At 49.1% G+C, this 111,699-nt stretch overlaps 1 protein-coding gene across 3 annotated transcripts; it reads right to left on the bottom strand.

The window, feature by feature from the left end:
• Positions 1–10,448: 10,448 nt before the first annotated feature.
• Positions 10,449–72,603, bottom strand: P3H2 (prolyl 3-hydroxylase 2). Of its 3 annotated transcripts, none has more exons than XM_033068989.1 (15): positions 72,148–72,603; positions 25,961–26,107; positions 24,864–25,053; positions 22,046–22,177; positions 20,804–20,946; positions 19,373–19,462; positions 18,861–18,901; positions 18,292–18,386; positions 15,497–15,624; positions 14,879–14,974; positions 14,637–14,787; positions 13,996–14,113; positions 13,760–13,835; positions 12,838–12,978; positions 10,449–11,807 (listed from the first exon to the last, which is right to left on the bottom strand). In XM_033068989.1, the coding sequence occupies exons 1-15, from the start codon at positions 72,601–72,603 to the stop codon at positions 11,715–11,717; spliced, it is 2,097 nt and encodes a 698-aa protein (XP_032924880.1). In that variant the 3' UTR covers positions 10,449–11,714. The 3 variants fall into 3 exon arrangements, with proteins under 3 accessions (XP_032924880.1, XP_032924882.1, XP_032924881.1); XM_033068991.2 differs by lacking the exon at positions 72,148–72,603 and adding an exon at positions 67,138–67,382; XM_033068990.2 differs by lacking the exon at positions 72,148–72,603 and adding an exon at positions 62,874–62,951.
• Between the last annotated feature and the right edge of the window lie 39,096 nt (positions 72,604–111,699).

Genomic DNA, 111,699 nt, shown 5'->3' with positions numbered 1-111,699 from the left:
ATTCAGAGCATATTAGATTCCCACTCTGAATCATGCCCTGGAAGATGCAGTCTCATTATTGCTTACATCAAGGCCAAGGGAAGACTAAGCTTGTTTGATAATGCTTAGCAGGGTGGTTCTGTCCATACAGTCAGCTTTGCTGAGTTCCAAAAGCTGCACTGCGAGAGACACTGCCATGGCACAGCCGTGTGCAGCTGAGAAACTGGTGCAGGGCTGAAGGGAAAATAGGGGAACGATGAAACAAATCAGCAGGCCTGGGGAAGAGATGCTGGGAGAGGAGAAGAGAGGTCCAAACTTGTATTAAAAAAAAAAAAAAATAAAAAAATAAAAAAAGAGGCAAGGTGAGATCTAGCTGCACAGAAGCCAGGACTCTCCCGCGCCCATCGTCTCCCGCCGCCCGTGGGTTCCCCTGTCGAGGGGACTTGCAGAACAAAAAATCCCAAAAATCCCAAAGGAGGGGCGAGCCCGGGCGCGGGCGGGCAGCCGCTGCCCCCTGGCGGTGCGGAGCGGCAGCGCAGGCTCAGCCGCAGCCGCGGCTCCCCCGGCGCTCCGTGCCACAGCCCGGGCTCGGGTTATAAACCCGCCGCCTCCCAGCCCCTGCGCACACGTGCGAGCAGCACAGCAACTCCTCTTTGTTTGTTTTGCATGGGCGGAATAAGCAAGTGACTCGTTGATGTTCCAAAACAGATCTTCCTGCAGCCGCCTCAAGGCACAGCAGCTGCTCTCCTGCGCTTTGCCGTGCGCACAGGGGATCCCCCAGACTCCGAAGACCAAAACCCATCACCTGCCAAACCAGGAGAGATGACTCTCACCACAGGCAGCCCGTGGCTACAAGAAGCCTGAAGCTGTGCCCTTCGTTGGTGAACCTCTGCCCAGAGCTGCCTCCAGAGCCTACCCACCCAAAAGGCGCACTGGAGGAGCAGCCGCGCTTGGTGCCCCGTGCAGCATCCCCAGCCCAAGGCAGGTGCAGCAGTGCCGTGCGTGCCCTGCCCGGGGGCAGCAGGGCTGCTCCTTCACACACACACAGCCTTGGCTGCAGAAAGCTTCCGTGCCGCAGCGATACACATCGCTCCTTCCAGCTGAGAAAACACCACCGGGTGTTTATTTGGCAGCGAGCACACGCCGCAGCCAGAACTCCCACAGCAGCACCTGGCAGGCAGCTCAGCCGGTCTGGGTGGGGAGCCCGGCACCCCCCGGCTCCAGGCTGGGCTGCCGGGGCTCCCCCGGGGCTGCTGGCCCCGAGGCTGTGAGCTGGCTGCGCTCAGAGGGATGGTGCATCTTTCAAAGTTCACCCTGTGGGTCCTGCTCCGGGGAGGACAAATGTGAGAAGAGCCCCCAGAGCTGGGCAGGCACCTGCTGCAGCTCGGGGCTGGGCTGTGGAGATGGTGTGCAGCTCCCAAGGAGGAGCTAGAGAGGATGGCACCCCCCTTGGCTGGCAGGTGGAGCACACTGCTGTGCTGGCAGTGATGGGCAGTGCTTGTGTGGGGCCACCTCTCTGCTCGGCAGCAAGTCACCCCCACTGCTCAGCCCTGCCTCGGGCTCCAGGTCCTAGCTCACTTTTCCTGGCTGGGGTCACCACAATCTTCAGGGAGCCTGGAAAGGAGTACCCACGTTGCACTCACAGGTGTGGGAAGGCTGCTCAGCTCTCAGGTGTGGACAGGCGTTTTTCAGGCACTTCTACTCAAGGTTCAGCATTCAGTCCAGCCATCTCCAGGCTTCACCTGCACTTCCCTTCTCCCCATCAGCAGCAGCACCGTGAAGCTGGGCAGGAGAAGGTTTGAATGGGAGGATGTTGTGGTGGCCCCTTGGAAGGGGTTTTCAGCTCTGTCCTAGAACAGTGAACTCTAGCAATGTGTTTCCCAGTTTTTTAGGAGAATCTCTGATGTCCTCCAATTTTTCCTGAGCTTCCTAAGTGAAACCCCAGGAAATATGCTGATTTCTTCCTGTTTTCTTCCTGAGGTTGTTTTCATTTGTTGGCCGGTTCGTTTTTATTTTTGTTTTGTTTTCCCAAATCTCTTTGTGAGCCTCTGATTAATTCAGCTTCTGATTCCTTGGCAGTCGCCTCTGGAGACAACGCTGAAGATTTCCACATATGTGATCCATCTTCTTCTTGGCTGCATAGCCCTCAGTGCTGGAATTGGGTAAGAAATGTTACGACAGACCCTAGTACACTGTAGCAGGGATGTTAGGAAATAAAATATTGCACAGTGCTGCGTGAAAAACTCTTTGATTAATTAAAGGCGTGGGTGGCTACACAATTGCATCAAATTATCCACGTGCCGTGGCAAAATGCGAGATCAAGGCATTGATTCTTTATTTCAAGGACATGGTCAAGCAGCCTGCAGGGAGTTGCTGGCCTGAAGGTGTACAGGAGTATTTCCACTGAGATTTTTCCACAGAAACAGGAGGTGTTGGGGGGCCTGCAGCACACCGTGCCCCAGAGGTGCTGTAATGCCCTGTGTGAGAAGCCTGGCCCCGAGCAGTGCCCAGTGCCCTCCCCTCAGGGCCGTGTTTGGCCTCTCAAGGCTGATGCTGAGCAAATTCCCAGCCCTGAGTGCTGGCTCATGGGGGCCAGTCCTCTCCCTCTGGCCTGAGCCTCAAACCCACAACATCCTTTGTAAATCCTGAGCAGGGCTTCCCTCCGCCGGAGGAGGTGGTGGTTCCTGCCTGCCACTGGGAGTGATTTGCTCTCCTCAGAGAAAACTTTATTCCAGCTTCAAGTGCCTGGGTAGCCTGCTTAGTTAGTGATTGAACAGGAGGAAGTCAGTTGTTGAGGAGCTATCAGCGGGCAGGATTGTGCTGTGCATTGGAGGTGTAGGGCTCACAATAAAAATGCATGCACCAAAACCACACACAAACTTGATTTTGCACAACTCTAACAGCAGAGACTCAGCTTGCCCCAAAGAAGAGATGGCTGAACGTGTTCCACCTGGCCCAGAACCTTATCATTTCACCCAAGGGTAAAATATTAGTGAGTAACCATTGAGCCAAGTACATTACAGTCAGGCCATGGGCAGCAGCTGTCTCAGGTGGTTTCAGCCTTGCCTGGGAGGTGAGGAAATTGGACGTGACTGAAAGCCCTGCCAGGGCTGCCAGCACAAAGGTGGGCAGGTGAGGAGGTGAAGGCGCTGGATCCTGCACAGGCAGTGACCAGCTGCTGTCTGAAGAGGCCCCAGGAACCAGAGAGATGAATGAAACGGGACTTTGTTTGTTTGTTTGTTTGTTTGTTCACTGTTGTTTTTGTCATACTGCCCCTATGGCCAGGAAACAGAACAGAGATGCCAAGGTGTTTCACAGGTGGTGAAGCCCAGGGAGAGAATCTAGCTGGAAAGAAACTGTAGCTCTAGAGTCTCAGATCTCCATTCGAAGCGAGGTGATGCTGGGCTCGAGGAGCACACAGATTAACCCTTGCAGGCCTGGTTAGTAGGCCAGGGCATCTGACACGGTTCTCAGCTAGTTGAGACAGGCAAATAAAACCCAGAGAGGCTGCAGAAAAGGATGCCCAACACAGATATACAGGCAGATTTCCTAGCCTGATTTTCTTCCCATTCATGCTGCTGTAGCTGGCTGTGAGCATTCCCACTGCAAGTGAGAGAAGAGCAATTCTGACTGGGGTGGGCAGGCATGACAGGGAGAGAAAAGGCCAAGGTGGTGCTCCTAGAGCTGACCTGCGTTCTCAGGCAGCACTCTGCCCTTTTTTGCCTCCTAGGTTAGAACAGGATGGTCCCATTGGTACATTTATCCCTGTTTATTCCAAGCAGGTCTGCAAGGCAGAGCTGCCTTCAGACTGCCATGGCCTGGCACACGGTGACTGTTGGCTTGCAGAGCTACTGAAGGAGGGGAAAACAAAAAGTCCTGTTGGGTTTCCCCAGAATCTGCATGTATTTAGAAAGTATTAGCAGCAGCCATGTCATTTCTTGGGAAGGGTGGAAGTGCTGAAGTGAGATGAAGTTTGAAGGCAGCAGGGGAGAACCCAAGGCATGCCTGGGGTGTGCAGCACATGAGTCTCCCCAGTACTATGCACTGGGACCAAATTGGAATTTCAGCTCTTCCCCATAGCCTGCAGCATGGGCTACCCAGCAGGAGCTTCTGACCTGGAAATTTCCTTTTGCTGCTAGGCCCATCAGGAGAGCAGGAGAGATGTTTGTTATCTTTTGTCTGGTGGCGCCAGCAGTTGAGCAAGAGGAGTGGGAGGCTGGCTGCTGGCTCCTGCATCCCTGCCAGCAGGAGCTCCCACCTTCTCCCACGGGGTGGGGGACTCACAGGCCTGGTAGCATTCCTGGTGTGGTGCATCTCCCCTTCTTTCAGTGTAATTAGTGTGAAAAGGGAGAAGGGACGTGGCACCTTCCAGCCCAAGGGAACCAAAACCAACGTGCAGGGTGCGGGTTGTGGCTGCAGGGGCAGCGGGGAGGGACGTGCACGGTGCCAGCTGAGCAGGGCAGGGTGTGTGCTCCTCAGCCAGGATTTCTCACTCCCTGCAGCACCTGGCTTTGGTGCAGGCACGTTTGCTTTCCCCACGGCCTCTCAGGAGGCTCCAGAAGGGTGGGCGAGCCCAAGCTGCCAGGGAAGCCTGGTGGCAGCACCGTGGGTTTGTGGCTGGCAGGGTGAACCTGGCAGGGCACAGAAGAGCACAGCACATCACTTGCTCATGACTTAACTTTTGGAAGATGCACATGGACATCCATCTCCTCATAGCCGTGAGCAAGATGGAAAAACCCTCCTGGGCTGCTCTGCTTGCAGAGATGCTGTGAAGGCTCTGTGAGTCACCTGGGGGAGCACAGGGTGCAGCCAGGCTCCAGAGAAAGTCTGGATGCACTTCATCCCATTCCTGAGAGTCCCTGTCTGGGACACATTTTGGTGTGGGGATGGGTATTGTGAGAGTGTTTGCTCAGGGCACCTCAGGGTGTGAACCACACACGCTCAGGGCTTTCCCCGGGCTCTCCAGTGACAAACCCTTCCCTGCAGCTGTGCAAAATGAGTGCAGAGATCACCCCCCTGCTGCTGAGGAGTTCACAGCCTGCCCCATCCTCTCCCAGTGCCATGGGAGACTTCATTTTTCCTTTGATCTGTTGGCCAGAGTAAGGAAGGAGGGGCTCACACGAGGGCTTTTTCCAGTGTGCTTGCTGGGGGGAAAAATGCTGTGGGAAGTGGCTGAGGGCTTTCCCCACCTAGACAGGGAGGCCATCCACCCACACCCAGTTCTGCTTGGAGAACCAGGCTGTGCCCTGATGCTGTAGGCAGGTAACTGTCACAGAGGAGATAGATGTGAAACTTCTCAGCTTATTCTGCCTCACCCAGGGCCAGAAGGGTTTTTTGAAAACAAAAATAAAGGGGAAAATACAGTCTCCACCCTTCCACCCATTTTGGTTGGCAGATCAAATAAAACAATCTCAGAGCTGGCACCACAGGAGCAGTGAATGCCAGCTCCCAGCCTCTCACATGAGGTGTCGAAATGAAAGGAGATGAACAAACAACCCCCAGGTGCCTGGGGGCTGCAAACTGGTTTTAAGATGCTGGTGGGTTATTTTTTCCTGTGTGGTAGTGGGAGCAGCCCCCCACAATCAGCAGATGACTGGGAAACTGCCCCCTGTAGCAACTTGGTCACCCCTGGGCTATGGGCACACGTTGATTTGGCTCAATGGAAAGGGCTGAGTGAGAAATGCATGTCTCCACAGATGGTTTTCATGGACATCCCAGCTTGGGGCAATGCAGCCAGTGACCACATGGTGAAGGGGACGTCAGGCTCAGCCATCACCTCAGATATGACCTTTGCAGGGAGTCCTGCAAAGCCAACCTAAGTGCCAAAGTGCCCCACAGCAGCTGGAGCTTCTGCTCTGGATGGATGCACTTGGCCCATGTGTTTATAACAAACCTGTGTTTGGCTGCTGTAACCAATACGAGTCTTTAAAATACAGGTGGGGGAGGTTTCAGTGGTTTTACAGACAAAATTCCCCTGCTTGGGGCTATGTGCACTCAGAGGTGGCTCTGGGTTTGCCATGAACAGACCTTGTCATGGGTGCTATGAAGATTTTTTCAAAGTTTGTCAGGGGATCCACATTCTCCTCTCTGGGGAAGGGGTGTGGATCTTAAGAGAGCTTTTTTCCACCTTTGCTACAGCCCAGTAACAGCAGCATGAGCAGCTGGGAGATGCTCTGCAGGGCAGTCACACTTGTGCACAGCTGCTGCAACAATGCAGTCAAACCATCCACTGTCATTTCATGCACTGGGGCTGCCCAAGGCACTTTGGTGGCCGAGTGGTGGACTCATATCTCACCAGTAAGGGGGACAAGTGTTTAACCTGATGCTTTCAGCTGGCAGGGTGCAGAAGCACTGCCAGGGGATGTGACTGGGCTGCCCTGGGGTATCAGCACCTCTCCTGGCACTGCCAGCCAGTCTGATGTAACATTTTACCCCTGAGCTTAGGACCATTGCAAAAAGGCCCTGTGAGATGGAAGGGTGATTTTTCCAGGTGGCTTTTCCCCCGTGGCTCAGCTGTTGGGCTGGCACACAAGGCTGGGCAGGAGGTTCTTATCAGCTCACCCCATCACAGGTGAGGGTGCCCTGCCATCCCTGCTGCTAATCTCATTACAAATAAAGGAGGAGTAGAAGCTAAATCGAGCTCATATTAATTCCCCCTGCCCTGCCCTGCTCAGCTTCAGGAAATACCTACTAAAATTGCCATTCTTGTTATCCAAACCATCCCTGGAAACAATCATTAGCTGTCTTGCCCCTTTGCCAAGTGTGTCCTCTCCCCAGCCTGCTCTGTTTGCCCACAGGGCCCCCACAGTGCCAGTCCCCACCAGGGCACACCCTGAGCCTCCTGCACTCGTGCTCTGCCCCCAGAGCCCCCCACGCTGCTGCCCAGCAGCTGGACCCCCTCCCCTGAAGTTCAGGTGTTCTTTCAACCAGAAACAAGGTGAGGATGGCCAGGCAGCTCTCTGAGTCACCTGTTTTGCTTTCTCAAGTTCCTCTTGTGTGCTGCACTTATTTTTGATGGGGTTGGATGCTGGCCAGGAGGTTGGGACGTGCTGACATTTATGATTCTTTTTTTCTGCATAACAAAAGTTTTGCTAAATGAGAAGGAAACTAATTCAGTGCCAGCTTTCACCATGTGTTTAAAACAAGATAAAAGCAATTCTGGGCTGGCCATGGTATCCTCTAGAACTGTGGAGACAGCAGTTTGCACTGGGGAGATGGTCAGGCGGCCCACACATGCTGCACTGTGCTCCTGGAGGATACTGAGGAGCTCTGTTGCTCTCAGTGACATCTGTTGGACCTGTCCCTGTGGAGCCCTGGGCCCAAAGTGAAGGCAGGGCTGTTCTTGGGGTGAAAAATGCAGGATCTGGCTGTGCATGGCTGCTCTCCATTGGTTCTGGTGCTGTTGCTGACACCAAGGCATCTCACCCAGTGCTGGTGTGGAAATGGAGTGGTGGGAGGAGAAGCACACATGGATGTGTGCCCATCCACACATGGGGAAGAGCACAGTGCCTTGGAACCTGACCAGGGTCATACCCCAGTGCACAGACAAGAAGGAACACCTCCCCCAGGAGAAGGTGTCTCTTTCAGTGGGGTGTGGACATAAGAAGCAGTTATGGAAACAAAAGCCATACATACTTCTTTCCTCTTTTAATATAGTTCTTCCCCAAAGCAGGACTAGCCCATTTTTATCTCAGTGCCAGCTGTTTTGTTCTTTTTTCCCCCAGGCTGGGCAAGGGTGTGGACAGGAGGAAACAACCTTTTTTTCTTTTTTTATATATGACAATTTTTCATGGGAAGATGTTCAGCTGCCTGTGAGTGCTCAGGTTGGCTCTGCCCAGGTGTGAGCAGGAAGGATGAGCAGGGCTCAATGCAAACTCCATCTCCTTGCTTTGCCCACTCTTTTCCCTGGCCGAGCTGCTGCAGCTGCAGGCAAAGCTGACAAACCAGGGCAGGCTCTGCTCCCACCCATGGCCACAGCACCTCTGGGGTGGGGACACCCAAACTGTCCATCCCCAGGCCAGAGAGCCAGCAGCAGGGTGGGGATACAGCAGGAGGGATGCAGGGTGGGGGTACAGCAGGAGGGATGCAGGGTGGGGATACAGCAGGAGGGATGCAGGATGGTGGGATGGAGTGGCAGCAGCAGAGGGTTTTCAGCCAGGCTGGCTGCTGGCAGAGCTTGTCAGTGGGGCTCTGGCTGAACAGGGCTGCTGTATTTTGGGGTGTCAGACTAGAGCCTGGGAAATAAAGAGGACATACAAAAAGTCCAAACACACCATATTTTATACATTTACCATGGCTTAGCTTGGAATGATGGGGATTAATCATCATCCAGTGGAGTTGTTGGAGACTGACAGTCCACACGGCCCTAAGTCTCCACAAGAACATTGGCAAGGTTCATTTGCTTAAAATTAATGCCTCAGAAAGTCTGTCAGGCTAATGCCTATGGAATGTCCAGGTTCTTTTAGACTGTAGCCGCTGGACATAAAGAGTTTTAGGTATTTCAGTCTTGATTACAGATTCAGGAATTTGTAAGCAGCCACAAATCTTATTTTCAGGTGAGGTTTCAGGGGTGAGCTTTTGGCTGCAGACAAGCTTTCAGCAGCACTTGGAGTAAGGCATTTACAGCCCAAGGGGGCTCAGCCTCAGGCTTTCTGCTGGCTTCTCTTGGAGGTTCTTTACCTACACAAGATGCTTTCCATGCTCCTACCCTCTGCATGAGGCGTCAGGAGCCTTGCTGGGCTGTCATGACTCCTGTTAGCCACTGCTGCCAAGCCTTGGTGCCTTTGCTGCCACTGGCTCTTTACACTCTGTCGCTGCATCCCTGACTGCAAAGTGCAATCTTGTCCTTAATGAAGGCATCATTTCATCTGTATAGTCCTGAAATATGATGGACTTCCCTTTGCTGAGACATGCCTGTGGCACAGAGCAGGCTCCCCTGTGCCCCCACAGCCTGCAGCAGCTTTGTGCAAGGGGTGAGTGAGCTTGGCTTGGGCCACTTGGAATGAAAGCAAAACAAATCTCCTTGGTAGTAAAGGTGCCCTGGCATGGAGTAACACATGCAGGCTTCACTTTCCAAACCACATCCACACACACAGACACACACACAGAGAACCACCTCAGCTGTTGTTTTAAATTCTTTTAAATTCCATTAAGTTTCCTTTATGGGTAGGTTGTTTTTTTCCTTGTTGACTGTCATAAATCAACCCTGCTAATCCCACTGTACATGTATTATTATTATTAGGGAGGGCACAGCAGAGTGAACAGGGAACTAAGGCATGGTTCAACCACCTCCATCTCCAAAGGGCTCCTGTTGCTGCTGATAGACCTGGGGAATGTACAACACATGGCCAACACCTAAGTGGGTTGTGCTTCCCTTTGGTGGGCAAGCCTTGGCTGGAGGAGCTCAGAGCTGGCCTGGGAGCCATGAAGTGTGCTCTGAAATGCACATCAGTTTTGTACTCAGTGCTGTGACTGCAGGCACTACCTCCCCAGGAAGCTGCTTCATGATGGGGCTTTGGGAAGCAGCAATTACCAGCCTGGCAGGTCAGGAGAGGAGTGACAGCATGAACCAAAGCAGGAGGAAACAAAAATGTGAGAGCACCAGGTTGTCCCTGGGGCATATTTGACCAAGGAGGAGTGAATACATTCAGTATTTTTACAGGGATGCAGGTGCCCTGCAGGCACTCTGGATGTGACCCTGACAGCTCTGGCAGATGCCAGGCCCATATATCAAATCCAAGAGTTAAAATTAATTTCTCTGTCCAAGCCACCTTGGTGGCAACCCATCCTATTTGGATGCAACAGATGCAAAAACCTACCTTTTTTTGGTGCATACCCCAAAGAGTTCTGTGACTTGCTCCTGTGAGGCTACAGAGTGCCAGTACACTTGGCACCTGCCTCTGCTGCTGCAGCAGGAATACAAATCCACTTCTGAGCTAGACTTTGCCAGAGCAGAGAGCTGGAAAAACAAACCAACAGGAAAAGTGCCTTTGACTCGCTGCATTCCCATTCCTGGCTTCAGCCTGGCCCAGGCTGCCAGCAGGTCTCACTGGCAGAGCAGCAGGGTGAAAGGCACGGCCCAGGCAGCCCAGAGTCTTCTCCCTTCTTGGGGGATGTTTGCAATGAGTCCTGAATTGATGCACGCTCCGAGGCTGCTCCATGGCTCTGCACCAGGGCTGTTTGACCCGAGGTGGCCGTGGCCATGAACACCCCGTGCACAGCGGCTGTGACTCCCTCCTGCTCCCCAGACCATGGCCATGGTGTGGTACTGCACAGCTGGGTACAGAGCAAGGCAGATGGACAGCCAGCCAAATGCACACACACAGAGTCCACACCCCTCCAGCATGGAGAGGGGGCTGTGCTCCAAGGGCTAAGGCAGGAAACCCAAAGGCACACACACCATCATGAAGCAGACCCCAAATTCCCCAGACTCTCCTTCTAATGTTTGACTGAAGAAAGACAAAGACAGGCCCAGATGTGTTTAGTTTATTTTCCCTGGATTTAGACACAGCTCTGGCTAACCACCACAGCAACAAACAAACCATGGCCTGTGCCAGCCCTGCACCTCCTTGCAGGGGAAGGAGCTGGTGGGATCCCTGGGAGGGCTGGGGCACCGAGGGGCAGCTCTGCAGGATGCACTTGGGCAGGGGCTGTTGGGGATGGCAGCACACACCCACAAGGAAGGTGCAGCATTCAGAGTCAAGCCTTGGATGCAGCAGCATGGTGCACGTGGAGGGGCAATGAAATGGGGGTCAGCTCTCCAAACTGAACAGCTGCCCTCCCCTTCTCCCCAGCTTTTCCTCTGGCTTTGAAAAGGGAGATGGAGTTCAGCATTTACAGAAGAAGTATTTAAGCAGGAAAGGCTCTTTAAAGGCAGAGACCTGTGGGCAGCTCTTTGGGGAGCCAACTTGATGAATCTTTTCAACAATCTATGAAGAAGGGAGATAACAACAAAGGAATAAGTAATACTGGTGGTTTAAAAATGCTCAGAGCCTTTTCCTCTGCAGATGCAGCATTGGAGGAGGTGCAGCAAATGACTCTTCCAGCATTTTCTGGGTGGTAATAGTTCCCTCTTGACAGTCTGAGTATTTCTCTTTCCACAGAGTTCCCCTTATCTTGCCCAGGAGTCAGCTGCAAATCACATCCCTCCATGCCTGTGCACAGCTTGTGCCCCTGCTCAGCAGCTGATTTCCGGAAGCTCTGCTCGGAATTAATGCCCAAACACCAGCTTTGCATGGCTACAGAGGTATCTCCATTTTGCTAGGACTTGGATTTTCCTTTGTTTTTTCCCATAAAAGGCATATTTCAAGTGGTGAGAGACAGTCATAACTCCAGTTTTTGTGCTCCAGTTTCCCCTAGCAGGAAGTAGGAGCAGGGGGACTGGTGCATTAGGACACCTGAGACTTTTCTCCAGCAGATGCTAAAGAGAAGCAGCTATTTTTGGTTGAGAAAGAAAGAAAATAGGTTTTCCAAGGGGGTAGAGTGGGCCTGAATGAGTCCTGAGAAGTGCTAGAGAAAAACAGGGTATTCTGGAAGCAGTCAGCCCCACCAGGAGATGCTGGCACAGGGATGAGGGTTCCAGCAAAAGCTGTGCTAAACACAGAAGAGACATTCCTGAAACTCCATAATCATATTAACCTGTTAATTTATACAGCATCTCTGTACAAAAATAGAAGGGTTCTAATAAGATTAACAATATTAAATAAATATTTAATAGAAAAAGTCTTTGGCCTAGTTCATAGCTCATCCTTTGGGTTGATGTTCATTTCACTGGGTCCTAGATGCTCCTGGTCCAACATTGCAATCACTTCATCAGCCTGGATTCGTTCCTGCAAGAGGGGAAGGGAAGAAATGGTAACAGCAGAGCTTCAGTGCCTGCTCCAGCTAATTCAGTGAGGCTCAGGCTGCTGGGAGGACACTCAGCAAGGATTTTACCCCAGAACCAGCAGTGTAGGTGAGAAGATGGGGGAGAACCTGGGACTTGAGCTGGGGATTTGTTGGGCAGAATTAATCAAATCCCTTTCCACCAAAATAACTGATTCCTGCCTCCCAGCAGGGCTGCAGTGGTTGGGGCAAACTGATGTTCTGTAGCTCCCTTAAAACACTCCACTATCAGCCATAGGATGCTCTCTCCTGTCCCCTCTGCTTGTTGTGGATTTCCAGCTCATGGCTGATCTCCTATCACACAGGCACTGAGCCTGGAGGAATTCCTGCTAGTGCAAAAGAACTGAGAGACATTCAAGTACATGTCTGAAGATAAGCTTTTCCCCAGACCTCACAGCCCACCTCCAAAGGAATGAGGGCTTTGCATTCTCCCTGCAGTTAATTTTGCTCGGTCTTGTATCTTTTATTTTCACAGACCAGAATTGCTACCAAAGGGAGGCAGGAGCTGGTACAGCAGCTTTTCAAAACAGAATGTGGAGGGTGCCTGGTGAAAGGCATCACAGCCCAGATCTTCCAAGGCATCCTGGGTGCCCAGAGCCATAGACTTCAAGCTGCTGAAATGCCTTTGAGAGGAGTTAGCAGCAGGACTCAGCACAGCACTTTGAGCTGCATGGCTCTGGAGGAGTTCCCCATCCATCAGGCTGCTGCCACTAGGTGTCAGAAATGGCCAGCCCAGCCCTGCACAGAGCCCTTCCACGCCCCACTCAGCACCCCAGCCTGGCACTGCCCCCAAGGGCCATGGACTGGCAGGGAAAACCTGTCCTGGGGCCAGCAGCTCGTATCATGGGAGGGCTGCTCTGGGGGGTGCAATGGGAGGAAAACAGAGGTACTGGGACTGGGGAAAATAAGGGTCCTGGTTCCTGTGGGATGCTGGGTATGCCCCAACTCCCCTCCCACGAGGATGGAGGGACTCACCAGCTCTCTGTAGAGAGGGTCCAAGGTGAACCAGAGAGCCACAGCGCAGCGCTGGCCCTTGGTGACCGCCTTCACCCCGTGGGGGTTCTCACCGCCCGACGAGAAGCTGATCATCCTCCCACACTTGGGCTTGATGGAGGCCTGCAGGGAAACAGCACAGCTGGGCTGGCAAGGCTGCACACACTGCCTGTGCCTGGGCTTGGGAACTCACTGGGCATCCCTCTGCATCGCCCCAGGACCTGCTGAGCTGCTCTGGGGGACATGTGCAGCTCTGGGCGTGGCTGGCAAAATGTGTGGGGGAAACACGAAGGTGTGAAGCTTGCTCCTGCTGTGTAGACATCATGCAGAAAGGACATAATGGCATGGAGTCTCTGCAAAGCCTAGAGGTGGCCACCTAGAGCAAAATGGGCCCATGGCATAACTCCAGGGAGGTCCAGGGTAAGCCTGGCATGGCTGTGAAATACCTCCTTCTTTCTTTCTTTCTTTCTTTCTTTCTTTCTTTCTTTCTTTCTTTCTTTCTTTCTTTCTTTCTTTCTTTCTTTCTTTCTTTCTTTCTTTCTTTCTTTCTTTCTTTCTTTCTTTCTTTCTTTCTTTCTTTCTTTCTTTCTACTCTTGGCAGAGTGCACAAGAGTCCTGCAGGACTGCAGGAGCAAAGGTGCCAACCAAATCAACCCTCAAGCACTTCAGTGGACACAGTCTACCCTCCAGCTTCTCCAGAGACCCCAGCACGGTGCCAGACCTCTATCCAACCACAGAGTGGGTGCCCAGCTTCCTTAATGGCCCCAAACACAGGTGAGGGCTCATGCCTGATCACATCCCTCTCAGGGTCTGATGTCCACCACTGTGACCCACACTGGAACAAGAGACCTGGATCAGACACTGCATCTGTGTGGAGACACCAGTTCATGTTTGACCAACTCACTGTCACAGTTTTGGCGTCCATCTCGGTGAAAATGAACTCGCCACCTTCAAAATCTGCGTTCATGTACAGGAGGGCACTGGGGAAGGAAGTGGGAACCCCAGTTAGGGGAGCACTGGGGAGGTCTCAAGGCTCACCCCCACCTCCTGGACAGATCCCACATTGCTCCCCTCAGACATGGGTGGGGGACAGCCAGAGGGAGAGAAGTCCGTGGGGAGATTCCTTCCCTCCCTTCCTACCTGTAATCCCGAAAGGTGTAGGCAGGAGGTTCCTTCCAGCACTCGTTGGCCTCGGGGTCCAAGAGGCAGTTGTCAGCATGGATGGGATGGCTCAGATCATTCCTCCGCTCCTGCTGGCCTAGGCAGGACCATGTGGAGGGAGGGGGAAGGAGAAGGGATGGATGAGATGGAAATGCCATGCTCTGTGGGGTCTCATTATGAGGTGGAGACTACCCTGACCCCACTCCATGTGGTGCTCACAGGTGAGAGGAGGAAAGGAATGGCTGAGGAGAAAAGGCAACATCTGAGGACTCAGACCTGCACAGCTCTGCCTGTTCCTGACTGCAGGAAAGTGAGATGGAGAGCTGGGCTGGAGTGGAAAGGAGAAGGGACAGACAAGAGGAGGCAAGAGAAAAAGAAGGAGAAAATAGGAAGAGTTGCACATATGAAAACCAAGAGACATCCCAGAAATTTTTTTGGGGAGAGAACAGCATTACCCCTTTTTTGCTGCAGTGGGACGCTGACCTTCCCCAGCCCTTGGCCATCAGTTTAAGCATTAAGCAAAACAGAGCTACTCTGGGGTTGGGACCCCCACTTGGGACCCCCAATGGAGGGCTGAACCCCTCCCACGCTCCTGCTCCATTGGGAGCCCCGCTGCTCACCGGACAGGGCGGTGCGGCACACCAGGTGCGTGTAGGAGAAGTAGAGCGTGGAGTTGAGCAGGAAGTAGGACTGCACGATCCTGCGAGCCTTCTCACTGATGTCATAGAACAGCCGGGCACTCTTCAGGGGCACTCGGCCCTCGTAGCCATACTGGGCAAGGAGAAGGGCACAGAGAGGGCAGTGCATGTGCAGACTGGGAGGGAGGGCACGGGACAGCAGGAGGAGGAGGAGGGAGCTGTACCTTGAGGGCTTTGAGGACAGTGGCTCCTTCAAATCTCTCATTTGGGGTGTGGGGGGAGGTTTTGCCCCTGTAACCATCTCCAGCCAACATGATCCCCTGGAAGACATGAACACAGATGAGGAGTGAACTGGTTTGTCAGGAGAGAGAGATCTGCAGTGGAAGTGCATGGCACGCTCTTCCCCAGATCACCCAGGGCTGCATTCACTGGCCAGGTGAGTTGGGGTGGAAAGGTGCAGCAGCTCTCTGTGAGCACAGATGCTGGATATCAACCACCCACCTCTAACTGGGGATGTTCAGGCACCCTCAGCCCCTTCCCAAGCTCAGTTAATGGTGAATGAGAAGGCTCAGATGGATGAGCATCCTTTGGGGTTGTTATAAAATGGTGAAAGAGCTCTTTCTGCACAGGCTCTGTCCTGCAGCGTGTTCATAGAACAGCCCAGCATGGAGCAGTTATGTCCCATGCTGCAGTTACGGGTGTGCACTGGGGACAAACATCCACCTGCTGTCCACAGGCATCCTGCCAGCAGCTGTAACACTCAGCAAGGCATGAACCCAGAAGCTCTGCAGAGGCTGGTCACACATCCAGTGTCACACAGCCCAGGGCCATTGCCCACTCACACTGGCCACCCTGTGCAGCTCCCGGCACTGCTCCTCCGAGATGACGTTGTCCAGCAGCACTCGCTGCGTGCCATTCAGCTGCTGAGAGTTGTAGACAAACTTCACATCGCTGTAGAGAAGAGGGCCCCCTGAGGAGAGACACAAAACCATCCTGCTGAACATGCCCTGGCCTTGTTGATGTCCTGTACAGTGGCTGGAGGCCAGCTGAAGTCCCCCAGATGTGCTGACAGGCAAAGAGCTCCACAGCAAAGTTTGGCCTCCCATCAGGAACAAAAGAAACAGAAGCAATGGGAACACAAGGAGATGAAATCAATTTGCTGCAGGAGCATCAGCACTTTCTACCTTCTCAACAGCTGCCTTGCAAATGGAGGGAGCACAGCCTGGAAACAGCAAACCCCAGTGGGACACAGGGACAGACAGGGACAGTGGCTCATTTGGCTCTCCAGCCCAGCTGTCAACACCAGTGTAGGTTCCCATTGCATTTGTGCTGTGTGGATGCTGCTGGCTTGGCAGGCAAAGCCCCTGTCTGCAGCTGTCACCAGTGTGTTTTGTTTTCTGTACACAGAGGAAACCTCACATGGTGCTGAGCTTGCAGCAAGCATTGCTCTCCTGCAAGAAGGAGGGCAGGGAGTGGGTGAGCCAGGGGACTCTGAGGATAATCCTTCTCCACTGAGGCAAAGGAGCTGCCATGGCTGTCCCTGCCAGCCCTCACATCCAGCCTCTGAGCTGCCTCCCTCTGCCTGCAAGCTTTTTAGAGAGGTTTCAAAACATCCCCATCAAATTTGACTGATCGAAAAGCCAGAGCAAGGCCCCTAAACCACCATCTTTTGAAGCCTCTTCCACACCTCTCCTTGAAGAAATAAAAGGAAAGTAATGGTAACAATAAAAGCTTAAACCAGATGTTTCTCCAGGAGAAAAATTAAATACATCTTAATTGTGAGGAATATTATTTGTTGGCACAGACAGGCAATGAAATAGAGCAAACAGAGCTGCAGGGTTCCTCTCACCATGTGGCACAAGGAAACTTCTCTGACAATGCTTTTGTAACTTTTACTTTTCCTGTCTATTGAATAAAAACTGTGTTCTTGGCAGGTCTCCTTGACCTATGGAGGACATGTGAGCCCCACAGAGCCCTGTCATTAGCCCACAGCTTCATTTCTGAAGAGTTAGCTTTGTTGGAAATGGAAAAGATGGGATGTTTCTGGTGTTCACTGTGCTGATTTTGCTGCTTGATAACCACACTTATTGCAAATACAGCTGGATCAGAATCAGAATTCTCAAATCCTGGCAGGCTCCAACACAGGGCTGAGTTTTCCAGCTCAGATGTTCTTCCCCAGCCACAGGCACATGAGGGGTGAATGTTGAAGGCATCACTCAACACTTCCAACACCTCTTCTTGTTCCTCCCACGGAACTATTGGGGCAGCTCTGTGCCATGGACAGAACCCTTGTCCCACACTGACAGTGGGCTCCCACCTGCTTTCCTTGCCTCTGCCTGCCCTAAGCACCAGCAGAGAGACAAACCTGTTTCCTGTGTCTGTGCTCTGTGAAAAACACCCCAGAGAAACTGAGGAATTCTTTGGACTTTTGGGAATGAAGGAATTGGCAGAAAGGCGGAAGGGGGGAAGGGTAGAAGTACAGAAGAGTACAAAATTCAAATAGACTTTTCTGTTTCGGCCTTTTCTTTTTCCAAGTAAAAAGAGAGGAAGGAAAAAAGACAATGGAGAAAGGCAGCAGCTGGATGGACAAAAATCCTACTTTCTTTTTGATGGTTTCAGATTTCTTTGCAAACAAAAACATTCTGCAAGTAAACCAGAATAAGAGCATAGAAAGAAATAAAAACAGAAGGAAGGACTCTGAAATTACTTGGTTATAAACAGCAAACAGGCCAACAAATATAATTCAACCAGCTCTTGGCTTAAGTAAGATCTTTGGTATCTTCCTGTGGTATTTGCCTATTTTATGTACAGCTACAGAAGGGATAACACACTCTGAACACAACACTGAGCAGCTGGACACAACTTGGGCTGGGGAAAGCTGTAAAATTGCCCCAAAAGCACTACCACCCTTTGCATTACAGGGAGCTTTAATTGCCTGCTGCTGTGGAGCTGGCTCACTAGAGACACAGGACAGCTGGCTTGAGACCCTGTTGTTTTGCAGCAAGGACTCTGCTTTGGTGCTTGGCTAAAATAATGTTTTTCAAAATTGCAAAGGGAAAATATCCTGTCTTTAGTAGAAGACTAAAGTGTTATGGTATTTTCTGCGGTTGCTGAAAATGTGCTGAAATAGTTGAAATGTCTGCTGACAGGCTGACAGGCTTATAAACAAGTGATTTCATGTGAGCTAAGACATGAAATCGTAAGCTTAGTCTGCAAAGAGTAGTGGTTGTTAGCATGGTGTGAGCCAGCACATTTAGCAAAGCATCAGGACAGGCTGCTCCCAGCACCCATCCTGCAGCCTGGACAACAGGGAACACACTGAGCCTGAAAGCACCTGCAGGAAAGACTGCTGTTTGCTGGTGTCACTTTCCCCACGGAGAGGAAGACCCAGCTCCATCTCTGGGCTCTGTACTGAGTAGCTCAGCAGGTGGGAAAAACAAGTCCAGGGGCAGAGCAGTGCCCTGGGATCCACAGACCCAGGAATGCTGTGGCAGCACTGAAGACTTCTCTGTCTCTTAAAAAAAACTTGAACTCCCTTAAATAGAGTGGCTTTCATTGCTCAGTGGCCAGCCTTTGCAGTCTGTAGCAAAAGGAAGAAAAAGAATCCCCTGATTTTGTTGATCTTTGTCAGCCTTACCCTCCTTGAGCTCTCGATCTGGCTTTGGCATGGGTTTCTTTGTCAGGGACAGCCGGGGCCCATCCTCTGGCTCACTGCTGATACTTGATGGGACACTGAGGAGCAAAAGAGAAGAGGAACATCATGACTTTGGCCACAAGTTCTTGGACTTGCACTTCTGGAAAACAATACACAGAAACCCCAAGCAAATCAGTACTTTGTACAAATGTCACAACCATACAAGTTGAAGCCTTCACCCTGCCCTGTGGAAAACATTGCTTTTCTGGTAATGGGAGCAACAGTTTCCACCAACAAAGCACAGACACCAACAAATCTAACCAGCACCACTTGCCTCATCCATCAAACTCTCTCTAGACCACTGCTGGTTTTGAGGCGCCCAGCTAAAATAAAGTTCTTGTGGGAATGATTGCCATGGTAAGGGGCAAAGGGCCCTAACTGAACCATGGTGGTGTGCTGGGTGGATGGGCAGTACCCCTGAGTGGCAGGCTGGTCCCCATCATGAGCACATCCCCCGGATCCCACCGTGGGGAATGGTGAGGCTGCAGCTCAGCTGGGGCACTGTGGCTCACCTGTGCTCGTCCTGGCGGGCGCCGTACCTGTTCCAGTAGTTCTGTGGGAAAAGAGAGGACAAACTTCTTCATTTAATGCTCCAGTCAAAGCCAGGGCATTACCTGCTCTGCCTGACTCCCAAGGACATCAGCCAGCCTCTCTGGCTCCATCCCACAAAACTTTGGGCAATGGTCTGACATCACCAGATCGAAAATGTGAACCCAAACTGGCACAGTGTGACGAGTACCAAGGAAGCCCAGCCTGCCCAGGCATCTCTGTCTCACCCCATCACCACGGCAGTGGCTGAGGCTCAGACCATGGTAAGAGAGCTGGATGAAGCTGTATGAGCCTCTCCTTCACCCCAGGAATGCCGCCTCTGCCTTGCCATCACTATTTTCCTACAGGGAACAAGCCAGGCCAAGACCCAGCTCCTGAGTCACCTACACAGGACTGGATTTACAGGAGAGGGGCAGGGGGAGCTGTTCCTGTGGCAGTGAACCCCAGGGTCTGGGCACAGCACACGGGGCGTTACCGGCTCCGTGTAGGCGTATCCCAGGCCGGCTGCCGCCACCTGCAACAGGTGAGACTCCAGCTTGTGGCGCCGCAGCAGCGTTCTGGCCTCCTGCAAAGAGAAGGAAAATTAGCAGAAAATGGCCAGCTTTTGCAGGACAGAGGTTTTCATGCAATGCTGCAGGCTGCTGTGGGGTGAGGGATGCTTGGAGCAACCCTAGGCACAAGGCTGAGCCACTCAGTACATGACAGAAGGTGTTCAGCAACTCATTTAGGAAGTGTCAATCCCCAAAACATGTCCACAGCTGGCAGAAACTCCTGAGCACCTTGGAGAGCCTCAAAATATCTGGGCAAAAGGCTGGCCAGAGAAACTGCAGAATGGGGCAAGTTCAGGCTGGTGGGGCAGGGACCCTGGCTGGGCTGTGCCTCAGCTCCCTGCATGGAGCCCATGGCCTGGCCCTGGGATGCACCCAGAGTGCTTGTGTGGGGGTCACAAAGCACAGCCAGCTGGAAATTGTCCATTAGAGGGCTTTATTTTGAATGAAAAATCTGCAAACAAAACACTGGTGCTTCTCCTAGAAAACTACTATACAAAGCAAAAGTAAATTCATTTTTTACAGAAAACTTTAAAACACTGTGAACAATTACATGTTTTTGTCAGCTTCAGGGTTTTTTTTCCTAGATTCATTTTGTGAGGGGAAACAACAATTTTTCTTGTTTTCCTTTTTATCATTTTGCTTTTATTTTTAGTACTTTACCAAATTCCCCTTGATTTGCTTGGAAGTCAAGGAATTCCCAAAGGAATGGAAACACCAGTTCCTGCCAACACTCTACATATGGTGCAAGGGGAACGAGCAAGGCAGGGACAGGATGGGAGGAACTTCTCTATGGTGAGGAAAGCAGCCCCAGGGCCACAGATAAAGGCTGCCCAGACTGGAGAGGAAGCCTGTCCTGCTGGGTGATGGAACACACACAGTTTGGTTATTTGACCCCAGCCTAACCCTGTGATAGCAGAGTTACTCCCTGCAGAACAGGCTGAGCTCTGAACTCTGAGCTAAGAGACTTGAGAGTAATGCTGAGATCCCAGCCTCCCTGGGAAAATATTTCTCAGCCCTCTCTGAAGAGATGCTGCCCTTTGCTTGGTGTTTCATGCATTCCTCCGTGTGTCCACCAGAGCACTGGCAGCAGGAGAGTTTACACTGTTGGTCACTGCCCTCCCTGCCCCTGCTCAGGCTTTACTAGGCTGAAGTCCCCATTTAAATCTTCTCCCCCACACAGTGACTCGGAACTTGCACCCTGAAAATCACCACCTCAGCATCACCAGCAAGCCCAGCGCTTCTGCTTCTCTTTTCAAAGTGCTCCCACTGGGGAAAGCTGCCAAGCTGCCTTCATTGCCAGCAGATTTTCTGTTAAAGCCTCCCAGCAAGAGCTCTCAGGTGTCACTCACTCTCACCTTTCTGGGTTTGATGGTGGCTGGATCCACTGTACCTTCCAAGAGACCCTCGTAATAACCTGCATTCTCCAGGACATCCTCATCATCCGGGTGGAACAGCAGGTAGGACTTGGCACACTCCAGGGCTTTTACGTAGTCACCAACTGGGGACCAAAACAAAGGGGTCAGGGGAGCACAGGGGGCTCACACAGAGCCCAGGAGGGGACTCTGCAGGAGGGAAGCACAGCGAGCTCCCCATCAGCTGGAGTGGCAGCCAGCACTTCACAGGGCTCTTTTGATGCCACTTGGTCTTGACCACTCCACAGCAAGGAAACTGAGGCACAGAGACAGGGCTTTCCTGCCATCATGCACAGACCAGATGGTATCCAAATGGATCCAGCAGGATGGGCAGGATGTGGATACTGTCCTGCATCAAACTGCTTCTCATCTGTGCAGCATTTCTCTGGGCCCAGGGGCTTTACCCACCACAGTAACCTCTGTCTGGGCAGAGGAATAGAGAAGCCTGTACACCACACATGAACTGACTCCTCCTGCTTGCTTCTCGTTGTGTGGATGAATGAAGAATCTTTATGTTTGAATAGAAATTTTGACCCTTGCACAGTCTACCCTTTTCAGTAAAGAGTTACTAGCAAAAGCCTGAGAGAGCAGATTTCTGAAGATTTCTACCTTCTTTTATGCACCAGAACATAATAAAATAGCACACAGAACCACACAACCGGCATTATTTTTAAGCCCTGCCAACCCCTGACATTTTGCCATGCTGCCAATCCCTGCAACTTTACTGTGAATCTGAAAATATTAGGTAATTGGAAAAAACTGGCATCTTGGGATAAGCTTGAGCTAACTCATATCTGTCATACATTAATTTAGAAAATGTATCAGTTCATTTCAGAAAACGTGAAACATATAAATCCCAAGGATTTTAATATCAAAAGGCAAATGAAAGGACCCTGAAATAGCATTATTTAATTAAAGAATAGTAATGTTAAGCTAAAGGTTGGGCTTTTAAAACCTGACTGATGATCTAAAACACCTCCATAAAACTACTTAATTGTATTTCAGTCCACCTGATTTTTGAAGAGACAATTTCCAACGTCCTTTGCTTCTCTTTCACACCATGCCTCTGCATCAGTGTAGTGTGGACGTTGGGGAAATAGCCTTACTCCCACATGGAACGATTTGGACTCGTACAAAACGACCAGCAGCCAGCAGGTGCTGTGAGGAGCAGCACGAGAGCCTCACCTCTGTAGTAGGCAAACTGCAGGTAGTCGTAATGGAGGGGCAGGAAGTTCTCGATGGGCGAGATGCGGCCCGAGCGCGTGGCCAGCTCCCGCACACAGTCGTGCTTGCAGGCCAGCACCTGCATGTAGTGATCTGCCAGGAAGAGAGGGAGAAGGGTCTGAGCTGGGAAGGGTGGTGGTGCTGGGACAGGGACAGACAGAGGTTAAAGCTCCTGAGCTGAGGGATGTGCGACTCACACTGCTTTCCCCAAGCAGGTGAGTGTGCACCGAGGGAAAGAGCTCAGGTTCCTCCACAAAGCCAATCTGACAGAGTTGCAGTTACATTTTTGCCCCCTTAAGAAATGCCTTCCTCCTCCTGTCATCTGTAGAGGGAGCTTGAGCATCTCTTTTGAGTGTCAGGAGCTTGCTTCAGCCCAGGGAAGCCGGGCATGCAGAGCCTGCAGGTAACACTTCAACCCAAAAACACCCACAGGGCAAACAGAGGGGTGAAGACAAGCTGGCCACGTGTGCTGCCACAGGAAATCCAGCTCCAGACTCCCTTCCTTCAGCTCATCGTGAATCCTCTCCTTTCCTGCAGCAAGAAAGGTCCTGAGAGCACAGGGAGGTTCATCTAAGAGGGGTTGGTGCAGATTCCCAGCACGGCCAAGCAAGGCCAGTCCAAAAGGTCCAGGGTGCAAATCTGGGCAGCAGAAATCCCAGTGCTGCTTCTCAGAGATGAGATATCTCCCAGGGAATCACAAGCACATGGTAAACATTTGCCATTAACAAAGTTTCTTAATTGGTGGGAGCCCACAGTATGGGCATCATACCAGCTGTACAATTTCAAACCCAACACTGACATCTGATTCCATTTTGGAGCCTTTGCTGCAATGTACTTACGAATCTACTTTGCTTGCTCTGTCTCTGCACACCATTAAAAACCTTAAGAAACAAACAGGCTTGAAAATAACCATGTGCTCAGCTTCCAAAGCATTTCTTAGAGCTGCCATAAAAACAGCCTAAGGAATTTGCAATGAAATCAAGTGGAAACTCAGAACAGTGCCTATGTGCTCTTGACAGGTAGGTTGAGCAGTTACCTGATTTACCATGCACATCCAGGGTTATTACATTAAGAAAAGCAAGAAGGGAAAGGACATAAATTGTATTTGTGTAATTTAAACCTGTTTAAGCATCCTAGACCTGAAATAATCAATCCATCACTGAGAAGCACTGCTTTTTCTTGGTACTGTCAAAGTGCCCTAGAAATAGGCCTTATAGACTGGAATCAGTTCACTGAATTATATCTATCTCTGGGGGGAAAAGGTGAGAGTGTTTCAACCCCAAGCAGCAGCACAGCAAATCAGTTTGGGATTGAAAAGAGAAATGAGTTTTGAAGAAACCTAAACTCTCTTTTCTTGGTATATTACGTGTTCCCACTCCCTACTGAAACATCTGGGCCTGAGTGCCTTGGACCAGGGGTGAACTTTGGATTAAGCTGTCCTGGAAGGAAGCACCTAGTGTCCTACAGAAAAGCAGTTGCATCACAGATTTTATTTCCCTCCCTCAACTCCCTGTTTCCTGGGTGCCTGAGTGCTCCTGGGGTTTGGGGTTGTTATGGCCAAGCCACAGCACTTGCAGGGACCATCTGGCTGCTGTCCCTGCCAGGTGACATCCTGCTGTGACATGACCTTGCCTGTGCTCAGGATGGGCCAGCACAGCTCAGCTCACTGGGCTGCACTCGACCTGCCCAGCACAGGAGCAGTTTGTGCTGCTGAAGAGCAGCAGCTTTCAGTGAGAAGGATGCTGGGTTTGCTTTGCCACCCAAGGCTGCTCTGTTGATGTGGCCCCTGGTGTCCTGGACAAGGCTCCAAAAGCAGGCCTGATCAGCTGACACCACACTGGTACCAAGTCAGCCCTTCCAACACTTCTATTTTTTTCACGGGTAAACAAACCCCACCAGGGCAGCTTCCCATCCAGTATTCTGGTGGTTTCTCCTCATGGTTCTTTCAATTAGATTTCCTGTCTCGACACAAACAGAATTATGCAAACCCAAAAAGCAGTCTGCATCTGAGTGAAGTATTTTCCATACAAGCAGCAATATTTCAGAGCTTGATGCAACTCCAAGACCATAAGCAGATAAATAAGATTTCTGTCACCAAACAAACTTTAATTTATTGCTCTTCCTTCCCTTACGACTAATTAAATGTAATCTCATTTCTACTGAGAATGAACTGTTTTAATCCTCTCTGGCTCAGAGCCACACATGCAAATCTGAAGATTACACAGCAACATTCAATTCTCTCCAGAGATTTCAGTCAAGATTGTAATTAGGTGGGCCTCCACTAATGACAAATCCATCCTTTTCGATGGGGAGAAAATCCATGTTACGAGCTTTTCTGGCAACCTTCCTGGCCACCTGGAGCATGGCCAAGAGAGCTCTGCTGCTCTCTTTGTATGCGCTCAGAAACAGAAAACATAAACAAAGGCCAGCCACGTCTAGATTCCAGGGAGGTGTGTGAGACTGTGTACAGGGGAAACGGAAGCACTTTATGATAAAGCACCTGAACTTCCAGCTCTAACGTAAAGCTGTAAATATTCCACACATCTGGAAATGAATTTCTTCTAGCCCAGCTTCTATTCAGGACACAAACAAGATGTTCTAGTTCACTGTCCTCTGAGTTTGCACTTTCTGGGCTTCCAGGTGCCTCCTGCAGTGTTACTCACCAGCAGCAGAGATGGAAAGGAAGACACTTAACAAATCCAGCCAAAGGGCCAAACTAAATAATTAAAAACATTTCAGGGTCAAGGGTGGGAACTCTAAAAATGCAAAAAGATCTCACCTGCAATAGCTTCGTAGAGGCCAGCCTTGTAATCCAGGTACTCGTGCTCCTCGAATCTCTGCGGTCCCTCGCACATGATCTGGCAATCCTCATCCTCAGAGTAGTATCCTCTCAAGGCACGCTCCAAGAACTCAATGGCCAGCTCGTACTCTTCCCTGTCATAGTGCCTCACCCCAGCACTGTAGTCCTCCTGCAAAGCAGGTAGGCAGGACACAGACCATGAGCAGGCTGCACTGCCTGGAGCACAGCATCCCGCCCTTGCCACCTGCAGATGCTTCTCAAAAGAAGGCACAAGGGGACAGGGAGAGGACGATCTTTCCAGATACCTATCAGATAAAACCACTTGCACCAAACCATGTTGAAGCCATTGATGGACTTTTGGACCAGTGGAACCTAATAAACCTGCCCAAATGCTCTTCTGAACTCCTCCATACTTAGGGAATCCTCAGTAACACTCCGAGATTATGCATTATATTTTTTAAAAATCATGTTTGTTTTTTTGGGTTTTTTTCACCCTCCCACCAAACAACAATACTGAATGCCAAGAGAACAGATTGGTCCTGACCTAGGATGATCTTTCTTAGAATGGCCCCCAAAAGCACCTCCATTAATTACACCCAACAGCCACTCCTGCTCCCTTGAGTCTTGTGAAATTGGGAAGCTGAGGGTGGCCCTTGGGCTTTTGCTTTGGGAGGTGGGGACTGCTGACACTCTCTTGTGCCACTTTGCACCCTCACCAGCACAACCAGCCATGTGGAGGTACCCAGGTGAGAGAACTCAGGTCAAAAGAAACAAACACACAGGAGCTGAGATGTGTCTCAGAGCCGTCCATCAAAGCTGTCTGCTGCTGTTTGTTCACAGGCAGGGATGACCACAGAGCTCTTGGAATAGAGGGACCAGACTGGGGATGTAGCAATCAAACAAAGAGCAGAGTGCCTAGAGCAGGCTTGCCTCAAGTGAAAATGGTGAAAGGTAGAGTTTGTTTTGCTGTATTGGTAAGAATTTCCCCACTCATACATTAATCTCTCTTGGCCTCCTAATCTCTCCTCTCCAGACTTCCTGATACTTCAGGTGGCACCTCTTCAGCTCACACTCACCATGTGCTGCCTGGCCTCCTGGTCAATCAAGCTGACCTTCCCTGACATGGTCTTGTAGTTCTCGAGGTCCTGCTGTATCTCCATGTGCTCTGGGTTTGCCATGAAGAAGGTGTGAGCTGCATTTGCTGCCTCCTCCAGCTTGTTCAGCTGTAAAAAGGTGGGAAAGACCAAGTGAGATTGGTGATGTAGGAAAATGAACACAGCAGTTTATGCTGCATCCTCTGACATCCTTTTGATACATTGGATTGGGAAATGATGGGATAACAAAGGAAAACCTGAATCCAGAGGCTGAAGAAAAAAACTGAATTGAGAGGAAAGCCCCATATAAGTGAAATGGAAAGAGCTGGAGTTCCTGAGAGCCAGACAAGTCACTGCAACATGGTCTGTTGGTGATGTGATCCAGCCTGTTTTCCAGCAGCACATCCTCTCAACTCAGTTACTCCAACCCCTTGCACAGTCCCAGGTGGAAAGATGCTCTCATGAGATATGAGATGGAAATGAGATATGAGATGGATATGAGATATGAGGAGGGAAAAGCAGCTGCAAATATTGCTCTCTTTACAAGCCTTGAGCTATGTCCAGGCTGAGGGCTTCTGCTTGGGCATGGGGACTGAGGACCATTTATTAAGCTCAGCTGTGTATAGCTGCAAAAGGCCAGACTCTGCTGATAGTGGCAGAGGTATAAAGAGAAGTTTATTTTGATATACCAAGTTATTTTGGATTTCGAGATTTAGAACTGAGACCAGACATCACTTGCACCCTGGAGAAAGCCTCATAAACAAACAGAACTGTTAGTGCTAAACACATCCATGGCAGCTGCTGGGAGCACCAGGAGCAGAACAGATGTTCAGGTGAAACCTCTGCACGAGCTAGCAAGAGAGAAGTCACTAAAACACTTGCTTCTGAAAGAAAGCCAACACCACTGAGTACCAGCAAGCTGCACTCAGGCCCCTGGGATACAGCAGCAGTCTGACCCAAGCCTGTCAGCCAGGGCCTGGCTAGTGCTAGCCCAGGCTAGGCTGTGTCCAAGTGTTTTCCTTGACAGCAAAACCCACAGCAAGCCCTTGCCAGTGCTGCAAGGCTGCTCCTGAGGCACCAGAGCCAGCAAGCTCAGGCACACCGATGTGACATGGTAGAGCAGCTCACCTGCACAGGCACCCAGCACACAAACCCTGCCAGCAGAGTGAGAACAGAGAGATGCAGGGAAGCAGGAGCTTCACATCCTGTCATCCTACAGCAGGGCAGGCAGGCTCCAGGGCACAGCTGGCCCAAGAAGCACACAGCAATACCCCCAAAAGGAAGGTGAAAGCCACAGTATCCCAGCCCACTGCCCAGGTCTGCACACCAGAGCACAGCTGTGCTGCACTGCCCACAGAAATGCAAAAAATTTGCCTTGTGTAAACTTCAGAAGTTTTTAAGGATTATCTCTGTACTGACAACATGTGCTGAGAAGCCAGATTTTACTGCAAAAACAACATCTATTCCAGTCTTTCATTTGGAGTTTTCCAAAGGACACCACTCTCCATAATAATCCCTTGGCTTTCCAGCAGGCATGAAAAATGACTATAAGGAATTTTTAACCGGGACAGCACATAAAAAACCAAAACCCCTTCAGAGTAGAAGTTTTGAAGTTTTTGGTTTTTTAAAAAAGGAGACATTCCTATTCAGAAACATACATTCCATTTTGAAATAGATCATTTCAACATAATCCCATTCTGGAAAAGTTCACTGCAGCTGGACACCATCGGATGTGGGATAAAGGACTGACCAGAGCATCTCCCAAAGGGAATCCTCAGGTCCTGCTGAGTGTCTGTGAGAATGCCACTGCAGCTGGTAATTAGAGACAGTCAGGATGGAATAAAAGGTTTGCTGGAGATGTGAGCTGCTGACCTGATCCAGAGCACTGCTAAGAAGCCACTGTTTGAGCTGCCTGGGGGAACTGCATTCTTCCACACCACAGATTTCTATTCACAAACAACATCCTGCCTGTGCAGATTTAAAAGGGACTAAGGACCTCTCAGAAGGGGAAGTGGTCCCTCAAAACACAGTCTGCAATAGTCTGCTGTGGGATGTTCTTTTCCCCTTAGTTCTAGATCCCTTTCAGGAAGATGTCAAAAACTGTCAGAGATCCCAGGATGGACTTAGTTCTTCTGGATAACATCCACTCCTGTGAAATAGGATGAGCCTGATTTCTAGACAACAGAAATTCCCTTTCAAACAAGACTCACACTGTGTCTAGTCCTGCTGGCTCTACACAGCAGACATGACCTTTGGAGTTTGCTAATTGGACTTGAAGCAGAACATTTCAACTCAATGCTTTTCAATTTATCATGTTCCATATTTACTTTAGAAACTTTCAAGTAACACGAACAAGCCAACAGCTGCTAAGTTTGGGGGAGTTTTTCAGTGGGTGAGTGTATATAAAAGCAAAATTCCTGACTGGTAAGACACGTTCAGAGTCTAGCTCTGACATTAGTAATGAAACACTCTGGGGAAACCCTTGCCAAAACACTCTGAATTCACAAGAAGCAGGATATTTTGGTGCTTAAAGGTCTGGGCTGGGACTCAGGACACCTGGACTCAGTTCCTGGCCCTGTCACAATCTCACTGTGTAGCCATTGGAAAAAAGAATAATTTTGTTTTCTTTGTGCCTGATTTTCCATTGTTTTCAACTAATAACAATAAAAATAATAGCATTTCTCCCACAGAGTAGTAATTTTGTTTATTTGGATGGCAAGCAACTTGGGGGCCATAAGCATGTGCAAGCACGTAACACAAGAAGATTTTGATCTTTGCACAACAACTGCTGAATGAAAATCAGCAAGGAAAAAATGACAAATGCAGACTCACAACCTCAGTATGTGCTCTAAGGTCTGGTTGCTCACCCCACTGGAATGAGATCGCTGGACCGCTGCTGCAGCTTTGCACCAGAGAAGACACAAGAAATCAGAACATCAGCACTGAGAGAGCCCTGGGAACACCCTGCCCTGTCCATTCTGATCTTAACATGCCAACTTCTAGAGCCCAGAAGGGGAAAATACAACACGTAGGCACTGCTGGGTTCTGATGCTGGAAGTTGTTTATTTTCCTCAATGCAATTTAGGAGTGGTTCATTCCACAGAAAAATAGGAAAAAATTATTTTAAGCAGAAGAACCTCAGATGAAAGAATTTCAGCAAACTGCAAACGCTCAGTTTCACTCCCATCTGGGACAGTGCTGGTCTGGGCTTCAGTGGGATTGTGGCTTCCAGCCTGCCAGGTGGCTTAAGCTAGGAAGGCTGCTGTAACTGGAGCATTGTGCAGGAACAAGCACAGGCTGCAGAAAGGACATTGAGTGAGCATCTTGGCCATCACCAGACAACTGAACCCAGCTCTCACTGATAACCATTCAGAAAATCCTTTATGAGCCTGCAGGGGCTGCACAGTGACACATAACAACACTAACAGACCCTTACTATTCACTGTCATTCTGGTACCTGCCAAGATACGCTTAAGCCAGCAAACTCCATTCTGAGCAACCTGATTTGTACCTGTGATGCCACAGTCACCAACCTGCTGGGCTGAAGAAGCAAGCTGTCTCACTGAAACACGTCTCACTGAAACATGTCTCACTTGCTGCTTGATTTTACTCCCACTTTGGCTGTTGGGTCCCCTAAAGAGAATCACAGAGGATTCACCTCATCACTAACACCCGCCCCAAACACCTCAGACTGCCTCAGCCCCATGTGCAGCCATTTCTGAATTCACACTTGCCTTCACTACTAGCAGACAAATGAATTCTGACCAAAGCCCCTCTCGTGCCAGATGCCCAGCAAGCTGGCACAAACTCCTGCTCCTTCCCTAGGGAAAAGGCCCCACAGCAGCACCACGGCTTCAGCCACTATGACCCAAAACTTGCATCCTTTAAGTTTGGTCTCTGGAGCTGGGCAGTGGGGATGAGGAAGTGGAAGAGGGAGGATGCCAGGTGTGTGAGACACAGCTTTACAGTGGGCTCATGCAGCCAGGGCTGCCCTCCCACCACCACTCTGCTTGTGTTGAACACTGACACACTGCAGCTTATGGGGGAAGCAGCTGTAGCCAGAGCAACTACAGGTATTCAGCTGATCTCAGCTCACCCTAAGCTTTTCAGGGCAAAACCGAGGATAAACAGGTGTGAAAGTCAGAGGATTTTAAAGAGAATGTAGCCAAAGCAATACCGACTCTACCTGAGAAAAGAGGTCACAGGTACGATATAACCAAGACCTCAGACTATTTCTCATGGTAAGTTCCCACTCCACTGAACTTAATATCAGATACTGGCAGCTGTCATGCATTATATGTCAGACTGTCCTGATCCAATCTGCTTCTACATTAAGGTTTCTTCATCACATAAAACATAGTTGCAATTAAAACTTCTTTTTTGAGGGGTACAGAAGTAAGGTTTATATGCTGGAAAACATGTCAGATCCCTCAGCATTTCTTGCCATGCCAGGACTGGACCTACCTGCACATAACCTCAGTTAATTGGAGAGTGCATGAACTTGGCATGAAACTTGTGATGAAAAATTTCAAACCATTCAGCTGACCTAGAAAACAAAGTCTCCAGCCTGGCAGACAATCCCTGGTTTGCTGAGCAGATAATGTTTTTCTAATGTTCTTCTAAACTTTTCCACAGCTCCAGTGCTGCTGTGTTGTATTGAAGGCTTAGAGCACTGGGCTCTGCAGAGGAAGCCTGCAAGCACAACAAGGGAAATAAAAGGTTCAGTGTCATGAAGGATTAATCTCGTTGTGTCTGTGCAGAGCTTACTGCCCAGGCGAGCAGGAGCAAGGAGCGGGGAGATGCCTATAAATAGCGTGTAACCTTGTCTCAACTATTTTATTATTGCAAATAAGAAGGAAGAAATTCTCCAGAGAAGTTAATCAGGAAGTTTTCGCTCTGCTGATGGGTCACACAGTTGCAGAATGATGTTTGCAGCCCACTATGGCACTAAGTGGCCCCACAGAACCACCAAAATCAGAGAGCAAGGCAAACACAGCATTAAAGGACCTTAATCCAGTGCAGGGAGGAGGTACCAAGAGTCAAAGGTGTGAGGCACCCCTAAGTTCAGAACCACACCATCCCCTGCTCTCCAAACCTTTTACCAGTTTCTTGTCTTCCAGCTCAAGATAAACAGGTTTGCTTCCTATCCCTGCTACTGCTGTGAAGGGAGGCAATAATGATGCATTCCTGCAGGCTCCACATGTATCTTTTCTGAGGGTTTTTTCATTTTCAAAATGAAGACAACCTCCAGCCTGCTTTGGACAGTTCCTGTTAGACCTCCCCAGCTTGTCTGCTGCTGCCTACCAATTACTCTGGTAGACCCAAATCCAAAACAGAACAAATTTGCAGAAATAGCACAGGGAAAATCTCTCATGAGAAAGGAAATTTAGAAATGGCTTGGGGTTTTTTGGTATTCCAAAGAGCAGTTTTCAGGACACAAACACATGTGGATTGGTAGGTACGTGGTCAAATGAGCTGACTAGATGATGAATTAGACTCCAGAAAGTGGGAGATACTTGGAAATCTAAGCCCAAATTGAACACACCACTTCAATATTTTTCATGGAAAAAAATTCTTTCAATTAATGAAGACGGAAATCATGTTTCTTAACAAATCCCTCACTTGAGCCATGCTGGGATTATTTTATGTGTGCATGAGTCCATGCTGAGCAGACTGACTGGATAACCCCATCTGAAAGGGCCATTTGGCATTGAGAAAGCAAATTAGATTGACCCTTACATTCTCCCTTCCTTCCCTCTCTGACATGCTCTTCTTGAACTGTTCCCAGGCACGCAGGAATGAAGATTTCCACACGTTTCTGGCTGTGCATTATATGCTTCAGTGCACACTTGTGTAACAAATCCTGCAGGAGGAGCAGGGCATTTACTCACAGCAAAAACAATTCCCAGCAGGAAGGACCCTTCCCATATAAATCTACCACACACTGAAGCACTGCAAGATTCATCTGCAGAGCAAGCAGTGGGAGATGTTTGTGTTTACTGAATCTTCAATCTGGCTGATTGTGCGATACACTCTGAGCCACATTTTGTCCTGTGTAGACACTCAGCTCTGCCTTACAAACTGAGAGCAGCTAAGTTGTGTGTGAAACAGTATTTTCAGTGAGGAAAAGGTGGGATGTATTCAGCCCTCAGGAATCTGTGCAGATTGTTACCCACGAAGTTCCTACACCCCGGGGTTTTCCTTGGTCAGATAATTATCCAGTGCCCTTGGAGATGAATAGCATGGGAGAAGCAATACACACACACTAATGGCAACAAGCAGTGCTTGATACTAAAAGGTGGACAGTATGAAACCAGCCAGGCTTTCCACAGCAGAATTTTGTCTTGCATATCCTCCCTCCTGTTGTTATAACATCTCTGTGGCAGCCTGAGCTGCTGCTCACCTGGAAAAGTATCAAAGATGAGCCCAGACATTTGAAGCTAATGAACTTGAGCAGCTGGGAACAAGCAGGATGTGACTATCCCCTCCCCAGGGACCACCAGCACTCCTGTAGGCCACTGCCTGTTAGACAAATAATGAGCTCTCATCTGATATATCATCTCTGACTGATAAGTGAGAGTCATGCCGTCCCCAGAGTCATGGAAACACCCGGGAGAAGAAAGGTGAATCTTATTGAACACACTGGCAAGGAGTGAGGGAGGCCTTTGCTGTCAGGGGAGGAGGGTCTCATGCTTTTAGGGGAAAACCAGAACAAAACAAACTTGGCAGGCAGTTAAAAGCAGCTTTGCAGTTTAGATGTGAATTTTCTCCAGCATCTTTTCTCCCTGGACATTGCAGCTAACCAAGCTGCACTGACTGATAACTGGGTCAGACTCCTAACCCAGCTGTCTGCACACTGGTATCTCTATGGAAGTAATTACTAAAACACTTAAGAAAAACACAACAGAAAAATCTGAGACAAGCAGAAAAATTCTTACAGCAGAAATTTTCCTCCCTTTCTACGATTTAGCAATGGTTCAGCACCTCTTAGAAGAGTCAGACATGATGAGCTGTTGAATGCCCTTTGGGAGCCAAAGTTTCCTGTGCAGATGCATATGCTTGTCTGCTGCTGCTTAACAACATCCAAACAGCTACGTGTGTCCCTAGAACACGCCCTTCTCAGAAGACACTTGGTTTTGCACCACTGTTCCAGAGCCAGGAAGCCACAGCAACCTGGTGATTAATGATACTTGCTTTTTGCAGCCCTTTTATGCTGTAAATGGAATTTTGTCAACTGTGCCAGTCTGAGGACTGTCTCCCTACCTTTCCTTGAGAACAAAAAGGTCTTCTCCTGAAGAAGGTGCTGTCTGAGCATGGTCAGTGTATGGTACTAGCACCAGAGCTTCAGTTTGAAAAGCAGAGTGCAGAGCCCTGAGGGTGGGCTGCAAACAGGACTGTGCTATCTGAGGAAGAGGTTATCTGTTATCTCTCCCTGCCCTGATCTGTGGTGGGGCAGCAAAGGGAGAAGCAAACAAACCATAAATTTCAACAAGTAAACAGACTGACAGCGTATCTATGCATTGTCCCTTCACCCAATACCTTTGTCAGTCTTCAAGGAAATGGTTTTGATTCACATTTTTTCAAGATAAAATATTTCTTGAATACTTTTTCCAGAGTTCAACCCTGCAAATATTGACTGACAGCTGCTGAATTCATGGAAATCATCATGATGGTGATGGACATCAGGGCACTGCAGATCTGATTAAATAAAGCATCAGACTCCATTTCAAGCATTTGGAGAAGTCTGTAGAAGATCTACAGATTGAGGGTGGGCTTTGCTCATCACAAGGGGAACTGGCACTGAGGGGAAGAAAACTAAGTCTATGCCTTAGGTTTGAAGAAAACTGCCACATTTGAAAAGAAATATCTGTGCTGATTCACCCCTACTGGGCCAGCATGAAGGCACTGCACTGGAAACAAACTTTACAGAGAAAGGAAGAGAGTACAAGGAAGAAGTGAATCTATATCCATAGTGCTGCAATTTAATCTTGGTTGGTCTGAAAAGCAAAGGAGAGGTTTTGCCAGGAACACTACGTGTATGGGCTGCCAAGTTCAGTGCAAAGATTCAAGTATCCCAGGAATCTTCCCCCAGCAGTGGCCAGGGGTGGACACTTGAGGGCAAGGCACAAGGACATGGCAGGTCCACAGTGACCCTCACACACAGGGCATTGTCAGCAATGTCCAGCATCTTCGGGCTTCCTGAACCAGGATTTGCCTCTGGAGCACTCTCCTGAAAAGCCACTGATGGCCCTGTCCTCCTGGGAGTTGTGTAATCCTTTCTGGAACTCATTTATACAGGCTGCAGTAAATAAGGGATTTGGGAGGCTTTAAGACATCAGTATATTATTTTCACCAGAGTACACGTGTGGTTGAGAAAGACCTACCACTAGGCTATGTTGGAGTTTTCAGAAAACGTGGAACTACAGAGTACACGTTGACTCATTGGAAGGCAAGAGGCATTGCAGCAGCTCTGCAAAACTCCTCAGGTTCCTCCAATGCTCAATGCTCATAAAACTCAAACCTATAATTAAATGAATAAAACAGGGGTAGGGTTTCCCACCAAAATGCATCTTCTGAAATGAAGGGACATGAAACAGAGCAGGGAAAGGGGTCCACAAGGCACCTTCTCATCCAGAACACTGAGGGCACACCAGGTCTCAAGGGTTGTTGACAGGATGAATGTGCTGGCAAGAGATGGACTGTGCTGACTTCACAGCAGAGCAACCTACAGACATTTCCTCTGCAAAATCTAACCCTGAAATTTCTGGGGGAAGGGTTCCCTTTCATAAGGGTTGACACACAGAACAAAAGCACACCGAAGAACCCACCTTCTTGCATTGCACATTCAGTTTACCCAGCACCACTGAAGAAACGTGTATTTCATTTAGAGAGGATGTAATTCTATGCTTGCAGAAGTGCCCCTTACCCTCCTCCAGCTCCCCCAGCTTTGATGAGCACTGTTACTAATTTGAGAGAGGAATTGCTGGCTTTGAGAGCAGAGTAACTCCATTCCCCAGAATGACACCTCTGGCAGCCCAGGGGACTGTATGGAGATGTGTGCTCTGCTGCTCAGGCTCTCAGTGCATCTCCAGAGGCTCCTGTGGAGTTACACCAGGCAGATTTGGCTCGTGCTGCAGTGAGCAAGGCCACATACCACTTGGACAATTGCCTCCATACGTGACACACACCACAAGCCTCAGCTGGATTTGTTGCTTCTGCAATGAAAACACTTTGCTTGCTTTCCCCAGCCTTGGCTTGGTAATCATTACTAAACACTTATCAGCTAGACAGCCTTCATTTCCTGAGAGCCTGGACCTAATTACATCAGGAAACGTGCTGCTTTTTCTTCAGACACTGAGAAATGCTGGTTTCTGAGCCCTTCTACTACAGAGTTTAACTTTGTCCTGATTAGTAGAGGAGGGAAAAAACACAGCCAGATCTCAAGAGGCAAATACAGTGATCATTCACAGAGATGCCCTGGCTTCACTCTACATCATTAATAGTAACAACAGAATGCCACAGATATTTCATCTCCCCTCCCTCCCTTATTAATCTTAGCTGAACCCTGCGAGGCCCCTGCAAAGAGGGATCATTTTCCCTGAATTGCAGGTAAGGAGTCTGATGTCTCACAGCAAATCAGAACCAGACCTGGGGGCTGCTGGCTCCTAATGCCGTTCCTCAAAGGAGTGAAACAAGCCCTGCAGCTCCATCCCGTTATCAGGACATTCGATCCAGGGGTGGGATGAAGGAGCCTTTGCCAAATGTGCTGCACACAGAGCAGGGTTTCAAACCCCTCCTTTGTGCCATGGGGCCCACTGGGATGTTCAGTCACAATTGCCCACTTGTAATAGAGCCCGGAGTATCGCCATCAAATCAAACTCTTGGTTAATTAGTGCATAAAACACCCCCCCCCCCCACAAAAGGACAGTAATGGAGTTATAGAGCCATTAGCACCAAATCACAAGATCTGCTGCTGTAGCAGCATCACTTTCACCCTGTGAGTGACCCAGAGCTGCTGCCCATCCCAGAGGGCTGCCAAACATCCACATCCAGTGGGAGAGAACAAGGCAAATCGGCTTGGAGAGCAAAGGCAAGGAGACTTGAGCTAAGGGGTTGTGCTTCCGCTGACTGAGGCTTCCAGGCATTCTTATTAATCCTATTATCCTGCCTTGGTAAAGAACCTACAGAAATGCAGAGTAGGTCCTCCCAGCAGTACAGTTTTCCCTTCACAAGAATTAGCAGAATGACATGGGATGTGTCATCTCCCAGTTTGACCAGTTCACATGCAGCCAAAGGAGTCAGTGACCCCAGGGGAAGTGGGCACCCATCTGTCCCTGAGAGCAGCCAAGAGATGAGCCCTCTGCAAAGGGTTGATCAGTGGCACATCCCACATTTCTGACTCTGTGCTCTCCTACAGGTGTGTACCTTCACCTTCTTCCTCACAGCCACCAGTTGGAAATAAGACACAGATCCCTACCCTGGGCAAGAGCAGTCCATGGTCTGGGCACATTCCTGTACTGGGGCAGATGTGGACAGAGCCAGGCAGGATGCCAGCCACAGCCTGGATGAAGTTAAACACAAGCAGTGTTAAGCTCCATCTTCTGACACCCCTGTGGCCCTGCTTGCTGGGAACCTTGTACAGACCTTCTTCACATCTGTACAGACCTGCACAACCTTCTTCACATCAGGGGCTGGAAAGCATCCCTGGTGATGGATGACCTTCACTGGTCTCCCAGCCAAGCACCAGCTCCTCAGTTTCTCAATGCTCAACCAGCACCAGGCATCAACATCCTAAAGGATGCACGTGTCATTGAGGCACGACACAGCTGTGTATTCCATCACTGCTTGCATTGCTCTGCCTGCCTGGGATGGAGAAAGCAGCTGCTTGCTGCAGCTCCAGGAAAGGACAGCCCTCTGCAGAGGGAGCCCTGCCAGCTGCAGGACGATGTGCAGCCTGGAGCCCGTGGGGAGCTGGACAGGAATGCAGCAGGATGCCCAGGGAGTGCTGTGTCCCACAGGGATGCTGTGGGTTCCCCCCTGAGCCCGGGCTGTTATCACTCCCAGCACTGGCAGGCTCTGGGACCCTGCTGCAGCCCCAGCACTGGCATCACCCTGGCACACCGAGAGGCAGTACCTGCTGCCTGAGGCAGAGCTGTGCTCCACTCTGCAAAAAATGGGGAGCTGTCTGCCCTTGCTGAGGACACAGCTGAAGTCATGCTCCTGTGAGAAGCCAGTGTTTGCCAAGCACTGGGGTTCTGCTTTCAATTGCTGGCTCTGGTTCTGATTTTCTGGTAATTCTGCCAGGCACTAAGCACCCCCATGACTCAGTTTCCCTGTTAAATAGGAGCACAAACCTTTTGGCCCTGACTGCTGGGAGGCTGAATGACAGCATTTAAATACCTCCCATGACATACCAGGGCTTAAGACATTGCAAGATTTTTCTGTTGATCTGAAAATTACGCAGTGGACTCCTGTAAGGGCTCACTCAGTCCTTATAAGTGGCTCTTTGTCACTGTTCCCATCCACACCCTGGTTCCTCTTTGAAAGGCAAATACCATAAAAAGCTGTTTATAGAAACTGAGATCTAGAAAAGAGAAGTCAAATAGGGTCAGGCTCTCAATGGCTTTGCTGCCCTGAGCTGTGGCCAGGGGCTGGCTTCCTGCTCCCCCCGTGATTGCAGGGAACACTGACCCATTTGTCTGAGGAGCCTCCGACGTGGGTGGGTGGGTGGGTGTCCCTGCCCCTCCGCAGAGAAGCATTTCATCTCCAGTGGAAATAGCTAGGACGGAAAACATGGGCGATGCCAAGATTAAGAAAGAGAATTAGGGAAACAGCAAGCGTCCCTAATCAATCATGCTTGGACAGTGAGGGTTTTATGTGCACAAAGACTTCACTTAAATTCTTTTTTTGCATTTGTCCACAAGAAAGAACAAAAACTACAGTGGCTGAGGAAGTTGCCAGATGTTGATTCACCCTTTTGCTTTCTGCAAATGTTTCCATTTTGTTGAAAACCTGATCAGCAAACTCAGGAACCCTTAAAAATTATTTATTTAGGAAACAAACCTGCAAGCAGCTCCCATGGCAGCACATGACATGGATGAAGGCAGAGGAGCTCTGCTATCTAGCAGACTTCATGCCATTAACTTTTTCCTGGCCTGGAGCAGCAGAACCGAACCAGTCTCTCTCTCTTGTACCAAACATGGTTTTCCTTGACACAGAAAAGAGAAAGCTTAAAGAAACAGATATGTCAGTGCAGAGACTTTTAAAATAAAATATAGCTAAATATTTTAACAAAACTTCTGGTAAGGATGTTAGTCACCATCTGGTTCACAAAGATCCTTTAGCTTGGTTAAACACAATCCAGGGTGACAACTGAGACAGGCAGAGACAGAAAGTCACAGAGGGCAGCAAGGCAGGCAGGATGCAGTGACATCCTCTGGGACTTGCCCCAAACCCCCGAGTGGAAAGTACAAGCCCTGAGAAATCCCATCACAGCCAGTGAGAAGGATCTGCCAGCACACACCTCTAACAACAGCTCAGAGCATCCCAGGCTGGAGAGTGCAGGAGCTGCAGCACTTCCCAGCAACTCTGTTCTAAACAGAGATTTACAGCCAACTATTCATGGATTAAATAGGGTGAAGACTAAGTCACAAGTCTGTTGTTACATTTACTCAGCCTCTGGCATGTGCACCTAACCATAATACCGCATCTAATTTTGGTTTTGTTTTAAAGAGAATCAGTTTGGACTTGGTTTCCACAAAACCCTTCTGTCTGACTTAGCGAACAACAGCTGTTCATTTCAAGAAGCTGCTGGAAAAACATTCATCTGCTCCCAGATCAGACTACTGTTAAATAGCAGACAATCCTTCTAACACTACCAAAAAAAAGAGAAATATTTTAAAAAGTACAAATATGAAGAACTTTTGAAAAATGTGTTTTGGTCATTTCTGAAGCTAATTCAAAACATAAATCCCTGCAGGTGTAACTTCACTGGAAACACGTGGCTTTCCATCCAAAATGAATCTGGGGCACAGAATAAAATCTGCATGACCTGAATGGTGACTTGGCAAACAGAGGCATGGGCAGACTTGCACAGCTAGCACCAGTGGTGCACTCAGCTCTCTGGGTTATGAGTTACAGATGCTTTCTGTGACAGCAGCATCCCTCCCCTCCAAGATGCTCGGAGCTCACGGTGCCGGGCTGTGGCACCGGCACTCGCAGCAGAAACATTCCAGGAACGACGTCAATGTAAAAAAGAGCCCTGGTTTCCAGTGACAGCAGCAGAAAGTTCTCTGGTTGCCAGACCACAAACAAGCTGGAGGCGTTTCCCTCCCTCATCCCACTTGACACAGACCTGAGCCAAGCTCCTTCCGCAGCTCTCCAAAGGATTTACCGTGAGACCGCCCATGTGTCCGACTCCAGCTGCACAGGCGGTGCCTGCCCTGGTAGAGGGAGAAGGCTCTGCTTCACAGGACAGCAGCTGCAGAAAAAGCTCTGTCTTGTGATGGGGCAGGAGAGACAACAACCTCCAATTTCCCTTCAGTTCTGGGCTGCATTTTACACCAGACCAACAACAGTCGCAGCTTTTGACTCCTGTTAAGAAGAGCTGCTCTGAGTGAAGCTCCAGGGAAGGCCAAAGCACCAGGAGCTGCACCCCTTGGTTTGCCCAGCACAGGGTGGGCTTCCCACTGCAGCTGGAGATTCAAACTGTCTTCAGGTATGGGCTGAGAGCTTCCCACTATGCCCAGATGCTCAAACCAGAGCTGCAAAGCAACTGCTGTTTCTCAAGTCACACTTCTTTGTCTCACGCTCAGCTGGCCTGCTGGTCCCAGGCTGTTCAGGCAAAGAGGTCAGCCTTAGGTACACATTAACTGCACAGAACAGTCCTCTTTGTCAGCAGGTGACAGCAGACCAAAGAGATGGCTCAGAGCAGGGCCAGTGCAGCCCCAAACATGTACAAGAGGTGGGTAACTCCTCTCACCTCAGCCCAGAGAGCTCATCAGCGAGGTTCAGAGGCCAAGTCTGGAAGAGGAGGACAATGAGGGCAAGAGAGATACAATAAAATTTCTCTTTTGGAAAACAGATGGGAATAAACCATGTAAAAAGGCTTTATGATCCCTCAAGCAGGAAATAAGTGATGACATACTGTCATGTTGCTGTGTCAACAGCTGACACATCGCAGCAGGGTAATTTCACAGACTCCCACGTTAGTTTAAAAGCTGTCTTTGAAACCACAGAGCTAGGGCAGAGGCACTTCAAGTCTTGCACAGCAATAGCTCTGCAGCAGACCTGCTGCTGTGGGTTCAGTGCCTCAGGAACCAGCCCTGCACAGAGAAGCCACAGCCAGCCTTGCCATCCACTGAAATCGTGTGGCTCACCACAGACAGCTGCTGATACAAGACCAAAGCACCAGTCTCCCTTCCCTTTCCCCCTCCAAGAAAACAGAACTCTGACCCAAAGTCTGTTCAAAGCTTTCATTGTTGTCTGGCCAACACATGCCATGCTTGAAGCTGGCCTGGAAGTCCTTGAGGTTGTGGACAAAGTTCTGCACGTCTCAAGCAGGTTACAGCACTTCTGAGAGGCTCCTTTATCCCTAAGAGGGGTTTCTGTTTGCTTTTAACATTATACACCAGAAACAAAATATTGCAATCTCCCTCCCCCCATCTTTCCTACTAGAAGCAGGCACTGGCATTTTCACCAACAAAATTGCCAGGCCATTTTTCTAAGGGTCTGCATATTCACTTTCTCTGCATTATTTAGCAGTGGGGTGCAAGAGGGGCTGGTCCACATGGTGCTGCCATTATGGAAACCAGGAGGGATATCTCCAGGAAACCCTGTGTTTCATTGTGTTGCCAACTGGAACTGTGTTTCTTCTTCCAGCAGAGGGTCCAGAAAAAGTCACAAAGCCAGGTACCAGCAGAGAGAGCCCATGATCCCTACAATCCTAATGGAAAGGCTACTTCTATTCAGCACAAATCCTGCAAAGCCCATTAAATCTCTAAGGAATACCTCCTTTTAGAATCCAGTTTCATTTCCCAGCCCATGACATTGTAGACAGCCTGTGTGTAGATGCATCTCCCACCAACTTTTTCTTTTGAAAGTGATCTTGCCTTTGGGAGAAGTTTGTTGAAGTTACCAAGTGAGTGCATACACCCTCTCCTTGGAAAGCAACACATTAGAAAACAGTCTGGGCTCAGACTTATCAGAAGAGGTGCTTTTGCCCATTAATCTATTAATTTGCCCTCTCCCATCTCCAGGTGAGTGTCTCCATGCCCTGCAGCAAGCAGGCACACTGCAGCACCAGCAGCAGATGTGCTCTGCCCCGGCTGCAGTGCTGCTGGCCAAAGCAGGAGGCAGATCCTGGGCCATGGCCATGACTCACGCTCCCAGTCCTGCCAGATAAGTAGTTCTGGAGCAAGGAAGTGACAGGCAGACTCGAATTAGAAAGCTGGTGAAACAAATTGAAAGAAAATCCTCCTCAGCTCTCCTTGCTTGCATCCAGCAGGGAAACAGGGTGTGCAAAGCAGGAGAGGTGTCAGGGCACGGTGGTGCTGCACTGACACACAGATGGGCTCTGGCCCTTCTCCTACCAGAGGGAAATGCCCTTTCCAGCACTTCACACCTGCTCTGGTGGGGTGATGGCTGTATCCACATGCTTGGCACACAGCAGGCAAGGCAATGCCCTGCATGGGTGAGTCACCATGCTTCGTGGGGTGCTGCCAGCCACACTGGTCTGGGTGGGTTTCCCTGCCTACCCTCGGCTCTAGAACATCAGAAGAGGTAACACATGCCCCAAGTGTTTCCCAACTATTGCATGTCAGGCTGGGTGGTTCTGAGCTCACAAAGAGGTGCAGGAAAATATCAAAACTTAGAGCCATGACAGTCAATGGCAAATCTCCTAATGCTAAGGGGAGTCCAAAACACAACCCCAGGTAAACTGGCCCAAAAAACAATGCTCCAGATTTGCCTGGTTCTCAACAACTTAACTCACAGCTTTCTTGGACGGCAATATCAAATCTGCAGATGGGGAGAGGGAAACTTTTGAAGTTTCCCAGGGAGAAATCCGTATTTCTATGAACTTTGACCACTGTAATGAATGACCCTAACAAGACTCAACCATGTGTTTAGCTGGCAAGAGGGGGTCAGAGGCAGAGCAGATCAGCCTGAACCACAGCCCACCAATACTGGTGAAGGAAATCTGAACTAGGATGAGTGCCCTGCCCATAAATCACATTGCTGTGAAGAAATCTGAAGGCATGGTGATGATGACCCCTCTTGCTTATGTCCCTGACCCTGGTGGCTTCCTACAGGAAAATTCACTATATCCTGTCCCACACACACACACACTTTGCCCTAAAACTTCTTTGCCAAGTTTCAGCCCACGGCTGGGATTTGATAGCCAAGTTAATGACTTCAGTATGTGTCAGTTTAAAGGGAGGAGGATGACAGAGTCAGCCTGACTCTTTCCCACAGCCCTCTGTGCCTGGTAAATAGAAAAAACATCAAGAAAGGGAGGAGGATGCTGTGCCACAGCCCTTGGGAAATCCTGCTGCGTGACTGGCCAGGCAGGGTGGATCAGCTCTCAGGCAGGCAGGGCAGATATTGTCAAGGAAAGAAAAGGGCTGATTAGGCTTTCTACCACTAATCATATCAAAATAGCATATTGCTTTCATTGGCAATGAAGCAGAAAATGAAATGGTGCAAAAAGGAGAAGCCTCAGGTGAAGTGGACTGGAATAATATCAGGTCTGGAGGAACAACAGCCCTCAAGTGCCCTTTATACTTGAGTTTTTCTTTTGCACATCGGGAGGTCTGTGAGGTACAAGCTATCAACTCCTACTCACCAGCCCATGGGAACCCTCCCACACTCCTGCCTCTGCACTGCTGGTAAATTAGCAAGAGCCTGCAGGCTAAAGCAAACCCCTGGGAAACATGAGCCAGATGGTCCCACTGCCCACTCTGATGGCTGGGAGAAGAACATCCTCACTTGCTACCTCTGAGAACAGTTTAAGTTCACTTTCTTCAGCACAAAGGGGAGCAAAGATGCTTTTGCTGGCATCTAACTGCAATAATGAATTTTGGTTCACAAGTCTGACCCACAGGCTCTCAGTTCTAAAATCAAAACCTGCAGAGGACATTTCATTGCTGCTACACAGAAAGACAGCTTAGCCCTTGCCAGACTTTGGTGCCGTGGCTCACCTGTGCTGGGTCCCTCACACTCCACCACCCCACAGCCCACAGAGTCTGGGGCACAAAGGGTTTCTAACATGCCTGAACACTGATTACAAACTAAAGCACTGACTTTTTGTGACTACCTACTGCTATAGCATTATAAAAAAAGAAAGAAAAGAAAAAGCTGGAATACCAAAGAATAAGTGAAGCAACTTACCGAAACTCTCTAGAGTTTGGTTTTTTGTTTGCTTTTTTTTATTTTTTTATTTTTCATGCAGATCCTGTGCAAAATCAGAGCACATGATGGGAGGGAAGCAGAATGCATATGAGCACACACACCTAGCAGGTACACACCACAGTGGGGCATAAAGGCACTGTCAATCTTCAGGATGTTCCCAGGCCAAAGCCTCCTGAAGCACTACAGCTCTTATCATCTAAACACACAGGAATGTCACACACATTGTGACAGCATGCCAACTGTCTGCAGACCTGAATGCACTTATATATAATGCTTATATTATAACAAGGGTAAACTGTATGCCTGGAGTCAAAGTTAGGTGGGAAGGATCAGTTTAGAAGTGGTGTGATACACCTCAGCTCCAGGATACACAGATATTTTTCTTTTTTTTCTCTGTATGCTGAGTGCCTTCTCTCCGACCATCCCTACCCCCAGGAAAAGCTGAAAGCAAATTGTCCTTTAATTGACAAAAACAGCTGAATAAACCGGGCTGCAGCAGGGCTAGCACACGTCCCAGTTCAGCTGTCTTTTGACCCAAAACCGGCAGAGCAGAGCTGAAGGAAATGACAGGAGACACCAGGGTGTGAGGCTCCAACCTCATCCTGCACTGGCCCTGCAGCCTGGCAGGGTCACAGAGCCGTGGGACCCTGCCAGCCTCTGCAGGAAGGGCCCAAAGGCTCAAAGGGACTCTGGTGTCTGCGTGTGAGCAGGGCCATGGAGCTGGCAAAGCCCTGCTCCCTCCCCTTCCCTGGGATGCTCAGACCCCGTGGCTTTTGCTGCTGTCAGTAGTCTGTGCAGAGAACAGATGCATTTTCCATACACAAAGTGAATTATTTCCTTGCTCTCAAGGGGGAGACACTTCCCTCCCACACATCCATCAGGTTAATGCACATTTACAGCTCCTCCAGGGGAGGGAAAGACCAGGGATCCCCACTGCACCTCAGATGTTCAGCACTTTGCTCCCAATGAGTTACAAAACCCCTTTGCTGCTGGAGGGCAGCCTGGCAGAGCAGGGTCCCTGAGACTGGAAGGGCACTGATGGGGCCAGGGTTTGGGTCTATCTGGCTGCTGGAAGCACTTCAGCTGGCTGTGCCAGAGAGAAAAAAAATAAATTAAATCAGTAAGAAATCCAAGAGGCTGGGGAGTTAATGTCATTAAGTATCTGACAGCTGGAAAATGTGAGCAGCCATTGTCTGCAACCCCCCACAGCTCCTCGGGCCAAACCAGTTTGCTGAGAGCAGCAGCAATAAAGCACAGAAGCCAAGACTGGAAACACTGAGTCTCCTCCCTGCCCTCACTGAGGGAACAGGACAGCTCAGAGGTCACCCTGCCCCAGCTCTTGGGTCCTTGGCTGCCCTGTGCCCCCTCCCCACCTCATCCCCCTTGCAGCTTTGAGGCAGCAGCTCTGGGATTGTGCCCATGGCAGGAGCTCCAAGCAGCTGTGCCCCATCCCCACACACAGCTCTGCTGCTGCTGCTGCTGTCCCCATGGGGTGAGCAAACTGCTGGAGCACAGCTCCTGCCCCACTGAGCTGCCATGGGCTGGGAAGGAGCAGGCCAGCTACACCCACACCACCCAAACCTCAAAAACATTGCTCCTGCCCCTTCTCCCAGTTCCACTGATGGGACATGCTACACACCTGCAGCTGAAACAAAACTGGTGCTCTGCAGGCTGAGACATGACCTTTGCACTGTCCTCAGTGTGCATCAGTGCCTTTGCATTGGCTGCAAGAAAAGAGAAAGAAACCCAGAGCTTCAGACACACACAGCATCTTCCACCAGCCAGCAGTGGCCAACAGCTCCAGGGCATCAACACCTTAACTATCCCTTAACCTTCAGGCTCCCTTCCCTTCCAGCAGCTGATCCTGAGCCAATGCCACCTTCCCCAGGGACAGGCTGGCCACTGATCTCCCCCAGCAGCACCCTGAGCATCCCCCAGTGTCAAACTGATCTGGTGCCAGCATGAGTGGGAGCATGCTGAGAGCTCTGCTGGGAAGAACCTTGTCCTGAGGAGCAGATTTGATGGTAAACTGTGGATTTTCCCCTTTAAAACTTGCAGAGGATTTTCATCAAAACATCTTCACAGTCTAGTTCTAAAAGTACTGAATCAGGCACTGAAACTACATCCCACTTCACCTTCCAGAATAAAGGGAAAACAAACCAAAGATTCAGTTCCAGGATTTAAGCAATTCCAACTTATGGACAAATTTGTGGGACACTTTTGCCTCAGTCCATGTAGCAAGTTTCAGGTTTTATCTGCTCACAGGCAGGTATTGAACTCTGCTGTCCCACCAGTCAAAGGACTTGAGGTAATTTCCACTGGACCAGGTCAATCTAGTCCACACTTCAACAAGAAATGAAGAATTTCCTTCACAGCAGTGTGAGAATTAAATCTGACCTGTGTTCACACCCAGATGCTCCCTTTCACATACACACACACTCTGAGGTCTCCCATAAGTCACTGTGGTGTACCAAATCCTGCAAAACACTGAAAGACACCAGTACCCCTTGGCCTGAAGAGCCCTTTTCTCAGCACCTCATCAGATGACACAGCTGAAAGAGATCTACAGCACCAGCACAGCATGTTCACACTCCTACAGAGCAATAACCGAGATCCCAAAGACATCAATTTCCTCCCCACTTCCCCTGATGTGTCCCACGCACTCCTGCAACAAACAGGAGGATTCTGATCAAGGCAATTCACATGGGTATAAGCCACGTTTTCCCTGGCATCTCCCTCACTGGATGCTCCTGAACTCCAAAAACCACATAAGAGCACCTCACAGCAGCCTGTTCCAAAGTCTTTGTGTTCCTTTCCAGGACATCTGCCTTCCTCTACCTTGCCTTCATCTAACTGGGAAACACACATTTAATTGCATTCATTTATGTTCAAATAGGCCTATTGAAAAGTAAGTGGATTAAAAGCTGGTCTGGAAAAAAAATTAAACCCTATTGCAGCAGAGCACAGGCTGTGTATTTGGGCTGCCATGTAATGCAGGCAATGGGAATTCTCCTCTGCAAGAGGCATTGGGAATTTCATGTTGCAGCACAGCCAGCTGCAATGGACTTAGCAGATGTCAGAGACCCACAGCTCATCCATTTACCTTTGATCTTATGTTCCATTCCTTCCTTCCAAGTCTGAGCAGCCATTCAGCCACGGCAGAGGCTCAGTGCACTTCTGCAGATGGATCTAAACCCCTCTCTGAGCTCCAAGGGCAGGAGCTGCACACACTCCCCTGCAGGCAGCAAACACCCACTCATTCACACCTGCACCCATGCCACTGTCATCCGAGCCCACAGAGGGATATCCTGCTTGAACGTGGCCTTTCCACTGCAGCAGACAGTTAATGCTAAAAACAGGCTGGAGGGAGCTGGTGGCTGAGTCTGAACATCAGCACCTTCCTGTTTGCTTCCACCAGTGAGAGCAGCCAGGCCAGCGCTCGCCAGGAGAGGACCCCTGCTCAGTGAAGGGGAAGAGATTACTCAAGCCTTTCCTAGCAGTGCAAGATAATAAAATACTACAGAAAAAAGAAAAAAAAATCATGTGACATTAGAGCTGAAGAGTCAGCCAGGTAAAGCACCAGGCTCGTGGTGCAGAGGCACCTGAGTGCACACAGGAATACAAGCACCCTGCTCCCAGCCCCTCCTGGGAGCTCTGCTGGTGCTGCACTGCTCCACGCTGACTGGCTACCCCAGATGCTGCCAACCACAGGACACCACACTCAAAACCAACAGGGGAATAGCCAGAAACAAACCTCCAGGACAGGCCATTCACATAAGAGTTGGACTCAGTAATCCTTGTGGCCCCTTCCAACTCAGAATATTCTGTGATTCTGCGACTTGTTAAGCCTAACACATTTTCCTTTCCAATCTATACCGTACCAAGCTGCTGGCTCTCAGAGCTGGTTTCATATGGGGAAGAAAGGACAGGAGAAAGAAAAACTTGTAACAGTTTTTTGCAGCCCGGTGAAAAAGTTCAGCAGTGTTTGGGACATCATTAAGACCTGCACACACCAACCTACTGCACTCCAGGCTTCCTCTGAGCTTCCCCCTCCCAGCTTTGCTTGCCTCCCTTCCCTGGCACAGCCAAGATGCAGAGCTGGCGTGCTCTCACTGTTAATTAAGCAACAGCAATTAGGCAACAAATTTTTAAGCGGTTCTCTCACAGCCGAGCTTGGGAAAAGGCTGGCTTCAGCATTAAACCGGCAGCTGTGTACAAAGTGCCAAATCAGTGCATCACAACGAGGGAACTTGATATGTAAACAGCCTTGTCAGTAATTACCCCAGCGCTTTCCCGTGAATTGCTGCGGCTTCGCTCCACTGGAGCCTCGACTTGCTGGGGGGCTGAGAGCGGACAGGGATACTGCACGAGGCTGGGGTTAGTCTGATCTTAAAGCAAAGCCCAGGACATTACAGGAACAACCTCGCCGAATATTCAGTGTTGTACCAACAGAGCCACGGTGATGTGGAGTGGTCCCTCTCAGCAGGGTCTTGGAGGATTTATCCATGTGTCCCACGGACTCTGGGCTGATGTTTATTACAGCAGAGGCATAGGAGAGAGGCTGTTTTCCACAGCCCCTTGGAGCTGGATTCAGATATTACTGCTCCCTTCTCAGAAACTCCTCGGGAGGAGCCGAGCAGATAACAGGGATGGGCAGCTTTCCATCACATGCACAGGGAATTGGACTGAGCTTCCCTCTTCGCTCCAGCAGGAACCAGGGGCTCCAGGAGATCCACGTGGTGCTGCAAACACGTTCCAAGATCCCTGAGAAAAATGCTGAGCAGCTCTCCCACAGCCAGCGTGGAGCAGCTGCAGAGTGAGCAGTGCCTGCTTGGAGCATGGATGGTGTCAGGGCTCCGGCTCAGATCCACATGGAACAGCAGTGCCGGCACAGCCCTGCCCTGTGCCTCCTATCCATGCCTTTGCCCTTCACTGGGACATAAGAGCAAGGCCACCTAATCTATGTGTTCAGGGAAGCCTCAAGCAAAATTTAAAAAGATTTCCTGGGTTTTTTTGGTGGTCTGTTTTGTTGTTTTTTGGGGTTTTTTAAACAATGGCTATTCCTGCTCTGCTCCAATAAGCAGGCGAAGATTGCCAAGGACACCCAGTAAATCACACATGTGCTCCGCTCCTCTCAGCTGAATATTTACAAATTTCTGAAGTGCTGACCCTCTTCAAGCTTCTGCTTTCATCTGTAAAATCTATCTCAGTGTTTCTGAGATTTTCCTGCAGCTATCCTGAATTAACAAGGATCGGAAGCCAGGCTTCATCTGTAACCCTAAAGGTCAATCACATCATTTTGCTTCAACGTGCCAGACAAGACGAAAACAAACATACAAAGCTTCTCAAAGGAATATGAGCAAAGAGCAATCTCCCAAAGGAAAGCAAGAAGCCATGAGTAAGAAGGATGATTTAAAGTACTTATTTCTATCTGTCTAGATAGCTATAGCACACGCAATGCCTGGGTGCAAGACACCCAGTGGACTGTGGATTTAAACTCCATGCTTGCAAGCTGTGTTTTCTCAGAAGTTAAAAATAACCAAATATAAAGAAGTTTCATGAAAGCTTTTCCAGGGACCTCACTTTCTAGCCAGTATTCAACTCTCAGAGTAACATCGCTCATTTCTAATTCATGCACTGCTTCATTGCCTTTAATGCCACTTAACCCCAAATCTGCACTTTCTCTTCTGCCTAAAGCACTAATTTCCATTACCTCAAGAGGTATCAAATTCCAAATTTTTCCTGCAGCTTCAGGTTTTCACACTCAGGTTACAGACACCTCATTAGCCTCCCCACATCTGGTTCAGGCTACAAGGTGTTCATTCTGCGACACGCCAGAATCAGTCAACACCACTGTCTGGTTACGTACAGGCTCCAAAATGTCTCATGTATAAGAAAAAAAAAATATTAAATTAAGCAGATGGCCCACAGAGCAATGAGATTTGCAATTTTCTTCCGGGAAAACTTCTGGTAACCGCAGTTCCAAAAATAATACTAGGAATAGCCCTCTGTGTGGGAAGGAAGAATTTTCTAAAACCCTTTGATCTCTGTGTTCCAGAGAAGGGAACTGACACATTAATCAGAATATATTGCTGAATGGGGTTACTCTCTCACACCACAGCAAAATCCAAAGCGGGTATTTAAACATGGGTGTCCAGCTCCTGAAAGAAATTTACTGTGTTGGTTTTTTTTCTCCCTGGGATATTTTTTCAATTATTAAAGCAGAAATATATCAGTTCAACTCTTCCATAACCCCTACTATTATCTTTCCCCTAAATCACTGCTCATCTCTTACTAAAATGTCTTACTAACAGTTCTCACTCAGAATTTTATGCAGGTTTGTGTCTGACCTTTTTTATTATGTATGTATGTATGATGACAATTTCCAAATACAATGAATGTATCCATGGCTACAAGCCTCATTTCACAGGTGTGCACTTGGTGAGAGCTTTGGTGGCTATGCTGAAGTGATAAATCCAGGGGGTCAACATCCCAGAATAACCTTGGGGCATCCCAAATCTCTGCAGGATGAATGTCACTCACACACCTCCCCTCCCACTTAGGTCTCAGTGCAATCCAGAATTTACAGGAAGAACACTTTCCAGACTGGACCCCTGCATGCACCCTCCTCTCCTTAACTTATCAGCACTCACAGAGGTCACTATGGAGGATACCCACACCTGTCCATCTCCTCCTTCACCCGATCACTGTGAAGGGTCCTTGTCATCTAATTCCTCCTTTTGAGGAGTTTTCCTCATTTTGGAAGCAGCACCTTTGAGCTGTCACTGGCCCTTCTCCCCATCCTCCAGCAGCACAGCCGAGTTCTGGACACAGGAGCACAGTGCAGAGCTCAAATCCCCCTCCCAAATTACCTCTGTCTGTAGAGGCCACAAGCTGACAGCATTTGCTTGGATTCCATTCCTGGACAAGACCTTGCTTGAAGCATTTTACTTTCTCCACTTCTTCCACTTCCCTTCTGTAACATGAAGCAATATTTTTTCCCCTATAAAAACTGAAATTTGGAGCATGCAACCTAAATTTCAAGGTATTTATAATTTTTGGTCCATGAACTCTCAGCATTACCCTGCCAAGCACTACTTGCTGCTGGGAAGACTGACAAAATGTGATCAGCCATAAACAAATGAACTTTAACTTCACTATAGGATGGAAAATGGAAAAGGGGAAAAACAAATGGAATCAAACCCTGTCAGTTTTGCAGTGGTGTGGGATTATAACCCTACTCAGTGACAGCTCACTCACAGACTGGTCTGCTATTGTCTAGCAGCAGTTTATGGCAAGCAAAAAGCCAAGAGGAAGGGAAGACAGATTATCAGTTTTCTTTGGAGATAACAGAGTGAGGGGGAAGGGTGGAAAACACATCTCCAGTTCTCCAAAGACAACTTCAGCCCAAGGAACACACATTCTGTGTGGCTTTATCCATTGACATGATTGCAACAGACACACGTGTTGAGCTGCTTATTGATGCTTACATCACACAGAATATGAAGGGATATAGGAAAGCAGAAAGTCTGCTACCCAGTTTGGATAGCTGGGATTTGGCACAGCTGTCTGACCTATATTAACTTTCCATCCACTGGAGTTCTACTTGGAGGAGATTCTTAACCACTGTTTTTGTATCCTGTGCCTCTAGTTTGTAAAACAAGTTAATTCACAAAGAATCCGAGTTACCTCAGAGGAAGAGAATTACGAGAGACTTCCTCTGTCTGGATCTGATAATTCATTATCCAGTGCAGGGGAATTTGCTTATAAGTAAAACACTAAGGAACAATTGTCTTCAGCAGTAGCTTCATGGAGCTGTGGAGCTGCTGTGGAGCTGGCTCAACCTCCTACCATGACCTTACCCTGTTCACCAGCTCCCAGCAAGGCAGGAGGCTCCCAGAGCGATATCCTGCAGCTCTAGACCTCTTCCCATGAATCTGGCAGTGTTTTCCAGCAACAGCCAGCATCTCCCACGTCTGCTGCTGTGGAGAGCACGTGTGGCCATTGCACTGCACACCATTACACAAGGGCTCAGCACCATGGACTCTCCTGCCCTGGGAACTGGAGAATCCCACTGAACAACAGGAAGCATTAAATCAGCATCTCCTCTGGAAAAACACCGCAAGAAACCACCCACGGGACTCTTCTGCTCTTGCTCCTTTGGCCCTGAAACCACCTTCCTCAGCAAATGAACCTTCTCTGACAGGAAATGCTGCCTTTGTCCATCCCATGTCTCCAAAACATCTGCACATGCTGTCAGTGTTCTCGGGTAGGAGCATCCCCCCTGTGCCAGAAGGAAGAGCCTCCCTCAGCAGGAAGAGCCTTTCACAAGCACTCTGCTCTTTCCCTGCACAGAGTTAACTCAGCCTTGGACCTACAAACACGAAGTGCCCTGATTTCTGCAGAAATGCAAGGGCTAGATTAACTTGAAGAACGTGGGCTGCTCTTGCAAACAGCCTATCTCACAATAACATCAATCCTGGCATTCCCACTGCAGGGCACCAGCAGCAAGAACTGCCAGGTCTGTGCTTTGGGGAAAGTGGAACCAAGTTAAACACACACCCAGCAGAGTTGGGGCAGGGACAGGAGACAAGAGAAAATTATTCTGGAAGTTCTGGTCCTGGAGCAAGGACTGGAAGCAGTTGGCTTTCTCAAGCTAGAATCAAAAGCACAGAGGGGAGATGAAAACACACTTGAGATGCTGGTTGACGTATAAAAAGAAAGGTGATGAGGAACCAGAGTATAGCCACTGGCTTAGTGTGTGCCATGTAAATATGTTTATCTGGGTATCAGGAAAAAGAATACCCAACTTCAAGGTCATTTTCCCCTGGGAATTCAGAATTCTCCTCTGAAGGATTTTAAAAACACATATAATGATCTGGCATGCACCTATCTCAAGCAGATGGCTGGACTACAGAAGTTTCTTAAGTATCTCTCAATGCAGCATTCACAGGAATCTACGATCCTGAGAATTAATTACAATTTCTGAAATATTTTGAGCACTTTTAACTCAGAAAATTTGCCAGGCCAGATCATTTGTCCCAGTTCTTAATGAACCCCTGCAATAGCTAACTGCCATTTATACAGAAAACAAGCATCCTGTTTGTGCTCTGAACATGTTTTTCTGTCCTTCCTTGAGGGCCCAGGGCTGGCCACTCTTGGGGACCTTTATTGTAACTGGATACAGCTGCTCTCTGTGTCAGTTGCATAAAAACAAAAACTGAAAGCAAACCTCCTCCTCCTCCCCCAATGCCATTAATCACGTGTTTTCTAGTGCACACAAACATTTCTGAGTAACAACAGCCATAACAAAAAGCCTGGGACAAACAGGTTTTTCACTAGAAAACCCAAATGTAATTTCTGCACTGCTCTGCACGTCCACAGTCTGTTATTGCAAGGAGCTGCAAAGGAGCAGAATGGCAGGCAGCAGTTCGTGACACATCTGGTATTGGGCTCAAGTTTATCTGGGAGGGATCTTAATTGAAACAAAAAATTCGTAATTAAGATTGGAATCCCTAACAACCTTCCCAGCACCCAAACAGGAAATTCCAGGTTTCACCTCCAACTCTGCCTGCTCCTGAAACCAGAAGTCAAAGGAGCCCAGTGCTGTCCCTTGGCACCCAATTGAACCCAATGGTGTAGACATGGGAAGAGAGATGAAAAAGAGCTGCTGGACTGATATCATGGACATCTTTGAAAACAGAGGAGAGAAATGATCTGTAGAGCAAGATCAGTGTGTCAGGGGCAGACAGGCAGCCATTGGTGCACCACTGTCACCATCAGCTGGTACCTCCAGTTTCTGCCTAATTTTCTGCTCCCACCCAGGGCACTCATGAGCCTCTGTTTCCTCATGGTGGGAGACCTGCCTCATTCAACTGCAGCATCTATTGCTTGAGAAGCATCAACAAGTCACTTGATGGAATCTACATAAGCACTTGACACCTTTTAGGATAAAAATAGCCAAAGGAAACTGGGATTCAGCCCAAAACACACTAGACAATCCACATTATTCAGATGGTGATATACCTGCCTCATTCCTAGTCCTTCATCTCCTCAAGGAAGATAAATGGCAAAGAAAACAAACCAACACCCTCTAAACTTTCCTTCTGCAAGGATCCAGTTTCCACGAGCCTAGCCTGCCTTGGCTGTGAGCTGGAAAATAATAAACCAGAGCTCTGTTCTTTCTCAAGGGCCAAGATGAAGAAGCTGTGCACAACCAAGAATGAAAAAGCCCATGACTCTCTACATTTTCCAGGCTCTGTTCCAGGCTGGCTGCTTATAACTGAAGTTGTGAAAGAAGTACAGCAGCTTTCTTCCTGGAAACAGTTTTGGTCACATGTCACAACACAGGCATCTTCCAGCATCTTCCCCATCTGCCTCCCTGAATCAGCACCACAGCAAATTCCCAGCCCAGCAAGGTTTCCCATCTCTAAGTGCCACAGGAGCTAGCACACAGCCCAAAACGTGACAGAAAGTGTTCTGAGTTGTCAAGAATGAAGCAGGAAGCCAAACATCTCTCCCAGAAGCCAACACCAATGTTTGCCTTTGGAACTTCAATTCCTGCATGGAAAAGACATGAACATCCAGGTCATTCCTCTGCTCCTTCCCTGAAGGATGAATCAAATCCCTCAATTCTATTTTTAGCCGAAACCACAATGGGAGGTCTGCAAGGGTGGAAAAACCTGGGAACTCTGAGAGGGAACCTCCATCATGTCAGGGCTGCATCTGCGTGACTCAGCAAGCTGTGAGGGGGTAAGATCATCGTCTGTGCTAACCAAGAGCCTCTCCTTGCAAAAATGTGCAGTTGTGGCACAGCCAGACTCTGAGCAAGCAGTGTATCTGGAGGTGAAATTAAAATACTTTCCTTATCTGGCAGATAACAGCAAGGCTTTCTCAGCAAGGAGTGTGAAATATCAGCTGTCTCAGGGAAGCAGCTCTAGCACCACAGATTTTATGGCAAAATGGTTTTCTGCATATCAGCCAGAGGGATCCAGGGGCATTGCCAGCATCCACTCAGACTCAAATCTCTGTCTTGGAAACACTAAGAAAAGACCAAGAGTGTGTCTCTCGATCCCACCCATTTACAAGTGTGTATGCACCAGGAGCTGTTCCCCCTCACACCCCACTTGTGGGTTTGGTTAGGTCTGACCAGAATTACAGGGTGGCCAAGAGTGGCTTTACTGATGAGCCTGACAGCATCTGGCATGGGAAGGACATGAATTGCAGGTGTCAATTCACAACAACACATTTAGAGCAAACATTCACAGCTTGCTAATGAACAGATAATTATTGTCCTCCTGCCAACACACAGCTCAGCATCCCCTGTGGTGTGGTGAAGCCTCTTTCCTTCTGCATTTACCTGCAGTGGAAACGTGCAGAGCAAACCCTCCCACCTGCACAGGAGTCTGAATAGCTAGACCACTGAAATTAATTTTAAAAATTAAGAAAGGATGGATTTCACATCACTGGAGAGGCTCATGCTGTCCAAAGCAGGGCAGAGAACCCTGTTGGTCCATTTCCCACTGCCATCCTTCTGGAATAAATTGCTTTTTTTAACATTTTCTATGGATGGCAACTTACTGGGCTCTTTCAGTCTTTTAAACTGATTAATTCCAACAAGATATGGTGTGATCTGTGGCAAAGCTCATGATCACACTTCTAGTGCCTTTGTATCTTTTCATCTTACCAGCTGGGTGGGTGCCTGATGCCCAGCAGATTCTGACCACGGGCACAAACCAAGAGCAGGGAACTCTCATTCCTGCTTTCACCTTGCAGAACGTGCTCACTCTCAGTAATTTATTTACCACACCAGTGCAAGCACTGCAGGCTCTATGAGATGAAAGAACTCCAAAAGTTTGTACACCTGTTACTGGCTCTGAGCATCCCATCCTCTAGCACAGAGCAGAATCACACACTGACTTGTGCAGATTACACATCAAAAAATCATTAGTTGGAGGGGGGAAAAAAATCCATAACCACCATGAAAGATGAAAGCTGTTAAATCGGGTTTTGGGGCTTATTCACCCAGCTAAGGTAAACTTCTTGCCTTGGACCTCCCACAGCACAGCCAGAAGTAACAGCTTTTCTTTCTCAGGACCCAGAAGTCTTCTCATCTTCTTGCTTCAACAACTTTGGATTGGATACGAGCAAGTAACATCAATCATTTCTGCCTGATTGCTACCTTGCTGCTTAAGCAACAAATAATGTGATTAATGAAATTTTGAGGGAGAAAACAAAGGCTTTACTAAACACAGAACATCAGTTAAACACTGTGAACTTTTCTTAAATTCCCTAGAAATGAAAAGCAGCTGCCTGGCACCAATTCCCCCAGCAGCAGTAACTGCAGCATTTGGAGCAACTCTGGGTGCTTCTGAAAATAGACATGATTTTGTGCCAAAGAAAATAATCCCTTAATTTTAAAGGTGTCTGAATATAAAAAAGGCTGAAAATGAATGTGTCTGGGGAGGCACATATAATGCATTGCCTGGTGTCTAAAACAGTCTTTCCTTTCCCTCTCCAAGCATAAGCAAGTGAAACTTGACTTGATTTAAACTGCTAACTTGTGGGGTTCAAATAAAAAACCTTTTCATTTAATGTTCAGTTTGCCATCAATTTCAGGTTTTTGCGCTCAGGCCACTCAAAAAAAAAAAAAAAGGGGGCAAGAATTAAAATATTTTGTAAATTCTAGCAATATTCCACAGCAAGGAAAATTCCACACCAGTTCCATGTAGTGGCTGCTGGCAGAGGTTTGCCTAGGTTTTTTTAGGAGGATATTTTAGCCTCTCTACATAGCAGTGGTATACACTGTTATTGTCTCCTTGGGTGAAACCAGATGAGATGAAAAATTGGCAAAAAAATACATTTATTTTTAATTCCTGGGTAACACTTCTGATCTATGTAAAAAGCAGCAGGAAAAGTCAGGCTAGAAGCCATCTGGATGGGGCTCAGCAGTGAATATGGGAGGGGGATATTTGTGCTGAGGAGGACTTGTACCATTCTGGGGAGGGTTGAAGTTCCTCTGCCAGAAATACTGCCCTAAGAGAAGGAGCAATAGAGAAATCTTCTGACTGCTCACACCACAATGCCCTGCTAAACCAGTGGTGAATCACTGACTTAATACACAAAGCTCTGGAACAAATTTTAGAGAGAAAGTAGGGAAAAGTCTCACCAGAGCACATCACGAAAGTCTGAAGTTATTTAAAGCACAGAAAATACCAAGAATGGCCCGTGAAACAGCAGCTGTGTGGGACTGGTCTGTCATAAGCTACTCTAAAGAAAGCACTGAATATCCTAATTATGTTGAAAATTACACAGGTCACCTTCCATGTTTAGTACAGAGTGGCACAGAGATAGCCAGGGGACAGGACACATCCTTACTTTTTTAGCATGATGCCACCCAGCTCCATATGCAGTCTTGGCCTTCTCCCCTGTTATTTTAACTACAATAAGCTGTGCTCTGCATTCAAGGAAAGAGGGGGGTGAGGGAATGAATCCAGAGCTTTGTGGGGAAGGCTGCAGTGAAAAGGCTGGCTGCCTCTCTGTGGTTACTGAGGTAATCAAACTTCAGCAGGGGCTTACACAATGTCAGAGTGGAAGAAATTCAAAGCATCTACGAGAAGGGTTTTAAGTTACTCAAAAGCCTTACTGATAGGATTTCAGAGCCAGCTACTCTGCTTGGACACCAACGTGCAAGTGAACACATCTCTCCAAACCACATTCAGCCAGGCTGTTCATGCTGCCAGTCCTGTCCCAGCCATTCATCAGCAGGAGTGTAAAGCAGCAGGGCAAGTCAAATAAATGACTTCATTCCTCTGGGGATATGAGCAAATGAGAACAAAGGAGCAAACATTTACAAATTCAGGGTGCCATATTTTTGGCATATTTTTGGGGAACTAGGAAAGGTTCAAGGAATACAACAGTTACACTCATTCCTAAAGCTCTGCACACGAGTGCACACCAGTGTGTAGGCACAAGCAAGCTCCAAGATCTCCCAAATTTACAAGCCTCCCTGCCCAGCTCTGTGGAAGGTATCACACAGCAGTTTAACACACTAACACTTGTGCAGTTGGATACAAAAATGTGTGTCTGGGGTAAAGCACGGTTTGGGCTACTGCACCCCATGCCAGGGAAGTGTATCCTTTTTGTTAAAGCAAAGGCCAAAAGCTCTTGGAAAGCCTTATTTATAGTAGAAAAGGTGTTTATGGACAGGCTGAGACACTCCCAATTGCTAACCTGGGACCCATCAAAACACCAATCATTGTGAATTTTCTTGTGCAGCAATCCATGTCTCTGCAGATCAGAAATGTGTTACCAATGTCCTATCATAAACATGAAATCTTCGACTATGAACTAGGAAAAAAAGTAATAACAAATTTAGGACATGTTTCAGTGATGTGAAAACAATGCACACTACCTGAGAATAATCCTGGTTAAACCTCTCTGCCTATCTGGCCTGGAGGATGAGTCCCTCCTGAGGAAGGACCAAATCCCCTGGGAGACAGCGCTGGCTCCTCCATACACCTGGCACACAGGCTTTAGGGAGTGAAAGCAAAGCTCCATGGCCTTCAAAACCTTCAAAAGTGACAAGCTGAGGGACACAAACAGCAGCTGTTTGCTTTGTGCAGGGTTGGCAATGTGAGGTATCACCACCAGCTCCCTCTTTCCCAGCCTGCCTGGCTGCTTCAGCCCCACCACGAACTCTTGCTCCAGTTTTCTACAGGAAGAAGTTCAAATCCAACCCTTTTCCAAGTTCCTCCTTTCAAAACAAACCAAACCCATCACTACTCATCCTCCTCAAACCCTGGTACAGGAAGTGCCCCTCAATACCAGAGCATCCCCAAGGCCTCCTCCTGCAGCTTGGCACAGGAGTCTGCCAAACACATTCAGTGCTGTGACTCCTTTCCCTGATCCCTTTGCCACTTCTCTTCCCTGCCCCACATTTCTCACGTACACTTCTCTCATCATTCTCCCATGGGTGGAAGACAAGCTGAAATATGCTCCAGAGCTGAAATTTCAGTTCACCTCGTGAATTTGAAATCAAGCAGAGTATCAGCCTTCCAAAACAAATCCCAGTGGATGTTGAAATAATTATTTTTCCAGCAATATGTTTTGTTTTTTTTTTTTTAAGTAAAGCAATATGAAAAATAGATAAAGTCTTGCTGGAAATGCAGAATCCCTCTCAGCAGCTCTCCTCAGGCAGTGCAGCTGAGACAGGACGAGCTGTCAGCCCTGCCCAGCCCCACGGCTGATGGGACTAGCTCTCCTTGTAGCAGCTTATGGTGATTGTAGGGGTCTTGCTAGTGAGTTCACCAGAAAGAAATAGGCTTGTGTGTAGAAAAGATTCACAGGGTAATTTATGGTGAGCTGTAGAATGGGATTTATGCTGTTGGGACAGAGAGATGGGACTGAGTTTAGGACATTTAGGACACTTCATCCTCAGCCAGATGCATCCTATGAGATGAAAGCTGCTGCCCTTGGACAAGGCAGCTGCCTTTCCACATTCAGTCCAGGTCCCAACCAGAAAATGTTTGTAACTCAGGAACCACTCCAAAGAAAACCCTTGAGTCACTTTTCTTACAATGATCCTATCAGGCTCTGAAGGCCCAAAACAAGGAGAACCATTATTCTGCAGCCTGGCAATGATTTTGGACTCCCACTCATCTGAAATGCTGAATTTCCCCAGATCCCAGGGACATTATCAGGTTTTGAGGGCCCTTTAAACAGCAACAGCAGCAGTAGCAGCTCAAGGAGAAACATCTGGAATAAACATAATGAAGGCACTGAAGTCAATGAGATCTCTGCAAAGGTACTAAGGAACACCTGACTGCAAATGTCCACTCCGTGGAACATAGCCACTTCTGTGCTGCCTGTGAAGGAGCTTTAACAAAGGGCTGGAAGCTGCCCTGCCCTGGACCTGCAGGGCTGACATCCATGTCTCCTCTTTCACATGCAGGACAGCTGTGACAGGGAATTGTCACAGCTGTATGTCTGCTCTCCTCTGAGGGGACACTTAGCTCATGCCCTGCTAATAAGCAGGGCAAACCACTCCATAATTGGCCTTTAGCAGAACAGGACATCTTTAATTAATCTGCTACTGTTTATGTGAGCTGTTCCTGCTGGAACTCGCTCACAGAGCACGGACACCACGCAGCGCATCTGACATTCCCCAAAGATGTGATGTCAGTCCAGTCGTACAGCGCCGGGTGCCTGGTGTGCAATTACTGCACATCAAACTCATTCCACTGATGGGCAAATCAGGGCAGGGAGTGCTGGGCTGGAGCAAACCCAGCCCCTCCTGTCCTGCCTCACGGCTGCTCTGCTGTCTGGGTCACACGCTCCCAAATCAAACACAGTTGGGACGATCTGCTGAGGCTGAGCTCTGCCAGATCCCATCTGAGCAGTGTGCAGGATGAAAACCCAACAGGCTGCACTCAACACAACGCTTCAATGCACAATGCAGCTGTGCTTTAGTAAGTCATCAGGCATCAACCTGAGTCATTAGAACAGATGTTGGTCCACAGCAAGTATAGGCACCACTTCAGCTCTTTTTCTTTCTGAATAAGCTGCATCACACTCCCTTCCATTTATGCTAAGAATTTCCATCTCAGTGCTTTCAGATTAAAGGACAGATACACCTATACCACTGGACATTTTACACAGTTTTATTGCTAATATCAGCAGGTCTAATATCCAGACACCAGTGAGGACTCTGCTAAATCCATCACCAACTTACAGTGCAGTCCATCAGTCAGAGCAGCTGTCCTCAGCATGGACCAAGATCAAAGTGTGCAGCTCAGAAGGCTTCAAACCCTGCTATTTTCAGCAGCCTTTGGTACATATCTCTGTCTGAAATTCCCCAGCACTGACATCCTTCTGTTGTCAGCCGTCACTGCTTGGACAAAGTCTCTGATTGCTCTCAGCAGCACCCTGGCTCTGAAACAAGAGATAGTAGAGTGTTGCCTCTTGGCTTATAATGCTAAGCAAAAGCAGACCTGGTTTTCTGTGCTCAGGACTGCTAAAGCACTAAGTGTAGATAAGAGCAGAGAGCCAAGCTTGCTGGCACATAAAAGGGAGAATGCAGCACAGAAAAAATTCTACTGCAGTTTTGCAACAGGGGAATCAACAAGGATAACCTCCAAAACACCTGATGATCCTCCTGACACGGAGGAAACACTATGAAAAGAAAAGCAGATTTTCCCTTCCTTGTCTTCCTACAATCTTTACCTTTCCAACTCTAGGACTCAAGAGCAAACAGTAAAATTAAATACAGTTGAACTCTCAGCTGTCTGGGCTTAGCTCTCCTCCCTCAATAGCAGAGAATAACTTCCAAAGCTGCCATTAAGTGGCCTAAATAAGATGGACAGTAAAGTGGTTCATACAATGCACTATTGACCAGCTGCACCACTGACCAGCTGGCACAAAAAAGCACTGCTAGCAACATCAGCATTCTGTTTCACTTGGCACAGTAATCCTGATCACTTCCCAAACACAACCCTTTCTAGGCTTGGGTACATTCTTACCCCAATGAAATAATCACTCACTCAGGGGCTGAGCACTGCTGGCTCTTACACCTGAGCACTCCCTCCCATCTTAGGTGTGCAAATACCAGGAGGGTTAACAGCAGCAAGGGGACAGGAATGTAAACAATAATCCTGAAACATTCAAACCTTCATATCTAATACTTCTCAAAAGCATCATGAAGGACACTATGGATTCTATTCTGTGCTTTTAGAGATAGCTGAGTGTACTGACTGCTGGCAAATCATTGACAGCTTTAAGTGCTGTAACTTTCAAAGAGAAAGTCCAGATGAATGTTGGTCTCTCTACGTGGTTTGGTTTGATTCAAAAAAGATTAGAAGCTAAAAATGGTTTTTTAGGACTCTGTCATCTAGCCAGATTTCACAGCAAGGATCCAAAAATATATTTGGAAAACAGAAGCACAGTGATTAAAGAAACAGTGATTTGGAGTTAAAAACACCACTGTGGGAAGCCTTGTGATACAGTGCAAAAGTCATTTTCTAGTGACTGTTTTGTTGCACAACCCAAATGGTAATCAGGTTGGAATGAGTCTCCCAAGATGGGAAAATCTCTTTTGTTAAACTCAGTAACATTCAAAGAATCACAGCCTAATCCAACTCCCAGAGCTTCAGCTATCACACAGAAGAGTCCAGCTGCCAAAACTGAAACAGTCCTGCACATCCCAGGCCATGGGGAGCCACAAGCCTGGTCCTGTACAAAGCTGAGCCTTGCAGAGCTGCCTCCTCTCACAGTGCTCACTGCAGCCCCCCAGGCTGAACTGTGCCCAGACTGGGAACAACCAGGCACTGGTGTCCCATGTTGTGCTTTTGTTACACCCAAGTCATTGAGGCTACAGGAATGAGACCTAAATCCAGCACTAAAGCACTGGGTGTGCACAGGATCTGCCCCTTTAGAGGGTGGTGAGAATGGCCAAGGAATGCTCAGGTTACAGTGAGAAAATTCAGTCAGATTGGGTGGTGGAGAGCAAACTCCAGCAGCAGGAAGGGTGGCTGGGAGAGCACACAAAAGTCATGCTGATGGCAGACAGGGGTGCAACAGCTTCAGCTCCCCCATGAAGGAGAAAGTGCTGCACGAAGCCAGTCTGAGCCAGGCTGCAGCTAGAACTCAGCTGGAGACTACAGCCCAGACCTGGACATTACCTGGGGAAACAGCTCTGGAGAGCCTGAGGATGTCCTTTGCATCCTCACAACACAGGACATGCTACCACAATCTTGCAGCCCAGCCTAGGCTGCGCAGAAGGGATGTGCACTTGACAGCTGAGTAGACAAGCTGCTTCCTAGAGTGGCACATGGCTGTTTTATTTGCTGTTTGCCTGCTTGTAACAGGATCCAAGCTGAAACCAAGTTTTACTGAGCAGCACCCCAGTGAACCAAGGCAGCTGCTGGAGGAGAGTCCAGAGGAGCAGCAGAGCCAGCTGGGTACCAAGGTGCAACACTTATGTTAAAGAAAATGGAGCAGGACTGCCAGCCAGGGAACCACCATCCGCCAAAAGACATCAGTACTTAAAGCAAAGGGAGCAGTGGTGACCAGCTTCCCCAGCAGCCCACAGTGGGATCTGCAGTTAGAGCAGCACCCTGTGCCTACACACAGGGTAACTGAGAGCACAAGGATGCACCAGGGTAACTGAGAGCACAAGGATGCACCAGGGTAACTGAGAGCACAAGGGTGCACCAGGGTAACTGAGAGCACAAGGATGCACCAGGGTAACTGAGAGCACAAGGATGCACCAGGGTAACTGAGAGCACAAGGGTGCACCAGGGTAACTGAGAGCACAAGATGCACCAGGGTAATTGAGAGCACAAGATGCACCAGCATCACTCACTCAGCAAACCTTGTCCCAACCTCCTGCTCTCAGCAGCACAGATCAGGACTCTGCATCACCACGCAACAAAAGCTTCTCCCAAAGCAGCATGAGTTTCCTCTACAAAGACAGCCTTTCCTCACCCACCTCTGGAGCTCAGTGCATCTGAAACTCTTGGTTAACAGCCTGCAAACACATCCCCAGGGTCAGTGCTGCCCACAGGTGAGAAAACTCCTGTCCATTCTCAGCCCCTGCAACAGAGAGATCAGCAACTCCATAAATAGGAAAAATGGGGATAAGACACAACATTTTCCTCCCTTTCACTAAAATATTTTGCTTCAACAGAGATGCTTTGGATGAGGCTGGCAGCCCAGGATGGGGAAGTGTTTTCCAGAAGCAGATCAGGGCAACATACCACAAGTCAGTGCTCTTCCTTTCAGACTACTTCAGTGAGACTTTGCAGTTTCTCATCTGCTTCCAAAGACACAGAGTATCTCAGGTCACAGATGCCCCTGAATAAATATACACCTTAGAACAGGCAGTGCCTTGGCAAAAACCACTTTAAAAGCAGCTTTCTAAGCAAGGGAACCAACAGACTGTGCTTCAGTTCCTGGGCATTCACAGCAACACCTTCAGCAAATATTTTGAAGGATATTTTCCAAGCTCTTTCTCTCTGTACCCCACTGATCTTTCCTGGGAAGGAATATGCCTGGCTCCACCTTCAAAAGAAGCTGTACCCGCAGCCCTGGGTGATGAACTTCAGCACATCTCCCCCCTGCCCCCCCGGGAGTCCAGCCCTGACCTCAAAGAGCTGTGGGTGTAAGCAGTGCCCTACCTGCAGAACTTTGAGGCAGGATTTGCCCACCCTATTTTTTTCAGGCAGAAGGCTCTGCAGATTCGTGTGCTCCCACTTCTACCTTTGACAGGACACAGCCCAGTCTCAGGCTCGTTTTTCTGCAGGGATATGATGTGAGATCAAGGTCACCACTTCAGCTGCTTTGGAAAACCCCATGGTGAAAAGGAACATGTTGGTGTCTAACAAGCATCTTTGGGATTTTTCTCTTTTTTTTAATTTGGGTACACCAGGTACCCTCTGGTGGTGCACACAGTCAATTTCTGACAATGTCCTTTCATTTTCCTCTCCATCACAGATTCTGCGACCTCACAGATGTTCCCCTGACCCTTAATAAAACCTTTAGTGCTGCAAAGACAGGATTTTCTCCTGTCCATGGCTAGCCCACATGTAGACCCTGCTGACTACTCTGCAGCCCTGGTGCTGGTGACATTTTCCTGAGCAGTCTGCAAACTCTGCCTGCCCTGAGAAACAGCATTAGGGCAGGGAGCAGGGGACAGTGGCCACCAGGCCACCTCTCAAAGGCCAGCCTGTCACCTCCATGCTGAGAGGGGACATGTTCCCTGTCACAACAGCACAGTTGGGGTGCTGTCCCACACCCTATCTGCTTCCCACCCCAGCATGAGCACAGACTCAGCCTTTCATCCAATCCTGAAAGAACGTGTTTTTCTCCTCCTTTTTTTTTTTTTTCTTTAAGTGAACAAGAAGCTACAAGTGAGTATTTGGCCTTCACAACTTATGGGCTGCAGCCAAACCCTGCCATATGTTCCAGCTAATACATGTGGGCTGTGCTTCTCATCCAAGAAAGAAAAAAAAGGACATTTATGAGTTGGGATTCAGCAGGATCATTTGGGAAGGAAGGGGTGGGGAAGTGATGCTATTTTTGTTGCTATAATTATTTGGTGGCCAAATCCCTGACCCTTGACGTCAGCCCTGAAGGGGCTGTTTAACTGACCAGTTGTCATGGAAAGGAGAAGGACTGGTTGGGAGGCACAGGCTGATGAGGAACAGCTCTTTGCTGCCTGAACCCACCCACAGGCAGACCCCCTGCCTTCATTAGTCATCACCAGCTCATGGCCAAGAAATAAAAATGTCAATACCTTATTGCTGATACATTGGCTGGAAACAAAAGCATCCAGGGAAGTTCGCGCCCTCCTTCCTGCCATCCATTACTGGTGAAATGCTCCAGCCAAGTCCTGATCTCAGCTTCCCCAGTGCTAGGGCAGAGAAACTCCATGGCCCTCAGCTGGGTCACTCCGGGTTCACATCGATTTATCCAAACTCAGCCTGGCCTCACTCCAGGCTACACACATGGAAACATGCCCTGTGCAGAGTACAGGGGTTCCTACTCCTTGGGAACAAACCCAATCACAATGACTAATTCATACCACCTCCAAAGGAAAAAGCTAAGACAAATAACCCCTCAGTTCCTTGCTCCAGACGTCCAGCAGTGCTTTGAGCCCAGAGCCCTGCTAGCAAGGCTCCAGCAGTGCTCAGGAGGTTGGCAGTAAATGCATCAGCTACTGACAGGACGATTTCTCACCACTGCTGGTGCCATCCACGATGAAGTCACCAGTTGTACAAGGAAATGGGAATAATCCTTGCTGAAACCTCAGCCACAACTGGAGAGTACTGGGCAAAAGTCTGCTTAGCAGGGCTAGGTCTCATTGCTCATTCACATGCAGTTCATCATCGGCTGCCGTTTGTTATTGCTGTGGCCAAGGACAACAAAAGGGCTCTGCAGAAGCCAGAGCAGAGCTTTGGGACGTATGGATGAGATTTAACAGGCAGCACAAAAAGCCACTTAACAAATCCCAGCACACCAAGGCGCATGGACAGGGCAGTTCAGCAGCAAGGCTCTGCCAAGGAGCAGCCAGAGGAGAAGGTGCAATAACCACAAGAAACTGAGGGGATGCATGAACAGAGAAGGGTTCCTTCCTGGCTCCCATCCCAACAGCAGGACTCTGAGCTCTCCCGCACTATTGGTGCCCAGTTTTGTTCCACTCAGGATATTATCCTGTACAGGGAGACCTTTAGAGCAAGGTCTCAAAAAATCCACTCAAACCATTTGAGTCACACCTGTCTCACCCATCATCCAAGCCACATCACCACAGATTACCAAGAAACAAGGACGAATTCAGGGCTGTATGAAATGAGCTTATTGGGTCCAAGATGAGTATGTGTTTACTGGTTGTGTCCTGATTTGTTGGGCAGTGCTGTGCTAATTTACTACCACTTGGAATGATGTGGCAAACTGCAAACACCTTAGTTTTGCTTTTGGATTTGCTCTATTTAAAAAAAAAAAAAAACAAAAAAAAAAAAACAAAAATCAAAAGAAACCAGCAGAAAATCACTACAGCTAGTCTAATTTTTAGTACATCACAAACCCATAGTCAAGTCCAAAAAGTTAAGACTGTGACTCCTGTGAAGACAGTGAGACACATTCCCCACAAAGATGTACCTATTCTGCATTTGCTGGAAGCAGAATTGAACCACTGGGTCATCTCTTTCCCTTTCTGATAATACTTCCAACTATAAACATTTTAGAAGCATTTCATTTGAAATGGTCAGCAAGAACAGGAGCAGGGGCAGTTGGGTCAGTGTCCTGGGCTTAGGGCAGGACTAAATATTCTGCTCTAAACCAAGAACATTGACCCAACCATCAAGACACAGAGTTTTCCATTCCCCATAAACTGAGTTTATTTTTGTCCTAAATAATTTTAACTTTCTGAGCACTAACATTTACCCTTTGCTGAGGAGTAGGAATGCTTTCTCAGAAAATCTAAATAAAGAGACGTTCCAAGAGATTAATTCTGGGATCTGTTTATTTATCCTGTATCTGAGTAATAACAATTCTCAAGATTGAAGATAAATAAACACCACTAATAGTAAAAATCCAAATAGTAATGATTATCTGACAGTTTTACTATAGGTCTTTGTCTGACATGTCAAATAAATCCTGCAAAAACAAGACCAACTGCCCAGGCAGACCTTGCAGGACAGGTGGTGCCTGTGGTGAGAAACAGCTGCTCCCCCAAAGACTTTAAAGTCAGAGTTTTTACACATTATCCTGTGTCACTGCCCATGAGATGTTGCAAGTGAAATCATATTTCCCCAAAGGCTGTGGCTCACCCCAGGACAGGACCCCATTATCTGCTTAGGTCCATGCAGCATTGTGGCATGAAGGAAAACTGAGCAAAGTGTTCATGGAAAAAGCAGTCCTTGAGGGAAACAAACCAAATTCCCTGAGCAACTACATTGGTGTGAATCCAGAATTACTCCACAGTCCCTAGATAGGTGATCCTACCTATGTGATCCACATATGATTTTGTCTCTGTCACAGAGACAGGAATCTCTAGCCCTGTGGAACACACAGAGGTGGGCAGCAGCGAGGAGTTATCCGAGGTGGAAAGAATTTGGTGGAGGTGTCGCAACAACCATCCCAAGGGTTGGTACAGGCACTCAGACATCCAAATGTGGCTGGTGGAGAGATCACATAAACACTGGCAGAGGACAGGACAATCAGAATGCAGAGGTTGAAGGCCAAGATTTACGTACACGACTCTCCTCCCTTGGGTCTGCGTTCTCATAAGCAGGGAGTTTTCAAAGGCAGAACTGGAGTCAGGCAATAATCTGTATCACAAGTGCTTCTGAAGTTTGGGCTCCCACTTGTCTCTTTCCTTTCTCTCCCGTGGTCTTTTATCAAGTGATTATTGTGTCACTTGCATTTCAGACATCTTGCTGGTGTGGGTGGGCAGGACAGCACAGTGTGACCCAAGGACACGTTCCCAGCAGTGTCTCCAGCACTGCCCCAGCTGCTGCAGTGTGGAAACCCGGCATTGAAGATAAAAGAGGAAATTCTCCCCAAACAAGACCTTTTTTTTTTAAAAAAAAAAACAGCTTTAAAGAACAAATAAACAGCCTCTCCTACAACACAGAAAACCTAAATGTTATTGTTTTATGCTTGCAACAGATGAAGTCATGATTGTAACAGAATGAACATCTCAGACATGGCAAGGGGGAGCTCAAGCCAAAGACAGAATAAGTCAGACATAGTCAGACTCTTGCCCCTTCTGCTCCACCAACAATCTGGTATTACTAAGAGAGAAGCAATGTCCAACATGCTGGAGACTTGTTTTATTTATTGTTTTAAACCCAAGCACAGACTAAAAGGCTTTTTTTCATCTAGATCCAAGGCTGGTGGTTACAGACCACATACGAATGATTCCTGCCATGCTTCACTGATGTGCAACAGGGCATTCAGGCAAGTGGGGAGATGAAACCACTGCAACTCACATTTACAAACCGGGAGGAAGTGCCCAGCAACACCACACCAATATCCAGGAGAAATTAAAACAGGCTATAGCCACCAACCCAGCAAGCAGGCAGGGAATGCTGTGGCTGGGAATAGGATGAGACAAAGGAAAGAGAACCTCAAGGGGAGGGTCAGCAAGGTAGAAGAGAAACAAGATTCGCTTTTGCAATTGACACAGTGATCCATTTTTCCAGGTTACTTGTTTTGGACCAAGTTGACTTGCAGGAGTTAGACTGGGGACTGGAAGTAATACTCTGTCACAGGGTTCATGGCACACCATCCAGGGCAAGCTCCAACACGGCTCCTGACTCAGCAGCTCACAGCAGCAAATGCTGTCACAGTGTACATTGTGTACATTTCCTCCTCCACTCACTCTCAGAGCTAGGAAAACTCCAAAAAGCAGGGTTAGGAACATCATGGCCTGCAGGCTAGGTTTTTACAGAAACAAGATGACTAAAGCCGCAAAGCAAGGAGGACATGACTAATAAAATATTTAAGAGGGCAAAGAGAACCCACCACACCCACCTGCCAAGCCTAGAAGTTATTTCTTTGACAAAGACCAAGCAGCCAGCACAGAGCTGAAACTCACCAGCATTTGGTAAAGTGTCAATGGGACATGGCAGCAGAAACACACTGAAGTCCCCTCCACTGTGGGCTGGAGAGCCCACTGCATGCATTGAATGTTTTCATCTCCTTCTGTTTCCACACCTCAACTGTTGCCTCAACCAGATGTATCCACTATATTTCCAAATTACCTGACAACACCAGCTGTCCTAGGAAGAGGAGTCTTCCTACTTAAATACATATTGAGAAGCTGCAAAGAAGAGTTGCAAACACGTTTAGACTTGGGCTGCTTGTTCAATGCAATCTGTCTACAGTGTGTGGAGTCTGCAGTCAGCCTCAGGAGCCTGATCCCGAGCCCAAAGCTGACAGAAACCTGCAGCTGAACCCACAAGCTGCCCATTCCTGCAGTGCACCACAGCCTCCCCTCACAGCACGCCAGAGTCACCAGAAACACTCCAATCACATCTGTGAAATAGAAAAGCACTCTTCAGAAGACCACTGTGTCTGTTTCAGAAAAGCACAGATAAATTAGGAAATAACTGATAGGATGATGGGGATGATCACATCAGAGGCTGATAGGACATGCTTTTACACTGGTATTTCACCTACAGACATCATCACCTCCCTGCTCCTTTGCAGTGCTCTATACAGGAATATCTTGAGCATCTGCTCAGAAGCAGGAGCAATGCAGCCCAGTGCAGCTGTTGTTATCATCCAGTTTTAAAAGTTTGAAAAAAAAAAAAAGAGCAAAATTGTCCAGAACTTCCAAATCTAGCACCAGTTTTCTATCAAGTCACTGCAGAGTCTTACATCACCAGGACTGGGCCAGGCTGTACTGGTGCTTGCTTTGCAGTGAGAGACCAGAGAGAGACCCCAGCCTGTTCCAGGCACCAAAAGGCAGCAGGGAGCCCTGCCTGTCCCAGGGCATCCAGGTGGCTCTGCTGCTCCCAAAACAGCAGAGGCACACACAGTGCTGGCCAACGTTTGGCTGTGCATCTGTCCAGCAGGACTGAAAGCCTTTGCTTTTGCTACCCCACAGGAGTGTTGCAAGGATTAGTTCATGTATATTCAGCACCGTTTTTCAAAGCACTGCACAAGAGCCAAACCCTTCGATTTTTTTCTTCTGTTCCTTGCTCTGTCACTCCCTCCTGACGGGATGTGTTTCTCTCCTCCTGAGAAACAAACAAGCAGGAGGTCAGCAAGAGTGGGAGGTGGAAAGCACATTCCAGGCTGCTCCTCTTCTCTCAAACCACAGTGGCAGCAAACCCTGCCATCCTTCCAGTGCCCTGCACAAGTGCCCAGCGTCCTGGCCTCGTCATGCAGCCCAGGGAGGAGCTGGATGGGGTACACAGCAGGGCATTTAACCTCATCTCGTTTCCTCTTTGGTTTCAAGAAGCAAAACACAAGGGTGAAATGGCCACCCCCAGAGCTGTGCAGCCTGTCTGTGCACCCACAGCAAGGAGGGGGCTCTGCACAAGCCCTGCTTTGCAGCTCCCCTTTGCACACAAAATGCTGAGCAGATGCTGCAGCCAAAGTCAACCCAGAGGGTGCGGAGCTGATGCATCCCAACCCTGAGGGAACATGCCAAAGCCTTGGCACTTAGCCTTGGCATGAGGGGATGGTTCACATCCAAGTGTACGACATCAGACCTCGTGTTTGGTGCAAGTGCAGGCAAATCCCATGTGGGGTATTTTCTCCTGTGCACAGACTTGTTGAGCCAGAGCAGAAGGGCAATCCTGGGAGCAGAGCTCAGGTACAGGCAGCAGCCAGGTGAGGATGTGGATAAATCACTGCAGGGTGCTGTGAGGGACGAGGTTGGTCAGAGGGCTGCTTATAAAACCCAAGAGTATCAGAAAGGGTTAAAGAAAAAGATATTTTAAAAAAATGAAAAAGTCTAGTCAAAGAGTGCCTTCCCTTGGCTTCAATGCCCAACACCCAGATAACCATGCAGATAACAGGAACATCCACTACTCCATCTGAGAGCAGTGAAATCAGCACTAGCATGAACATAAAATCCCCAGATGTTGCAAAAGCAAATTAAGATGAGTCACACATAAAATAAATTTTAAAAGAGCTGTTTTGAACACACTGCTTTGACAAGCTTAGAATGCCCTTTTAAATGAGGAAAATAACCTCAGTCTCAGTAGGAGCATACATGCAAGAACAGCTCATACCCCAAAACCTTTTGGGGTTTTATATACCAGTTTTACTGAAGTGGGAGGAAAAAACTGCTATTACTTAATTTAGAGGAAAGTTTTTCAGTGAGTTTGACATCAGTGAGTCTGAAAACAGCATTGAATCAGATTAAGAAATCACTTAATTTTTTAGCATGACAAATTTTGTGTCACTTCCCACAGATGCTGACACTACATAGAGTATCTTTTATAGTAAGGAGCATCAGCTCCACTTGCATTGCACACTAGCCAAATCACAGTTCCAGTTCACCCCCAGGATTTCCTTCAGGAACTCTCTGCATCAGATAAACTAGAGTTTAAGCCAATGCAATTCTAGCTCCTGACTTGTAAAACTGACATTAAGGCAATGACATAAAAAGGAAGCATAGAAAAAGCAATGTAGCTATGATTTTCCACTAGGTTTCAGAGTGCTGATGGTTTTCCTTCTTGATGTGTTGCTGTGTAAGTACTGCACCACAGGCACCAGCACTGCCTAGGAGAAATGTTTGCTCCTCCACCTGGAAATGGATTTCAGCGGAATCACTCTCCCTGTGCTCTGCTATGCAGGTCTTCACCTATTAAGTTGCCTATAGCAACTAAAAGGTTATGAATGTACTCAAATAAAGCAGAAATCCACAGAGAGATGTTCCAGAAATGCTTTAAACATTCCACTTGGCATGAAACAAAATTCCCAGAGTTTCTGTCCTCACTAGTCATGAACAGGAAGACTTACTACAGGTAGCTAGCTTGACAGGGCACAAGTCTTGAATGAATAAGAAAAATACCATTAACTATCATGGTGTGGGGGTTGGTTTTTGTTGTTTGTTTTTGGTTTTTTTCTTCTTTTTGGCAAGGAAGTTCAAAGACTAATGTTATTTTTCTCAGGAAAGGCAACAGTTACAAGGCAGAAGTTACTGGGATGAAAGGATGATACTCAGGATGTCAGTGGTTGCTACATATTGACTGTACACTGTTACTTTGCAGAAATACTACAAAGTATTTCACATCACATCAAGATGAGCATCAAGTCCTTGGAACACAGGTCATGTACCTTCCAGCTTCACGTACAGTGCCAGTTCCTGAAACATGGAATCAGTTCAGCTTGTCTGGAAGGGAAACACCCCTGGCACAGGGTGTTGGGGGGTTGCTGAGGGGTTTCTGGGGATTTTCCTCTGCAAACTGAAGCCAGACAATTTTCAGAATTGTACTATGTAACACTAAAACAAAAACATCCTTTTCCCGAAGTAAATACAAAAACCACCCAAAACAAGACAGGACAAGCGCAGGTGAGCCAAAGCTCGAGAGAATCTCCGTTGCCATGCAGGATTCTCTGTCTCGGGACCAGGCTGTGACCACTGACCGCACACATCAGCGAGAGCGCTGTGGAGGGCCATACCTGGACGGCTTGGGAGAGACGGCAGGGGGGGCACACCTGGGATGCTCGGGAGCACGGAAACACGGATACCCCGTTGGAGAGGGCGGTGAGGAGGGCCGGGCGGGGCGGGCGGTGCCTACCTGGATGTATGCTCGCTGCAGGTAGCTGTAGGGCACCCTGCGCTGGAAGTCGGCGCGCACCTCCTCGGCGGCGCGGTGCCGGGACACGGCTCCCAGGAGCGGCTCCTCGCAGCGCCGCACGCAGTCTGCGCGCCGCAGCACCGAGCCGAAGAACGGCAGATCCCCACCGGCACCGGGGCCCGGCTCCGCCAGCCGCACCTGCGCTCGGCACAGCCGGCGGCACCGCAGCCGCGCCGCCCGCAGCTCCCTCCGGCTGCGCAGCGCCCGCTCCAGGCAGCGCGCCGCGCCCGCGAAGTCCCCGCCGTAGTACGCCTCCACCCCGCTGGCGTACAGCGCATCGAAGGGCTCCAGCGGGCCGCTCTCCGCCGCGCACCCGCCGCCCGCCGCCGGCAGCAGCAGCATCAGAGGCAGCAGCAGCAGCAGCAGGGCCCCCCCGGGCCGGCTCCCGGCTGCCATGCCCGCCGCACCGCCCGACGCGCCGGGGGCAGCGCGGCTCGGGGCGCTCCGCTCGCCGGGATGCGGGAGGCACCGGGGCTCGGCTCCGTTCGCCGGGATGCGGGGGGTACCGGGGCTCGGCTCCGTGCAGCTCCTGCCGTGCGCTCCGTGCAGCTCCTGCCGTGCGCTCCGTGCAGCTCCTGCCGTGCGGGTTCGTGCTGGGATGCGGGCTCCGTGCGATGGATCGCGGTATAAAGGGTCCGTCAGTGGAAGCGGTGGCCCGGGGTGGTGCCGCGGGCTCCGGGGGCCGTGCGCGGGGCTCGGCTGCGGTGGCGGCGGGGCCGTGGCTCCATGCACGACCGGGCTGTGCCGCCTCCCGCGCCGCCGGCACCTCTTAAAGGGCCCCGCTCGGCCGCCCCGCCCGCGCCGCCGGCCCGCCCGGCCCCCCCGCAGGCAGCCGGGGGCGCGCAGGGGGCGCGACAGCGGCCGGGGCTGCTCCGAGCATCCCCGCTCCCCGCGGCCGCAGGGGCTCGGGAGTGACGTCGGCAAATGTAAATCGTGCCCGGGTGATGTCAGCGGCGGTAGCAGCCTTTCCTCCCGCTTCTCCCTGCCGAGTCCGCACCTCCTCCTGCCGCCGCGCATCCCCGCGCTTATTCAAAGGATGCTTGGTTTTGTCTCCCTGCGAGGCTGCTGCTTGGAGCCGTTTTTCGCAGGGTTCTCCACTCCCCTCGCCTTTCTTACCCCGGCACTCTCCTGCCTTGAGGAAATAAATAATATAAATAATTTGGGATGGGCACAGTGAGCAGCTGGCAAAGCTTTTTCAGCTCCCAGCTGTGTGTTTGTCTCGATTCCTCCAAGATTTTTCTCTTCCAATGCTGCAATGCCCTGCCCTGCCAAAAATGTTACTTTTTTTTTTGCATGAATTTCAATGCTTTCTTGTGACGAGACGCTTGGCAATGCAGACTAGTGACACATGAAAAAAAATACCTTAGTTGGCATTTTAAATAATCTCAGTGTTGAACACCTGTCACCAAGAAGTTTTTCATATTAACACAGTTAATTTGGCTGAAATCAGCTGTTCCTGAGTGAGGTGGAATAACCAAACCTCGGATTTGGCTATGTGCTTTACTGTAGGATTTTCTGGGCTCTGCTACTCCAAAGTCTGTGCATACAGCACTGTTCTCAGTAGGGTCTCTCACAAGGCATTGCAGCCTTATTTCTTTCAGACATTTTGGGAATATCTCTAGAGACATTGCCTATCTTCTCATAGACTAAATTGCTGCTAATGAAAGATGCCTGAAATCCACTTGGTCCAGAGATTTTGTTACTGCATCAAGCCAGATGTTCCTCACGGTCACGCTGTGCACCCCCCTCTGCTGCTCCAGTGACTTTGATCAAATCATGCCTTGTTTATACTGCCGTGTCCAGGATCAGAAACAGGGCTCTCATCGGGCAAGTCATCAGATTATGGAGTCAGTTTATAACAGTTTCACATAAAGGAAGTTTTTTTCCACATGACTAGAGATTACTAGAGTTCTTGGTGAAGATCTTTCCCATCTGGCAAAGATTTCATAACAACTGTGTTTGTTTCTTTCTTGCAAATTGGCACAAAATGTTTTAAAGGTTTGGGTGTCCCTCCACCCTTCTGCCTGCCAGGCTGGCATGCTGGGGAGGTTATTCACAACAGGAGAACCCAACACCCTGAAGGGATATCTGCAGTGGGAAAGGTATGTGCTGTAACCATTTGCCTGTGCAAAACAAAGGTCTCAGGTCCAGATAAAGCCTTTTGCAAAGAAACGTTTATCAGCACTCCTCTGGGAGCAGAGGCAATGTTATGAGAGAGCTACTTAAACCTTCTCAAGGGTCCCAGAGGTGCCACTGGTGACTGCAGAGGTTTAGAGCTGGGGACACCTCTGCCCCAAATCACAGGGATAAGATGCTCAGCTCCCTGGGTGTATTTTCTGAACGATGCATCTCACTTGATCTATTTGCAGAAGTGCTGTACCTAATTCCACATTGCTTCCAAGTCAGCAACATCTCTGCACTTGCAGTAGTAACTGAGAACCCTGCATAGGAAGGAATGCAGAAAGTACATGAGTGACTGGAGAGAGAAGTCAAACAAAATGTTTTATTTCACACTGCTGCATGTTCTGGTCCAGATTTTTTTTTTTCCGTTAGAAGTCCTTTTTTAAAACAGTGAGAAAAAAATTATTTTTTTCTGACACCCTGCAGCCCCATTCTGCTGCCCTTCTTGCAGGGTTTTCTCTGTAGGCACCCACTCACTTTAGGGCCAGACTGCCACCACTCCCCTTTGCAGTCTCCTGCCTGGAGTCCCACTTTGTTCACAAACATTTGGCTTTCCCTCACCTTGACACTCTGTTTTAGCTAATGGCAGCAAAGAGCTCAACAGAGCTGGCACACACAAGGCTCTTAATCCCGTGTATCTCTCCAACATTCCATGCAGTTTGTTAAACACCCACCTTTAGTTTTATGAGCCTGCTCACTGCCAGAGCAGCAACCAGATGGAAAGAGGTTTGCTGGTCCTTTTATTGTGAATCTGTTCCTGCAGAAGATCTGGATCATAGCATCCAGCAGTGCTGCTGCTACAGCCATCAGCACCACAAGCAAGGTGGGGTTGCGTGGAGCTGGAAAGGAACTGGGTTTGAAAGCTTTGCATAAAGAGAGGGTTTTTCACCCAGCATTGCAATCACTGGTTTAGGATGCTACAGCTCTGAATCAGGCCCCTAGATGCCTGAGATATCCCTCATGCCTTTAATGAAAGGAATAATTCTAAAAATATAACAACTCAGCCCGTGTTCAGATGTTGATCCTGGCCCCTGTGCAGTTGTTTTGAAAAACCTTTTCCTACGTAAATAGGTTAATCTGAAGCTTTTATTTTTTCCCTTGAAAACTCTGATATGTGAGTCAAACCACTGATGATTTGGCAACAAGATAAGAGCAAAATTTAAAATGCTGTTCAAAATGGCTTTCCAACGTGCACTTTACAAGCAGACCTAGGTTTCAAGCCCTCTCTGTTTCATTTGTAGACTTGCTTTCATATTTAATCACAGACAAACTTTATAATTCCAAAACAAACACAGGTGACTCCTTCAGCCATGTACCTTATTGAGATAGAGAGCTTTGAATCAGATGGAAAAATACAACATATCCTTATTAAAGAGCTTTGGGTTTTGCCTTGTGTACAAGTTAATTGAATATATCACATCCATTAGTTAAGTACTTCATGATTTAGACCCGAATCCATACCTGAATTCCATAGAGTGCCTCCATCTACCCAATACTTTTTTATTCAAGAAGGTGTGAGAGTGGTTGTGAATGTCAGTAAATGTCAGGAAATCAATACCAAATAAAAAGATGTGCTGCAATATTAATTCTGCACCATATTTTGAGACTCTCCTTCTAGGAAAAATCCATCATCAGAGTTGTATAAAACTAGTCTGGGTTTGGGCAGAGTGAAAGGATGAGTGACCAAGGAGGAATTTTCTCTGTAAATTATTAATCCTGGTACAGCAAGATGTAGCACATTGCAACAGTGCAGAATATGGATGGAGAGTACACAAGGTGCCTGCTGGGGATGCCACTGCATCTCCCCAGGTTTTACCTGTTGTTTCTGTGCTGGTGGCTTACAAATCTGCTTCCCCACAGCTGCCCCACTGTCTGTTTGGTTCTGTCTCTGATCCATTGCTCTGCATGGGTTACAGACAACTTGAGGTCGGCACAGGTGAACAGGTCATTAACTATCCTTCCTAAGCACTTTAACTTTTACTTCCTTCCAGCAATATTTCTGTTGGCTCAGGACCTAGGAGCAGCTATCACTTTCTCCCAGACATCTGACCTGTGATCAAACACCAGCTGTTGTTATTTCATGAGCTACAATCCCAGGAAGCTGGAATGTCCTCTGTCCTAGCAGCCCTCTATCCTGACATTTGTCCAATGCATGTCCATCTCATATCTTGCTGATGACAGCCTCATTTTTCTTAATGACTTCCTCTTGACATTACCTCTGCAGAAGCACAAAATGATTGCCAGCAAAGCTTTGCTTACAGCATTGCTCGAAGTGCATGACCCACTCTTGTCCTCACACAGACTGCCAAGGTCATCTCGTGTCCTCCTTTGCAGCATCCAGCAAAGTTGCTTGGGCACAGGCTTGTCCACTTCTCTCTGCTGCACACCACTATTAATAACAGCCTTGACAACTCATTCTTCTTTTTTGTCCTTGTCTGTCCTGTCTCTCTGCTTCATTTCATGGGACTTGCTGTACCTCTGCCTGTTTTGACAGGATTTTGTGTTCTAGAATTTGCCATTGTTTCCTGACTGCAGCACAGACCGAAACTAGCTCCCCAAAGCCATCTCTGCAGTCATCCCTCCATTGTGCCTCTTGAAGGTTTGGACATGTGCTTTAGTTTGCAAGTGCTTTGTGATACACAGAAACCCCTGTGCTGCATCTGTTATAAAAGCCTTAATACAAGAGCACAGACAAATGCAACATAAGGTTTGCTGTTGGCACTCAGCAGAGAAATACAATCCTATAAATCACATAAGCAGAAGATCCTTGTGTCTTCCCATGTGTAGGCAACAGTATAAACCTTAGTGAATTCCAAATGCCTTCACACTTACTTGGAAACTTGGACTTGACTGCTGTTGTAAATTAAAAAACAATAAAAATGAAGTTCAAGAAGTATAAAATAAAGAAAGGCATACTGGTGTCTTGAAGGAGTTGGCTCCATGCCTGTCACATTTGAGCTTGGATTTAAAATACTTCCATGGCCTCTATTATTTGGGATGACAACAATTGATAACACTAAAGAATTATTATATTGTGCTCTACATACCACTTTTCCTACACTGACAGACAAAAGGTTTTACATAACTAGATCTGCTGTTATGAACAGGAAGGCACCTATAAATGATATAAACTGGGAAAATTTAATCGGAGACTCATATGACACAGTTATTTTCAATGCATAGTCCGGAGTTAATGAGACGTGTGAATGGTTGCATTGTGTAACTGTCTGAACTTTAGCTGTAAGCTGTGGCAGTTCCAGAGCGTGAACAGGGTCCAATTCATGACTGCTGTAATTGGACCGAAGTCGGTGACATTGCCAAAATGATGGGTCAAGTGCAGAGCGTGTGCTCGCACAGCCGGAGCCTGGCTGCAGCTCCAGGAGCTCACAGGCCTGCATGGTGGGGGAGGCACAGCCTGAGGTGCCCTTTTTGAGCAGGGTTTGAGGGACACACAATTCTTCCAGGAGGGGCAGAGCCACAGGTGACACTTCTGTCTGACAAACTGCGCCCTCTGTGGTGTGAAGGGAGAAGAGAGGTGGGACGGCAGAGAGAGGCCACACAGAGCAAACCTCCTCTTCTGCCCAAAGTGAGGTGGGTGGAGATGTGTGTGTGGATGGAGATGTGTGTGTGTGGATGGAGATGTCTGTGTGTGGATGGAGATGTGTGTGTGTGGATGGAGATGTCTGTGCATGGATGGAGATGTGTGTGTGGGGGTGGAGATGTGTGTGTGTGGATGGAGATGTGTGTGTGTGGATGGAGATGTGTGTGTGTGGATGGAGATGTGTGTGTGTGGATGGAGATGTGTGTGTGTGGATGGAGATGTGTGTGTTTGGATGGAGACATCTGTGTGTGGATGGAGATGTCTGTGCATGGATGGAGATGTGTGTGTGTCATGGAGATGTGTGTGTTTGGATGGAGACATCTGTGTGTGGATGGAGATGTCTGTGCATGGATGGAGATGTGTGTGTGTGGATGGAGATGTGTGTGTGTGGATGGAGATGTGTGTGTGTGGATGGAGATGTGTGTGTGTGGATGGAGATATCTGTGTGTGGATGGAGATGTGTGTGTGTGGATGGAGATGTGTGTGTGTGGATGGAGATGTGTGTGTGTGGATGGAGATGTGTGTGTGTGGATGGAGATGTGTGTGTGTGGATGGAGATGTCTGTGTGTGGATGGAGATGTCTGTGTGTGGATGGAGATGTGTGTGTGTGTGGATGGAGATGTGTGTGTGTGGATGGAGATGTGTGTGTGTGTGGATGGAGATGTGTGTGTGTGGATGGAGATGTCTGTGTGTGGATGGAGATGTGTGTGTGTGGATGGAGATGTCTGTGTGTGGATGGAGATGTGTGTGTGTGGATGGAGTGACCCAGGCTCCCATGCAGCTGGTGTGGATGTTTTAAGACTCACCACCTCTCCAGGGAAGAGCTTCCCCTTAAAATCCTGCCCATGAAAACCTTTGGGGTGAGCATCTGGTGGATTTGATTCCCAGGTTTCCTCATACTGGCATCTCTGCTGCCTGCAGTGGGGCTGTTTGTGCCAAAAGTGTGAGGGCTGACTGGTGTTGAGTGACATGGAAGAATCACAGTTTGTGAAAGTGAGATGTGGGCATCAAAGTGGGACACAGGAAAATACTGAGGAGCCTCTCAAATGCTATCTGAAGCGGTCTGTGTCTTTTAGTGGAAATGTTAAATAAACCCTCATTAAAATCAATATGCCTACAAATCCAGTGTGTCCATGTATTTCCTCTGTATGACCTCATGCTTATTTTTCATATGCATTAACTTATAATCTGAGCACCTTGATGCTTTTTTTTTCTTTTTTTTTTTTTTGGGTCATTCATCTTATCAGCTCTTGTCTGGTTTCAAAATATCATTCAGGACTCAGAAAATGTTTTAAAGTAAGATTATGCATAAGCCATGGGGCAGCTAAGCCAGCTCAGGTAGATGCTGCATCCCATCCAAAATGTAATTCGCTAACAGCAAGATTTTATCCACAGACCTTTCTCCCTGCATTGCCCAGCAGTGAGACTGTGACTCCAAGAGTAAATATTTGTCTTCCCCACAGAGCTCTCCACATGAGCCAGACCCCAACTTGCTGAAGAAAGAAGGAAATGTCAGGCAGGGGGAAGAGGCCCACAAGGAGGGCAGCCCAGCAGGAGAGAATGGGCAGTTGTCGCAGTGGGAAACCCAACATCCTGCCTGTGAAACCAGAGGGGTGGAGAAAGCAGCAGTGGAAGCCCAAAAGGCAAAGTCCACTGAGGAAATGGAAAAGCAATCTGGCAATGGTAGGGCACTCTCAGCAGAGAGGGGCTCCCTGGTTATCACCAGCAGTGATAACTGTGATCCATCCCCCAGCAGGACACAGCAAATACCAGAGGCTCTCACCAACAGTGGTGTGGCAGAGGGGTAGAGGGGACTCCTGTGCTGTCAGCCTTTCCCAATGTTAATTTTATGATTCAGTGAAAAGTGGGGGGCTGACAGACTATGAATGACATTAAGCTGATTTCTTTCACGAGCACTGGGTTCCTGTGGCTCCCTTTCACAGTCCATCTTTCCTGTACACTAATGCAGTTCTGACTGAGCTGACCAAGAGGTGCAAACATCTACAGCCCTATCAGCTGCAGCAAAAGGGAAAACAGAAGAAATTATGTTCATTTGAGTATAAATTTGAAAAGCTTTGATGTCCTTAAAGACCTGCCCTGCTTAAAAGTCACAAATTTTCATGAGGGTGAAGTGCTTTGAGGAAGATCACAGACACTGCATGCAGAGAGAGAGGCCCAGAGGTGATTAAAACTACACTTCAGAGCACATTTGGCTGAATCGTTTTTACTGCAAGGTGTTAGGTTTATATGGCCATAGTTTTCATCCTAGAGAATCCTAAAATGTTCTGCTAATGCTATACACATAAAACTCACTTCACTACAGCTGTTAGGCAGACAGATTGCTGGCACACTGCTTCCCACCCAGATGTGGGAAGGGAATAACCAACCCAGGACATCTCAGCAAAATCCTGTCTTAAGGGAAATTACTCCTGGGAAAGGAAACAGAACTGGAATTCTTAACATTTTGTGTAATACAGAGTCCTCTGGGGGGTCTTGGTTGCTCTTTACAAATGTAATGCTGGAGTCAGAGTGCTGGAGCCAACTGTGTGGCCCAGGGGCAACTGAGAGGAAACACAAAGATTTCAGAGCTGTGCTGGGAACCTGTGATGGACCATGCCCAGATTCCCCTGGCAGTGGGTCTGTAACACCTACACTGCCATGCTTGGCACCAGCTTGGGAACACACAGCAGCAGGGGCACCTCCTGCCCCCCAGGAAACCCCCTGACACTCACTCAGCTCCTGTTGAAAGGAAAAAGGCAACTGAGGTTCTGTGGGCAGCTGAGGTGTGCAGGAGGTGGCACCATCATTCCTCCTCTCATCCCATCCCTTGTGCCTGTGTCAATAACTGGGCAGAGCTGGATGCTGTGCAGACACTCTGTAGGGCCATTCCTGCTGGAGAAAGGGCTGGAAGGGGTGAATGGAGACAGGAGACTTGGAAGGAGTGAATTAATGTCATTTGTTGAACTACTGCAGGCCAGTGGAAAACATTCAGTTTGGAAAAGATTCTGCCAATCCAAGCAATGACCTGTTCCCTCATTCTCTCTCTCCCTCTGGACAATATTTAGGCTTCGTTGAAGCTGAACTAAAGCTGGACAGACTCCCCTGCAGCAGCAAACTTACTCTGGTTTCACAGTGGTGTAAATTACAAAAAGATTGGATATGAAAACCCTGGGATATGGTGGAGCAGTGGTGTAAGGATATGGAGTGACTCCAGTTTGCTCAAGAACAACACTGAGATTTTTACCTGCCTCAAGCTCTGCTGTGCCACCCTCCCCTACCCTTCAAGGGATGCCAAGCTCCAGGGACACCAACTGCACACCAGCCAGCTGTGGAGGCACAGAGGGTGACTGTGACATCAGCTGTGGGGCATATGGCAAGAGCAGCAAATCCAGATGGTGATGGGTAGAGGAGCAAATACCCCCTGTGTCATTGAAGCATTCCCTGTAATTACAGAAACTGCAGAATGCTCAAGAAACTCTCTTGAAGAACGGGAAGGGAATTGGCCTCTGTGTTCCCTGTGGTGGAGCACTCTGTGAAAGCTGATGTTTCTCTGGTTAGTGGCTGCTTGTCTGAGGGAGCAGGAGAAGGCTGTGGAGGGAGCAGACTCCCAGCATACCACATGCTGTGCGCCCAGGCAGGGGTGGAAGCAGCCTGAAATCGCCCAGGACAGAGGAACCAGCTCTCCTGACTCTCCTTGCATTGCTGGCTCCAGCATGGAAGGTGAGCACCCCGGCAGAGAGGATGTCACTGGCACAGCCTGCTCAGTACAGCTTCAGCAGCTCCTCTGGGGCTTTTTTTGGCTGAGGATGGACTGGAGGGAGGGAACAGATTTCAGCCTTACTGTAATGACTAAAAATAGACCCTGGTGTGCATTCACTCCCTCTCTCCTACATTGCATTACCTCTGGGACTTGTCCAAAAAAAGATTCTGGAGGGTAGCCAAGAGGAGATGGTGTCTAAACACAGTAGCAAGCACTCAGTTTTCCTTAATTTTCTGGTTTCTGTTTCAGCTTTTAGTGGAAAATAAGTGAGACACAGACAGTGCTGCTTTTGTATCAGCTCCTTGCATCGGAGGCCTCAGCTGTTAGAAATTAGACTGTGGTTACTTCTCTGACCCCTCATTTCTGCAGAAAGCAGTGATCTGCTCTCACAGGCATCCCCCTGGCCAAGCCTGCAGGACTAGGAGTGAAATTTGCTCTGTATGCCAGGTCAAGGGTGATTTTTGAAGTATATGTCCAGAGAAGGATAGCTAAAAGCCTCAGCAACCTTTTGCTGCATTAATCCATCATACTTTGACAAGCTGATGGCTCAAATGAGCTGGATCCTTTATGGAAGGAGAAAAGATGTTTCTCATGAGAAGTGGGATTTTAATGGCAAAAAAGATATGTGAAAGCTTTAATCTTAGTACCAGGGTGTGTTTCTATTTAAGGAGATTCTGACCTTTTTTTTTGTCAGGAAAGATTGCTGTGAACCTGGCTTTGCAATGGGCCAGATTGTATATTTATTTCTTTAAACAGCCTCCATTGTTGTGAGCCAGGAAGGTCACTCAGAGCAGCAGCTGCTGAAGAGGCTGGCAGGCACCCCAAAGCAGAGGTCACAGAGCACTTCCAGAGGATTAGCAGTCGGTTGGGTGGAGATGCAGGCCTAAAAAGCATCTCAGAATGTCCTTGGCCACAGCTGGATGCTGCTCCAAGCTTTCAACCAGCACATGCTTGGATATGCTGGGCTGGATGGGTTTTGAGGGGGGATTCACTGGGGATTCATGTGGGGAGTGTGTTCCTCACTGGCTCCCACTGCAATCTAGGGCAGTATTGCTGTGAGTCTCCACCACCCTGTTTGCCATCCTGTGCTTCAGGGCCCCAGTTTGGTTGGCACCTCCAAAGGCAAAATTGAGCCTTTATTTATAGGTGGTGCCCCTGCTTGCACTACCAACAGCAACACTTACAGTAAAAAATTGCTGCATACTGCAAAACACAAAGCTCAGGTTTTTTGGGGCATTTCCCACTGGAACAGCCAGCAGAAATCCTTTTATGCTGAAGAGTGAAGTGCTGTGTGAGAACAAGAAGGGGGCTCTACTCCACTTTGGGCTCAGACCTCTCCTTGCCACCTTAGCCACTACAGAACTTGAAATGCCTCCTCTCTGGCAGTGCCTGCAGGGACAGGCCAGAGCATCCCTGTGGCCAGGAGCTCTTTCAGATGGAGCTCCAGGATGGCTTTTGAAGCTCAAGACCCGAACTGAGGTAAGACACATGACAAGACACTTCTGAGGAACTCTTACTTCCCTGCTATGATCATCTCCAAAATTCTCCTTTGCTTCTACAGAAGAAGCAGGCAAGGCATCAAGAGCCCACCCTGAGGGCTAGAGGATGCTTTCAGCCCTTGAATAGAGATGCCAGAGCTGTTCAGAGGGCAAAAGGTCAGCACAGCCTCCAAAATGTTCTGAATGCCAGTGTGGAAAATGTCCTGAAATGCCTGAGCCCTGCAGCAGAATGGGTAAAGAGGAAATTCTTCACATCGAGTGACAGAGCCCAAAGAGAAAAGAAATAAGGGATTGATGGGGTATGTGATCAAATCTAGGCCCCTTTGGAAGTCTTGATGAGCAGTCAGTCTGTTGTTTCACAGACACCATCATATCTTGGGACAAATTCTGCCGATACATTGCAGGTTTTTCAAACACATCTTGTGCTACTTTTCCAGACTTCTGGGAAAAGGAGAGTGTATGGGGGATTTTGCACCCAGTTAATTTTATGGAGTGCATTGAGTAAGGGTGGATTTATTTTCTGAGCTAGACATGGTTTCAAACATGGCTTTGTGTTTCTTCATTGAGGAGGCAGGGTACCGTTTTATTGCCTTGTGTAAATTGCTTGTTGTTTTATTGAAGCATAAAAACACTTGGCAAGGCTACAGCGTCCCATTATCTTTCAATTGGGTGGGCAATAATTCCTTAAACAAACACAAAACCTTATTAAACCCTCAAATACCTAGAAATCAAAACAACATAAGAACAGAGACATACAATATGCTGAGGGTAACGAAGAAATTAATGCACTTTTAAACTACTGAACACAAATCTGGAAAACCACCTTGAAAGCTGAAATAAAAGCATGTCTGATGTTAGCACTGCCTGCTTGTGTTTCTTTCTGCTTCTGTGTCTGCCTCTAAGCTTGCTACACCGCTGGTTATAAGCTCTGACCAAATCCCAAGGAACTGCTGATATTCTGCTTCCAGATGCAGATAGAATCCAGCAGGGAGAGGTGGCAAAGGGGAGCTGGCAGAGATCCTGTATTTGCTCAGCCACTGGAGAGGGATGTGTGCCAGTACTGGACTGCACCAGGGCTGGTGTGATGTCTCTGAACACACACAGGATGGAGATCAAGCCATCAGCTCACCCCCTTCTGCAGCACTCCTGCTTCTGTGAGAGCTGACCTCATCTCAGAAAAACCTCAGCACATTCAGCACATTCAGGAATTTGTGAGTCATCCCTGGGAAACGTTTCTCCCTCTGCACTACCATCTGAGCAGAACAGCTCACACTGCACTGGCCAGAGCTGCCCTGGCCTGGTAGGGCTTCAGGGGATTTTCCCCAACTTCAGGAAAGCAGCTTGCAGTCAGGATCCTGCTTATCAGTGGCATCTGGAGTGGCTGTGCCCACAGCTTTTTTCTTCAACTCCTCCCTCCCCAAAGAGCAGCATCCTGGTGGAGATGCCAGGGACAGTCCCCAGGCCAGGGGATGGCGCATGGACAACACAGCAGTCAGAGACAGAGCCTGAGGAGAGAATACAGCAAAATCCAGCTGTGATGACAGTGCTGAGGGTTAGTACTGGCACAGGGTCAGTACCAGGTAGCAGCAACCAAGGGCACCTCCCAGGGTTGTGGTTTTGGTGACCCCCCCCTCAACCCCCAGCTGCTCTAAAACTGCCATTCCCTTTGGCTCCCATCCTCAGCATGGCACATCTCCAGCCAGAGGTCAGCTGGGAGCAAAGAAGCCAGCTTTGAGCATTGTTCCCCAGACATGAGGGATCATCAAGACCTGTTATAACCCTGTGCTCCAGTGGAAGTGAGAGGCTGCAGTGATTTGTCAAGCTCACGATGATCAGGTTGACAGGAGCACCAAAACTCTGTGACCTTCCTCACTCAGCTGTCATGGCAGGTGTCTGCAGGACATTAAACACGGCCCTGCAGAGGGCCCAGAGGACCCTGCCCTGGAGAAGGACACGTGTAAAAGCATCCTTCAGCTCTGGGACAAACTTGACAGGAAGAAATAACAAACAAGTGGAGAACCCAAAGTAAAAGAACTCTGTCCTTTTTACACTGGGGAGGTACCAAACTGCTAGATTTTCCCAAATTGATGCTGTATCCCTTCCACACAGACTTTCCATGAGGGGAAATGATGCCTGCTGAAGGAGCCCAAGGGAGGTGTTTGGTTTTCCAGGGGAGCTGGAGCTGGCACTTTTGTGTAAAGAGAAACCTTTCAATATCTGATGCCATTCCCATCTGCAGAGAGGGTTGCTCAGTCAGATGTCTTCCCCAAGTGTAGCATTTAGGAAAAGGAGACTAATTCCTGCTCTCTGATGGGAGGATGGTGTGGAAGGAGTCTGGACAGCTGGAGGAAATGGCAGTAAAGGCATGAGGAATTCTCATAAATCATCTGTGACCAGTTGGATGCTTCATTTCATGCTTAAGCCAACATGCTCACTCTCTGGGCCAAACATCACTGATTTTGTTGGAGTTTCCCCAAAGAGGCTTGGCTGGGATAAAATGGGACCTTTTTTCTTTAACTGTGTGTCCACTTTTTCATCACAAAACATCACAGGAACTCATTCTTTCCCATGCTGCACCCCCAGTTTCACAAGCACACAAACATTCCTGTGCGAGTAGAATGAGCTTCTGTGCTCAAAAAAGCAATATTTGAGGTTTTGGTGAGTCCAACCCAAAAGCTGTGTCAAGGCTGGGTTTCTCCTGCCCTGAACAATGAGCAGGGTTCACACAGGAGTGGGCAGAGTTGACCTCAAATAAAGAGAAAACTGCTGCCAGCTGATGCCAGGAGCACTTCATCTCTGCAGTGGTTTGGCCATGGAGATTTCTTCTGCACTTAGCACAGAAAACCTGAAGTCTGAGACATTTCAGTGACATTCAGCAATGTGACACCCAGACAATAATTTTTTTTGTGAGCTGCCTCTCAGCATGACAGGGAGAAAGTGCCAGGCAGGCACCCATGAATACAGCCCAACTTCTTCTCCCCCAGGCCTCCAATCATCCTGGTCGTCCTATTTTTGCCCTAGCTATATTTTCTCTCCTTTATCCAATCAGCTAGGAGAGAAAAGACCAAGATATCCCTCCCTTAAACATGTTTTGAGCTGTATTTTTGTCATATATCAGTGCTACCCATTTATTTCAAAAAGGTTCTGCTGATTTCCAGCACAGACTGGAAATCTGTAAGGTCAGCAAAACACAGAGCCAAGCTCAGCCCCCTGGGGCAGCCACTTCCCTCTGAAGGGCTGAGATAACCAACACTGCCCTGCACCAAAATGGGCTCTCACAGTGACATGTGCACTGAGAAAATCAGACAGCAGTCTCTGCACACATGGAATATTTCAGTGGCTGTCAGGTTAAACTCTGCTACCACAGGGCAAGAAACAGGCAACTGTATTGGTTTACACCAGTCATGGAGCTGGTCCAAGCATTAGATGCAAGGTTTATTAGGCACCTCATCATGAGACCAGGAAACAACATAACCTGTTATATACACAGGAATTTTTACAATATTTATCTGTTATGACAGTGCTCAGGGTTTGTGCAAAGTGCTGTAAAAATCCAGAGTTAAAAAAGACTCTCAGTCCCCCTCTCTCAGGATCTCACAATATAAAAACAGAAAGCAAATAGACACAGAGAAAAATGAATAAAATAGAAACTTATGATGCCTAAGTTCATGACAAAAAAACAAACCTAGGGAAGCTCCTCTTTCCCTCATCCCATCCAGTCCCCAGCAATGGGAGAAGGGACCCAGGGCTCTGCTGCCTTCCCTGCCCTCAGTCCCAACCTGGCTCCTTGCAGATGGAGAAGAATGAACCCCCCTGGAATTACAGGGTTAGGTGGGTTTGACACTCATCCAGTAATCCAGAAGATGAAAAGACATCACCATTGAGCCTGGCCAGGTTTCTTAAAGAGGCACAGGACCCCAGAGATCCACAGGACTGATGCAAGCCCAGGCAAGGTTGAAGAGCCAGGGACACTGAAGGCAAACCAGAAATAAATGGCTTTATCAGGTCATGCAAGGAAGTTCTCTGTTCCTAAACTGGCTAAAGAAAATGAGGGAAAATGTGAAGCCCTCTGAAATCAGAGAGTATCAGAGCTGCTCTTCCTGTGAGCTGAGTGCTCTGCAGGACATCTCCAGGGCATATTGTCCATTTTTCTGTCTTCCTTCCTCCTTCTCCCTCGTCATTGTGGCTTTCTCACAGCACAGAGTAGATGTTCATGTCATATGAAACAATTTCATCCTCTGTTTTCTCCTCTTCAGCTTGTAGCTTCAGTGCAAGTGTTTAAATGCTTCTCTGAGGACACAACTTCACTTTCAGCTTTTCTCTGACTCTTTTATGCTGTCTCTAAATGCTGCTCTGACATTCATTAATTTCTTTGGGCAAGAAATAACTACTATTAGTTCCATGTGTAAAATTGATCCACATAAAATGAAAATGAAATATAGCAACAAATTTTGGTGTGCCTACTGGGGCATCAATGTGCTGATTTTTCAGAGTATGGTTTATTTGTTCTATCTAGAACACAATTTAATATTAACATCAGACATATCAGTGGGCATCTACAAGTTCCATCACACTGAGAAGCGCCACAAGAAATTTTTCAGACACCTGTAACTTGTCCAGCTTGGGCAAAGCAGAAAACCTCCCTCTCACAGTGGGCACTCCCTGCCAAACCTCCAGGCTTGGGCAGCACTTTGTTTTCCCAACAAACCAGAGGCAAGAATGCACAAAACTACATATCTGTCCCAAATCTTGGCCACAGAGGATAGGACAATTATAGCTGAAACATCCCCAGACCACGGAAATGCCTGAGATGGACAGACCACATGGAAACCTTTAGCTCAGAGCACTTAACAGGGTCACAGAAGAAGGTCTGGGAGGTGCTGCCCAGAAGTGCAGGGGGGCCCCAGCCCATGCTTGGTGCCTTTAGGGACAACTCTGCAGCAGTCACCAGGGCTGACCCTGCTGATGGACAGGTCCTGCATCACAGCCAAGCTCTGGCAGCTCTCCCAAGCCAGATGTCCCTGTGCTGCTGGGACAGAGCCTTGAGGAGCAGGGCTAAGCCTCATTAAAAGCAGCATGAGTAGGAGATGGCAGTGGAGGCCATGTGCAGCCCCTGCAGTTTCCTCCTCTGAGGCTCAACAGAAGCCCAGATGGATTATTTTCAATATCAACAACTATTTACTGGTCTGGGAGGGACTCTGCAGGATTGTGGCACAAGCTTTGTTGTCACAGCATCCAGTCCCTGCTCCAGTGAATAATTAGAGTAACTGCTGGAAAGAGGGAGAAAAGCATGCAGAGAAGCAGAAGGTGGTGTGCAGCACACTGAGCTGGGGCCAGGCTCCTGGCAGGGGTGTGTGAGGGTGGCCCTGTGCCCAGACAGTGCTCAATAGGAGATGCACAAACAACTGTGCTGCACTGAGGCCTTGGCATGGGTCTAGAGGGACTGTAGGACTGGACATGCCATTTTCCCCTGAACTGTAAAACTGTTCTGGCCACTCTCACTCATTTGAAATAGCAAGTGTTCGAGGGCTGGGCCAATTCCAGGTTGGATGGCTTCATTATGCCTAGTTAAATGGTCATGGTGGGTTTTAATTAAGCTCATAATTCTTTTTGATTGCCTATTCTAGGCATTTGTGCAACATCACCAGACACTAATGGACAAGTGTGAGATGGAATGTAGGGAGCTCTGAGCTCCCTATGGCCACACTGTAATTGTCATTGTTATGGTACCTTTCACAGCCAGGTAAACTGCTGCTAAATCACTTGCACAGCAGATGTTTGCTATTCTGACTGCAAGCAGGTGCATCTGCCAGGATGGTTAACCTTCTCCAATGAAATCCAAAGGATGATGGCTCCAGAGCAATCTGTTAGGAATCCTGCTTGGATTGTCCTTGCTCTTGCCTAGAAGCAGAGAGAAAAGACAGCAAAAATTAAAGTGTTGGCCAGGTCTGTGTTTGATGCTCAGGTCCTTTGTGGCACTTGAGTCCAGCAAGACAGAGGTTCAGCAGTTTCCTGCACAGTCTGTGTCCCCCTTGCCCACTGTCACTGCTGGGCTGATGTCCTGACTCACTGGCTGGTTTAAGTGCTGGCACTGCCTGGAACAGCCACACTGGGAATTCCCTGGGCAAGGGGAGTGCTGGGTGGTACCAGACCGAAGGCATCACACTCACCTTGCAGAGCAAGCACCACTCCTCCCTGAGGCTCTTGGTTCCCATGGAGATCCTCAGAACATCAACACAACAAGGGCTTGAGATAACCCTTCCTCCTCCCCATCCTGGACAGATTGCAAATAACACAGGTAATGCCCAGCCATTGTGGGGTTCACAGCCCCACTTTCTGAAAGAAGCCTGTTTGTTGCATGGTACATTTGGGGGTTGTGGAAAAATTTATGAAGTGTGCTTGTACTTGACAGCTTTTTCCAGGAGGGCTTTGAGTTGTTTTTCTTCCAAGAGTCTGCATTCAGTTACAGCCTGGAATATGTGATCTCACAGTGTTTGTATGTATACCTCTCACAAAACCATTTTTACAGCAGCAGTATCTATAGGTTACTGCGAGGCACCGAGTGAAGTCACGGCGAGGTCACCTCGGGGTGATGCCTCCTACGTGCAGCACATCAGTTTGGCTGCAGGACAGCTACAGCTGAAGCCACTTTGTGTAGCTGTGAACTGAAGAAAGCAGGGGATGTTAAACTGATGAAATAACATAATGTGAAGGGGAAATACACTATAGGGAAAACACTCCTGGCTGGGGTCAGTCATGAGCATTTGATAATGGAAGGGGGCTTTTCCATCACCTGTTCCCACATTAGGAAAACATGCAGTTCCCTGAGCAACAAGCTCAAAGGGCCGCTGCTTTCAGGATTTCTTTAAACAGCCTCTGATGTCTCATGATTTAAAATTTCCATAGTGAGATACTTTTGTGTCTAGTCCAAAATTCCTCAGCTCTCCCGGGAATATTCTCCCCACTACACAAGTGACACTCTTGTTACTTATTGGTGTAAGAGGAGGCTGTGAATTGTCACTACACCATGCAAGAGATCTGGGCTCTTGCATGGAGAGCTCCTTTTGCCTCTGCTGAACCCCTTTCATAGAGAAAAAATAAACCTCCTTGCTGGAGGAAGGGAAAACATGGCATAACAGAACAGAGGAGGTGCAGCAAAGGTTTGAATCTCAGCCTTTGACTCCAGCCTTGCAGCTTTCCCTGGGTAGCTGAGAAGGAGGAGACACAGCCTAAGCGAGCTGAGTGCATGGAACATCCATGATGAGGGAAAAAAGCAACCCATGGACACTGTGGAACTCCTGGAAGTCTACATCTCAAAGGTCCTCCTGAAATGAGCTCTGCTGCACACACAGCTGTGTGAGTCTGTGGAGTCTTGGACCTTTTTGTGTTACAGAAATGGGATAAACACAGGCCTTTTGGGTAATTTGGCTCATTTGCCAGATAAGATCTTTGCTCAGAACAGAAATACCAGGCTGCATATTCCCACAACGATCTGGGGTTAAGAAACTCCCTCATCTTCAAACTGATCACTCCACTGACATGATTCCCAGTGCTCCAAATGCCCTGAGCTTTTAAGAAAAAAATGTTTCCTTTTTCTCTCACTCAGGACTTTGTTGCTGTTGTTGGGTTTGGTCTGTTTTTATGAGAGACCTAAATGATAACGCAGCCATTCCCAGAGCTCACTGCTACTGATTGTTTTATCCTGTGGAAAAACTAAGCCCTCCTTTACTCATTAAGGCAATCAAATTTATTCTGCCAAATAGCTCAGAGGCATTCCAGCACCCACTGGTAGTGGTGGTAGCTTTCCCACTGACTTCAGTGGGCACAAAATATTCCCAAGACTGGAAATCCCAAATTACCTGCATCTGTTCTGCACATTTCTGAAGCCTTCCAGCAACTAACAAGACCATCGTGCTGGAAGAAAAAGTACAGCTATACAAAACATTAGTGAGAGTGTGTGTCTCACTCTAAGTCCTGGTGTACTCCAGTTGATTGGAAAACTGCCATGAATAAATCAGGATTTGGCCTCACAAGTGTGCTGAAAATCAAGGCCAGCTCAGCATGCTGCATGTGCAAGGAGCAGCCCTTGGCTTGGGCTTCATGGCAGGGTATTATTCAGTGTTATGGTTTCTATGGCTGCCCCAGGAGTTTGGATGTTTGTCCACAGCCCCTTGTTCTCAGCTGCTGGGCCAGGATGGGTGCAGGGGGGAGAAGGGGGATACAGTGCCCTGTAAACTGGAACAGTGACAGTGGCTTCCTTTCTCTCACTGGAATGGGAGGCAGGGCAAGAAGGAGAGTATAGGAGTGTTAGAGAGAAAGTGCAGGACTGTATGGGCTGAGTTTTGGGAGCTGGAGGGTAGCAAGCAAGCAAGGGGTCTGTATTACAGAAGAAATTTGGGATGCAGGGAGGTGCAGTGAGATTATGGGGGGCATGTGAGGAGAATGAACCACTGGAAAGAAGCTTTGGGCACCCTGGTCTATCTCTGACTCCTAACCCCAGCTCCTTGTCTCATCCTGCTGCCCTTCTCCCAGCTCTTCCTTTGGGGCTGGAACACAGGGAGGAGAGCTGAAAACTGAAGCAAGAGCAGAGGAGGGACAAAGATGGCCAAGAGGAAGGCCTGAGGATCATGCTGGGTGCAGGCAAGCCCGAGGAGACAGAAAACCTGCAGGAGATGACCACGAGGGAATCCTCCCTGCTCCTAGGTGTGGGGATGCTTGCCCAGGCTCTCATCCTGGGAGAGTTTATGTTCTAAAATATCAGAAGGGAAAATACCAGCCCATGGTGGAAGGTCCCTCTGTTTCCCTTCCCATGCACTGCCCTGTCCCTCCAGAGGGCTGATAACCTGTCCAGGTGATGTGCTGCTCCTCCTGACATCCCCCTGCTCATACATCCCATCCACTCCCACCAAAACACAGCAGTGCCTCAGCCCTCCATTCATCCCCTCTTGGAGAAGTGAGTCCTTGCCACCTGAAAAACATCTCCCTTTAATAGGGAAAGATAAAAAGAAAAATTAATTTGGCAGAAGTATGAGGATTAAGTTCACATTGTTCTTGCTAAGACAGTAAGATGTACAAGGCAAAGAAAAGAAAAGTGATAGCACAGGTGAGGCACAGAGAGGTTCTGCCATCCCATTTGGATGTCTGAAGTTACAGCTGGTAGCCTCTTGAAAAGGACAGTCAGCATTTTAGGGACAAAGTCGCCTGGTTCTACTGGAAAGAAAGAAAACACACTTTAGAAACAAAGTCGCACATTTTAATGACAAGTGTGGGCTCGAGGGGCACAATGCCTTCCTTCTCATCCACCCCTCGGCCCTTCATTCCCTGAGAGGCAGGCGAGCAGCCAGCCCTGCATGCCAGCAGGGAGGGAAGGGGCAATGGAGGGAGGTCAGAACCAGCGGATCCTGGGTGAACTCCTGCCTCCACCCTGGGTGAATTCCTGCCTCCACCCTGGGTGAACTCCTGCCTCCATCCTGGGTGAATTCCTGCCTCCATCCTGGGCCAACTCTTTCCTCCATCCATCCTTCGCACGGTGCCTCGGCCGAGCGCGGGTAGCAAAGCCGGTGTGCAGCAGCACAGCTGAGCAGCACACGGGGCTGGGTGCGGTGCGGGGCAGTTCCGAGCCCTGCGCTCCCACAGCCGAACGCGGTGCCGGCAGGGCAGGATCCGGGGCAGGATTCGGGGCGGGATCCGGGCAGGATTCGGGGTAGATTCGGGGCAGGATACGGGGCGGGATCCGGGGCAGGATCCCGGGCAGGATTCGGGGTAGATTCGGGGCAGGATCCGGGGCGGGATCCGAGGCAGGATTCGGGATAGATTCGGGGCAGGATTCGGGGTAGATCCGGGGCAGGATTCGGGGCAGGATCCGGGGCAGGATTCGGGGCAGGATTCGGGGTAGATCCGGGGCAGGATTCGGGGCAGGATCCGGGGCAGGATTCGGGGTAGATCCGGGGCGGGATTCGGGGCAGGATCCGGGGCAGGATTCGGGGTAGATCCGGGGCAGGATTCGGGGCAGGATCCGGGGCAGGATTCGGGGCAGGATCCGGGGCAGGATTCGGGGTAGATTCGGGGCAGGATCCAGGGCAGGATCCAGGGCAGGATCCGGGGCAGGATTCGGGATAGATTCGGGGCGGGATCCGGGGCAGGATCCAGGGCAGGATTCGGGGCAGGATCCGGGGCAGGATTCGGGGCGGGATTCGGGGCAGGATTCGGGACAGGATTCGGGGCAGGATTCGGGGCAGGATCCGGGGCAGGATCCAGGGCAGGATTCGGGGCGGGATTCGGGACAGGATGCAGGGCAGGATTCAGGGCAGGATCGGGGGCAGGATTCGGGGCGGATCCCGGGATCCCGGGAGCGGCTCCGCAGCGCCACCTGCCGGCCGCTGCCGCCGCTGCCGCGGGCCGGCCCCGCTGCCGAGCCCCGCATCCCCCAGAACAGCCCCGGCATCCTCCCCGCCCCGCGCCTTCCCAGCGCTCGGAAACGCTGCTTTCCCATCGCACCGCTCCTCCTCATCGCCCCCTCCGAGACCTGCAACGCTCTGCTCCACACAGGGCTGCCGGGATTTACCAGGTGGGAATGTGGAAGTGGAGTGATGCTCTTCATGTCCCTCTTGCCAGCTTACTCGGGATGGAGAGGTGCAAACCTGCGGGTGAAGCCAATCCAACACCAGACCTGGTCCAGGGACCTGAAATCCCAGGCACTACTCTCTGCATCAGACAAATGAGTTGATGAAAGAACCATGTTTGCCTGCTAGAAAAACGAATGGGATCACAACAGCTTATTTCACAGGCTGGTCGTGTCAGTCCTGACAAGGTCACATACCCAAGAGGTTGCAAAAACTCTTCTGGGAGTCTTACTGAGAGCACTCTGCTGTGAGTTTTCAGATGAAGTGAACACTGTTTGCCTGTGTGAAGGGCAGGAATACAACCATGGCACTTCAGATACCTACAGCATTTTGCAGGGATTAACTAGTTAACCCCCATAACCACTCTAAGCAGCTTTTGCTGGGGCATCATTACCCCCCATTTTATTCATCACAAGTAGTAGAATTTCTCCAAGCCAAAAATTCAGAGCCAGCAGTTCCCAGACTCTAGGCCAGCAGTCAATCTCTCTGCCATCACCTCCAGATAGAAGGATGAACAAGGCCTGTGCATGTAGCACAAGAGTTAGGTGGGACTGTGTTCACGATTTCTTAGGTTAAAGGAACAACACACATCCCATGAGCAGCCCAGGCTGAACATTTTGCCTCAAACACAGCTGGAAATCTGATGGATTGACCACCTCCAGCTCATTTTATTTTCATGTATCAAAGAAAATTGTCAAGTTAAAAGCCTTGTAGGCTGGTGTTCCTGTTTATTTTACAATCTTGTACAACAGCCTCCTAAATGCTACTTGACACTGAGTCAGCCCTGGGCAGGGGATCCTTTTTCTTCCTGGAAAGTAAACCCGGAGTCTGCTCCAATATCTCAACATTCCCACTCGTGTAGAGTTTGCCAAGCTCTACCCACAGACATCTCAGAGCAGGTCTTTCACAAAGCACAGCTAACAGGACATGAATTGCCTGTGTAAACCTCACACCAAGTTTTGTAGGATTTATGCTATTAGTAATGCAAGACCAGAAGCCTCCTCCTCAGTCATGACTGCCCCTGAGGTATCACTTTGATCTGGGGATGTTTTTTGGTTTTAACCCCTTCTCAGCCCTCACATCCTCTCTTTGTAGATGCTAATCTGACTGATTAGCACCCAGATTGATGCAGAAACCCTGTGACTGTGGTTTCAAAGGTGTGCAGCCCCCAAAGGAGAGCAGGAGTACTGGGACAGCCCTGCAGGAAGCTGGGACAGGTTGCCACCATTCCCTGCGTGCCCTGAGGAGCACTGAGTGGAGAGGGACACTGGGATGATGAAATGTTGTTACAGGCTCTTCTTTATCTGCTGCTGGACTTTGCACTAAGGCCAAATACACCTCCCTGCCTTGTCCAGGGACAGATGCCTGTGACACAGGGTAACATGGGCAGATGGGTACAGGAGCCTTGCACCCTGCTTGGACCATCTTCCCAGGACTTGCTGCCTGTGGCTTTGTGATCCTGTTCTCCAGAGACTGTTCTCACCCAGCAGTGGGCAGAACAACTCCTGGACAGGTTTAAAATGTGGCTGTCAGCAAACAGGTCACATCACATCAGGAGCCAACATCCCAGCAGGGATGGGAGATAAAGATTCCACCCCACACCCTTCCTCTCCTCATAGCTAGACAATGAATTTCCCATCTTTGTCCTGCAGAAATCCTCTCAGAAGAAAATCTGGAGGAGGATAACAAGAATCTTACAGAATGGTTCAAAGGGTTTGGAGGCAAAGCATGAGAACACACCAGGTGGAGAGGCAGACAGTGGGGCAGCCAGGAGGAGCACCCTGGTGTCGAAACCAAGGGCAGGAACCCGATGGAAAGGGCCAGACAGCAACAGACTGTGCAAGCCCTGCATGAGCAATGCAGTCTGGTTGGAAATCCACGCTCCAGGGAGCGGCTCAGTGCAGGCACAGCCTGGGTGAGCACCTGCAGATGGAGCTGCAGGAGCAGGTCCTGAGGAGCAGCAGCATCCCCTGCCTGCAGAGCCCAGAGCTGGTGGGTGAGGCAGGCAGCCAGGCAGGGCTGGAGAGACACAGAGACTCTCACCTGGCCACAGGCTTTGTCTCAGGGATGTGGAGGTCCACCAGGCTGGGGAATGGTCAATAGTTGTGTTTACAGGAATCTGTGGTGCTCTGTAGCTGGTTTCCTAACCAGGGTGAGAAATATCGGAGATGGGGATTGGACAAAAGTGCCCAGCCAACAGCAGAAGCACCCAAACCTTGTCAGGGCATTTGCTGGAAAATAAGCTGGAAATGGTGTTGAGCACAGTTTAAGACAGGGAGTGGGACTACCATACCATGAACCTGTAGAGCCAGCCTTCACCTTGCCAGGCTTTTCAATTAGCATAAATATTCAATATTCTCTGACCCGGAAAGACTGACCCTGTCCCCAGGGCCTGGCTATAGGAAATCCTGCTTACTCAGACCTTACTCAGATTTCTGTCCTTTCCTGCAAGAACTCCTCTCAGAGGAAAAGCCTGCATGTCACCTGTTAACCCTCAAAACACTCTGTGACCTCATCCAGCTTTGCGGGAAGCTGTTCCCACGAGCCCTGCTCGCACACAGCCTCCCCTGGAGCAGCACCCAGAACATGTCCCCAGGTCCCCACAGCTGTGTCTTGCCCAGGGGGCACACAGGGCTCCCTGCACATCTCCCTTTGTGCCCCATGCCCCTTCCCTGTGCAAGGGCAGCTGCTCTGGGCACTGCAGGGAGCTCGGTGCCTCTGCCAGGCGCTCCCCTGGCACGGTGCAGCTCTCCAGCAGCTCTGCTGGCTGCACTCACAACTCCACTGGGAGTGCTGGAAGAGGAAACTCATCTCAGAGCCATCCAGGAGCAGCAGGTTCCTGCATTCTTGGTGATAGAGGGGAAAAAGCCCAACAAACCATCAAGTGAGCAGAGCTGGGGGAGCTCAGCTGTAGCTGTTTGTGTCAGTGTGTGGTGGGGGTAACACTGGGGTGCTACAGCCCCTGCAGAATGCTCTGCTGGTAAAGCAGTGTCTCTAAGCCATTGCACTTTGAAAACAAAGTCCATCCCTATGCACCCCTCCTGGCTCAGGCACTGACCTCATTTTACCTGGGTAATATCTATTTTTTTGCTGTTATTTGGTGTGAGGGCGGCCCAGAAGGGTGGCAGTGCACAGAGAGATGGTCAGCTGGCAAAAGAGAAATGCTCAGCAATACAGAACAATGTCTGCAGCCCGTTTCATTTCTCTGAGCTCCCTCCAGCCCTCCAGGCCCATCTCCTCATCCCAGCAGCAGGATGCTGCTCCCAGCGAGGTGGGAGCCCTACCCATGGCTTCCTCTCCAGGCTCAGCTGCTCCGAAGTGACCCCGCTCCCTGCTCGATCCAGCTATCTGGGAGGCCGAACAAGGAAAGTCTTTCTTGGCAAAGAAGGACCTGGGAGGCCCCCTCGGCTCAGGTGACCCACCCGACCCCCATTGCAAACAGCCATAAATCCTCCCACTTCCCCGCCGCAGCATTCCCGGGCACTCCCCCTCTCACTGGAGCCGGGCCTGGCTCTGCAGAGCATGTCAGTGCTGGCCAGCTTGGAAGGTAAATACGCAGCTGGCTGACTTACTACTTATCAGGGGTTTTTCTGGATGAGAATGGAGCTGACTTTAAGCAGTGCATAGCAGAGCTGGGCACAGGCTGCCAGGTGGGCTTTGCCGGGCTCCCTGCAGGACCAGTTCTGCCAGATCCCTTTATCCAGATTCGTCAGAGGCTCAGTGTGGCAGTGATTGGGGTGTGAGGGTGGCACAGGGCACCCTCAGCCACCAGCCAGACTCACTCAGGCTGTGCATGTGCTGCGTTAGTGGTGAGCAGGGCATTTCCACGGGCACAGGAGGATAAGGATCAGGACTGGCACCGGTATCCCCCATGGATGGAGTGCCTGCCTGCTCAGCAAGTCTTTAAAGAATGGTTAATTTGGTAGAGATTAGCTGAATCTCCCTATCTCCCCCCAGAGCCTCTCCCGCCTCTGCTCATTTGCAACAGAAAGCTGCAAAACACCCTGCCTCATTGCCCTTCCTCCACTGGTTTTCTCCCAGCTCCATCCCATCATTCCAGCAGGGCTGCTCTGAGTCCCCACATTCCACTGTCACCTTCTCACCCCACACCTCCACCAGCCTCTCCTCCCCAGCCAAGGCTCCAAGCACTTCCCTCTCTCCAAACCAACCCTCCCTTCCCTGCTCTACCTCCTTCCCACCCCATCCCCTCTCTTGCTGCCTTTTTCTCTCCCCATATAAGCCTGCCCGGAGGTTGGGTATCTGCTCCCCATGCAGGGTAAAGCCCTCTGCCTTGGCTCCCTGCCACGCAGCATCACAGTTTTGGCTAGCCTGGGGCAGGGGGGAGCCCACGGGTGCTCCTGCCAAAGCCCAGAAAGGTCCAGAAGCTTCTCGAGCTCTCTGCCCACGGTTTAACATCGTTCACAGGTGCTCAGTACCCTGGAAACCCGGTTTATATAAGCGATTTCTAATCGCCACCACGGGGCTTACCCATGGTAATGGCACATGAATCACACCGGGGGCAGGTTTCAGCTCCTCCTCTGGCACACACAGAAATGAAGTGCACAGCTCAGATCACGCAGATAAGGGTGACACAAACGTGTCCCTGTTGCCAAGTGCCAACAAGGGATCGCCCATGAAGGAGGGGGGGCGGGTTTGGGGTGCTGCTCCCCATGGCAGGGGCAGGACGGGGTGCTGGTTTGGGGGTGTTGGTTTGGGGGTGCTGCTCAGCATGGAAGGAGCAGGAGGGGGTGCTGGTTTGGGGATGCTGTTTTTTGGGGTGCTGCCCAGCATGACAAGAGCAGGAGGGGGTGCTGGTTTGGGGATGCTGCTCCACACGGCGGTCGTGCCCCGTCCCGGCACTCCGGCACAAGGTGCCAGCAGAGCTGCCAGAGCTGCCCGGCCCGGGGCTCGGGGCCAGCAGCAGGGGACAGCGGCCGTGCGGTGACAGGGGACAGCGGCGGTGCGGTGACAGGGCACAGCGGCAGTGCGGTGACAGGTGACAGAGGCCATGCGGGTGCAGTGACAGGGGGACAGAGGTGGTGCGGTGACAGGGGACAGGGCGGTGCGGGTGCGGTGGCAGGGGACAGAGGCGGTGCGGTGACAGGGGACAGCGGCGGTGCGGTGACAGGGGACAGCGGCCGTGCGGTGACAGGGGCCAGAGCCGTGCGGGTGCGGTGACAGGGGGACAGAGGGGATGCGGTGACAGGGGGACAGAGGCGGTGCGGGTGCTGTGACAGGGGGACAGCGGCAGTGCGGTGACAGGTGACAGAGGCCATGCGGGTGCAGTGACAGGGGGACAGAGGCGGTGCGGTGACAGGGGACAGCGGCCGTGCGGTGACAGGGGCCAGAGCCGTGCGGGTGCGGTGACAGGGGACAGAGGCCATGCGGGTGCAGTGACAGGGGGACAGAGGCGGTGCGGTGACAGGGGACAGCGGCCGTGCGGTGACAGGGGCCAGAGCCGTGCGGGTGCGGTGACAGGCAGGGCACACAGCACTGTCCAGGCAGCGGGCTGCCACCCGCGGGCAGGCGGGGTGCCGGGCAGGTGAGATGATTCACGCTTTCCTCCCAGTTTATCCCCATCGATTATGGAAGGAGCCGAGATGGCTGCTAGAGATAGCGGGGTGTGTGTCCTGTCCCCCTGCCCCTCGGCTGCACAGAGACCCAGGACCCAGGCCACCGAGGATTTGTAGCCCCTGACACAGAGACCCAGGATTTCTAAGATGTTTCTGGTGCTTTGGTTAAGCAACGTCAGTGCCTGCTCAGCATAGTTTGCAATGCAAACACCACGGAGCGATCACTTCCCCCGGCGCTGCTCAGGGGAGCCAGGACCTGCTAAAACTCACCATCACTTTTTTTTCCCCAGCTCAAGTCCTTAAGGCTTGACCACCTTTCTGATTCCTACCCCTCTTTCTGAGATTCAGCAATATTATGCCTGGGAGTTTTAAACTCAAATACATGAAAGAGACACATGCAGTTAACCTAAATAACAGGCTTAGGGTTTCCAAGAGACAATGTTTCACCAGCCCAGCCCGGCTACCCAAGGTGTGTGTGCCTCTGAGTGATCACACCAGGTAGCATCTGGATATTTGCCATCAGGGCCAAACCCTTCTATTGAACCATTTTCTGGAGCTGCAGTGGTTCATCACGAACCCTTGTTTTAAATGGGTGGAAAGAGTCATGGCTCCTGTACAGGAGTATCCCAGCCAGGGACACATGCTTCACCTCTGTACCCTTGTGCAGTGCCTGCCTTGGAGCTGGAGCACGCCTGTGTTCAGACATCCTCTCTCTGATATTTTTTTCCTGCCAATTCCAGTGGCAGAATACCCCCCCTGATTTTAGGCAAGACCTATGCTGAGAGTTATTGCTTAGAGGGTGCCAGTGCTCAATAGCTCCAAACTTCAGTCAGGAATGCCTTTCTCTCTTTCTCTCTTTCTCTCTTTCTCTCTTTCTCTCTTTCTCTCTTTCTCTCTTTCTCTCTTTCTCTCTCCCTTCTTTTCCAGGAATGTTGGAAGCAAATTCACAGCAGTGGGAATGGAAGCCCTGAGAGCTGAAGGCTGCCTACGTTACAGGTACGGTAATTCCAAACTGATCCTCCTTTGTGCTGATAACAGGGCTGGCTATTGTTTTCCTGAAGTCCACATGTCTGAAAACACCGCAGGCGTAGATAATTGCAGTGAGCATGTGCTTTTGAATCTGTTTCTAAAACACGCCTGGGATTTAAGCTTTTTAAAAATCATGACCCTGATTCTGCTTTTTTCAAACTCAAAAGCAAAAATTCTCTTGGCTCGAAATGAAGAAGGGTCTAGGTCTTAAATACAACTTACAAAGGGGAAAACGTGCCCCTCTCTTTTTTTTTCTTTTTTGTGATGAAAGAACAAAGGCTGAAAGCTTTCAGCACTACCCCAGCTTCTTTCTTGTCCCCCTCCTTTAATTTTACTTCCATTTTTACGTGTAGAAAGTCAGATCTTATCTGAAGTGACAGGACAATTTGAAACTCTCCTGCATTCATATTTTTCTCTGTTGATGATGCTCATCAGGTCAAGCTTTGTCTTTGGCTATAACTGGTTTCTTTCAGCTTCTGGTTGTGTACTTGGCTCCCAAGGGCCACCCTTTCACCCTTTCATGCTGTGCCACAGGACAACTGAGACTGGAAACTTCATACAGCTAAAGAAAGAAAACGAGTTAGGGATAGCTGAATGAGCAGGATGTTCCCATAGGCTATTTTCAGGTGATAGCCTAGGTACCTTTCAGCTTTTTTTATTATCTAACAGGGCAGTAGAGGTTTGGAGACCATTTGCTTGGGCTCTGAACTTCCATTTTACTGTTGTTGGATGTGAGCTGTTGCTCTGCAGTTCCTCCATCATCGACACACCAGCAAAGCACATGACACACAATAGAGAACAGGGGAAAAATCCTGAATAAATTGTTCTCCAGTTAAACATTTCTAGGGTAGGGCACAGAAAAGGAAAAAAGAAAATTTGACCTATTTACCTGTGTGCCTCTTCCCTATCTCCTCTTATGCCCCAAAAAAATTTTGCCTGGCCAAGGTATTAGGTGCTCAGAGTTAAATCATTGTGGGGCTGGCTCAGCCAGGACGAATGAGGAGTTGTAAACAAGTTGTTACTCAGGCCTAGCTGCCCCTGGTGTAGCAGGGCTGCATGGGTGATGTTTGTGTCCTGGGTCCTCGGCTCCTCCTAGTGCCCCAGCTCAGAGGGATTATAATTACATCTCACCTTACCGATCTTTTTGGCTTGCCTGAATTGCTTCCACAGACCTGCTCGACTTGTTTGGCTGCTGCTTATTATTCAGCACAAGCCCCCACCCACTGGCCTTTCATGTACATTCATGTTTGTGTCTAAAAGCCACAGAGGGACATTTTTTGAGGGGAAGGTGATGAGTGTTTGCTGCTGCCCGGACCCCCGACTCCCCAGAATTCTGGGGCCAGTCGTGGGGCAGGGGTGGGTCCTGTGCTTGTCTCAGTGCACAGAGCAAGGACAAAACAGCAGCTGGTTTGGTGAGAGTGAGTCACTCCATTTCAAAATACGGAAAAATTAATGAGATGCTTCCTGAAACCTGAGTTTTGCTCCCACGAGGCACAGGAGAAAATGCAAACCAGGGTACAGCAAGAAGCTAAGGTGAGTGTGTAGATACAGACTCATTAGGGGCAGAGTGGGTCCCTTCCTGCTCCCCCACTTACAACCTCAGAGTGGATGTCACACAGGCAGAGGCAGGCAGTGCTGATGGAAACAGCCTCTCTAGGTGAAACTTTGCTGTCTCCAATGATTCCAACTCCCAAATTCACACTGGCCCTTTGAACAACATGGCTTGGACACCACCATGAGAATCCCTCACTGGACACAGAGCTGCTTTTTCACTCTAGGCTCGATCCCACCTGTTGCAATTATGTGTGGAGGAACCAGGTAAGGGTTAAGTGTGACACAGGAGATTTCAGACTGCTCTGGTTCTGCGTGAAGAAGCGGCTGCACAGCTCCACAAGCAGCTATGACATGGAAGGGGGTTCTTGCAGCAGGCATCTCACTGACATTGCATCTTGATGCTGCCCTTTAGACAATGACCTCAGCCTATGGCCACAGTTAAGCTTGCACTCAAATCCATAAATCCTAGAGTGACTCTTGATCAAGTGTCTGATTCACCTGACTCTGAAGTCACACCATGGTTTAGCAGCTGCTGCTCAGTGAGGTCGGATGGGAGAGCAGGGCTGAGTCAGCCACCAAGATTGCTGATCCACTGCTCTCAGCTGGTGGGAATGGGACAGGCTCCTAGTCTATGGTTCCTCACTCAAGAGTGTCCTTGTACCCATCAGGATCCCAAGCTTTCACTAAGCTGTGCCAAGGTGTCCAAGAGCTGAGTTCTTTAAATGGAGCAGCTCAGGCTGGACTCCCTGGAGAGCTGGTGCACATTTCCCCATCCTCTGCCCTGGATATGCTCAAAGCCAAATGCAGGGCCACCTCGAATAAAGGCAGCCTGTGCTGGTGCTGACCTTCAGCACATCCATGTGAAAGAGGGAAGATTTAATTCATGCTCCTGCTCTGGTCAGTTTGGCGGCTGCAAACATCCTCCCAAGGAGCCCTAACCTTGAGCTGTGGATTCTCTGGGTGGCTTCCTGCCCTCCAGTCCAGCTGAGGTGTGTCTGGGTCACACACCTGGAGCCATCAGGGACTCAGGACAAGCCTGACGTGCTCCTGGTGACTCCATCACCACTCTGGACATCTGAGTGACTCTGTACCCAAAGTCTGGGCTCCAGCAGGTGCCATCCCTCCGTTCCTGCTCCTCAGGCACTGCTCCTGGGCCAGCACCGTTCAGGAAATGGCTCCTGGCTGGGCACAGACATACAGGGGGAGAAGGGATCATTCGGGTTTCATCAGACTCCTGAGACACTGCTGGCATCGGAGCAAGCCTGAGCATGACTCGAGTGAGGCAGTTGGGACAGCAAATTCCAGGGGAGGAGAAACTGCACCAGAACAAAGGAAGTTTGTTTGGGGACAGAAACACAAAGAAAAGTCCTCATTGTGGCAGCTCTAAGAGAGAGATTAAACTGTTTCTAAAGTTAGGTGACTGCTCCCTGCCCCTAAGCCATTCCTCATTTGTCACCCAAATTATGTTTAGACCTGGGGCAGCACCTACCTGTATTAAACTGAATTATTTGCATCCGAAAAGAGTTGTTAAAAAAGAAGGTTCAGGCAATGTAACTTATCTTGCTTATCTGACCTCCTCTGACATTACGGTCCAAGGTGTTGTATCTGCGGCAGAGGCAGATGCAGAAAATCTTCCTCCACCTGGACACTGCTGCTGCTGCTGCCAGCTCAGCCTGCAGCTATGACCAGGCACCTGCTCCCTGCTAAAGCTGCTGCTGACCTCAGTGGAAAAGGGGAGAGCCTTTTTTGGTGACTCACAGCATTGAATATCATGTTGTGAAAAGAGCAGTTGAGATCAGTAAATTAGCTTGCTTTCATTTACAAGAGTGAGTGTTCTGTTGGATGGGGAACAGGGAGGCAAAGGGTGGATTGTTTATCCTGAACGAGAAAGGATTTAGTTTAAGTTTCGGTGGCTGCTGGAAGTCCAGAGTCAATAGCTGAGGATTGCCTCAGGGCACTTCCAGGTCGGAAAATCTGATGGCATTTTCAAATAGTACCAGTCTGCAGAGATTATGATCATTTCTGGACTAGAACTAATGTGAGCACCCAACTGAAGAAGGGGCTCACCACTATTTTTGTCAGAAGCTTGTCAACCATATTTAGGACATTTTATTGTAACTTAAAGGGCTTCCTATTTGATCAGCTGCAGTCACAAACTTCTGTGATCAGAACCAAGGGAGGCCCTTTCCTGGTGGGGTCCAATCCACCCTTTCCTGTTCTAGCAAAAGGAAGGGTGAACATGTTACATCTTCGGTGTGCTGCCTGCTTAATTCAATCTAGATAAAAGCTGGCTGTGGCTCGTTGCTGTTTACTGAATGGTAGCTATGGACAAGCTCTGCTGGTTTGAATGTGGATCTCAACCAGATGAGAAAAGGGATAGGATGCCAAAGGTAGCTGTTCTAGCAGGATAAAAGGAAAACCTCTTCCCTTCCTGTGTTGTTACAACAAACAAATGGACCTAATCTTTTTCCAAGTGGGATCCTCACACAAAAATAACAGAAATTGCCCCACAAATGGCAGCAGTTCCAAGCTTTCATTGCTGTTATGATACCGCTAGAAGACTTTTTCAAGCAGATGCTGGAATCACCTCTAAAGTTCTGGTGTTGGCCTTTGCAAACAGTCCAGAGTATGTGTGTGCCACCTACAGACATGCATGCTTGCACAAAACCACTTTTTCTCCAGTTGGTCCTAGCCAGAACAGATCCCCATTCTCCACTCCACTGAGCAGTTGAACTTCACCCTGCTGGAAGGCTCTCTGTGCTGGGCTGGGTTATGTTACACTGACACACACACACAACATTTCCAAAAGACAGAATTACCCTGAGAGCCTAACTTCACCAGTCAGTTTAAAATTTGACTGCTCATCTGTAACAGAATCTCACTAGCTGGTTTTCTCTAACAAGCAAGAGCAGCTACTGCTGCTTTTTTTAATTGCTTCCATCGAGCTTAATGGGATGTTGGAGCTGAATGAGTGTAAATACACAGAGGAGGGTGTGGGAATGTGTCCCAGGTTGCACCCACCACGTTCTCCTGGTCTTCTCTGCAAGAAGATATCATCACTAGAGTAACAATCCTGAGCCATCCCACAGGTTTTGGGACGGATGGAGCCCACATCCTCCCTTCCCCACCTGCCCCAGTCAAGCAGAGATAAGGTGTGGGAAGCTGACTCTGCGCCCAGCCCATTCCTCTGATCTGTGCACGCAGCTGCCTCCACAAACAGAATTAAAGCCACATGAGAAACATCCAGCAGGAAAAAATAAATCTCTGACTTGGAAGAGATTTCACTGCCAACAGGAGCCCCAGTGATCATGGGGATGAAGAGTTGCTGGTGCTATGAGCAGACCCATGCCTGTGGGGAGGGACACCTATCCCAGGCTGGGTGTCATGGCACATTCAGCAGCACTGGTGGTCTCCACAAATCTGTGCAGCCACCTATTCCGAGAAGAAAAACACTGCTACTGGCACTGGGCAGAAAACAGGTTTTCTTAGGAAATTGCCTCAATTGCTCTTGAGAGGAAAAGCTACGACTCTGGGAGGAAAGTTTCCATTTTTTATTAGCTACATTGTAAGTTGTTTTGCAGTTGAATTCCATGGAAAGAAGGAAGTGTGTGTGTTAGGTTTTACTAACTTTTGTTTTCTGAACTTCTTTCAGTTCTGCAAAAAGGTAAAAACTCAAATGTGAGAAGCCATGGACACTGTAATGACTGCTTTTAGCTCCCATTTGTCCAAGAGATGTGAATCAAAATTACCCTTGTCACCGGGGAGTCCCAAACAAGCCCTTATCTAAATCTCATCATGGAAGAGATTAGCAGATCCATGCTTTACTTGCACATCTCTGCTCTAGCAGGAAGGGAGCAGAGCTTGCCCTGCACTTAATGTGCCATCTGCAGCTGTTCTGTGCAAAATGCTTAAATAACTAAACAGAGACAAGACTATGGTCAGTTCTGGGACCCTCTGTGCTGTATTTGTCCTATCATTTCCATAGGTATACCTTCTTTAATATTAGGAACAGCCAAGTTATGCCCCAAAAGGGAGTCCAGGTGCTGCAGGCTCAGGGACACTGAGCTCAACACTGAGTGCCTCACTGGAGCTGTTTCTGCACTCCAATCATGCATGAACAAGTTGATTTAAGTGTATATATTTGGTTCTGTCCCACCCTTAATATATTATGTATTTTTCCAAGCTCTGAGCTGTTTGCACAGCACCTGGCACAGCTTAGCTGAAGCCACCGCTCAGAGGGGCTGAGAGCTGACACCATTTATATAACACCGAAATAATTTGGGTACAAGAGCACCAATGGCAACCTCTGCAAGTCTGTGCACTGTGTGCCACTGCCCATTTCGCACAGCACAGACTTCATTATCCAGGTGAATAATAGGAGGAAAGGGAGGGCTAAGTTCTGAACACCAGGACACAGATAAGCAAGTTTGCCCGTATTACAAGGGGGTAAGCTGGCTTAGAGTAGGTACTTTGCAAAACAGTTTGACTCCCCTCCAAAGCCCTTGTATTTTTGGGTCCAAGCAGACAAAGCAATGCAATCCTTCAAGTGTTCTTGGTGTTGACACACACTGCTGAGCTCTGTGTATGCCAAGATAAAGAGGCAGCCTCCAGTAGTCCATTATTCAGTGCTAGACAGCTTGATTATGATGGAAACAAACCACTCTTTTGCAATATTGACATTGTGATCTATAGCAACAAGTTCTAAAAGGCCTGTCACATTTTGAACTACTGCTATGGCTGTAATTAATGTTTTTAACTTATTTCAAAACACCTGATATGTCTTCTTTGGAAAAAGGTTCATGCCAAGTACAACTCTGTAAGAGTTTTTATCTGCTCCTAACTTTGGTCTTGATATCACCATCTTTCAAAGCTGGCCTGAGCCTGACTCTGGGAACAAATTCTAAGGAAATTCCTATTAAAACATTGTCTTGCAGTGATTAGAGCTGCCCTGCATCAGGACTAACTCTTGCCTTCAGTAGAATTAGGTGTGTGCAAGGAAAATGTCATCATTTCTCTGAAACACTCCAGGAAGACTCTTAATGTTACAGTTTCTGAGGAATTCTGTGGGAAGCCTGGGAGCCTTGCTGACCTGCTTGCTGTATTGGTGGCCTGCACCACCTTCATTTGCTGACCTGCACCACTTCCTTGGTGCCAGAAGTGTGGTCCTACCCCATTGCTCTGCTTTTCTCCCTTGCCTCTGAGCTGCAGGATCTCAGCCCAGCTCCCTGCCTTCTGCTGGCCTGACCACCACTGGCAAACCCAGCAGAGAGCTCTTCACTCAGCTCAGTGTGCTCCAGAGATGGCAAAACACTCTCCTACCACATTTGGCTGCTCTGAGGATGATGAAGAATTTAGGTGTAAAGAGCCATGCAAGTCTTGTGGAGATAAATACTTGCTCCAGAGTCAGCTTGAATTTCAAAGAAGTATTTTCTGTATCTGCAGGGCTTAGTGCTGCAGTCTTACCCTGGAAGGTGCAGCCTGGAGCAGTGCCACGAGCTCAAGTGCTGCACAGGTGTAAGCAATGACTGCTAACAGATCTACCAGGCACATAGAGAGGTGTTTGAGCCAGGACAATGTTGTATCCCAAAGCAGGACCTGATCACAGAGCAGCAATTATTTGCTGTCTGTCTGTCCAGTATCACCCTGGCACCCCTGTCTGTGTCTTGAGATCATCAGTGTATTTCTGCTGTCACTATTGGAACTGACAATATTCTCACCTTCATTGCCTGGACTCAAAGAAGCACCAGCTAGAGGGAAAGGCACAGATGGGGGGACAGAGCTGTGCTGTCTGACACTGCAATCAGTGATTTGGGGCCAGTTCAAAAGCATTAGGGAAATCCTGCTTGGTCCTGTGCTGACACTTGAAGTCTAATTAACTTCGGCAGTAGTTCTTAATGAGGAGTGTGTGTCACTGCAGCTGTCACTGCAGCAGGTGCTGGGCTGTCACACCCTCTGGAGGGTTCAGGGGGCTGCTCCCACCCATGACAGCCCCAAGAGCTCAGCCCCAGCTGAGCTACTCCCCGTTATTTTCATGAGGATGGCCCAGCCCTGTGTGGCATTGTTTTCCATGTGCATGGAACACACCACAGCTCCAATGTGAGCGAGCACATTAACATCAACACAGCCTTCTCCCCAAGCTAAACATATTACGGCATCAGCAAATTACAGGGCACTGTAAATTAGACTCCCTCTTGTGCAGGCTCTGCTTGCTGGGCCAAAGGCACATCCCTCCCTGAAGGAAGGGGCCGAGGGTTTCATTACTCCTCATCTCCCCTGCTCTGTGCACAGGGCTGCCTGGGCATGGTCACATTTCTGCTTGTGCTCCTGGAGCATCCATCCCACGCAGGCTTCCCAAGGGATGCTTTTGGCATGTTACGATATGACAGTGACCAGGAAATCTCAACAAAAGTGACTGCCCGTAGGTCTGGGTCTGTTCTGAAACCTTTTTACTAATTTGGGTGGGGGGAAAAGTACATGAGAAGGGACTGGCTTCCCCTTTCTGTCCCCAGTTTCTGAGGACAGGAAGGTTCAGAGAAGATCTCAGAGCACCGATGTTGAAATCCCGGCATCAGGTAAACAAGCAGACCTGGCTCTCTGACAGATGTGTTTTGGCCAATATGTTTTTACCAGACCTTTTCTAGAGAATGCTGTGTGGAGAAATGTTATTGTGGGTCTGGGAAAACAATAATTAAAAGGAAACCGTTGAGCTATTTTTCCTGGAAAAACAACAAATGCAGCCCACAGTGTCCCATCCCCCTTAGCGCAGCTGGCAGCCTTGCTCGCAGCAGTGACCCGGGGCTCCAGCTCCGGGCACAGCTCTGCCAGCCCGGGGCTGAGGTTTGCCATGCTCACCTCGGGGCACCCACCCTGCGGGAGCAGCTGCAGCTGACAAAAAAGGAGCAGGCACAGGTAAATGATTATTTACAGCTGCTGCGGGAGCGTTGCACAAGGGAGGGTGGAGCGCGTTCCACCGCCCTTGCACGGCTCGTGGGCAGAAAAGCCGATCGCCGCCGTGATGTTCTACTCCCCCAAGACGGAGTTAATGCTGTTTACCTTGTAATAAGAATGCTATTTCTTGCTTTTTTTTTTTCTCCTTGGCTGAGCTTGTTTTCAGTGCTGCTGTCCTGCTGGGGCAGCTGGCTCCGAGGGCAGCCAGGAGTGCTGGGCTGGGAACAGCAGCATCCCATGCCTCCCACCTGCTGAACCTTGCTGTGTGGCTCCCAAACCAAAAGTCAAAGCCTTGGCTGCAGTGGGAGGTGAATCCATGTAGGCGAGAACACTGTACTAGCACTGAGCAGCTTTCACATAGCTGGGACTTTTCTAGGAGCTTGGCACTAGCGAGTTCATCTTGTTCTTCCCTCACTTCCTCCTTTTTTTTCCCATTAAAACCCATCTGCAAGCTATAGGACATTGGCAAAGGCTGTCTTTGCACCCCTCAGTTCTGGGGATCCTCTGCCCTTATGTGAAAATGCAGTTTTTTTATGTCAGTCACATCCTCCACCTTCCTGGACAAGAGGCAGTGACACAGCTTTGGCAGGCATGGAATTCTATGATGTGGTAGATGAAGAACAAAAACACCATGGTAAGAATGTGGGCTTATGCAATTTCCCAGAATGTGCCACCCAACCAGCCAGCAACAGCCTGGTATGGTCAAATGGAGCTGCCTGGTGATGAAAACACTTTTCCAAGTAGTCCTTCTAGCAGGAGGGAGGACCTGTGCAACTGTAGTGAATCAGGACACAATGGAAGCAGAGCCATTCTAAAGCAAGGCAAAAAAACGGGAAACTTAACATCAAAATTCATGAAACCTGCTCCTGGGCCTGGCTGATGAACCACACAGGAGTGGAAGGTGGCTTCTGTGCCTCAAGGCAAACACAGCAGGTGTTATCCAGGTGGGTTACCCAGAGCTTGGTCCCCAGGCAGGACCTGAAGGCTCCTTGTGGCCCCTGTGGCAGCAAAGCAGGAGCACCCACAGGCTCCATAGCTCCAGGGGCTCCTGGTGTCCACAGCAGGTCCCCTGTAGGAAATGTAGACCCTAGGAACACCAAGTCCCTGATGCAGTATGCTAGGAATCCAGGCAGGGCTTTTCTGGAAAAGCTGTAGGAGTTGGGATGCTTTCCAATCAAGCACGAGGCTCAACAAAGGAGTGTTTTTCCCTTCCTGCTCAGTGATGCAGATGCCCAAGCACAGGACTTCAGGAGCAGCAGAAAGGGTCAAAAGCAATATGCTATAGAAGAACAAGCTCCTTGTCACAGACTGCACTTCCAGAAGCAGGGAAACAGCAACAAGGCAAATTGAAGAACCAGTGGGAGTGAGGAATGAAGAGCCTAATGAGGGGGGACACCCTTGCAATACTGTTTGTGTTGCAGTCCAAAGGCCAGTTTGGAAAGCTCAGATGAGTTGGATGCAAAGCCCTGGCTGAAACACATGGTTGTCCTGAGCCTGTGGCTCCTCTGCCACCTGGTAGGTGCAAAGGTGGTGGGCAAACAACATTGTGGGAGGGTAATCCTGATGGGACACACACTAGCTGCCAGGGCTTTGGCCACTTGTGAGGTCTGACAGTGCAAGATTTATCGAAGATGTCCCCACCACTGCAGGGGCCTGCACAAGGTGACATTTAAGGGTCCCTTCCAACCCAGGCTGTTCTGTGGTTTGACTGCAGCACTGACATTGGGCAAAGAGCTGACCACAAAATAACTTTTCAGGTAGAGCTGGATGTAAGACCTTGGAAGATGCTGCTACCATTGGCAGCTTTTAGCTGTCCTTTGTGAAAACACCAAGACAATTTTACATCACTGTCACTTCACTGGCTGCCCCAAAGTTACTCCAAATGCCTCCATGCTCAGGACAAAGGCTCGAGCTCTTTCAGTCTGGTTATTCATCTAGATTTGTAAATCTGCTGCTTTTAAGCAACTTCACGTTACTGACATTTCTGGGGTTTACTCTTAAGACCTTCATTAACTTCTTTTCCTCAGTAATGCCATTACTTCTGCTTCTGCCTTATATTAAAAAGATTCTGAGCTTGTATAAGTGTTTCACAAACAGCTGTCAACAGCTGCCATTAGGTCTCTTGGCTGTTTCTGTGATCTTAATTATCAGTTTTCAGTGCTTTAATACTCTTCAGCTATGTGTTCAGAGCAATACAGAAAACAAAGCCAAACTTATTACAAGAAGCTCATGTGCAAATCAGAATCAGAATCTGAAAAAGGCATTGGGCATGTATGATTTCTTAAAATTGAATTGGAGGAGCCAAGAAATCCCACGGGCTGATGCTATTCCAAAAACATCTTGAAGTCTCTTACTCCTTCAAAATATCTAAGCAATATAAATGAGCAAGTAATTCCCACTGACAGTGAAGTTCCCTGCATAGCATACAGAGCTCTGGCACCAGTGAATAATAAATATGATATGGAAGAAGATGCCAAGTAGCAGTCAAAGTTCCCATTGTCTGCAGAGACAAATGCCATCATTTCATTGCAAGATGGCTTTAGCAGCAGGAATGTCAGTCACGTGCAAAGGCTGAAATCCAGTGAGAAACTCCCCCAATTTTCCACCCATGCAACTCCTTTTCTATGCAACCTACAGCAGAAATGGCCAAAAGGTTGAAGAAAACATGGCCAAGTAGAATTGCATGATCATGGCAGAAAGGGAGAGGAAAGCAAAGTTTGGCTTG

The sequence above is a fragment of the Catharus ustulatus genome, chromosome 10 (assembly GCF_009819885.2).
Source record: "Catharus ustulatus isolate bCatUst1 chromosome 10, bCatUst1.pri.v2, whole genome shotgun sequence".
In the NCBI taxonomy this organism is placed as follows: domain Eukaryota; kingdom Metazoa; phylum Chordata; class Aves; order Passeriformes; family Turdidae; genus Catharus; species Catharus ustulatus.
The sequence above is the reverse complement of the archived record's forward strand: the minus strand, read 5'-3'. Positions and strand labels throughout refer to the sequence as shown.

What these genes read in the sequence shown, in the direction of transcription:
- P3H2 (XM_033068989.1), bottom strand. Translation starts at nt 72,603, where the DNA reads ATGGCAGCCGGGAGCCGGCCCGGGGGGGCCCTGCTGCTGCTGCTGCTG. An exon ending in GCAGTTTGCCTACTACAGAG is followed by an intron (nt 20,947 to 22,045) that starts GTGAGGCTCTCG and finishes TTTGGTCCCCAG; the next exon opens with TTGGTGACTACGTAAAAGCC. An exon ending in CTGTCCTCAAAGCCCTCAAG is followed by an intron (nt 14,788 to 14,878) that starts GTACAGCTCCCT and finishes CTCCTTGCCCAG; the next exon opens with TATGGCTACGAGGGCCGAGT.